The 142,229-nt window shown below is 37.5% G+C and overlaps 10 protein-coding genes and 18 non-coding genes across 29 annotated transcripts; 3 read left to right on the top strand and 25 right to left on the bottom strand.

The window, feature by feature from the left end:
* Positions 1-10,318: 10,318 nt before the first annotated feature.
* On the bottom strand, positions 10,319-10,811 carry LOC111806089 (uncharacterized). Its single transcript, XM_023691443.2, has 2 exons — positions 10,752-10,811; positions 10,319-10,645 (listed from the first exon to the last, which is right to left on the bottom strand). The coding sequence occupies exons 1-2, from the start codon at positions 10,809-10,811 to the stop codon at positions 10,502-10,504; spliced, it is 204 nt and encodes a 67-aa protein (XP_023547211.2). The 3' UTR covers positions 10,319-10,501.
* An 8,985-nt stretch (positions 10,812-19,796) lies between these two features.
* On the bottom strand, positions 19,797-20,275 carry LOC111806060 (uncharacterized). The gene is made up of 2 exons (XM_023691407.2): positions 20,216-20,275; positions 19,797-20,109 (listed from the first exon to the last, which is right to left on the bottom strand). The coding sequence occupies exons 1-2, from the start codon at positions 20,273-20,275 to the stop codon at positions 19,966-19,968; spliced, it is 204 nt and encodes a 67-aa protein (XP_023547175.2). The 3' UTR covers positions 19,797-19,965.
* A 3,199-nt stretch (positions 20,276-23,474) lies between these two features.
* LOC111805931 (pectinesterase 2) lies at positions 23,475-24,641 on the top strand. Its single transcript, XM_023691231.2, has 2 exons — positions 23,475-23,795; positions 23,863-24,641. Exons 1-2 carry the CDS (start codon positions 23,495-23,497, stop codon positions 24,543-24,545), a joined length of 984 nt encoding a protein of 327 aa, XP_023546999.2. The 5' UTR covers positions 23,475-23,494; the 3' UTR covers positions 24,546-24,641.
* A 5,200-nt stretch (positions 24,642-29,841) lies between these two features.
* On the top strand, positions 29,842-30,154 carry LOC147790390 (uncharacterized). The gene is made up of 2 exons (XM_087128611.1): positions 29,842-29,919; positions 30,011-30,154. The coding sequence occupies exons 1-2, from the start codon at positions 29,860-29,862 to the stop codon at positions 30,152-30,154; spliced, it is 204 nt and encodes a 67-aa protein (XP_086984737.1). The 5' UTR covers positions 29,842-29,859.
* Positions 30,155-31,619: 1,465 nt separating this feature from the next.
* On the bottom strand, positions 31,620-32,066 carry LOC111806110 (uncharacterized). Its single transcript, XM_023691468.2, has 2 exons — positions 31,998-32,066; positions 31,620-31,904 (listed from the first exon to the last, which is right to left on the bottom strand). Exons 1-2 carry the CDS (start codon positions 32,055-32,057, stop codon positions 31,761-31,763), a joined length of 204 nt encoding a protein of 67 aa, XP_023547236.2. The 5' UTR covers positions 32,058-32,066; the 3' UTR covers positions 31,620-31,760.
* Positions 32,067-49,176: 17,110 nt separating this feature from the next.
* On the bottom strand, positions 49,177-50,517 carry LOC147790389 (uncharacterized). Its single transcript, XM_087128663.1, has 4 exons — positions 50,420-50,517; positions 50,062-50,346; positions 49,954-49,989; positions 49,177-49,651 (listed from the first exon to the last, which is right to left on the bottom strand). Exons 1-4 carry the CDS (start codon positions 50,500-50,502, stop codon positions 49,480-49,482), a joined length of 576 nt encoding a protein of 191 aa, XP_086984789.1. The 5' UTR covers positions 50,503-50,517; the 3' UTR covers positions 49,177-49,479.
* Positions 50,518-75,436: 24,919 nt separating this feature from the next.
* Positions 75,437-90,925, bottom strand: LOC111805342 (uncharacterized). Of its 2 annotated transcripts, none has more exons than XM_023690376.2 (15): positions 90,795-90,925; positions 90,112-90,519; positions 85,672-85,749; positions 85,382-85,437; positions 85,142-85,261; positions 84,967-85,037; positions 84,252-84,345; positions 83,947-84,150; positions 80,561-80,812; positions 79,815-79,923; positions 77,265-77,332; positions 76,276-76,345; positions 76,118-76,192; positions 75,949-76,040; positions 75,437-75,760 (listed from the first exon to the last, which is right to left on the bottom strand). In XM_023690376.2, the coding sequence occupies exons 2-15, from the start codon at positions 90,427-90,429 to the stop codon at positions 75,685-75,687; spliced, it is 1,683 nt and encodes a 560-aa protein (XP_023546144.1). In that variant the 5' UTR covers positions 90,430-90,519; positions 90,795-90,925; the 3' UTR covers positions 75,437-75,684. The 2 variants fall into 2 exon arrangements, with proteins under 2 accessions (XP_023546144.1, XP_086984396.1); XM_087128270.1 differs by having other exon boundaries at positions 90,112-90,507; positions 90,795-90,904.
* A 7,105-nt stretch (positions 90,926-98,030) lies between these two features.
* Positions 98,031-99,420, bottom strand: LOC111805010 (uncharacterized). The gene is made up of 4 exons (XM_023689866.2): positions 99,069-99,420; positions 98,767-98,856; positions 98,587-98,683; positions 98,031-98,471 (listed from the first exon to the last, which is right to left on the bottom strand). Exons 1-4 carry the CDS (start codon positions 99,304-99,306, stop codon positions 98,333-98,335), a joined length of 564 nt encoding a protein of 187 aa, XP_023545634.2. The 5' UTR covers positions 99,307-99,420; the 3' UTR covers positions 98,031-98,332.
* A 3,201-nt stretch (positions 99,421-102,621) lies between these two features.
* LOC111806010 (uncharacterized) lies at positions 102,622-104,562 on the bottom strand. The gene is made up of 2 exons (XM_023691330.2): positions 104,363-104,562; positions 102,622-103,476 (listed from the first exon to the last, which is right to left on the bottom strand). Exon 2 carries the CDS (start codon positions 103,433-103,435, stop codon positions 102,686-102,688), a length of 750 nt encoding a protein of 249 aa, XP_023547098.2. The 5' UTR covers positions 103,436-103,476; positions 104,363-104,562; the 3' UTR covers positions 102,622-102,685.
* A 3,136-nt stretch (positions 104,563-107,698) lies between these two features.
* TRNAV-AAC (transfer RNA valine (anticodon AAC)) lies at positions 107,699-107,772 on the bottom strand. Its single transcript has one exon. It is a non-coding gene; the product is annotated as a tRNA-Val (tRNA).
* Positions 107,773-108,581: 809 nt separating this feature from the next.
* TRNAV-AAC (transfer RNA valine (anticodon AAC)) lies at positions 108,582-108,655 on the bottom strand. The gene has a single exon. It is a non-coding gene; the product is annotated as a tRNA-Val (tRNA).
* An 809-nt stretch (positions 108,656-109,464) lies between these two features.
* Positions 109,465-109,538, bottom strand: TRNAV-AAC (transfer RNA valine (anticodon AAC)). Its single transcript has one exon. It is a non-coding gene; the product is annotated as a tRNA-Val (tRNA).
* Positions 109,539-110,347: 809 nt separating this feature from the next.
* TRNAV-AAC (transfer RNA valine (anticodon AAC)) lies at positions 110,348-110,421 on the bottom strand. Its single transcript has one exon. It is a non-coding gene; the product is annotated as a tRNA-Val (tRNA).
* Positions 110,422-111,230: 809 nt separating this feature from the next.
* TRNAV-AAC (transfer RNA valine (anticodon AAC)) lies at positions 111,231-111,304 on the bottom strand. Its single transcript has one exon. It is a non-coding gene; the product is annotated as a tRNA-Val (tRNA).
* An 809-nt stretch (positions 111,305-112,113) lies between these two features.
* On the bottom strand, positions 112,114-112,187 carry TRNAV-AAC (transfer RNA valine (anticodon AAC)). Its single transcript has one exon. It is a non-coding gene; the product is annotated as a tRNA-Val (tRNA).
* An 809-nt stretch (positions 112,188-112,996) lies between these two features.
* TRNAV-AAC (transfer RNA valine (anticodon AAC)) lies at positions 112,997-113,070 on the bottom strand. Its single transcript has one exon. It is a non-coding gene; the product is annotated as a tRNA-Val (tRNA).
* Positions 113,071-113,879: 809 nt separating this feature from the next.
* Positions 113,880-113,953, bottom strand: TRNAV-AAC (transfer RNA valine (anticodon AAC)). Its single transcript has one exon. It is a non-coding gene; the product is annotated as a tRNA-Val (tRNA).
* An 809-nt stretch (positions 113,954-114,762) lies between these two features.
* TRNAV-AAC (transfer RNA valine (anticodon AAC)) lies at positions 114,763-114,836 on the bottom strand. The gene has a single exon. It is a non-coding gene; the product is annotated as a tRNA-Val (tRNA).
* An 809-nt stretch (positions 114,837-115,645) lies between these two features.
* TRNAV-AAC (transfer RNA valine (anticodon AAC)) lies at positions 115,646-115,719 on the bottom strand. Its single transcript has one exon. It is a non-coding gene; the product is annotated as a tRNA-Val (tRNA).
* An 809-nt stretch (positions 115,720-116,528) lies between these two features.
* Positions 116,529-116,602, bottom strand: TRNAV-AAC (transfer RNA valine (anticodon AAC)). Its single transcript has one exon. It is a non-coding gene; the product is annotated as a tRNA-Val (tRNA).
* Positions 116,603-117,411: 809 nt separating this feature from the next.
* TRNAV-AAC (transfer RNA valine (anticodon AAC)) lies at positions 117,412-117,485 on the bottom strand. Its single transcript has one exon. It is a non-coding gene; the product is annotated as a tRNA-Val (tRNA).
* Positions 117,486-118,294: 809 nt separating this feature from the next.
* TRNAV-AAC (transfer RNA valine (anticodon AAC)) lies at positions 118,295-118,368 on the bottom strand. The gene has a single exon. It is a non-coding gene; the product is annotated as a tRNA-Val (tRNA).
* Positions 118,369-119,177: 809 nt separating this feature from the next.
* TRNAV-AAC (transfer RNA valine (anticodon AAC)) lies at positions 119,178-119,251 on the bottom strand. The gene has a single exon. It is a non-coding gene; the product is annotated as a tRNA-Val (tRNA).
* An 809-nt stretch (positions 119,252-120,060) lies between these two features.
* TRNAV-AAC (transfer RNA valine (anticodon AAC)) lies at positions 120,061-120,134 on the bottom strand. The gene has a single exon. It is a non-coding gene; the product is annotated as a tRNA-Val (tRNA).
* Positions 120,135-120,943: 809 nt separating this feature from the next.
* On the bottom strand, positions 120,944-121,017 carry TRNAV-AAC (transfer RNA valine (anticodon AAC)). Its single transcript has one exon. It is a non-coding gene; the product is annotated as a tRNA-Val (tRNA).
* An 809-nt stretch (positions 121,018-121,826) lies between these two features.
* Positions 121,827-121,900, bottom strand: TRNAV-AAC (transfer RNA valine (anticodon AAC)). Its single transcript has one exon. It is a non-coding gene; the product is annotated as a tRNA-Val (tRNA).
* Positions 121,901-124,475: 2,575 nt separating this feature from the next.
* On the bottom strand, positions 124,476-124,549 carry TRNAV-AAC (transfer RNA valine (anticodon AAC)). The gene has a single exon. It is a non-coding gene; the product is annotated as a tRNA-Val (tRNA).
* Positions 124,550-133,508: 8,959 nt separating this feature from the next.
* LOC111804865 (Ankyrin repeat family protein) lies at positions 133,509-141,853 on the top strand. Its single transcript, XM_023689668.2, has 5 exons — positions 133,509-133,809; positions 134,068-134,200; positions 140,476-140,600; positions 140,766-140,912; positions 141,535-141,853. Exons 1-5 carry the CDS (start codon positions 133,618-133,620, stop codon positions 141,667-141,669), a joined length of 732 nt encoding a protein of 243 aa, XP_023545436.2. The 5' UTR covers positions 133,509-133,617; the 3' UTR covers positions 141,670-141,853.
* Positions 141,854-142,229: the final 376 nt, after the last annotated feature.

Below are 142,229 nucleotides of genomic sequence, written 5' to 3'. Positions count from 1 at the left end.
TGGGTTGTGTTAATTGGGAACAACGTTGAGGATATGAGCTGCAACGTTGCACATGAGAGACCTTAGCCCCGAGTAGGGACAAGGTTGAGACAGATGAATTGGCTTAGTGTAGAGGCAAGTTTGATAGAGTCGAAAACGATTGAACATGCACGCACGGACAATGCATGTGGCATAACAAGCTTAGACTCAGCATGGGTTGTGTTTGGTTGACGAAGAAAAACCTCCCCTAAGGTCCGACGAAGCCACAAAGATGGGTAAAAAGTGAATATGGACTTGGGTTTTCCTTAAAGCTTGACATGAACATGTTAAGATCATGACACGGCACGGCACGATCGAAAATTTACGACCGTGATAGTTGGTATTAGAGTCACACTTTGTGGTCTAGTTAGACAAGATAGACCGAGCCCAAAAAAAAAAAAAAAAAAAAAAAAAAAAAAAAATTCCAAAGGTCAAATGAATGCATCACAAGTGCGTCAAGAGAGCAAGTTTTGATAGAACAGTTGTGTTGTTAAGATCAAAGATATTGTGGGTTTTAGCTAAGACTCTCTCATCCGAAAGAGTGTCATGTGTGACACACTAATGAGGGGTGTTCTAACCATCCGTGAAGCACAAACAAAGCTCATTTGCAAAAATTACATGTACTCTAGTAGAAAGATTGGAAATGCATGTGACCCTTCACAAAAATCATATGTACTCTAGAAATATTAGGAACGCTTTAAAATGTACCTTAAAGGGAGGCATAATGTCAACTCTCCACCACTTAGGGCCCTATGACCTAAGTGAGCTACCTTGTGACACATATGTGCCACAAGTAGAGCAAGTGTTACGAAACGAGTGTCTCAGGCGACTTCCTTTGAAATGGGTCTTTCAAAGACAGTGTTAGACGACATGGGTGTACCGACATTGTGCCTTCGCCCATGTGTTGAAGGTTAGTATATGCACCCGCTTTCCGATATGGAATCCATAAATGATATGACATGGACACAAAATAGTCCAATGCCTCGATAGAACCCGAATGATGGATGTTTGGGAGGCCCCGAAAATATAAATGAAACATGGGCCCATTGTTGATGGATATAATTGAGGAGCTATGATGGTTGATGACATCCTAGGACTTGGGATCGAATAAAGAAATGTGGGCGATTTTAATTAGGAACCAAGATGATAGTATAAGATACGAAGTTGTGCATGAGAGACCTTGGCCTCGAGTAGAGACAAGGTTGAGCCAGACAAATTGACTTAGTATAGAGGCAAGTTAGATAAAGTTGCAGATGATAGAACATGCATGCATGGGTGGTGTGCGTGGCCAAACAAGCTTAGATTCAACATGAATTGTGTTGAGTTGGTAAAAGCAAACCTTGTCTAAGGTTTGACGAAGCCACAAAGATGGGCGAAAGTGATTATGAGGGTTGAATTCTCTTTAAAAATTGTCATGAACGTGTCAAGATCATGATGCCACATAATTAAAAATGTACGATCATGACACACAGTTTAGGTGCACATACAAACACAGTCTAGGCATTCATTGACTGGAGCTTCTATGTTAAATCGGGCGAAGCACCGGTAGTTTGAGTCAGAGCAGTCGGTTCAATTCGAAGTGGGTAGCGGATCAGGTCCTGATTTGGTTCTCGGATCGAGTCACTTCATGGATCACATGTGCCAACAAGTCATCAACAAGCTTCCTCATGCCAAACATGAGATGATCCTGTTCATCTAACACGTGACCTTCTTCTAGCCTGACGCACTCACCCCCTCTCTGCGTGACACATGACCTCTTGTAGTTATCTCCTTCCTCATTTTTTTTCTTCAGATTTTTGTATCTTTTTCTACATAATTTGAGTGTGCTTGGATCCTTCACCAAAATTGGCTTTCCAAAAAAGAATTATTTTCATTTAATTTATTTAAGGGTTGAGAGAAATAAATGTGTCTAAAGTAGTCTCAGAAAAGTGGTTAAAACTTCATGTGGTCTGATTCATATTTAACTTCTTTTATAGAAGCGATAGAAGCGGTGTGATTCATCTTTAGCTTCTTCATAGAAGTTGTGAAATCCTCCTAAGAACAACATATTAAAATTTTAGAACCTAATAGCAAGTAAATCTCTTGGATATATAGAAAAATTGAGAACAAAAAACTCGAAAGAACCTCTTGATCTTCTTTGTTGTTTGATGGATTTGAAAAATTCAAGAGTCTAGACCTTATTCTCTACAACATTATGAGTAAGTTATGAGTAAGTTATATGAAGGGACTTTAGCCAAAAAAAAGGCCTCCTTGTGACCTAATTGAAGCACTAACAGGGTTTGACTTTCTCTCGTCTTTCTTGCATTTCTAGGTCACTACATCACCTTGATGGCTTCTCCCTAGAACCTTTACGAAGGGAATCGCTTTATTGTGCAATTGCTTCATGTCGCAAGCAATTATCATGATAGGCTTCTCTAAATAAGACAGATCCTCTGTAATAAGAAGCGCCTCAAGCTTAGCGACATGCATATGATCTAGGGTGTACTTCTACAACATAGGGACATGGAACACGTTATGCATGACTACAAGGATGGATGACAACGCTAATTTGTACACCATAGGCCATACCCTCTTTACGATCTCATAGGGTATGAAATTTTGGCTCATCTTTCCCTCAATACTCCCCTCATAGATGCTACCTTTAGGAAGACATGGTGTAACGACCTAAGCCCATCGCCAACAGTTATTGTCCTTTTTGGGCTGCTTCCCCTAAATCATACATCAGCTCATACAAGACTTATAACATTTCATAAATTTATAGGTTAGACTATATACCTAGTCGAGGCGAGGCGCGTCATTGAGTTGAGTCATAAAGGTATACAATTCTCATCTAAAAAAGAGCCTACAAAACCTAAAACCTGACTGTTTTGACCCCAATCTGTCACAACGTGATATTTTGAACTATGTCTAAAGGACAAAGGTATAAGAAAATAAAATAAAATATAAAGAATACAATAAAATTAAATCAAATTAAAGAAACAGCACCACGAATAAATAAATAAATAAATAACAAAATGCAATCTAATTACAAGCATGTGCTATTCTATTTGATTATAAATGAAAAAATGGGATTTAGATACAAGAACTATCATCCCGGGATGACTAATTTTGTGATCGCACAACTTTTGAATGCTTCCCCATCTTGATCAACAACCCGTGAACACCTAGAAAAATGAAAGAAAAAGAGGTGAGTATAAAAAAATACTCCGTAAGCAACCTATTTATGTGTGATTTTTCACCCATTTCTGGTGTCATGTGTCTATTGAGGAACAAATCTCATCTTCAGGTGAACTGCTTTTCTGTTCTCAGACCTTTATAACCACAAAAATGAATGGTGGATTGAGGTGAGAGACAAGCGTGTTAGACGAACACGACTCTCCACAATGGTATGATCAATGGTATGATATTGTCCACTTTGAGCATAAGCTCTCATGGCTTTGCTTTGGGTTTCCCCAAGAGGCCTCACACCAATGGAGAAAGTATTCTTTGTTTATAAACCCACGATCATTCTCTAAATTAGCCGATGTGGGACTTTCATCTGTTAAATAAAACCTATGTTCCTTATTTTAGTTAGGTTATTTTGACTCTTAAAACTTCTAATTCTCGGCAATGGAAGAGCGTCTAGCTGCCATTTTTTGGCCAACTTGGGAGAAGTCTTCCCCCACTTTTCTATTTTTTTGTAATTAGTTTAATTAAAGTTGTTATTTAAACAATTCAACCAAAGAAAAATAAAACATCGACTCTTTAGCAAATCTCAGCGAATCTCTCTCCCTCTCTCCTTTTACTTCCGCTATTTTTTCTTTCGAAGAAACCTTCGGCCAGTTTTTCGTCTGCATTTTCCTTCGGATTGCCAAAGTCAACAAGTGGTATCAGAGCCTCGTTGAAGCGATCGGTAGTATACCATTACAGAAGAGCCAATCTTACCAACAGTCAAGTTGAATAGCTCAAGTGGTTAAAGCGTTGACCTAACAACACACAGGTCTCAGGTTTGAGTTGAAGAAAATGCGAAGTGTGAAGAACACCACACATCGTGGGGTCCATCCGTGTTCGAGTTGAAGAAAATGCGAAGTGTGAAGAACACCACACATCGTGGGGTCCATCCGTCATCATTCAGTACCTGATGTTGACAAGGTCAGCGACCTCAGGCAGTAAGATCTCTTCATCCTGTTTGTGTTAATTGACAAAAGCCGCTTCATGTGGCTGACCTTGTTGCAAGCGAAAAGTGAGGCCGAGGCGGTTTAAGCGCATTAAAAGCGCGAGCGGAGGCTGAATGTGAGAAGAAGATGCCGATCACCAAAATCAGACCATCATCGGGACAACGAGGTCATTGTTGGTGACGGCCGGTGCCTAGGAGATTCTAGGGAGAGGCGAGGCGGTAATGACTACGGACTCTATGATCCTGTAGGGGGGCGAGCTCACGTGTCTCGCGACACACCGAGCCATAGAGGCTCAAATGGGTCTTCAAACTGAATCGCAACGAAAAAGGAGAAGTTGTGAAGCACAAGACCCGTCTGGTGGCGAAGCGTCTGGTGGCGAAGAGGTATTTGCGCCAGTGGCAAGGTTAGAATCCATTTGTTACCCTACTGTCACTGAAATTCAAACGTTGTGCCTCAGGGCATGGCATGTACACACACGGCCATGGCAAGCAGCGACTGATCGTGGGAGTGTACGTCGATGACCTCATAATCACTGGAGGCGACGTGGAAGTCCTCGGAAGGTTCAAGAAGGAGATGTCAAAGAACTTCGAGATGAGCGATCTCGGCGTGCTCAGCTACTACCTCGGCATCAAAGTGCAATAGAATTCTACCGGCATCTTCATCTGCCAAAGTGCATACGCGAAGAAGCTACTGGACACAACTAGGCTTGTGGACAGTAATCCTACAAGGACGCCAATGGAGGCCCGACTCCAACTAAGGAAGGCCGGCACTACGACGACAGTCGACTTCACCAATTACCGCAGCATTGTCGGGAGTCTGCGCTATCTGGTAAACTCTCGTCCTGATCTTGCTTATTTTGTTGGATATGTGAGCAGGTTTATGGAAGTACCTAGGGAGGAGTATCTAGTGGGTGTCAAGCGCATCCTGCGCTATGTAGCCAGAACCAGAGGCTGGGGTGTAAGATACTGCGCAGGGAGCGGAAAGGAGAAACTAAAGCTGGTCGGCTACAGTGATAGTGACATGGCCGGTGACGTTGATGATCGTAAGAGCACTAGCGGAATGATCTACTTCTTCTCAGGCGGCGCGATCTGCTGGCAATCAACAAAACAAAAGATAGTTGCTTTGTCTTCCTGTGAAGAAGAATACATTGCTGCTTTGATGGCAGCAACACAAGGGGTCTGGCTTGCGCGACTAATGGAAGAACTCATCGGGAGAGAAAGCGATCCACCAATGCTATACGTAGACAACAAAGCTACGATCTCCCTAATCAAAAATTCAGTTTTGCACGACCGGAGCAAGCACATAGAAATCAGATCCCACTACATTCGAGAATGTGCAGATCGAGGGCTCATCAAGATTGATTTCATCCGAACAGAGGAACAACTTGGAGACATTTTCACCAAGTCCCTGGCGCGGGTAAAATTTGAAGAACTACGCTCAAAGATCGGAGTTCAAATAATAAGGTACAGCTTTGAGATTATTAAATAAAAGCCATGTTTCTTATTTAGTTAGGTTGTTTTGACTCTTAAAACTTCTGAATTCATGCCAATGGAAGAGTGTAATTCTAGCTGCCATTTTTTGGTCAACTAAGGAGAAGTCTTCGCCCACTTTTCTATTTTTGTGTAATTAGTTTTTCTATTTTTGTAATTAAATTTATTATTTAAACAATTCAACTGAAGAAAAATAAAACATCGAGTCTTCAGCAAATCTCAGCGAATCTCTCTCCCTCTCTCCTTTTACTTCCGCTATTTTTTCTTTCGAAGAAACCTTCGGCCAGTTTTTCGTAGACATTTTCCTCCGGATTGCGAGAGTCAACATCATCATCTAACACCTCCCCTCGAACAAAGTGTGCCTCCCCTTAATCGAGGCTCAACTCCTTTGGAGTCTTAGTCATTTTTGACAATATCATGGTGTGAGACCATGAGAGCTTATGCTTAAAGTGGACAATATCATATCATTGTGGAGAGTCGTGTTCGTCTATCATGGTATCAGAGTCATGCCCTAAACTTAGTCGTGCCAATAGATTGGTAAATCCTCAAATATCGAATAAAGAACTCCAAAAGAAAAGGAGCCAAGCCTCCTCGAAGGCAGTAAAAAATGACTAAGACTCCAAAGGAGTCGAGCCTCGATTAAGGGAAGGCGCACTTTGTTCGAGAGTAGGTGTTGGATGATGGAAGTCCCACATCGGCGAATTTAGGGAATGATCATGGGTTTATAAGTGAGGAATACTAACTCCATTGGTATGAGGCCTTTTGGGGAAGCCCAAAGCAAAGCCATGAGAGTTTATACTCAAAGTGGACAATATCATACCATTGTGGAGAGTCGTGTTCGTTTAACACGCTTGACTTACTTTGTAAGTCCACAACGAATTTTACAGCTAACATTCTTGTTTCCTCCAGTTTGGTTTTATCATGAGTGTGTCGTAAATTCACTATCTCCTGTTGAATTTGATTCAGGTTCACGTCGAGGTAAATTCACTATCTCCTGTTGAATTTGATTCAGGTTCACGTCGAGTGAGTTTCTTTGTTGAGTCAGTATCTCTATCTCTTTCTTCACACCTTCTTCCTAGACCCTTGATCTCCATTAACAGGTCATTCTCTTTCTTCACACCTTCTTCCTAGACCCTTGATCTCCATTAACAGGTCATTCTCTTTCTTCACACCTTCTTCAACTTTCTTTGCAAGTTTAGAGATTACCTGCCCATTCTCTTCCTTCTCCTATTTGAGATAGGCGGAACTCTCATTCAGCTCAGCAATTTCCTTCTCTAACCTTTCAACTTTTGTTTCCAGCTCTTTCTTTTCTTCTTCAATTTTCATCCTCTTTCTTCTTTCTTCCTCGAATTGCTTTTCTGGCCATTAGAGCTCTCTCTCTTTGAGCTCAGGCTCTCTGTTCTTCGGTTGTTCATCTTTATTCAATTTTCTCGTCTCCGATACCACGATTTCACCAAATCCGCTGCGTATCACCTCATTTCTAACAGTTTCTACCACCTCAAGACTACCGCCATCATCTGTCGCGCCGCCGTCTCCTTTTGTGTTCAACTCTTCGTTTTGAGCCATCAAGAGGATGCCTCCACTTGTTGCGTCATCCAAGGCTAGGTTGATGGTTTCTTCCACCTTCTCTTCAGCTTGACAATCTTTCGCAAAGTGACCCATTCTGCCACAATTGTAACATCTGTCGGAGTTACAACTATTCGCATAGTGGCCATATTTCTGACATTTAAAGCACTGGATGTTGGAATTGTATCCTTGACCGCGTCCTTGATTGCGTCCTCTTCCACACCAATTTGCTTGGCTCGACAGTCTCTTCTCCTGGTAGTTTTCTTCGTAACTATTGCCTTGACTACCTCAACCATTCCCACGGCTTCCACGATCTCTACCTCGAAAATTTTGTGAGTAGAGAACTTTTCCATCCTTTATTGTTGCCTTCGTCTGAAGTGCTTGATTGAGTGGCTCCTCCTTCTTTTTATTGCGTTGCTCGTGTGCCTCGAGAGAATCGGCAAGCTCATTGACTGTGAACTTCGTCAGGTCCTTTGACTCTTCTATGGCACATACGACATTCTTGAAGTTGTCTGTTAACGACCTCAAGATTTTCTCCACAACCCGCGTCTCGGGTAACATTTCTCCGTTTGGATTTAGCTGATTCGCCACGGTCTGTACACGTGTAATATAGTCAGATACATTTTTTGACTCCTTCATCTTCATGCTCTCCAACTCGCCACGCAGAGTCTGGAAACGCACCTGCTTGACTCGGTCGGTGCCTTTGAACACCTTTTCTAGAGTGTCCCACGCTTCTTTTGAAGTAGTTGCCCTTGCAATCTTCTCAAAGCCCGACTCGTCAACAGCCCGGAACAGCATGTATAATGCTGCCTTATCCTTTGAACGTGCTTCCTTTAGCGCCTTATTTTGCGCTGCCGTATAACCCGTGGTATCCTTCGGTTCTTCGAAACCGTCTTCGACCACCTCCTATGCGTCTTGCAAACTGAGAAGAGATTTCATTTGGATGCTCCAATTCTCGTAGTTCGTCTTCTTCAATCGTGGTAGCGGCATTTGTCCCACCATGTTCGCCATCGGCTCTGATACCAATTTGTAGAAAATAAATTTGCTCTGATACCAATTTGTAGAAAATAAAGCCGCTCCGATACCAACTTGTAGAAAATAGGCGCTCGCTCTGAAACTAACTCGTTTAGATAACTCTCACGAAACTTTAAGGGGGTGTCGAGAGGGGAGAGACAAGGAGACAGAAATTCTCAAAACCTTTTAAAATTACACTTTCTATTCTGCTTTTTTTTTTTTTTTTTTGTAACTTTGTTTTCTCTTGTTCTCTGCTATTACATCCAAAATAAAAAATTAATAGTTACTTTCTTTTTTTTTTCTCTCTCTCCCTCATCTAAGTTTATTTCCAACAAAAATCAGTTAAAGACAGTAGGACATCTACCTGATTTGAACATCATCCTCATCCATTAAAAGTTAGCTGACAACCTTCCACAAGGTGATGGAGTCACTTTGAATCTTGAGGGAGCGACCCTCATCTCTCAACCAACTACTAAGTTATCTACTTGGTCCTACATCCTCTCTCAAGATGGGTTTACTGTGCAAAAGTCTTGTTTAAGAGACCCCTACACGATAGTGGGACCTTGTTTCCTTAACCCACTACGTAATTTGATCTAGACTTCAACTTAATGGTACCTGAAGTACTATTTCTTGGTAAGGAACACGAAAGGGTGTACCAAAGAAGATAAGAGGTGAAGACTCTATGATACCATCACACATCTACTAGGCCTGTCGAGCTTTCTTAAGCGTCTTTGTCATTGAGGTCTACTAGGTTTATATAAGCCATCTAAATCTCTTCTCGCATTTTCTTGACGCTCAAGATGATCTCCTCATGCTAATCAAATCTCTTGGTGCACTCAAGTCTAAACCTCTGATGACCGTTCACAATCCTGGGGTGCATGGTCTACTAAAAACATATTAACATAGGACCGTTCACAATCCTGGGGTGCATGGTCTACTAAAAACATATTAACATAGGTCAAACTGCTCTGGCTCTAGCACCCTAATCTTAACTTGGTTTTCTCAAGCATGTTTTATTAGGGAGAGATTCCTATCGATTACCAAAAGAACCTAAAACATATTCTAAACACCACCTAAGTCATCCTTAGGTGCTGAAGAGATCTACTAGGTCCTTAAGGCAGATAAGTGGCTTGACATAGACTTTCGAATTTAACGTACTTTGTTCCGACTTCTCTAGTATTTCTTAGTCTGGGAGCACTAGGGTCTAGACCCCTTGATTACTATTCACGATCTAAGGTGCTAAGTCTACTAGAGGCGTCTTGACTTAGGTCATCATCTAGTTAGACTGACTTTAGCACCTAGTCTTTGTTTTGTGCCGCAAACACGTTTACAAGCTTGGAGCTATATCATACTATATCATGCATAGATACAAACTCAATAGGGAGATATTATCTATCAATCACTCGAAGTACATACCACAATTTTTCATCCTCCATTTTCACACAACAATAATCATTAAAATCGATAATTATCCATAACATGTATGTCAATCTCATCCTAATTATCCATTCTGAGTTTTAACCATGAATATTCTAACATCTAAGGCAAGATTATGAATTGAAAGGCTACTTATAGATAGCACGTGCTTTCCCGAGCTATCTTTTCTATGTGTTATGAGCTCTAAATTTTTTTTAAAATTTCTGTAGTAGGTCATAATTCAAGTCATATTAATGTCCGTATTGAAATCGAAACGAAAAATAGTCAAACAAAGATTGCTCATGCACCTCACGCGTGGTTGGAGGTCGCCCACACGTGCCCGTCCATGTGTACATATCAAGGGAGAAGTAGTTACACTCTCATTGACTATCTCCTCATGCTAGCTATCATGGGAGACTATCCTCGTCAAACAATTTGGAACTCTCAAATTCTCTTTAAAATGAAGTCATTTGGTAATGAACCCAATTGAATTGTTAAAAATATGAATAAAAATATAAATTAAATAAAATAAAATAATTCTAACTAGTGTATTTTTATCTAAATAAAAATCAAAATGAAAACGAACAACAATTTATTTTTAAAGCCTTTATATTATAATAACCTTATACAATACTCTAATCATTGCAACTACCAATAGGACGAATTGCACCATCATAATCGATGATTATATATTACTACAATAATACTTCAAAACAATAATACTTGAGCATTTTTATCGAAAACAAAAAGAAGAAATAAGAAACCAACCAAATACAAAAGTGAAACATTATAATCCAAATGAGAATTTAATTTAAATCCTTATTCGGAAATAGAAAAGTTTCATTTCTTCGTGTCAGTGGCATCTTTGACAGCATCAACTGCACCTTGCGCTTTGGCTTGCATCTGTTGTCCTGCCTCTTGTATTGATTCCTTGGTTGATTGGGCTGCATCACTTGCCTTGTCCATCAAATTACTCGCCTTCTCCTACATAATCACATCCATAAATACATTACCCATTACTCCTTAATCTTATATTTAATCGTATGATTATGAGTCATGAATCAATTTAAAAAATAGAGGCAAAGTGAACCTGTGCTTGGCCTTTAGCTTCTCCAATTTGGTAGCTCAGACTTTGAGAGCTGTCTGCCATTTACTTTTGCAGATGAATTCAAAAAGCACACAAAGAGTTGGAAACCTGAAAGGGTTTTGGTGAATAAAATTGTATTTGTTGATTACGAACACTCCCCGTTGTGATTTTATAGAGTAGCTTGATCCAAACATTGCTCGACACGTATAAAGGTTGCATGCCACATGAATGTTTAGGGTTTGAGAGGAGGTGACACTTGTCATGGTGTGGTTGGAGCTGTTCTACTTATGGGCCAATTGACTAGGTTTTGGAGCTGAGAATGTTTCTTGTTTAATATGTTGTATTGATATTTGAATATAAACACTTCTATATATAATGTATTGAAACTCTTTTCGCATTGATATTTTTTCCTTAAATGTGACTCTAAATTTGACCAGCATAAACCTTCATCCTTTAGTGTTATTATAATAATTGATAATTGTTTACATTTCTAACACCCATATTCAAAACATTGTATAGTACGTAGGCCGATAGCAGCTGGTACAGTATCTTTGGAGCTTCCACTTTCCTTTCCACTCTAGTATGGTATAATCGAGCTAGGCGTGAGATTTGTTAGAGATGTGTGACATGATATTTTGCTATATTACCTTGCATGGTGGATCTGTCTTGTGGGTGTGCATTGATCGTGCAGGTAGTCAGCAAAGGTAGCACGTACAAAGGGGTAGCTCCCCCAACCTTGGGTGATTACAAGGCTTTTGGGACAGGTTTGCCAGCTAACCTTCCAGGGATGACGAGCAGGCTAGCACTCACTATGTGGCCCTCACCTAATAGAGAGCTTTTTGAAGTAACGCCTCAACATCATATACTATTACTAGGCTAAAATAGCTACCCAAGTCTATGAACAACAAGAGCCCTCTACCTAGAGCCTAAAGTAAAGTCCAAGTTTGGTGCTCGATTAGTTCCTTGTTCATGGCGAGAAGGGAAATTTGCCGCTTCCACTTCATCCATGAGTGTGTTAACAAAAATTTGTCTTAACAAAAATTTGATCTTTTGGCAATCTCAGAAGCAGCGAACTATGACACTATCTTCCTGTGATGCCGAGTTCATGGTAGCAACTGCGGGATCGTGCCAAGCATTATGGTTGAAAATTTTGTTGAGCGAAGGGATTAGAAGTAAACTAAAGCCAGTAACTTTCTATGTCGACAACAAATCTGCGATTGCACTAATGAAGAATCCGGTATTTCATGGACGCAGCAAACGCAGACACTTGCTTCTACTTCATATGTGAGTGTATTGAGAAGAGAAAAATCTTTGTGGAGTTCGTATGCACTAGATAGCAACGTGCGAATATTCTAACCAAGCCCTAGCAAGGGTTACGTTTGTAGATGTCGATTCCTACGATGCTTTTTAAATGTTCATGACGATTACATCCCATCAAAAAATTGCAAAGATCATTCCACCCTTAAAATTTTTGCAGATGTCTTGAATGAAATCATTTGCCGCTTTCGTATTTGGATCTAAAATATTGGGTGATGGAGAGGAAACAAGAAGAGCGATGGTTAGGTTTTGACAGAAGAATGACTAAGCCAGAAACATAAACCATTAGAGTTTAGAGGATGATTTTATTGAGTATTGAACTTGCTTTTATAGGTTTACAAATAACAATGAAACTAATCACAGATATGACAAATTAGTTCAACTAAATAGCTAAAAATATTGTAACTTCTTCTTCTAACAACGGTGGTGACATGATCAAAATTCTGGTAACAATCCCTCTCTTGAACTTATTCTTGTTTCTCAAGAATTAGTTCAAGTTAGAAAAACTCTGCACACCAAGTTCTTCACCCAACTTCTGAAATGTTTGTAATTTGAGAGGCTTTGTCAACAAATTAGCAAGTTGATTTCGGGTACCACAAAATAATAAATTAACGGTTCCTTCTTTTGTAAGATCTTTAAGAAAGTGAAATCTTACTCTTATGTGTTCGAAACACCCATGTAGAATTGGATTTTTGGATAGCTTAATAGGGTATTATCATACATTAGCTTTGTTTCTTCTATTTGCGAGTGACCAATCTCTTTGAGTATCCTCCCCATCCAAACAGCTTGACATGCATAGGCATTAGCAGCAACAAACTCAGCTTCTGTGGTTGATAAGGTGACTATAGGCTGTTTACGAGAAGACCAAGCTACTGCTCCTCCACTCATCATAAACACATAGCCTGAAGTACTCTTACTATCTTCCATATCTCCGGCATAGTCACTATTAGTAAATCCCATTAAATCACTAACTCCTCCTTGTTTTTATAAAATACACCATAATCTTTAATACCTTTCAAATACCTTAAAACCCTTTTAGCTGCTGCAAAATGTTGTTATGTTGGGCATGCCATAAAAGGACTAATCAAACTTACAACAAACATGAGATCAGAACGAGTAGCTGTAAGATGCATAAGACTCCCACTATTTCTTTATACAAAGTTACATCCACTTTTACACCATTTTCATCTTTGCCAATTTTTTTTGCCCTGGAACAATGGGATAACAAACAGAATTGTAATTCTCTATGCCAAATCGATTTAAAACTTCAGCCGCACACTTTCTTTGACATTTAAAAATACCATCTAATCTTTGTATTACAGCTATTCCATGGAAAAATCTCATCTGACTTACGTCAGTCATATCAAACTCTTTATTCATGGAACGTTTAAACTCCTCCAATAATTTTTCATCATCTCCCGTAAATAAAAGATCATCAACATAAATGCTTACAATAAGAATTTTACATCCATTCCTCTTGATGAAGAGTGTTTGCTAACTGGAACTGCTTTCGAATCTTTACTTGATGAAGTAGGATTCTATTTGACTAAACCAGGTATTTTAGGTGCTTGTTTTAATCCGTATGAGAGCATTTTGAAGTTTGTACATCATCTCCTCACATCCCTTTTCTCATAGCATTTGGTTGTCTAACAAAAATATCTTCTTTTAACTCGCCACATAGAAAAGTTGATTTGACATCTAACTGATAGAGTTTTCAACATTTTTGGACTGCAAAAGCAATGATCATTCTCAAAGTATCCATTCTAGCCACAGGTGCGTACACTTCCGTATAATCAATTCCATGCTCTTGTGTATAGCCTTTTACCACCAATCTTGCTTTGTATCTATCAACTTCTCCCGACTCATTTAGCTTGGTTTTATAAATCCATTTTACTCCTACTTTCTTTGCTCCAGCGGGTAGAACCACCAAGTTCCATGTTTAATTTTTTTTTTTCAATGGATTTCATTTCTTCATCCATAGCCAATCTCCATTTTGGGCTTTTGACCACCTCCTCAAAATTCACACGATCTAAAATCATCAAGAATGCCATATTTTCTTCATCATCTTCAGATAAGCCTTCACCAAAATTATAATCTGGTAACCATACAGGTGGATGTCAATTTCTCCCCACACTTGTTGTCAAATCTGGTGCAACAGCTATTAAAAATTGCTTTCAGCAACTGGTTTAATTATTCCAGTAACCAGTCCAATCGTTTCCTCCGTGATTTCTCCTTCTTCGTTTTTAGCAACTGGTTCAATTGTTTCAACAGCCGGTTCAATCGTTTCCTACGTGATTTCTTTTTCTTTGATTGTTTTCTCATCAATTTCAATATTTTCCCCCAGTCAAATTTCGTTTCACCTTCAAATTTTTTCCTATCCCTTCACAATGTTCCTCGAAAGCTACATTACGACTTGCTATAATTTAATTTGTAGCTGGATCAAACATTCTACAACCTTTGGATTCACCGCTGACTCTAAATAAAATACATGTTACACTTTTATCTTCAAGTTTGCTTCTCTTGGCATCTAGAATATGAACATGTCCCATACATTCAAAAACTCTTGAATAATCTACTAATGGTTTCTCTCCGCTCCAAGCCTCTTCTGGTGTCATGTCTTTTACTGTAAGAGTGGGTGATCGATTCAAAATGCCACCTGACTGCTTCAGGCAAGAAATTTTTAGGCACTTTCTTCTCTGTCAGCATAGCTCTTACCAAGTTCATCAAGGTGAGATTTTTGCGTTCGGCCACTCCATTTTGCTATGAGGTATAGGTTGTGGTCAATTGTCTCTTCACTGCATGCTGTTTGCAAAAATCGATGAATTCTGCTAAGTTGAATTCTCCAATTCTATCTGTCCTTAAACATTTTATAGGCATTGCAATTTCCTTTTCCACCATTATTTTGAAACATTTGAAATGATAAAATGTTTCCGATTTTTTCTACAAGAAAATAACTACTTGCCTTCCTTGAGAAATCATCTATAAATCACAACAAATACTTTTTTTTGGCTACTTCAAGCTGGTTAAATTTGACCCCATATATCTCAATTTTTTTGTTGCTCTCCATTTACCCATTTTTTGAAATGAAGTCCGATATTGTTTGTCTTTCATACATAGCTCATAGGTGGTGTTTGGAGCTACAATTTAAGGCAGGTCTTTCACCATGTTTTTGTGTTTCAAGGTGCACAAGCCTTTGTAGCCGAGATGACCATAACAATGGTGCCAAAGTGTTGACTAATCCGTGTTTGAAACTTGGAGGCATCTTCCTTCATTTGTTGTGGCAAATGGTTCAGCAAGCAAAATGAACAACCGATTTGCACTCATAATTGACTCTGCCATTTTTTCTTTCTATGGATGATAAATGCTACATACACCATCTTTGAACAGCACTTCTACTCCTTTTTCTTGTAGTTATCCAACGCTCAAGAGATTATTTTTGAGTTCAGGTACCCAATACACGTTACTAATAGTGTAACAAACCCCACGCAAAGTTAATTTCAATGCACCCCAAGTAACTTTCATACTTATATTATTTCCAAGCTTGAAAGTGTGGAAAAGTGTCTTGTCTAAACTTGAAAACATACCTTCATTTGCACACATTTGGTTTGAGCAGCCAGAATCTAAGAACCAAGCATCACTACTTTTTGTTTCGTGTCTTTCCATATGAGCCATTAACAGCATTTCATACTCTTCTTCTAGCTCTGCATAATTCTATTCCTTATTTATCTTTGGACATTCATATTGAAAATGACCTATCTCATGACACCTATAACATTAAACAGATGCTTTGTTGAAAGTTGATCTTCCTCTTCCTCTTCCTCGTCCTCTGCCCCTGTAAGTTCCTCTCCCTCTGTTACTTATTTCCGTTCGACCTTCAACTTTTAGAACTTGCTCCTCTCCATTAGTTGGACTGAGCCTACTGGTGAAAGGAAATCCTTAAACGGAGAAAAACCAGCCAAAGAAGATTGTTGGAAGAAGAAGGGAAAAAAAAAAAAAAAAACAGAAAGCGCAAGAAAATAACAGGAGGAAGAGAACGAAAGATTTGAGATTTGTTGTTGTTGAAACACGGTGCCGATGTGATTGGACTATTTAAATCAAATTACACTCTAAAAGTGGCCGAAGTGGACAACAAATCTTGCTTACACTCTAAAAGTGGCCGAAGTGGCCAACAAATCTTGCTTACACACTAAAACTGGCGAAAGTGGCCAACAAATCTTGCTTACACTCTTAAAAGTGGCCGAAGTGGCCAACAAATCTTGCTTACACTCTTAAAGTGGCCGAAGTGGCCAACAAAGCTTGCTTACACTCTAAAAGTGGCCGAAGTGGCCAACAAATCTTGCTTACACTCTAAAAGTGGCCGAAGTGGCCAACAAATCTTGCTCCTAAACATGACCCAAATGACCGGCTAAAAATATTCTTCATTCCTACCGTATAAGTCAATTTAGATTGCCTAAAAACAAGATTCAACTAACTAGTTTGAAGGAAAACGTGAATAACCTAAATAAACTAAACCACAGGAAAACATGAATAACCTAAATAAACTAAACCACAGGCTTTTATCTAACACTGGATCTCAAAATTTTTGTTCATGCACCACTACTGAGTTTTGTAATTCATCAATGGACATGTTATTAGTATTTTTGGATTTCTCAATAGATACTACAACATAAATAATTTTTTTCAGTAGGGTACTCATAATTTTTTCTACAATTTTTTCTACAATTTTTTGTCTGACATATCTTCTCCATTACTTCTCATGTTGTTGGATACTTCTCATCTTGTTGGAGATTATCATCACTCTTGTAAAGTAATCTGTGATACTTTCATAATCTTCATCTCTAGGATCTCAAATTTTCTCCTTAATGCATTAAGAAGAGATTTCTTCACTTTTTGGTTTCCACCAAACTTTCGCTTCATTGAGTCCTAGACAATCTTAGTTGTGCGACGATTCAAGATTTGTTCAAAAACAATACGATCAATTGCCTGAAAGAGGTAACGCTTTACTTGGTGATCTTACTTGGTGATCTTTGAGCCTCAGTCAACATTTTTTCTTCCTCGGTTCTAAGAAACTAATCTCTACCACACTCCATAGGCCCTTTGCTTTGAGCAAATTTTCTATCCCCTTTGCTATGAGCAAATTTAGCAAATTTTCTATCCCCTTTGCTCTGAGCAAATTTTCTATCAGCCCACTCCAGTGATCACAGTGGCCATCAAAGTGAGGGATCTTCATTAAAGTTGTTTTCATTAAAGTTTTGTCTTCACTCATATTCTCTTGTTAGGTTTTGACGGAAGAATAACTAAGTCGGGAGCTTCAAGTGATATATTATTGAGTACTAAACTTGGCTTTTATAGCCTTACAAATAACAATGAAAATAGAAACTAACACAAATATGACCAACAAATATGACAAATTAGTTAAACTAAATATCTAAAAAATACTCTAACTTATTCTTCTAACAACTTTTGACATGATCGAACTTATTCGTGATAAAGATAACAAGAACTCACTTATTCATATTGATCTCTCAAAAAATTCAATCTTTTAGTGGTTACTAGTCATTTAAACTTATTTAAATTTCTCGGTAAACAATGAACATTGACTTGTTTAATTTGTAATAAATGGAATATACTATGAAGATGTATTGTTGTAACTCTCATTGAATTCATAACGGTTCATATTCTCATTTATTTTAATTATTAACTCTCATTTACTTCATAACCATTTTGTTTCGTATTCTCATTTATTTGTTTCATGCATGAGAATTAGTATTGTTTTGAGATGTAGAGTTATTTGTTAGATGTGGAGTTATTGTCATTTTGTATTTGTCTAGTGACATTGGGAGGAATTTTGTTGAGACACTTTGTAGTGTAAGAGTGGGAGAGATACACTTGTAAACACTTTGGTTATAGTAATTGGCTACCACCCGTGGATGTAAAGGAATTTCTTCTTTTCGAACCACGTAAATTTTTGTCTCTTTAATTTCTATTTGTGAGTGTGTGAGTGCGATCGATTTTGCTTCCACTTCCGCTACAACAATTGGATATCATAGCATTTTTTGTTGTGGCATTACGTTACAAAAATTAGGTACCATAGCATTTTGGTTGTAGCATTTGGGTACAATAAGTGGTATCAGACCATTGAAAATTGTGATATTACACCATAGCATAACAAGTGGTATCAAATCTTTTGTAGTTGTGGCAAAATGCACAACATTGTCTATCTTTATCACCTTACCATGTAGATGAACCATATAGAGAAGGCCTTCTTTCTATGGCTGGAAAATAATGATTGTCAAGTTTAGTTTTTTTTTTTTTTTTTTTTTTGTCTCTACTATAATAGAGTAAATAAAAATCATTTTATAATTATATTAAAATTACGTCTAAAAATGTCATTTAAGTTGATTTCTATTTGTTTTGATGCGTCCAACAAGAAATGACGAAAAACGCTTGTTAGTATTTGCATGTATTAGGATTACCTTGCCATATATATACTCTTTAAGAAACGCCTGCCTAATCATATATAGATATATGCAATAGTTCTCTTTTGACTAAGAGTTGAGAGACTAAGTGATATGGTCAAAGTGAATAAGAAAAGTAATCTTTGATTGACTTTTCCGTTCGGTTTAGCTTTAGTTCACTCATTTGACTATTTCGGATTCTATGAATAGACTTTAAGCTCGGTTTTCTTAATTAATGGAATATCATATGTAAGTCTGAAGTTCAATTGAGTAAAAATTAAGAATGACCAACTAAGATGAGATTAGGAGCACCAAGTTAAGCCTAAAATTGTAAGTGAGTTTATTGTTGAAATGCCTATGGGCTATATTAAATGAAATTGATTGATGGATGATGCCTATAGACTATATTAAATGAAATTGATTGATGAATGAGTAGCACGTATCATGTGGCACTATAGTTAAGTTAGGTTGATTCTATGAATAGACTTTAAGCTCGATTTTTCTTAATTAATGGAATATCATATGCATCATCTCACTGGATAATTATTTTTAATGCAAGACCATATGTATATTGTATGTCATATGATCTTGGATTATTCAAGACCCATTACCACATTATTATTCATGTTCTTTTCCTGTTTGTTTTCTACCGGGAGCGTTCTAGCCCCATAGTCAAGCCTAAAGTTTACATTAATGAGTTTTAGTGGTCATGCGTTTACATGAATTACATGAATCGTGTGTGATGCATCCAACCCTATTAAAAAAGAAAGTATATCCAAAGGAACAATAACAAAAATGAGGTTCGAATAGTCATGATGTACGTTGTATGTGGTTTCCTTTTCTGACCTCAATAGTGGGGTCACTTACTTTATTTTTAAACACTCATCACATGTTTATCCTCTTGGCTAGTAAAGCTACTATACCTTTTGGAAGTAATCACTCATGTGCATCAAGGTATTTCTTGTCTCGTTAGTCTCTCTTCCATGGAGGTGTCACGGTTTCGCGACCGTTCATCTCCTTCTCTCTTTCCTTCCCTCCGTTTTCGATGTTTCTATGTTATGTGTTTTAACGAGGTAGTTGGACAAAATGAGAGTGGGACAAGCGTGTCCTTGGGAGAGGTTGCCCAAGAATTCTAGCGAATCGCTGAAATTCTCGAGATTGTCGGCAACTGGTTAATTTTTTTTACTTTTATAAATATATATATATTTGTAATGTATTATAATCAACATATACAATACTCACGTTATAGCAACTACCAATGGGACAAATTGCATTATTATAATTGATGACTATGTATTATCATAATAATACCTCAAAACAAAACGAATAACATCATTTTTATCAAAAACAAAAGTACGAAATAAGAAACCAATAAAATAGATAATCAAGAACTTAATTTAAATCCTTTCATAGAAACAATATGAAATGTAAATAGAAAAGCTTCATTTCTTCGTGTCAGTGGCATCTTTGACAGCATCAACTGCACCTTGCGCTTTGGCTTGCATCTGTTGTCCTGCCTCTTGTATTGATTCCTTGGTTGATTGGGCTGCATCACTTGCCTTGTCCATCAAATTACTCGCCTTCTCCTACATAATCACATCCATAAATACATTACCCATTACTCCTTAATCTTATATTTAATCGTATGATTATGAGTCATGAATCAATTTAAAAAATAGAGGCAAAGTGAACCTGTGCTTGGCCTTTAGCTTCTCCAATTTGGTAGCTCAGACTTTGAGAGCTGTCTGCCATTTACTTTTGCAGATGAATTCAAAAAGCACACAAAGAGTTGGAAACCTGAAAGGGTTTTGGTGAATAAAATTGTATTTGTTGATTACGAACACTCCCCGTTGTGATTTTATAGGGTAGCTTGATCCAAACATTGCTCGACACGTATAAAGGTTGCATGCCACATGAAAGTTTAGGGTTTGAGAGGAGGTGACACTTGTCATGGTGTGGTTGGAGCTGTTCTACTTATGGGCCAATTGACCAGGTTTTGGAGCTGAGAATGTTTCTTGTTTAATATGTTGTATTGATATTTGAATATAAACACTTCTATATATAATGTATTGAAACTCTTTTAGCATTGATTTTCCCCCTTAAATTTGACTCTACATTTACTAACATCAGCGGCAGCGATTCTAGATTTCTACTAACCTAACATTGTTATGGCTGTCATCATAACCTATACTCTTATGGGAATTAAATCTTTAAAATTTCATCCTAAGACATTGGCATGGACTTACAGGTTCAAAAGCTCTTTAAAACAACATAAGAAACTACTAAATAAAACAAGTGAAACATTAAAAGTAAAAACACCATATACTAACCTAAGACAAAGAAAATAAAGTACCACTTTCCTATGCACGTGTCATGGTCTTTACTTGAAATAGAAGCAGCGTGTACTTTAAGAAATACTTAGTCAGTGACTCCATTATTGAGGTTAGGAAATGTAAACACATGCAACTCATGATCTAGGGACTTATGGATAAAACCATCATAGGGGTGACCAACAGTTCAGATAAAGTTAGATGTTCAGTACTTCCTTACACTCGACCTAGATATGCAAGCGTGAATCTCCAGGAGGTTCGCACCCCCTAGACCCATCATGGTCGAGCTGGTTGTCCGTAGTGACCTCCGAAGGTCAACAAACCCCTGAATGTCATGCGAGGCATGATGCTTATCATCATCGTAGTGTACGCATTCGTACTCGTCATCATAAATGGAGAAGTAACCTGATTTATATGTACACAAGAACTGCATGAGGTCCCTATAGTTTTCATCTTTCAATCATCTTTATGACACAACCCTATATCTCGTTCACATATCACTCTAAGTAACACGCATGCCTTGGCCTTCATACGTTCATTATCATTAACATTAACTAGGGTTGTATCTAAGAAAAATCATCGTCATAATGCTTCATGACATTTAATACATGCACATAGTCTTAGTATGAAATAACGTCATATTAAGTCATCTCATCATTATACATCTTAAATCATCATGTTATCATGCATCATCATCATCATATCATCATCATACAACATCATCATGTAACATCATCGTATAACATCATATAACATCATCGTATAACATCATGTAACATCATCAATAACATAGTCACATCATCGAAATAATTAGAGGAGGAATGCATCGTGCAACTTGATGGACACATGTCACACTCTCGATAGTGTTGCACAAATGGGCTAGCACGACATGTGCGTCGACAGGCTGTACGCGCGCAGATCCATGGAGCAACTCGATCCAATCCATTCACCCACATTCGACTGATTCAGTGCCCGAGACCAAAATAGCCCGCCTGGACAACGAATCCATGCATGCCACGTGGCACACCGAGAGAGCACCTATCCCTCCTAAGCGCATGAACTAACCCCACCCCACCCCCCCCCCCCCCATGGTGAACCTCTTTGCACGCCCGTGGGTGTGTGAGTGTGAGTTTCTCAACACATTCGACTCCCATTCAACTTTTTTTTTTATCCTAATTTCAATACTAACCCTATTTGGAGTTGAATTAGGACCTACCAGAGAAATTTTAGAAATTTTTGAGCTCCTAAGACACGAAAAAGCTAGCTCGAGAAGACACGCATCATCAAAGTAAGTAACCACACAGACTTAGGCAAGTAATACTTGTAGGGATCACTAGGACGTACTAGCATGTGAGCATTCCTTACCTTAAGTTGTTAGAAATTGCATGTTAAGGACTTTGGAATGACGTTTTTGGATGTGTATGTTATGAAAAATTACCATTTTGCCGCTAGGTTGAGATTTTAAAGAAGCATGTTGTTATATGTTTTATGCAAAGCTAAAAAGCTAGTATGCATGACTAGGAATTCGAGTGGACAATATGGAAGAGTATGTTATGCATGATGTAAGAAATTACCCAAAAGCCCCTATGATGAGATTTGTTCTCTTGGTGATTGATAGATGTTATCTCCTCGTTGAGCTTGATTGTTTGTTTGTTTGCATGAATATTTAAACTTATGTTTGAGTTCTTTAGGTTATTAATGGGATATCTCCCTAATAAACTTGCATGCATGATTAGATTATTTATATGGTGTTTTAGGTGATAGATAGGATAATCTCCCTAGGAAAACATGCACAAGAGAATCAAGTTAAGTTTAAGGTGCTACAGCTAGTACAGTTTACATGTTGACCTAGGTCAGTACGTTACAGTAGACTTTGCACCCCATGATCATGAGTGATCAGATGTTAGACCTAAGTGCACCCAGAGATTGGTTTAGCCTGGGGAGCTAATCCTAAACGTCCTGGAATGAGAGATGAGATTGAAATTTCCTAGACGCCCTTAAGAACGTAGTAGACCTCCACAACATCCAAGAATGACAAAGGTAGCTTTTCAAGTTGATAGCAGCCGGTATGATTTCTGAGCATCTTCCACTTTCCTTTCCATTTTAGTACGATATCTTTGAGTTAGTAGTGAGGCTAATTAGGGACGTGTGACTCGATTGTTTGTTGGATTATCCTACAAGGTGGATCTGTCGTGTAGGTAGGCATTTATCATGCAGGTAGTCAGTGGTTATCATGCATAGAGGATCCGTCCTGTGGATTTGACACGTATCGAGGGCCTAATAAAACAATGATTGTCTAATGGGGCCTAACATATTTCTTCTCATATGTTGCAATATGTCTGTTTGCACGTGACATATCAATGATATAATTGGTATATCAATTAAATTTCATTTAAGTATTGATATACCTATTCATGCACCAATGAAGTGAAGTTAAAGTATTTAAAAATTGAAGTATTTAAAAATGAAAATTATATTTTAACTTTTCTACTATATATGAATATCTCAAAACCTAGGGCTAGATTTGCAAATTACTCTTTTATATATATATATATATATATATATATATATATATATATATATATATCTCATGAGCTTGTCTCTCACTTTCATCTCGAAAATGCCATCATTCAAGCTTGCTATGCTCTTTATAGTCTATTTGCTAGTTACTAGCTTTTCTTATTGCTATAGTTTTGATGTCACAGTGTCTTTAGATGGCACGGGAAATTATGTCAAAATTAGTGATGCTATAGCAGCCGCACCAAATTTCAGCACGAAAAGATTTTCCATTCATGTGAAACCTGGAACATACAAGGAGTTGATTGAAGTTCCACCTTCTAAGACATTCATAGCTTTGATTGGGGATGATGCTTCTACCACCATTATCGTTGACGATCGAAGTAATGGCACTGGATCGACCACAGCAACTTCTGCAACTCTCAGTAAGCTTCAAATTCTCCGCTAACCGATTAAATTTGTGTTAATACTAAAACATATTTCATTTTATAGCTGTAAGAGGTGCAAATTTCATGGCTCAGTCGTTGACATTTCAAAACTCCGCTGGGCCGAAGGAGCACCAAGCTGTTGCAGTTCTTGACCAAGCCAAACACACAGCATACTATAAGTGTGTGTTTTTGGGTTATCAAGATACACTCTATGCTGGGGGACTACCCCAATTCTTCAGAGAGTGCGATATATACGGAAGCATTGACTTCATATTCGGAAACGGAGTCACCGTATTCCAAGATTGTAATATATATGTTCGAGAATTTGGTATTAAGACTACGGTAACAGCACAATCGAAAGCAAATATAGATGATCAAAGCGGCTTCGTCTTCCAAAATTGTAAGGTGACCGGGTCCCCCGAGATAGCATCAAGTAAGGACAAGGTATTGTTGTATCTTGGACGGCCATGGAAAGAATATTCAACGGTTGTGTTCATCGAGTCATTTCTTGACAGTGTGGTTCAGCCTAAAGGATGGTTAGGGTGGCCAGATGTACCGGTTGACCAATTGTTTTTTGCAGAGTACAATAATACGGGTCCAGGAGCTGACACTTCTAGAAGAGTGGATTGGCCTGGTTACCATATATTACATACGGCTACACAAGTTACAAGGTTTACCGTTGAAAACTTTATTGGTGGGAGTCAGTGGTTGCCTGAAACTGGCATACCATTTAGAACTGGTTTTTAGGGTTTTCTTGTGATATAATTTCTAAATAAAAATTGTAGCCTCAAAAGGGTTAGCTCAATATGAATCCATAGCAACAAAAGGTGACTTTTTTGGTTAGATATTGCATGCAATGTCTAGTAGAGTGGTCGCAATAGCTCGATTCGAATGATTTTAAATACTCGAAAAGTCATTCTATATAGACTCTAAATTTGGAGACGGTTAGAAATAGTAATAACCATGACGGTGATGTCTTATGCCCAAAAAGCCCAGAATTATGAATTTGAACTAGTCACTGAATGGCTAGACATTCCTTTACATCTCCTGCAACATGATCACGTTACTTCACGCTACTGACTAGCATGTATTTTTTTTAGCATGTTTTATTTTCACTCACATGTTTTTTTGTAGAAAAATTTTCAAAAGGTCACCTAACATAGGATTGCTCTAAATAGAACACGTTTTATTTTAGGGTTTGAAAAGGAAGATGTACTTTGTTGGTAGAGGGAGTAACTTTCAATTCTTTAAAACATTTCTTTAACTATTCTAATCTCATAATCGCTCTAATCCGAATGTAGTCTCAATTTATTCATATAAATCTCGTTTACTTGAGTCTCACGGTGACCACAAACTATTTATTTTATTTATCCATGACAATAAAGAAGAAAGACAAAAAGGGTAGACAAAATTAAGTTAAAAACCAAACAATGAAGTAGTAGACGTACCTACTTGTAACAACTCAAGCCCACCTCTTGAAGATATTGTCCTCTTTGAGTTTTTCCTTCCGAACTTCTCAAGGTTTTTTAAATGCATCGGTTAGAGAGAGGTTTCCACATCCTTATAAAACATGTTTAGCTCTCCTCCCCAATAGACGTGGGATCTCAAACTACTTATATATGTTTACATTTAATAAGTTTTCACGTTGAGTAATAAGAGGGTGCTCACATAATCATATCGGGACTTCCAAAAATCTCATATTAAAACCTGGATTTTGGTTCTTTAATAGTCGCTCACCAATAAGAACTCGTAAAGAATCTTTGCTCATTTGATATTAGGTCATGCAGTTCACGGGTACAAATCATCATCGACAAGCACACGAAGTGTTCAATAAACAAGAAAAGTGACAAAGACAACAAAACTGACAGATTCATATCGAACTCTCACAAATTTCAATCTTTTAATGGTTACGAGTCATTTAAACTTATGAGCATTGACTTCTTTAATTTGTAGTAAAGGAAATGAGGTATTGTCCGTATTTATCACCTTACCATATAGATGAACCTTATAGGGAAGACCTTGGGTGAAAAGTAATGATTGTCAAGTTTAGTTTTTTGTCCGTACTATAAAAATTAAAGAAAAATCAATTTAAAAATAAAATATTTTAGATAAATTTTGAATTATAAAGATTTTGAACTATCTTGGCTTACTTTTTTGTTTGATAAAGTTTGAGTTGAATTCTATTTGTTTAATGATGCATTCACCAAGAAATGAAGCAAAACGTTTGTTTGTATTTGCATGCATTACGATTTCCTTGCCATATTTATACTCTTTTGTAAACTTCTTATCATATATAGACTCATGCAATAATTCCCTTTTGACTAACAATGGAGAGACTGAAATTGAAAAGAAAAAAAAAAAATCTTTGATTGACTTCTTTAACTCGGTTTAGTTTTAGTTGGCTAGCTTGACCGTTTTGGACTATTCCGGATGGTTTCTTATGTAATTAAAGCTAAAGATTCATGTAGTTATTGTTTCAAATCAATGGTAATACGTAACCGTGTTTAAGACTGATTTTAGTATAGTTAAGTTATGTTAATTTCATAATGTAATCACTAGTAGATATTGTCTTTTTTAGATATTGTCTTTTTTGGACTTTTCTTTCGGGCTCCTCCTCAAGGTTTTTAAAACACATTTGTTAGGTTTCCACACCCTTATAAAGGGTGTTTCGTTATTCTCCCCAACCGATGTGAGATTTCACAATCCACCCCCCTCCCCTTTGGGGTCCAGTGTCCTCGCTGGCACTCGTTTCTTTCTCCAATCGATATGGGACCACCACCAAATCCACCCCCTTTGGGGCCCAGAGTCTTATCTGACACTTTGCCTCGTGTCTACCCCCTTCGGGGAACAACCTCCTTGCAGGCACATTGTCCGATGTCTGGCTCTAATACCATTTGTAATGGCCCAGACCCACCGCTAGTAGATATTGTCCTCTTTGAGCTTTCCCTTTCAGACTTCCTCTCGAGGTTTTTAAAACGTGTCTACAACAGAAAGCCACACCCTTATAAAGAGTTTTTCGTTCTCCTCCCCAATCGATGTGGAATTTCACACATAAATAGACTCTAAACTCGGGTTTCTAAATGAATAGAATGACGTATGTGAGCTTGAATTTTGGTTGAGCAGAATTTATGAATGACCAACTAAGTTGAGTTTAGGAGAACCAAGTTGAGCCTAAAACTGTAAATAAGATAAAATTGATTGATGCATGAATAACATATATCATGTTGAACAGTATTCATGTTATGATATTTTAATGAACTTTGTGATGTATTTACTTAATCTCTATATTTATGATTGCTACGTTAATATGATCTTGTTTATGCTTAGTGAGACACCACGATGTCATGTATGATGAGCACAAATAAGCACCACAATTATGCACATATGTCTCATAAAGAGTATTTGTCAGGATAAGCATTAAAGTATTATGTCTCTTATCTCATTGAACCATTATTTTTTATGGAGGATCTCATCAAGTTGAATGTCATATAATTATGGACTACTTATGCTATGTACGGACTCATATGCCACATTATTATTTGCTTCCTTTCTTTTCTGTTTGCTTTCGATAGCTGAGCATGCTAGCCCACAATTAGGCCTAGAGTGTACGTTAATGAGTCCGCTTAGTGAGTTCAAATGCTCATCCCCATTGTCACGACCATAATTTTCAAGGGTTCGAATATCGGACTATGACTAAAGAGATGAAAGCCAGATCTAATAAAAATAAAAGATAAAATCCGATAAAATTTAAATTTAAATAAAGACAGGACCACCAAAATTAAATATAAAATAAAATCCAATTTTAAGATGATGTTGTTCGAATTTATTACAAAAGAGAAAAATGAGTCTACGATACAATTGCAAAACAAAATACAAAAGACTCAAATACAAAGACAGACTGATGCTTCGGAACAACTTCCTCTGTAACTGCAAGCCTCTCCAATATCTTATGTTGAGGCGCGACCTCATAAGCTATGAGACAGGATGCATGGATCTAAAAATGAACAACAATCTGAACATCACCCATGTGATTTAGTTGACAGACCCTCACATAGGACCATAAAGTCGCCAAAGTTTAGGGGAAGCGATCCCTGGTGTGTCGGTCAGCTACTAGGTCATGCTAAATGGTCCCACACTCCCCTGCTCAGGGACAAGTTTACAGGATAAAGGTCTTGTTCTGGAGATCTTTGGCTATTTCCACTGAGTTGAGCACGTGTCGTGATACTATAGCTCACATGCCTAGCTTCATGGTAGGGGAACCAGAGCGGAGTCTTGGTGGTATGGTATCGAAGTAAAAAGGGTAGTGGACAAACTTGTGACACCATTCACATTGTTATAGCCTGATGAGCTATCTTGGTCATTTTTTGTTGTCGTGGAGACCTACGAGGTTCTCAGGAGCTTCTAGGCGATTTAAATCTCATCTCTCATTTTTCAAGACACTCGAGGCGATTTAAATCTCATCTCTCATTTTTCAAGACACTCGAGGTTAGCTCCTCGGTGCTAATCAAATCTCTGGGTGTACTTAGATTTAGACCTCTGATTTCCCTCACGATTCTAAGGTGCATGGTCTACTAGAAACATTTTGACATAGGTCAACATGTAAACAACACAAGCTTTAGCTCTCGAATCTTAACTAAGTTCTGTCATACATCCTTTGCTAGGGAGATATTCCTATCGATCCCTTAAGCGTGTAATCCATAATTTAAACTTTGGCTTGGTCATATCTAGGAGCTAAGGAGGTCTACTGGATTCCTAGGGAGGTTAGATGGCTTAATGCTTACTTCTAGCTGCAAGTTACTCTTATCTAACTTCTCGATTCTTTCTTAGTCTGGGCGCACAAGGGTCTACATCCTCTGACCGTTTCTCACAATCATACAATGCTCAATCTATTAGAGATATTCCAACCTAGGTCATTATCTAACCAACCTCACTTTAACGCCCTAGCTTTGTACAAATAAACACGCTCTACAGGGAGAACATACAGTCATGCACTTGGAGCTAAAACATAGAAAATATGGAGTGAGAATAAAGATGGCCTTCTATTAAAATCTCATAAATTTATATATAGCATATCAAATTAGGCCTTCTCTTAAAATTTCATAAGCTGCAAGTCCATTTAGCGTGTTATTTTAATGTTACTTGATTTCTGAGTGAAACGTCTGATTTAGGTCCTTGAGTTCTAGTTTTGGGTCTAATTCTTCTATATTCCTTTTAATATTACTTAAACTTAAAGGTCATATTGATTTTCAGGTGATTGTTACACGTAAAACTTGAGAAAAGTCATATTCGTTACTTACATCTAAGTTAATGTTTGGGGCATTGTTTCTCAAGCTTTTAATACCTGAATCACTTAAAATTTGCTTTTGTAGGTTCCTCGGAGAGTCTAGCCTCGGAGAGTCTAGGTTCAAGAACCAAAAAGAATTTCATGATAATCGGTTGAAAGGGGTTCAATTTTAAAAATGACGTGACCAGTTAAACTGAATTAACTATGCTATTATCTTCTTCTTTAGACAGATGACAAAGACGTGCGCGATACTGTCTCTACCGCTTGAAAATGGCATTCCATAGCATTCAAATATGGTCTTTTGGTCTTGGTTTCTTCATGAAATTTATAGACGATGAATAAAGAAAGAGAATGAGATTGATTTCATATCTTGAAACGTACTATAGCTCGAGTTTTAGCTCGTCAATTTTGGTTGGAAATCACGACTCTGGCCCGAGCAAACCCACACCCACTTTTTATTTGTCAGCCCCGTTCTAGACCTTTATAGCTCAAATATAAATATAAATACAACAATTTGAACAAGAAACATTCTCAACTCCAAAACCTGGTCAATTGGCCCATAAGTAGAACAACTCCAACCACACCATGACAAGTCTCGCCTCCCCTCAAACCCTAAACTTTCATGTGGCATGCAACCTTTATACGTGTCAAGAAATGTTTGGATCAAACTACTTTATATAAGCATAACGAAGAGTGTTCTTAATCATCAACCACCATTGGTTTCTAACTTTTCGTGTAGTCCGACCTTTTTGGATAATTGAAAAAGCGCAAAAGTAAATGGCAGACAGCTCTCAAAGTTTGAGCTACCAAGTTGGAGAAGCCAAGGGCCAAGCACAGGTTCACTATGTCACTATTTTTTTTAAATGGTTCATGCTAAATATGAGTACATGGAGTGATGGGTAATATAGTTATTAATGTGATTATGTAGGAGAAGGCGAGTAATCTGATGGATAGGGCAAGTGATGCAGCCCAATCAACTAAGGAGTCATTACAAGAGGCAGGACAACAGATGCAGGCTAAAGCACAAGGTGCAGTTGATGCGGTCAAAGATGCCACTGGCATGAAGAAATGAAGTTTTTCTATTATATCATTTTCTATTGTTTCTATGAATAAGGATTTAAATTAAGTTGTCATTTTGATTATTATGTTTTCACTCTTGTATTTTGTTCGTGTCTTAATAAAAATGATCTAGTTCTTATTTGTAAACTTAATTTAAATTATTATTCATTTTGTTTTAGTTTCGTAGTACCTAAAAAATAAGATCTGTGGAGCTAAAAAATAAGATTTGTGGAGAGGCCAACGGGCCTTTTTAGGGTTTTGGGGATAGAGGGACTTGAACCCTCACGATTTTTAAAGTCGACGGATTTGCCCTTCGAACCTCTAAACGTCTAAATTTGCCCTTCCTTCCAAACGGCATGGTCTTAATTTGCCCTTCCTTCCAAACCTCTAAACGTCTTTCATGGAGACACCTTAAAAAAAATGTCTTCTTGCCTACTTTGAACTCTACCTTCCTATGCCTTACCATAGTCTAACTCTTTTTTCTACCATGAGTCATGCACATTCTTATCTTTAATCTTTTGCATGGATGTGTTGCTGGCTTGGGCTAATCTGGTTCCAACCGTTCTCGTTTGCCCACTTCATCCTCTTAGAACACATAATTTTTCGTGCACAATAGGCATATCATGATGCATGTAGTGACGTCTCTATTTTATTAGAAAAAAAAAATCTTTACAATTGGTATCAGAGTGATATTTCTACTAGTGGTTTGGGAATGAACCAACGTGAAAGTTGGTGGACATATGACACCTGAGTAAAAGAGGTATACATAACATATGACACCTGAGTAAAAGAGGTATACATAAATGAACCAAAACCATCTAAATGAAAGCAACCCTAAGGATAAGATGACTAAGAAAAAATTAAAAGAATTGAAAGACCTATAATAACAAGAGGGAAAAATTAAAAGAATTGAAAGACCTATAACAACAAGAGGGGGTTGATTCAAGTGAGATCCAATGTAATCCAATGTAGATCCAATTTTCTATTCACTCGGGATTCGGGCGGTCTGGGGGGACCACCTCGGCTCCTCTCTTCTCGAGAATCCATACATCCCTTATCAGTATATGGACAGCTATCTCTCGAGCACAGGTTTAGGTTCGGCCTCAATGGAAAAATAAAACGGAGCATCGTATCTTCACAAACCAAGAACTACGAGATCGCCCCTTTCATTCTGGGGTGATGAAGGAATCTACCATTCAAACCTTTTTTTTCATGCTTTTCCCGAAGGTCTGGAGAAAGCTCCAATCAATAGGATTTTTTTTTCTTAATCCTCCTTCCGGAAAGGGAAAGAAAGTGAAATTCTTTTTTCTTTCTTTCGCCCGGGACCCGGAGATTTGAAAAATCAGAAGGTACAAGGTCTATAAAGTTTACAACATGCAAGTTTTTGTTTACGATGTTAGCATGTAGGTTGTTCAAAAACAAACAAAATACGAGAGAGAAAGCACGATAATCAAAATGAGAATGAAAACATATTAATAATAATAATAATTTAAATTAAGTTCACAAATAAAAACGATAAGACACCAACAAAATACAAAAGTGAAAACATAATAATTGAAATGACAATTTAATTTAAATCCTTATTCATAGAAACAATGGAAAATTGTAATAGAAAAACTTCATATCTTCATGCCACTAGCATCTTTGACCGCATCAACAGCACCTTGTGCTTTAGCCTGCATCTGTTGTCCTGCCTCTTGTAATGACTCCTTAGTTGATTGGGCTGCATCACTTACCCTATCCATCAGATTACTCGCCTTCTCCTACATAATCACATTAATAACTATGTTACCCATCACTCCATGTACTCATATCTATCATGAACCATTTAAACAAATAATAATGACATGGTGAACCTGTGCTTGGCCCTTGGCTTCTCCAACTTGGTAGCTCAAACTTTGAGAGCTGTCTGCCATTTATTTTTACGCTTCTTCAAATATCTAAAAAAAACAAAGGATTTTGGTGAATAGAATTGTTGTTGTTGAGTACGAACACTCTTGGTTGTGATTTTATAGAGTAGTTTGATCCAAGCATTGCTTGACACGTGTAAAGGTTGCATGCCACATGGAAGTGTAGGGTTTGAGGGGAGGTGACACTTGTCATGGTGTGGTTGGAGGTGTTCTACTTATGGGCCAATTGACTAGGTTTTGGAGGTGAGAATGTTTCTTGTTCAATGTGTTGTATCTATTTTTGAACATAAACCCTTCTATGACTTTGATACTCTTTTGGCTTTGATATTTTCTTTTGGAGGTGAGTAGTTTGGATTATTTTCATTTGTATGCAAATGATACTCTTTTACTTATCCTTTTATATTAAACTTTCAAATAACCATTTAGGTTTTTTTTTTTAACTTATAAAAATTAAATGTAATATCTGAGTCTTTGTTCGATATTTTAAATTTCTCAAGGAGGGACACGTGTTGCTAAATGGGTGGAGAAGTCATGCTTTGTTGGTTTTAGAGGCGACTTGAAGCTCATCCGACCCACAAGTTAACCCAAACTTGTCGACTTGATTCGCTCGCCCAATCCGTGAATTGTGCGGCATCCGAAAACTCAAACCAAACTGCTTGCGACATGTGTCAGCATAGGTTTATTTGAGGGATCCGCATGCTGCTAGACTTGAACGCACGTAGTTTGACCTAAGGCCACCAATCAGCCGACAACACTTGGCGGTACAAAGACGTGACTTCCCCTAGGGGCACGTGGAAGGTGTTAATTTAGCTTAATTTAGGACACATTTCATCTTGGTAAGTAGTCACACGGTTTCTAGGCAAGCAATACTTGTAAGAATTGCTAGAACGTGCTAGTATTCGAGCTTATCTGACCTTAAGTTGTTAGAATATACATGTTCAGAACTTTAATGAGCTTTCCTCCATAAGTGTGCAAGCATGTTAAGGAAAATTACGAAAATTCCCCTAGTGCGAGAATAAAGAATGCATGTCCATTAAAATGTCTTATGCAGGACTAGGATGGAGAATGAAAATTTTATTTTTGTGCACTTCCCATGTTAGATAGACATTATCTTCCCGTTGAGTATGTTTGAGCAATTGAATGCTAGATTTAGGTGAATGGATGTATGAATTACTTACGCTTAGTTGATTGATACGAATATCATTCTATTAGGTCTTTATGAATATTTAGATCATGATTTCAATATATTAGGTAATCGATAAAAACATCTCCCTGTAAAACATCCATGAATCGAACAAGTTAAGTTTAGAGTGGTGGAGCTAGAGTCGCCTATGCTTTATCCTCCGAGGAATAATCGTTGTTTGAAGAGATTATCCTAGTAGCTACAAAGTTCACCCAAAATCTGCACACTACTCAAAGTTCTGAACCAAAGTCCGAACCACAGATCGCGTCCAAACCAACTAGGTTAGGAAAAAATCCAACCTAGCATTCAAAAAGAAACAACTCACGACCCAGCACAGAACCCATTTATCTTCTCAACCCAGCCCGCATGCAACACCAACCAAAACCCATTTATCTTCACAGTCCAACCCAGCCGAAGCCCAGACCATCCCTTAGCCCACTTCAAACAGACGGCCCACAAAGCTCACAACCCGCGACTCATAGACACATGACAACGCGTGCTTTGTGGCCCTTCCACAAAGCTGCACTACTAGTTCGGTTAGATAAATTATTTGAAGTATGAACAAGGCTTGTTTTGTGGCTATTACACGTGTCATATCTTGTGATTGATATGTTTGCTTATTATGTTATGATGCATTGTTACTATAAGATATGCTATGTTATGGTTTATCATGTTGACACATTATGTCATTGATGAATGTGATATGTTATGAAAACATGGTACTATTGTACATCATAGACACATGACATGGTTTTAAACGATGAGGACATCATGCATAATGTATGTTCACGTAGATTGGGATATTTCCGCATATGATTGGAGTCCACATGAGCGTACATGGAATCCACGTAATGGGGTCACATGCATATTGTATGTACATTAGTCGAAGGCTAGGTCCAAGAGGTACGTATACGAGCTACTCGGACTGGAATCTGAGACCAAGGTCATGAAAAGATGTTAATGATAGGTCCCAGACACGATTGCATATGATTGCATTTCATGACCCAAGTAGTGGGGCCACTTACGGAGTATTTTAAAAATACTAAAGTTACATGCTACTCTAACCTTTCAGGTAAAAACGAGGTACATCGACATGAATGACGATGTCATAGTCATTGTCATGGAACTGGAGCTAGAGTACTAGAATTCATGTTATTTGTAGCTCTTGGGATAGATCAGGGAATTGTTTTATTTTATCTAAGATTCATGTGGTTTGTTTTCTGCTGTAATTATTTTAATAATTTTGTTGTAATGACTATACTTTTCTACTATGATAAAGTCATTACCATATGCATGACATGAACGTACGTGCAGAAATATTCATTTAAAACAATTCATAAACAAAGTCATCAACTTAAACGTTTAAGGTAAAACCTTTAAGACAACACAAAAATATTTTAAATGAAAATGAGAAACAACATAAGCAAAACAAAATAATGTCCTATTCTAGCCTTAAAACTATGAAAAGATGAAATGTATCTACCCTAAGACAAGTTCCATGGTCTTCAAAGCATCGTCACCGTTATCCATATATGGGTGTCTTGCGTTTATCTAAAATTTAAGAGTAGCACATGACTGGAGTATTTTAAGAAATACTCTGTAAACAATCCCACTATTGGGGTCTAGAATTGCAAACACTTGCAACATGAACAGATCTATCATTTTAAATATCATTTCATGGCCTTAGGTGGTTTTTTAATGTATAGTATTTTTCTACACGACCTATACATGCAAACATGGGCCCAACAAAGGGTATTAAAGTCATTTTCCATATTAAAACTGCTCTTAATTATCATATCAATTTTTTGTAAATTTTCATGCCATTGCATCAAAGTCAATAAAATTGATAGAAGGGTTCTTGTTGATATAATCGTTATTTTTACTAAATTCACCCGCTATACAATAGAAAATTTCTAAAAAACCCAAAGCATTTCCTTAAAATAAGATTTGAATTTCACAAACAAAAACGCTCCTCTACAATTCATGAGAAACAATACTAGAATCGTTATTGGCGAATCTTGCTTCCAACGTCGATCCGTCCTTTACGGAATGAATCTATTTAACATAGAGAAAATTATTAGAGATTATAGTTATGGTCTCATGAAATGCCATAGGTATACTTAGATCTTGATAAACGAGATCCATTGAACATCAATCCATTGAATCGGTAACTTCGGTTTCAACCAACAAGTAAATTTATAGTTGGAACGCCTTCAAACTAGATTGGATAAATTAAATCTTAGCATGAATAACACGTTGCTATTTCTTATATTAAGTTAAGTTTATATATCAAATCTTTAACAGTAACCTATCACGAGCGCCAATACTAGTTAACCGGGTATGAATTTATAGACCAATTCAAGTCATATTCACGATTCTTAAATATTATGATATTGTCGACAAATACTCAAATCCAACACTTGGTTCAAGAATGGAACTTGGATTTGTGCTAGTGAAAAGGAGTGAAAAGGAAATAAGAGAGAAAAAGCAAGCCCAAAAACATAAGGTTCATCCACATAAGATTCTCTCCACATACAAATTGGATATATCCATGTATGCGTCTTGGTTCAAACCCTAATGGCTCTTCACAGGCATCTACGTTTTTTGTGTCCTTCCAAGCCATAGATTCATGTGCTCACCACTTAAGTTATAAATAGAGGGTTTTAAAGGAAAGGGTTTGAATATAGAGTTACAAAATGTGTTCGATCAGGCGTCTCCTAGAGTTCCCTTCCAAGCACTTCAGATGAACATGTCAAGAAATCCAAATCTTTTACTGAAGTGTTTGGGGGAACTCTGGGTGTGACTTGATCTCAATGAGTTTCTGTTCAATTATTTTGGTTTTAGTCGTCTTCTTTCTTGTGGGTTTCATTTTCAAGGGTATTTCTTTAATTTTAGTCTAAATTTTTTCTATTAGTTTTGGGTTTTCTCTCTTTTCCAATATTTTTCTTCTTTGTTTAGAAATTTCGAGCGTTTTTGTTAGCTTATTTAAGATATACACTTTTCCGAGCCTGTAACAGCCCAAACCCATTGCCGGTATATATAAGTATAGTCATCAGCCTCACGATTTTAAAACGTGTTTCCTATGGGGAGGTTTCCACACCCTTGTATGAGAAATGATTTGTTCCCCTCTTCAACCGATGAGAGACTTAATAATCCACTCCTAAAGGGTTCAACGTCCTCGCAAGCACCGCCCATAACTCCACCCAAGCCCATTCTAGGAAAGCTCGAAAAGAACAATATCTATTAGTAGTGGGTTTTGACTGTTACAAATGGTATCAGACCCAGCCCTCGCTGGCACACCGCCTAGAACTTCACCCAAGCCCATTCTAGAAAGCTTGAAAACAAAACTATCTCCTACTACTAGGTTTGAGCAGTTACAAATAGTATCAGACCTAGCTCTCGCTAGCACACCCCGCAGAACTTCACCCAAGCCCATTATAAGAAAGTCCAGAGGGAACAATATTGCTAATAGTGGGTTTGGGTTGTTACAAATGGTATCAAATCCAGTCCTCGTCTTCGTTGGCACACGCTCAAAACTCCACCCAAGTCCATTCTAAGAAAGTCCGAAAAAAACATTATCTACTCGTAGTGAGTTTGGACGGTTACATATGATATCAGACCTAGACATTGGACGGTGTGCCAATGAAAAAGCTGTGGTGAATTGTGAAATTTCTTGTTGGTTTGGGAAGCCTTAAAAAAAAATGGACCTTTTCAAATTAAAGCTTATTGGTAATTTGGAGTATATTTTGTTATTGATCCTATTGAGCCTATAACAAAGTTGTTGCCGACAAGGGGTCTATTACGTCAAGCCGCCAGGAAGGAGACCTCTCGTTGTGGGTTGGCTGTTCGAACGTCGTGGCCGCACAAATTGATCATCATAAACCACTCTGATTGGGTGCTCTAGCTACGGCAAGCCATTTAGTGTGGTTGCCATCGCGTGCAAGACCACCCACAGCAATTGGACGTCGGGGGTCGTGGTCATCGAAGAATTTAGGCGCGATGGAGATGGGGGAGTTTGCCGCCCGTAGAAGAAGACAGCCCACGAGGGGAGGGAGCTGGTTGTCACGGTCATGCTCGTCTAAGGCGTGTTGCCTATGGCCGCATGCCCATGACAAGCCAACCCTTTATGTCTTTTCATATTCTAGTGTTTTACTTTTGTATTTTTAGGAAGTATGACTTTTGTATTTCTAGGAAGTATAACGTTTCAGAAATATCATGTCTAGGTCTGTCAGACATGAAATGCCTCCGAATGTACTATAGGGGGATACGACTAGTTGTCAACTTCTCCCTACCCAAGGTTATATACTGTAAACCGTTGTTATTTCTCTCTTCCTTGCTTATATAACGTCTCTTTCAAAAGTCTCTCTCTGCCCTCGTTTTCTAAAACCTTCTCTTAAAACCGAGGCCAGAGGTTCGAGCATACGTCGCTTAGCCGTAAGCAACGCAAAAACGAATTGGCTTAGCTCACTTGTCGTTGGAAAGTGAGTGCTGTACAATCACAAGTCCGCTGCCATTAAAAGTGCGATTGTGACACTGGTCACACGAAAAGATGAAAGTCTAGGGTTTGTTCTTTCTTTTAATTATGAGAGAAACTTGTCTCAGGGTTTCTTCAATTTCAAAATTTTCCTCTCCATTTCAAGCCAAAACCCAATTTTCGAAAATTTGAAAATGGATTTGGGTTTCATTTAGAACGTCTAGGATTAAATTTCTAAGCTTATTAAAAAAAAAAAAAGTTCATTTTCTCAAAATTATAGAAATTTAACCGTTCTTGGCTATTATTCCTTCAATTCGAATTTCGAGTAAACTTCGATCAACTATAGAACAAGATCCATTTAGTATCATATCTAAAGGATTCTTAGGTTCAGACCAAAGAAACAATGTCACTCGATCATTATCATATCGACTGCAATCTTTTTCTATCTGTGAGGATCCCAATCTCGACAGAGCGCCTTCTACATCTAATAAGTCATGAACGAGATCAGAATCAATCTCAACGAGTCCATAAGCAGTGATCCCATTTTTTTTCATCGGGTCCGAATAGAGATCAAAGGTCTTGAACGACCGATCCAACAGAACTACTCAAAAGATATCGTTAATTTCTTTATGCTCATTCCAAGTTCAAAGTAACATTTGTACAAATCAGACCTAAGCTGAAGAGTTGTGGTTGATCGAATTCCATATTTGTTTGTATGTATAAATAATTAAAAAGATTCATTATAACCCTCAAACGTGATATTTATAGTCTTCATTACAATAAAATAAAACGAATAATTGATCCACAATACTAATTAAGCTCTAATCAATCTAAAGTAACAACTAAACCCATATTAGCTATATATATATATATATATATATATATATATATTTATATACGTACGTTCTCCTAAAACATTAATACAGAGAAGAAGGTATGTACCTATTTCTGAACATTGAATAATAATTAATTCCAACACTTTATTTTAGAATGGAACTTGCTTTTTGTGATTGTGAAAAGGACAGACGAGAGAAAAGTAGGCCCAAAAAATAAGGTTCATCTACGAAAGATACTCCACATAGAAATTGCACATATCCATCTATACGTCTTGGTTCAAAACATTTTTTTTTTTTTTGTTACCCTGTATGGGTAAACGTGTCACTCAAGTAAACGAAAAGTAAATGAATGAACCGAGGTTACATGCAAATGAGAGTGGTTCTGTAACGTCCGTCATTTTTTCACCTTGACTAGAGATGTTACTACATGCATGACTTTATTAATAAATGCAGAAAAAACTTAATAAAACCTTTTAAACGAAGCCATATATTTATATGTTCAATTTAAAATAATAAAAAAACGTCAACAATGTCATAACAAAACAATGACATAAATTTTAGTACGAAAAAGAAAAACCTGAACTACATATTAATTACTAAAGGAAAACAATGCATACTACCATCCTAACTTATCTTTCATGGTCATTCCAGCATTGCAGTCATCAGTGCCGTCTTACCTTTACTTGAAATATAAGAGTAGCACGTGGTTTGACTATTTTAAGAAATACTTAAGTAAGTACCCTCATTGTTGGATGGGGTCAGGTAATGCATATACACATAGTCATGATGGGACCTTTCCTTTTAAAAACATCATAACTTGGCCTTGAGCTCTTGTCCTCGTCGGGTTGAATGTTTGTCCACACACGGCTTACGCATGCGCACATGGACCCATTAGGTAGGCTTGTATAAGTACCTTTGGGCTTGGGGTGTTGGGCTAAACGCGTTGATGCATCGCCAGACACCACAGAGGGAAAGATCCGCATGATATCATATCAAACATAAATATCCAAAATACGCTTCTATACTAACATAACATAACGAGAAAGTATTCTGGTGCACATGACATACATAAATGCATGAGGTCCACATGACTTAAAATCATAGCATATAATAAGAAACAAATCATCATTCCTTTAATCATGTCAGAATGCACACATGAGTCATGTATGCATAATACTCGTCATGGGTTTCATTATACATCATCATTAGTATAATATAAATCTATAACATGGCTTCAGATGGCATGACGTATCATGACATAGCATAACATACTTAGCATGGCATAATAGGGCATCACGTAACATACACAACTTAGCATTATAAGTCTTCACATCACATACATAGCATAGCATAACATTCATAAATTATGACACATATAGGGGCCACGAGACATGCGTCATCATACATCACAAAATTCACTTACTTGTTTGGCCTCGGGTGGAGTCCCTAAAAATTCTTAAGTTTGGCCCAACTCTATCCCTCAACGTCCAATTTAACGTATATGGACTCATGACCTTGGAATAGTATATATTAACGAACTTAGTTTAGCTAAAACTAATGAATACTCCCAACTTTTAGCTAAAAAAATACTTTAATTTGAGTAAATAGAGGTTATACCGACATCAAATGCGTCAAATAAGGTCCAAAAGCAGCTCCGATAGGCATACGAAACAAATTCTAACCCTAAGAATCATTTACTCGATTCTTCAGATTCTTTTCTCTCTTCTCGTAACCCTTGGAAGTAAATCGAGTACATATAGAATATCAGAACCAAGCTTCTTCAATAATCATATCTAAGGTCATCAAAATCAATCCCATGGCCTAAAAAATTATCATCTTCCCTTTAACTATCAACAGGGCTTGGACCTACACCAAGCTTTTGTTTCTAATTATTGATAAGATGATATAATTAATTTATATAATAGATAATAAATTAACTGATAATTATGTTTAGACTATTATTGCAAACGGGTTATATCTAATCTTTTTTTTTTTTTTTCTTGGTACACAAGTAACTTTATTCCTCCATAAAGAATTTGATGTCCTTCCATGAAAAGAGCTATGAAAAGAGATGAAAACTATTCAAGATTCTATATTTACTTTGGTTTTTAAATTATGTTAGAGCCTCTAATATTTTTCTAACCCAAAAATAATAAGTAACAATGAAGTCTATTGATAGGATTATGATCTTATATCGGTGTAATGCACGTACAAGTACCTATTCGTGTAATTGAACCTGAACGTCTTTGCTCTCTCTTAGAACGAGATTTACATCTTCAGAACTATTCCCTGTGTCCGGGTCTTGAATGACTATTGTCATGTATACATGCATTTACCAATCCTTCTCTTGTTTTATTGTTTTTATTCTTTGGATAGGATCAACTTTAGGGTTGGAGTTTGCTTTAGTTACTATGAAAAAGAAAAGTTAGAAAAAAAAGAAGAGAGATAGAAACAAGAGGTAGAAGAAAAGGCATCAGAAAAAGGGTTTATTATCATGCGGCAATAGGTGGTCCATGAAGCATTCACTTTGGCACTATGCATTATATTGTATCTATCCCATAGTTGTGTCTTCATTCACATACTCGTTTTCTCTTAGGTTGTCATTTCGATTGTCATTCGTGATGTACGTGGTTTTGAGTAAAGGAAAGGTATATAAATGAACCGAGACTAGAAACTGTCATTTTTTAAGGACTCCACGAAGGGTAAAAGTCTAAAGGGTAAAACTATCATTTTCTAATTTTCAAGGAACTTATCATATTTTTAATTCCTTACCGAGAAGGAATTTCAAGATGATCCAAAGAGGGGAAAATGACTAGTAGAGGCTAAAGAATTTTTAATATACAAATTACCAAAATATCCTTAAACTTCAAAAGGGTCAGGAAAGTGCCACGGGTTAGAATATCAAATCCACACAGTCAGCATCTTGTGAAAAATTAGCCAATTTTTCAATTTTTACCGTTTGATCTTCGCCAAATTCTAGTATGTTCTAGAGAAGGCATAACTCATCAAATCAAAAGCCTAGAATTTAAATAGAGGTTGGTTGTCCACGGATTGAATAAGATATTCATGACAAAATTTTCAAAAAACTCGATCTCAAATTTATTCTAGAGGTTTTAATCTCAGTTTAATCTCCCTCTATAAAGTATGAAAGAGGGGCTTTCAATTGGAGCAAGAATCGAGCTAAGTCAAGCCTTCAACTGCAATTTATAGCCTCTAAGATTATGAGTTTCTTACTCTCGAATTTCTTCCAAATTCGAGAGCTATAGTCCACCTTTTCTTTCAAACTTGCTTCAACACCATCGAAATAAGATTACCCACAAGTTTGGTAAAAGAATTGAGTGCGGAAGGTGCCAAACATAATTTCCCAATTAGGTCTATCATCAAAAGAAAAAAGATTAAAGCTCGAAAAATCCAATCTGTGCCCACATGCAAACTCGTGAAGAGAAACGTGATTCCTGCACCTTCAAGGAACAATTTCATAGAAGACCACCAAGGCTAATGCTTTATTGACGAAAATCATTTTTTTGGCAAGAATTTGTGGAAAGTTGTAAATTCCTTTATACAACCCCTTTCATCCAAAATTGATGATTCATTAAGCTTTAAGAAACTAAAGTTGATGATTTTCATAAAGGATTCGTGGCCTAAGGACATTAGGTAGGATCGAGCTGCCCAAAAACGCCCATTTCTACGTTTTTGGGTAAGTTGCATATCGAGAAAAAAAAATTAAAATTAGGACCACATGCTTAAAGACATCGCTCCAAAACAAATTCTTCGGCTTGAGGGAAGTATAAGAAAGAGCTTTCGTGAAAAATTCGGGTCCTAAAAAGCTTTAGAATTGGCTGCTCAATAAAGAGTTTTTGGATTTGAATTTCGGCGAAAATAAGTTTCCTAGCGAACTTTAGAAGTGTATAACTTAGGCTACAATTAACGAGAAAATATGAAATCAATCCCTAACTTTCCCCCTACAACACCATATTTAAGCAGTAGAGCAGTGGTTCGTGCTCGTCTTTTTCTTTCTAGAGGAAAAAGACAATGTATGGGCCTGCTCAACTGAACCGGCCAAGTCAACTTAAAATCTGACGCTCCTTTAATTTTTCTCAAATCCTCTTTCTAGATTGACTCTCATGAAAAACTTTATAACAAAGAGTCTTTCAAAGAAATTTGAAGTGATTCAGGCATCTGAAGTTCGAGAGAGCGAAGGTCCTGAACATCAATGACGAGGTAAGTAGTCATCTTGAACTTTTCTTAAGAAATACTTTGTAACAATCCTAGATTTCTACTGACCTAAAGCCGCTATTGTCATCATAACTTATGCTCTTATGCAAAATTACACCTTTAAAACTTCATCATACAACATTGTGATGTACTTACATGTTCCAAAGTATCTTTAAAATAAATATGGAAATACTAAATAAAACAAAGAAAGAAAAAAAAAAAAAAGTAAATACACCCTATACTAACCTAACACTAAAACAATAAAATACCACTATCCTATGCACATGTCATGGTCTCTACTTGCAATGTCGTTGTCAGATGTACAGGAATGCCTTGGCTTTACCTGAAATAGAAGTAGCACACGAGAGCATTTTAAGAAATATGACCTACTATTAGGGTCAGGAAATGCAAAGACATGCAACTCATGTTCTAGGGAACTATCGTTAAAACCACCATAGAGGTGGCTTTCTGTCCAGACAAAATTGGATGTGTAGTCATGTGCGAGCATGGGTCTCCAAGTGGTTCGCACCCCTCTTGACCCATCATAGTCGAGCTAGCTTTTCGTAGCGACATCCGAAGGTCAGTAGACCTCTAAGTGTCATACGAGGCATGACCATCATCATTATAGTGTACGCGTTCATACTCATCATTATAAATGAAGAAGTATCCCGATATATATGAACACAAAAAATGCATGAGGTCCCTATAATATTCATCTTTAAATCATCTTTATAACACAACCCTATACACCGTTCACACATTACTCTAAGTAACATGCATGCATTGGCCTTCATACTTTCATTATCATTAACATTAACTAGGGGTGTGTCTTTGAAAACTCGTCGCCATAATACATCATGACATTTAACACATACACATCATATTTATATAGAACATCATTATATTAAGTCATTTCATCATCATACGTCTTGAATCATCTTATTATTATGCATCATCATCATGTCAAAATCATGTACATCATCACATCATTATATAATTACATCATCATATAACATCATCATATCATTATCTAACATCATCAAGTCATCATATAACATCATCACATTATATACAATAGAAAATAAAAAAATATTTTATTAATAAATAAGAAAATGTTCGATTACAAAAACTACGAGCTTTAGGATACAAATTCCAACAATCTCCCACTTTCATTAAAGCTAGTGAGATTTACAATATGTGACCTACGACATACCACGTCGACCTAGATTATCTAGATGACCCTCAAACATTTTAATTTGGAGAGCCTTCGCAAACGAACCAATATAGTTATCTGTAGAAATACTAAAGTGTGATGAGTTTATCGATATTTGAATCTACTTCCAACTCAGTTAAGGACTTTATGCTTCACAAGCAGCCGTACTTAGCTTCCATGGTATAGTCATAAATATATTATCTTAAAATAATTAATTCGATGAACTGTACACGACAAAAATAATTTGTAATGGTGGAATAATAAAATATCAATAAAGATGAACCGATATATATAAATAAATAAATAAGTGTTCATAGTAAATATGAGAAATATATGAAGTTATATATAAATTTTAAAATAAAATAAAATATATTAAAATTAATTAAAAATTAAGTACATCTGAATTGTCAAAATTTAAAATTTTACTTCTTATATAAATTTTAAAATAATTTATTCAATTAATTTGATAGTTATTTATATTCAATTTTTAATTTTTTTTAGCTTAACCATCTATGGTAATAGAATATTTATATCCTAATTAGTTAAAATAAAGAAAAGATAAAAGAAAAGAGTATCATTACACATATGGTAAGACGTTTGTATATATGGTAAGAAAATCATGATGCATGCAAATGCTAATAAACGTTTTTTCTTCATTTCTTTGACCACCGCCTCGTAAAATAGCTAGAATTGAACCTTTACTAAGCAATGATCTGTCAGATCCTACATTCGTTGGGTGGAAAACGAAACACTACACTTTTTATAAGAGTGTGAAAACTTTTTCCTAGCAGACGCATTTTAAAATTTTTGAAGAAAAGGCCGAGAGAAACCGTCCAAAGAGAATAATATCGCCTAGTTGTGGACTTAGATTGTGTAACACAATCTGTCCTAAGGAGGATTACTTACTTGAAGATGAAGAAAAGTATATATTCATATATGGTAACAATGATAACACTTTGGACATATTTGGGTGTAATTTGAAAGCTGTTAATATCAATATGAACCAGCCAATTGTTCTTGTCCTTGTGATCTTATATGTATAAATATACATGTTTTTCTCTATAGTATTACTCGTAGTAGAAGATTGAATTTTGTGAGAGGGAGCAATATGAATCAGTCCATTGTCGTCGTCGTCTTGGTCTCTGTTCTTGTTTCCTCTGTAACGGCCGATATTTTAGATCCAGAGATGGAAGTGGCAAATGATTTCGTTCACGACACCTGCAACAAAACCGAAGAGTTAAAAGATATTTGCAATTCTGTGATAGGATCTGATCCTCGTGATGATTTAAAGACAAATTTGACGTCCCTTCTCACCATCTTCATCAATCAAACACTTCATGTTGTTGTCGATGATCATTCGTACCTTTACAATCAAACGTTAAATGGAGAATTGGATAATCGGACGCTAGAAGTCTTTAAGAGCTGCATGAATCTATATCAAATGAGCAAAGATTCTTTACAAGCTTTGTTGGATGTGGAGCTATTAAAGAACAAAAATGCAGATTTGAATATGGATTTGGCACAAGTTGATAACTTTTTAGACCTTTGTGAGGTTGATTTTGAAGGATTTACACGAGAGCCCTTAACTTGGAAGTCTCGATATGATTACGTGAGCTCCCTACTAATTCTTTCCTTGCGAATGACGAATCTTATTAAATGTAATCAAATACATTATTGCTAGGTACATGTTTGCTTTTGTAACTCAATTTTGTTGTACCCTTTTGTCTACCTTTTTTATTTTAATATTTAGGGCCTTTTGTTGCTATGAATCCATGTTGAACTAATCATCTTATGTGTACACAAATTGGAGAAATTAATGAATGTCCTTCCCTCTTTTGTGATTGCACAATGTCACAATCAACGATACCGTTCAGAGAAAGTCATTGAGAACGATGACTAGTTAGGAGAAGAGTGTCACGATTGTACTAAGAAGAGAGTAGGTTATGACTCCCCTGAGTAGTAAGTCATAAATGTCATGATGTGACTGAGGAGGACAATGCATCATCGAACAGACCAAAAAGAGTGTGCATCAAAGCCAAGCTCTGAGGCATAAGCAAGATTGGAGGTAATGGGTAAACAAGAGTTTCAAAGACAAGTTCAAGGAGAGTTGGGTAAGGCCCCAGGTCATAACCTCAAAAGTTGACGTTCCGACATGAGTTTCAACATACACCTTTGGAGTTGAATCTCTCTATATAAATTATGAAAGCTCACAAAATTTGGTGTCAATTGAACATCAGATGGACGTTTTGTTCCATGAGTTCATATGACCATTCGCCAAAATCACGTCTAATCCAACCATACCAAATATGCCTCAAAATGTACAATAGGAGGAGACATGGTGTCCGCTCTCCACCACCCTTGGGTTCTATGACCTAAGTGAGCTATTTCATGACACATGCATGTGTCGTGGTATGGGCAAGCGTTGCAAGTTGGGTGTCTTGAGCGTCTTCATTTAAAAATAGATTTTACGATAATAGTGTCGTACGACAGGGTGTGCTAGGATTGTGCCCCAACCCATGAGATGTAGGTTAGTATATGGGCTCGCTCTCCAGTACAATATTCGTAAATGACTTAACATGAACATATGATGGTTCATGTCTCAGTAGTACCTAAATGGATGGATGTTCGAGGTACTCTAATAATAAAATCAACTCATAGATCAATTCTCGATAAGAGTGTCAGAGCAAGCAACAAAGGTCGATGACATCTCAAGACTTGGAATGACATCACAAAGCATGGGTTGTATTGTTGAAAGTCACGATGACGAGATGGGAAGCGACGCTGTGTTCAAAGAATCTTAGCCTAGAGTAGAGGTAAGGTCGAGCCTAGAATAGGGGCAAGTTGGCTAGAGTTGGAATGAGTGAGCATGCACAAACGGGCGGTGTGTATGCCGAACAAGCTTAGTTTTTGCATGAGTTGTGTTCGGTTGAACGAAGGAGAACCTCATCTAAGGTTCGACCAAGTCACAAATTAGGCACAAAAAAAAAAAAAAAAAAAAAAAAAAAAAAAAAAAAAAACAAGAGAAATGAGGCTTGAATTCTCTTTAAGGATTATCATGAGGGGTCAAGATCATGATGGTTAAGAATTTACGACCCTTTTCATAGCGTTTTTCGTACGTCGTGACAACCCATGTTATTAAAAGTCTGAGACTTTTTATAGTGTTTTTTTTATAGCTATAATGAATGCTATAATATAGTATGAATCTATAGCTTGGTGTCATGAAAACATTTTATAGCAATTTTTAGTAAGCTATAATATGTTTAATATAGCTAAAATAGTATGCTATCTTTAACCTATAGTAGCATTTTTTTAATGCTATAATATATTATTTATAGCTTCAAATTTATGCTATATCTAGGTAATGAATCATTTATAATTATTTAATTATATACATATTGATAGCATTTATTTTTTCTATAAATTTCTTTATACCTCTTGGTTATACATTTTTCCTCTCCTAATAAAGATATTTTATAACACATTAAATACAAAAAAATATTCATTCTTCATTAAAGTTTCATGATTTACTTACACGTTAATGAGGAAGTTTCAACCCTCCAAGATAAAGTTTTTGCCCAATTACAAAAAAAAAAAAAAATAATAATAAATAAATAAATAAATAAAGTAGTTTACTAAATACAAAATTTACCAAGTTTGGCTTTGTAGAGAAGTGTCATCTTCAAATTCATCATTGACATGAATAAGGCATGCATCACTCTATTCACCTATATAAATATACAAAATATATATGAATATATGATTATGTGAACACTTTAATTAACTAATAAAAAATTATTTCATTAATTTAAATAAATAAACTTTAAAAATTATAACGATAATTACTTTGTTGGATGGCCAAGCAACTGTACTACCCACACCTTCTTCAATACATGTGATTTCTGATGTAGGCCGCCACAAATAGGCATTGCATTTCCTTGGTATATCAACCCATACTCTAATAGCATGTGGTCCAATAGGGATATGATGAACAAGAGCAGCTGGATCATTAGAAGACCATCGTCCTTTGCAACAATCTCTCCTGAGTCATGCCAATCTAGTAACTTACACTTAATTTGAGTCAGACCATCGTCCATGAAATTTGCACTAGTTTTTTCTTTGACAAAGTCCATCCAATCATCTACCATTGCAAATTATCTGGCATAAGTTGCAGTAGTGCTTCTTTTGTTGGGGCATTGCAATTTGTTTTTACCATACGAGATTTTCCAGCCCTCTATAATCTACCCATTTGTTGAAAAAGAAACTTTTTCTGCCCATCGTTGTTCACAATGTACCTTGACGGAAGAACCAAATAGTTAGAAGTAATATTATACAAATGATTAAAACTAGATAAATGAATTAAAATAACTTCATACCTCGATAGACTTCCATAACACTAATTTTAGCCTTGTAGGTAATTTCTTCCAATTCTATAACGTCACACGTACATCCTCCCTTACAAGTGGACCAAGAAAAGAAGCCAATCCTACCTATTCATCCCCTATGGGTTGTCCATATTCATTAAAAACAAGTTTCACTCTAGATGGTCAATCAACAACTATTGTCTTCATCTTTGTAGGGCCTCTTTTTCTTTTTGATAGTGTTATTGTTTCAAGGGGGTTTCCACTAATTACATGATCTTCTTTTTCAGTTCTATTTTCATTACAAACTTCAAATTGCCTACGGGTTGCTAATCTTGTGTGAGCAGCTGGGGAGTCTAATGTAGGAATTGAAATATGATTAGCTTTCAATGTCTTCCCATTACCGTTGGGTGAAAAAGGTTCAGGGAGGGCAATAATAGGAGATTTGTGGTTAGTTATAGGTGATTTTTCTCCTTCAACCCTTTCAACTTGTAATTTGTGGTCATGCAACATTTCATCACTACAAATCTTTCTACGTCTACATTTTCTAAGTAGAGTAATATCAATATCCCCATACTTTTTTCAAAATGTTTAGTATGATGAGACCTTTTTCTTCGAGTGACTTTTAGACAACCGATATCTTCTTTGTGTCCTAAAGTTTGAGGTGGTACCTTATCTCCCTCCATTCGAACCTGAAACCAAAATTAATAGATAATCATTATGCATGAAATGAAAATAAAATCAAGAATGCAATTACACACCAATCACAAAAGGATCATCACAAAATAAATATTATATATGAAGTATAATATGTTCACAAAAAATATTTATACAATGTCCCAAATTGTTCATCCAATAAAAACGCCCTCGCAATCTTCTCTTACATAAGTGATCTCATCATTTTCATCAATGTCTTCCAATGTACTTAGAATTTGTTCATTGATAACCATCGTACCACTGTATTTATGATCGTACATATCAAAGTCATGAAATCCTCTGTGTGGTCCTTTTAATAAGACATACCAATTTGAGGTATCATTTTCTCTAACATAAAACACTGTTTGGCTTGTGAGGCCAAGATGAAAGGCTCACGTACAAATATGCTTTGACTTTGATGTAAGTTAACAAGAGTGAACCCTTCCTCAATTCTTACTCGATTACTAACATTTGCCCAAAACATTTAAAAATTGGAAGTTGGTAGGCATAATAATCTAACAAGATGATTTCTTGTAAGACCCCATAGTATGCAACTACGTCCATAACTTGCGATTTATCCTTTACACTAGATCTACACAATGTAGGTGCATCTACAGAAACACCACTATTTTGGGTTGATTTTTCCACACTCTTTATCTAAAATCGTTGTCCATTAATGATGTACCCGTGTAAGACATTGCACATTTTCTTGTTCCTTTAGCAAGCCATTTTAACAAGTCAGAGTAAACTACATCGGATGAATCTATTTGAATCTGCTAAGAATAAAAATAACTACTTGTTAGATAGACTGTGTTGTAGTTTTGTATCTTCAATGGTTCATGGAATAATATGCTACAATACCTTAGATTTTAACCATGATGGAAATTGTTTTGCATGAATCTTCGAAAGTAAACTAGAATCTTTTGCTAGTCTGTGATCATCATGAGTTCATCCATATGCATCCTGACTAGATGAATTACAATTTAGTATTGACTTATGTTAAACAAATAATAAATGGTACACAACTTAACTCACTGGATAAACGGTTCCACCACTGCTGTGTTGAACAAGACATATCGATGTGCATTTTCTAGTACATCATCGGTTAATGTAATTGAAGTCCCAGCTGATATAGGACGACCTTCTAGAATGACATCATTTTCATATTCTTGATTACGATGTTCATTATGTGCAACTTCAATCAAGTGTTTAAAATACCTTTTTGAAAAGTCTACACATTCATCTGCTACATAGCACGCTGCAATGCACCCTTCTGGTTGTGCTTTGTTCTGTACATAACTTTTCAATACCTTCATATATCTAAATGAGACATAAAGATTATGAAAATGACCACAATTACTACCAACTTGATATTAAGAAGCAAATAATTCACCTTTCAAATGGGTATATCCAGCGATATTGAACAGGACCACATATACGAGCTTCACGTCCCAAATGGATAACCAAGAGCATCATTATATCAAAGAATGAAGGTGGCATAGTCTATTAAAGTATGAACATAGCCTATATATTGCATGTCTTGGACCTTTCGGGAGCAAGCCTCTAAGCACCACAGATAAAAGTTGTTGCATCAATACATGACAATCATGAGACTTCAATCTCATCACTTTGCAATCTTGTAATGATACACACTTTGAAATGTTGGAACTGTATCCATCAGGCAACTTTAGCTTATACAACCTTGAACAAAATAATTTCTTCTCAAACTTCGACAATGTATGTGGAGCAGGAGGTAGGTAAGTTCGACCACCTCGCTCTTGAGGATATAGGTCTGGCCGAATTTTCAAAAGTTGTAAATCTTTTCTTGCATTAATTCCATCTTTTGACTTTCCATTTATATCTAATAATGTACCTACAATACTCTCACATACATTCTTTTCTACATGCATGACATCCAAGTTGTGGTGTATTGGTAATTCCTACGCAATAAATTACATTTCAAATGGTTAGTGGCCAAAGTTTGAAACTTAATAACTTGAAACTCAATAAAATACACCATAAATTTAGAACTTGTCAACCTTCCAATATGGTAGATCGAAGAAAATCGATCCGCTTCTTCCACCTTTGACTTGTGCATTATTTTTTGCTCTTTCTTTTTAAGCTTTCACATTTTCCCCAACAATTTTCAAAGTCTTGAAGTTTGGTATGAATTGCACTACTTGTTGCAATTTTTGGAGGTAATTCTTCTTCTATTTTCCCATCAAACCATGTTTTTTTCCTTCGATATGGATGCAACTTTGACAAGAATCGTCTATGACCCATATATGAATACTTTTTTCCATTCTTCAACCAAAGAGACCGAGTATTATCTCTACAAATTGGACAAGCGTATTTACCTTTTGTGGTGCATCCAACAAGATTTCCATATGCAGGAAAATCATTTATAGTCCACATGAGAATTGCTCTTAAATTGAAATATGTTTTACTTACAATATCATAGGCTTGTACTCTTTTCCATAGATGTTGTAAATCTTCCACAAGAGGTTGTAAGTAGACATCAATATCGTTTCCTGGTTGTCTAGGGCCAGAAATCAACAACGTTAACATTATATTTTCCTTTTTCATACATAACCAAGGAGGCAAGTTATACGTAACAAGCATGACTTGCCAACAACTATATCGACAGCTCATGTTGGAGAATGGATTAAAACCATCTGTAGCAAGGCCTAACCTAAGATTACGAGAGTCCATAGCAAACTCAGGCCACTTTTTATCAATCAACTCCCATGCAACAGAATCAACTGGATGTCGAATCTTTCCATCAGTACTTTTATGTTGAGAATTTCATCATAAACTTTCACCCACTTCATATATTTTAAACATTCGTTTAAGTCGCGGAATGATAGGAAAGTATCTTAATACTTTAGCAGGTATACCTTGCTTGATTGCATTCGTTTGTCTATCAACCTTCCACCTTGAAGTATTACATTCAGGGCAACTTTCTAACTTTTCTTTCTCATTTCTAAATAGACAACAATCATTTACACATGCATGAATTTTTTGGTTGCCTAAGTCAAATTCCATGAACAATTTTCGAACTTCATAAATAGATCTTGGAATGACATTATCAATTGGAAGCATGTCATACAAAAGTTCCAGAAGGCTGGTGAAACTAGCATCTGACCAACCATTATATGTCTTAAGTTTATACATTGCCACAGCTGCTGATATCTTTGTATATTTTGTGTACAATGGAGTGTTTGCCTCTTGGGAAATATTTTTGTCTTTCCTTGATGTAAAAGAATCATTCTTGTCCTCCTCTCCAATACATGTGCTCTTATATAAGATGGTTGCTTCCAACATAAGAGCATCATCAACTTCTTTTTCAACATCATCCTCCCCACATACTTCTCCGTTATGATACCAAACATTATATGTAGGGTCCATTCCCTTCATGATTAGGTGTTCATATATGGTTTGGATATCATGATGTCTCATATTCCTACACTCTTTACATGGACATAGAAACTTTTTGGCATCCGGCTTCCTTTCTTCATTTCTTGTAGAAATTTCCATGCTCCTTCCATGTACTCATCGGTAGCACTATTAGACAAAGTCAATTTTGATAAGTATATGTGTCTTAAAAATAAAGTGTATTGAAACTTATATTCTCATACCGATTCAAATACAACCAATCTTTGTTGAACATTTTGAAGGCTCTGGTATGTTTAATAGGATGATCAATTGGACCGTCGATAACTTGATTCACAATCACTATTTAAGAAAATAAGATATCGATAAATCTAGTATATTTGTATTATCTTTAAAGTTGGAGCATATTATATATATATGATAATAAAGTGTAACAAGTACATTCAAATCTTTCTAAAAATAAGACGACAATGAGAATAAGGTAACTTACAGTTAGTTATCTGTTCAACACCTTTAATTTCAATTTAAACCTTAAACCACCCTTTGTTGGCACTTTGTGTAATGCCTCAGAATGGACTAATCAAGCAAATAAAAAAAATCCATAAACAAGGCAAAATTAAAAGAATGAAAACAAATTAAGACGCTCAAATTGAATTATTTTTCTAATTTCCATAGTTATCTTGCAAGATTCAATATAAGCTTACAATATTGCTTATTCTACTAGAAATTTCACTCATGTATCACTAGAAAGCTACAAATATTTTCCACACGAGGATATATCTATTTTTGTAGCAGAATAATCATTGATGGAGTAGTGTGTGTTTATCGGCTCCAAATATATATTAGTATAAGTATGTGTTTTTTCCCTCAAAATGTTGCTACTCTAGTGATGTCGAGTGAAAAGTCACCGTAACAACAAATTTCAGCAGCAAAAAAAATTAAATATAGAGTATGTGTTTATATACATTAGTATGGTCATTACAACAACAAAAAAAAACTCACTCATACACGCATACATCACTAGATTGAGAGGAAAAATTACTATAACACATTGCAGCAGCAAAAAAAAATTCATTCATACACTCATACATCACTAAATTGAGAGGAAAAATTACTATAACACCTCAATTCCCAATCCAAACCTCATAATACTAAACAAAATCTAAAAAAGAAGGAAGGTAGAGAGAGAGGGGGGATGAAAACTGGCATAAGATTTTAAACCAACGGGGGATGAAAACTACATGGGCATAAGATTTTAAACTAACCCATACCTAAGAACCAGTTCACAGTTCACTCCTTGCCGAAATAGTGGGAGAGTGATTTTTGCTGAGATAGTCTTGCCGAAATAGGTGGGAGAGAGTTGCAAGGTCTTGCCGAAATAAGGGAGAGAGTTGTTTGCTCCTGCCGAAATAGGTGGAAGAGGGAGAGACTTCTTTGCTAAAATAGTGTTGCCCGCCAGTGAGAGAGAAGGGAGATGATTTCTTTGTCAAGACAGTGTTGCGGGCAGTGAGAGAGGGTTGAGGGATGAGGGAGATGGTTTCTTAGACAGTGTTGCTGAGAGAGGAGAGGGTTGAGGGAGATGGTTTCTGTGTTGCTGAGAGAGGAGAGGGTTGAGGGAGATGGTTTCTGTGTTGCTGAGAGAGGAGAGGGTTTATTGGAGATGTTAGGGTTTTATAGGATGGGCTGTGCTTTTTCCATTTATTTTCTTTCCCTCCCCTTTTTCTCTTTTCACTTTCCGTATTTTCTCATCTTTCCGTTTTTTTTTTTCTTTTTTTCATTACATTAAATACAAAATGCTATCTTCAAATGCTATGGAAAGCCTTTATTCTTGTAGTGGACTCTCATGCATATCCCAAATCCAATTGACATTCTAAGGTATTTTACGTAATGTAATGTTGGACAACCTCGTAAACTATCTATTTGAGTTTTGGGGTGAACTAATTTCTTTATTCATCTTACTCAGCTTGCTCACATTATCTAGAAAGTAAACTAACTTCTCTGTTCAACTCGTAAACTATCTATTTGAGTTTTGGAGTGAATTAACTTGTTTACATTGTCAAGAAAGAAAATCATTTGTATCCATAAATTTGAGAGGCACAATGATAAGATAAGGAATCACTACAAGGGGAGTAAGATTCGAATTACCTTGTTGATCGAATATCTCAAGACAAAAACATTGTTTCACTCCACAAGCAAGATCGATCATGTCTAGCTTGAATGATTCTTGTTGATCAAATATCTCAAGACAAGAACACTTGATTGAGATTCGAATCACTCCACAAGCAAGATTGATCATGTCGAGCTTGAATGATTCTACGTGCAACCTAAACTACATAGAATTGCAAAGAAACTTAACCTAAACTACATAGAATTGCAAAGAAACTTAGCCATTGGCTAATGAAGAGCACAAATGCTCCTTCTACTACATTTTCCAAGTCTTCTTACATATCCAACATACATGGCTTTATATAGCCTCAAAAATTAAACTATTAAAGACATTACAAGAGTTGTAACATTCATATTAATGGCCATAATTAGTCATTATGTAAATGTAACCCAAAGTAAATAAAAAGTCTTAAAATACAATAACTCTAAATTACTCTAAAGTACTTTGAATTGTAACCCACCCAAAATTTATAACAATCAAATTTCATTCTTCTTCAATGTGGCATGAATTGAAACATCTTTTGATAATTTTGACAACATTTTCTTCACATTTTCATTGAAGTATATTGTATGATTGATGTTTTTTGGTTCATATCACACAAGTTCATAAAAATTCTAATACATGAAAGTGCGATATAAAATCATGAATGGATCTTGAACATCATCTACGAAAGGTTAGCCTATCAACCTCTACACATGACTAAAACATCACGCAGAATCTAGGGGAGCGACTCCATGTGTTAGCCAACTAACTTAATCTACTTGTGTGGTCCCTTGCCCCTCCCAACCGTACTCTATCATAAGCCTACTGATCAAGATAAGGGTATAACTAGGTCTGAATCGATATCCATAATAGTTCTAATAACTTACCAAATGGAATAAAAAGTGGTCTCAATTCTAGTGATACCACAACTAATATTAGACATGGTTAGTCATCTCATATTCTTCTGAATGTTGTGGTGGTAAACTAGGTTCTAAGTGTATCTTTGTAACGCCCATAATTTTCTCTAAACTAATTAGCGGCGTTACATTGCACTCGAATGACAAAAGTACGAAAATTTATGTAAGACAACCTCAATCGACGACATGTTCATTATTATAAGTAGTTCATATCTGGGAAAAACAATAGCGACAATCTAACTAAGAATTAAATCAATAGGTAACTAGAGGAATAATTGCAATTTAACTATCATTCGAAATAGTCCAAACAAGACACCTACGACACTACAAGCCCTCCCTAAGACTTCCATGGCCTTCGCAGCGTTCACCGTCAGCCGTACATGCGGGCCTTGCCCTTACCTGAAAATATGGGTAGCACGTGGCTTCAGTATTATATAAAATACCCAGTAAGTCGCCCCACTGTTGGGGTTAAGCATACAACATACATTCAGAACACATGTTGGTCGCATACAACACACATACATAAGCACAAGTACCAAAAGAAAGAAAACGTGAGGGGGACCTGTCTTCCATTCCTTTCCATGGCCTTAGGCCCTTGCTTTGTCCGGGCAGGGTGGATGCATGGTAGCTCCTCACGCATGGCCCACGTATGTAACCGTGGGCCCACCAAGCAAGTTCGCATGCGAACTCCCTAGGCCTAGCTTGGTCGGGTACGTATAACATACAATATCGGACGCCACAAAAAAGGAGGACCTGCATGATATCATAACGAGCATGATATCGAACGTACTCGTCCGTACCATCATTAACATATCGGAAAAGTAACCCCGTGTACATAACACATAGCGTGCATGAGGTCGTTAAGGTTTACCTCCATGACATTATACATACAACGTTCCATCCCCTCACCGCATTGTTGAAATTAAAAGCCGCTCCGATACCAATTTGTAGAAAATAAATTTGCTCTGATACTGACGTGTAGAAAATCGACGCTCGCTCTGAAACTAACTCGTTTAGATAACTCTCACGAAACTGTGGAGGGATGTCGAGAGGGGAGAGACAAGGAGACAAAGAATTCTCAAAAGTCTTTTTCTATTACACTTTGTTTTGCAATCTTTTTTGCTCTGCTTTCTCTTGCTCACTTGCTTCAATATTAGAATGAGAGGTAAAGCTTATTCCTAACGCTAAAAATGGCCATAACTATCCCACTTTTTCTCACGCATCAGCCCTCCTTTCCTAAAATACATATGCCTTTTGACTAAATTTAAAAACCAAAATTAATTACTGCTTCTTTCTCTTCTTTTTTCTCTCATCTAAGTTTATTTCCAACAAAACTACCCCGTAAACTTGAATGCTCATACCATATGTCATGCCAATCATCTTCTTGTATTTGTTTAGAAGTACTTTCGGTAGCGGTTTTGTAAAGATGTCCGCAACTTGATCCTGACTTGCCACATGCAGCAATTCCACGTTTTCTTCCTTCACATGATCTCGGATAAAATGAAATCGAACGTCAATGTGTTTGCTTCTTTCATGGTTCACTAGGTTCTTGGCCAACTCAATTGCTGATTTGTTGTCAACTTGTATTACGGTTGCACCTCGTTGCTTTAGCTTCATCTCACTCAACAAATTTCTAAGCTATATTGCGTGGCACACACACCAAGATGCTGCTACATACTCAGTTTCACACGTCGAGAGTGTCACGATCGGTTGTTTCTTTGAAAGCTAAGTAAAAGTTGTGTTGCCCATGAAGAATACATAACCCGATGTACTTTTTCGATCATCTATGTCTCCGCACCAATCACTGTCAGAGTAACCAACTAACTTGTAATCTTCTGTTCTTGAGTAGAATAACCCAAGTGATAATGTTCCTTGGACGTATCGTAGGACTCGCTTCAACGCCTTCCAATGTGAATAAATTGGCTCCTCCATGAACCGGTTTATTATGCTAACACTTAATAAAAGATCTAGCCTTGTGCATGTAAAATAGCGAAGGCTTCCCACCAGGCTTCAGTACCTATTTGCATCTACTCGTTCTCCTTCATCGTACTTTGAGAGCTTTGCACCTGGTTCCATTGGTGTTGATACTGGGTTGCAATTTTTCATCTTATACTTCTTCAAAATTTCCTTTGCATATTTCTCCTTGTTTAACCTCCAAACCGAGGAAAAATTTCAACAAGCCCAAGTTCGTCATCTCAAATTCTCGCGTCATTGTGCTTTTGAATTCTTCTATCATTTCATCATTGTTGCCTGAGAAGATGAGGTCATCGACATACAGAGCGACAAGTATCACATTACCTCCACTCTTCTTTGTATAAAGTGAATGTTCGTGGGGACATTTCTTGTACCCGTTCTCCTTGAAGTATGTGTCGATACGAGTATTCCATGCTCGCAGTGCCTGTTTCAACCCGTAAAGTGCCTTCTTCAGTTTTAGTTCCTTCTTCTCTTCTCCAATTTTCACGTACCCAGGAGGTTGTTCAAGATATACTTCTTCTTCAAGCACACCATTCAAGAATGCTGATTTGAAATCCATTTGAAAAATCGGCTATTTGAATTGGGCTACTTGAGAAATAATCAATTGAATTGTCTCCATTCTAGCAACGGGAGCAAACACTTAGTCATAGTCGATTCCCGCCTTTTGCTTGTATCCCTTCACAACAAGTCGCGCTTTGTACTGCTCAATCTCGCCTTGAGCATTCATCTTTTTCTTGAATACCCACTTCACACCTATGGGCTGACTTCCTTCCGGTAATTCTGTCACTTCCCATGTGTTGTTGCGATGGATCGCTTTAATCTTCTCATCCATGGCAGTTTGCCACTTCATGTCTCGCACCGCCTCTTCAAAGCTGATATTTTCAGCATCTGCCAGAAGACATACAAGGTGTACCTCATCTGTTGAGTCATACAAATCTCGCAAACTTCGCATTTTGGGTTGTCGTGGTTCATCTTCATCATCGAAAATTTCTGAGTCTGTTGGTGCACTTGTTGGTGCAGCGACTAATGATTCTCCAACTTCAATGTTGACTTCTATCGAATTGTTCCAGTCCCATTCGCTTGCTTCATTTACTCGCACATCGCGACTCACTATCACCATCTTGCTAATCGGGTCAAGTAGTTTGTATTCTTTTGTCTTCTCATCATATCCAATAAAGATATACCTTTTGTCAGAAACACTCATACAAGAAAGAGACAACACTCAGAAAAAATAAGCAAAACCAACTTCATTATGTTCTTCAACTTGTTGCACTGTACATATGTAGACAGAAAAAAAAAAAAAAAAACTAAATAACTGCTAATAAGTACAATAACTTCCCAGCAACAACTGCTAATAACTTCCCTTGCTATTAGCCACAAATACTAAAACTGTAATACAAGATTAAACAAACTAACAAATCATCCCCTTAATCTTTTATTTCGATCTTCACATTCTTACATTCTTCAAACCAATTCTTTCTCGAAGCTCCACAAATTTTTGTCATCCTAATGGCTTCGTAAGTATATCAGCCAATTGATCCTCAGTTTTTACATGATCCACTTCAATCTCTCCTTTTTGCACACATTCACGAATGAAATGGAACCTCATGTCTATATGTTTGCTGCGATCATGATGAACTGGATTTTTCGCTAATGCTATAGCAGACTTGTTATCGATATTTAAACGAACTGGATTTACTTCCTTCCCATGCAATTCCTTCGGTAAACGTCCTAACCATATTCCTTGACAAGCAGTTGACGTCGCCGCAATATACTCCGCTTCACAGGACGAAAGTGCCACCATTTTTTGTTTTTTTGAAGTCCATGTAATTGGATTGCCATATAAGAAAAACAATGTCCCCGTAGTGCTCTTTTGATCATCTATATCTCCAGCAAGATCACTATCATTATATCCGATTAAGCGATTTTCTACTTGCTTTGCCTTCACATAATGACATCCAATATCAATAGTTCCTTTCACGTACCTGAGTATCTGCTTCACAGCTGCCATATGAACCATAGTCGGAGCTTCCATATAACGACTCATAACTCCAACGAAATATGATAAGTCAGGTCGTGTGTTCACTAAATAACGAAGACTTCCAATAATACTCTTATAAAGAGTGGAATCAACAGATGTACAATTACTCACTTTGCTTAGTTTTATTTTCGGGTCCATAGGAACATGACACGGATTACAATCCATCATTCCAAGTTTTGCCAAAAGCTTTGCCGCATAACTCGACTGAGATAACCTGATTCCATCAACATCTTATTTAACTTCTATTCCCAAATAATAAGACAGCAATCCTAAGTCACTCATTTCAAACATCTTCATTTGTTGCTTGAAGCTTAAAATATCATCCTTGCTTGACCCGACAATAATTAAATCATCAACATTCCAACTATCTGAATTTTATTTTCTTTCCAACGTGTATACACAGCATGCTCTAAAGGACACTTTTGAAATCCAAGAGACTTTAAGCAATTAACCAGTTTTGCATTCCAGGCATGAGGTGCTTGACGTAAGCCATACAATGCTTTCCTGAGTCGTAAAACATTCCCTTCTCGACCTTCCACAGCAAATCCTTCTGGTAGTTCTACATAAACCTCTTCCTTCAACTCACCATTAAGAAATGCTGACTTGACATCCATATGATGAATCTCCCAACTCTCCTGCGCTGCTATAGTAATCCAGACTCGCACTGTTTCAAGCCTTGCAATAGGTGCAAATACCTCATCAAAGTCCACTCCATATTTCTGGACAATACCCTTTGCGACTAACCGGGCTTTATATCTCACGATCTCCCCATCCGAATTTCTCTTCAACTTATATACCCATTTCAACCCGATTGCTCGATGTCCATTTGGTAGTTTTGCGAACTCCCACGTGCCATTTTTTTCAATAACAGACAACTCTTCTAGCATTGCTTGTTGCCATTTCTCATTATCTCTTGCTTCCATATATGAATTTGGCTCCTCAAGTGAAAGAAAACACATCCCAGCTTCTTCATCCAACTCAATAAAATTAGAGTAAATTTCTCTTAACGATCGAAATTTTCTTGGACTTGATGAGATGTATGAATCGTCTCTTGGTGATGAATTGTCTCTTGGTGATAAATCATTTGTTGGTGATGAATCGTCTCCCAATAGAGTCCCTGACGATTCTCCCCGCTCTTCTAAAATGTCCTCGTCATTCACATAGACCTGTGGATCATAATGAACAACGAATTTACCACCTTCCTCCTTATTTTCTTCCAATTGTTGCACATCCCATTTATATTCTTCTTCTTCTAGAAACTTGACGTCTCGGCTGATATGAAGTCTTTTCGCTTTAGGATCATACAAAAGATAGGCTTTTGAACCTGCTTCATATCCCACGAAAATCATTGGCACACTTCGGTTTTGTAATTTGGTTAAATTTGGTGTTGTATTTCTTGCATACGCCAGGCTTCCGAACACTCTAAAATGCTCTACATTAGGCTTTCTTCCTCTCCATTTCTCATAAGGAGTTGCTTCAATTACACTCTTCGTTGGGGATCTATTAAGAATGTAAACAGCTGTCTTCATCGCTCTGCCTAGAAATACATCGACAAATTTTTGCACTTCAACATGCTTGGCACCATTGCAATAACAGTTTGGTTTCGTCGTTCAACCACACCATTTTGTTGCGGAGAATAGGGTGCTGTTAAATATCTTTTAATCTCACTGCTCTCACAATATTCTTTGAACTCAATACTTGTAAATTCTCCACCTCTATCAGTTCTAAGCGCATGCAATTTCTTTCCGGATTCAGTTTCAATTTTATTTTTTACACGTTTGAATCCCAAGAATGCATCAGATTTATTTTTTAGCAATTCAATCCACATATATCTACTAAAATCATCTACCAACAACAAAAATAATTTATTACCTCCATAAGTTGTTGGAGTAATTGGACCACACAAATCGCGATGCACCAATTGTAGAACACTAACGGCTCGAAAATTCGCTTGTTGTGGGAATGGTGTTCTTCGTTGTTTAGTGATTACACAACTATCACAAACTTGTTTGATCCTTTCAACATGTGGAATTCCTTTCACCATCAGTTTCGTAGACAGCTTTCTTAAAGCCTCAAAATTCAAATGCCCATATCTAGCATGTCACAACCAAGAATCTTCAGACAACTTACGAAGTAGACATGTTGGTTTCGTTGTTTTTAGGCTAATTGTATATAGTCTATTTCTTGACCGCTTCACTTTTGCCAAGAACTCCTTTTCCTTTGTGAAAATGACAAGTAAACCATGTTCGATCTCAACTTTACAGCCCTGTCATCCAATTGTCCTAAACTTATAATGTTACTTTTAAGTTTAGGAATGAAATATACATCAGAAAGAATACAGTGATCTCCATTTTCACATTGCAGCATCACATCTCCACGTCCTTTTATCTCTACAAGTGATCTATCTCCGAACTTCACCGTGCCGGTCCTTGACTCGTTCAATTCCGAGAACCAACTTCGACAACCAGTCATGTGATTGCTGGCTCCCGTATCTAGGAACCAAATGTTGTTTTTCTTCTCAATTTCTTCCAGGACAACCTTCTCTTCATAAAGAGCCATCTCCGTCAACTCTGGTGAACCGAGAGTTCAGACTTCACAAACTTGTGCTGTAAGTAAGGCTGGCTCATCCTCATCACTTTGTGTCTCAGTTAACTGCGCCTGATTCTCCCTTTTCTTCGATCTACAGTGGGATGCATAATGATCCTCCCTTTTCTTCGATCTACAGCCGGATGCATAATGGCCAATCTTTTGACAATTCTAACACTTCACCTTCCGATATTCTGAGGCATAGTGGCCTAGGCCTTGACAATTATAGCATCTTACCTTGCTCTTGTCAACCTTCTTCTCTTGATGAAGCGAGTCGTTTCCACGTCCATGACCTCTCCCTCTCCAGCGACCACTGCGACCTCACCCTCGGCTATGGCCTCCATTGTCGCTACGTTTTTTCTCTTTCCATTTTCCTTGAGTCAATAAGACATGCTCAGCATTCTCTTTGTTGCCACCGATTCGTTCCTTGTATGCTTTAAGACGACCGATGACTTCCTCCATGGTCATCACCTTTAAATCGGCAAATTGCTCTATTGCCGATGCGGTATGAAGAAACTTAGGAGGTACTGAGCGGAGAAATTTTTTCACCAAGTATGCCTCTTCAAACTTGTCTCCAAAAGTACGTATTTTATTAACGACTTCTGTCAACCTTGCTGCATAATCATCAATAGTCTCGGATTCCTTCATATTCATAATTTCAAACTCAATCTTCAGAGTTTGGCTCTTTGCCTCCTTTACACGTTCAACACCGACATGAATAGTTTTTAACGTCTGCCATGCTTCTTTTGTTGTCTCTTTCTCTGCTAACAAAAATAACATCTCCTCAGGGATTGCTTGATAGATAGCTGCTAAGGCCATTTGATCCTTCCTTTCATCAAGACTATCCAGAGACTCAGTTGATTCGATTGCGTCCCACACCCCTTGAGCACGCAAATAGACCTTCATCTTCATAGCCCATGCTGAGTAGTTGGTTCGATAACGTCGAGTATTGGAGTGATACCAGACCTTCCTTTGTTGTAGACTTCGACGAATCTCCTCTCTCTCCAGTGTTGTTATTATTTCTCGGCATGATCTTTGGCATGTAACCACGCTCTGATACCAATTGTCAGAAACACTCATACAAGAAAGAGACAACACTCAGAAAAAATAAGCAAAACCAACTTCATTATCTTCTTCAACTTGTTGCACTGTACATATGTAGACAGAAAAAAAACTAAATAACTGCTAATAACGTACAATAACTTCCCAGCAACAACTGCTAATAACTTCCCTTGCTATTAGCCACAAATACTAAAAATGTAATACAAGATTAAACAAATTAACACCTTTTGCTTTTGTCTTCGAGCATCGTTCTTTGTTGGTTTGGTATGTGAGCATAAGCCACACTACCAAACACCTTGAGTTGAGAAATTGTAGGCTTTTGTCCGCTCCAAGCCTCTTGTGGTGTTTGATCATCTAACTTCACATGTGGACATCGATTCTGTACGTAGATGGCGCATTGCATGGCTTCTGCCCAAAATTCCTCCGGCATCCTTTTACTCTTAAGCATTGAGCGAACCATGTCGAGAATGGTCCAGTTCTTTCTCTCGGTCACACCATTTTGTTGAGGGGTGTACGGTGCGGTTAGAAATCGTCTTATGCCTTGCTCCTCGCAGTACTCCATGAAAGCCATCGAAGTATACTCGCCATCTCTATCAGATCGTAGAGCTTTGATGTGTGTACCAGTTTCCTTCTCCACCATTACTTTGAACTTTTTAAACACCTCGAATGCCTCAGATTTTCCTTTCAAAAAATAAGCCCAAGTTTTCCGTGAGTAATCATCGATAAAGGAAATAAAATACCTCTTTCTGCTGAAGGACTCGGGGTTAATTGGTCCACATATATCTGTATGGATCAACTCGAGAGGTTGTTTAGCCCAAAATTCAGTCTTCTTTTGAATTGAGGTTCTCACATGCTTGCTAGCACGCATTCTTCACAAAAATTTTCCTTCAAAGTCCATGTTTGGTAGCCCATGTACCATATTCTTCTTTGCTAACTCCTTTAGGCTGCCATGATGTAGGTGACCAAAATGGAGATGCTAGAATGATGCCTTGTCCTCTACGTCGACTCTCAAACACTTTTCTCGTATGCTTCTTAACTTCAATTTGTACATTCGATTTCTTCCTATCTCGACTCGAGCACTAGAATGATGCCTTGTCCTCTACGTCGACTCTCAAACACTTTTCTCGTATGCTTCTTAAGTTCAATTTGTACATTCGATTTCTTCCTATCTCGACTCGAGCAACCAAACGCTCTTTCTTATTCTTCAGGTGTAGCAGACGGTCCTTTAGGAATATCGAGTAACCTTTCTCTGTGAGTTGCCCCATACTCAATATGTTGGTCTTGAGATCTGGTACGTAATAGATGTTAGAAATCACGAATCTCCACAATGGTATGATATTGTCCACTTTGAGCATAAGCTCTCATGGCTTTCCCATGGGCTTCCCCAAAAGATCTCATACCAATGGAGATGGTATTTCTCACTTATAAACAAACCCATGATCTTCCACTAAATTAACCAATGTGGGACTCACTCCCAATAATCCTCAACAATAGACATCTTGGATTGACCCCATCACACCATCCTTTTGCAAGAAGTGTATCGTACCTCGATCTTTTACCTCCACCTTTGACGCATCTCCAAATGACACATGATCATCTTCAATCTTTTGCATTTCTTTGAATAGGTGCTTGTGACCGCACATATGGTTGCTTGCCCCTGAGTCAAAATACCACAGAGTGTCGTTATTGATGTTCTCTTCATCTTGAGCCATCAAGAGAAGACCTTCATCTGTTACGTCTTCTACGGTTAGGTTGGTTGTTCCTTCCACCCTTTTTCTGGCTCGACATGCTTTTGCAACGTGCCCCATTCTGCCACAATTTTAACATTTTTCAGAGTTACAATCATTCGCGTAATGACCATATTTTTTACATTTATAGCACTAAATGTTTGATCGGCCACCTCTTCCTTGACTGCGTCCTCTTTCATGCCAATTTGCTTGGCTCGACAGTCTCTTCTCCTGGTATTTTTCTTCGTAAGTTTTGCCTTGACCACCTCGATCATTCCCAGACTTCCACGACCTCTACCTCAAAAATTTTGAGAGTAGAGTGCCTTTTCATCCTTTATCGATGCCTTCGTCTGAAGCGCTTGATCGAGTGGCTCCTCCTTCTTTTTCTTGCGTTGCTCGTGTGCCTCGAGAGAACCAGCAAGCTCATCGACTGTGAACTTCGTTGGGTCCTTCGACTCTTCTATTGCACATACGACATTCTCGAAGTTGTCTGTTAACTACCTCAAGATTTTCCCCACAACCCACGTCTCGGGTAACATTTCTCCATTTCGATTTAGTTGATTTGCCACGGTCTGTACGCGTGTAATATAGTCAGATACATTTTCTGACTCCTTCATCTTCATGCTCTCCAACTCGCCACGCAGAGTCTGGAGACGCATCTACTTGACTTAGTCGGTTCCTTTCAACACCTTTTCTAGAGTGTCCCACGCTTCTTTTGAAGTAGTTGCCCTTGCAATCTTCTCAAAGCCCGACTCATCAACAGCTCGGAACAGCATGTATAATGCTGCTTTATCCTTTGATCGTAATTCCTTTAGCGCCTTGTTTTGCGCTGCCGTATAACCCATGGTATTCTTCGGTTCATCGAAACCTTCTTCGACCACCTCCCATGCGTCTTGTGAACCGAGAAGAGCTTTCATTTGGATGCTCCAATTCTCGTAGTTTGTCTTCGTCAATCGTGGTAGCGGCATTTGTCCCATCATGTTCGCCATCGGCTCTGATACCAATTTGTTGAAATTAAAAGCCGCTCTGATACCAATTTGTAGAAAATAAATTTGTTCTGATACTGACTTGTAGAAAATTGACGCTAGCTCTGAAACTAACTCGTTTAGATAACTCTCACGAAACTGTGAAGGGGTGTCGAGAGGGGAGACACAAGGAGACAAAGAATTCTCAAAAGCCTTTTCTATTACACTTTCTGTTCTGCAACCTTTTTTTGCTCTGCTTGCTCTTGCTCTACCAGATCTAATATTACAATGAGAAGTAAAGCTTATTTTTAAGTTTTCCTAATGCTAAAAATGGCCATAACTATCGCACGTTTTCTCACGTTTACTACCTCCTATAATACCACAATATACACTTAGCGTCCTTTCATGATGTAACCCAACCAACCTTATGTCTAACTATAAGCTAAGTTCCTCTCATGATCTGTGTTTAATAATTAAGAGTTACACTGACCTCAGATGCCTAAAATAATGGCGGGAACGGCCCCAAAAGGATTGAAAACCTAGGAATCAGTATATTATTTGTATACCAAGCCATTAAGCCGAGCCGTCGAGCCACACCGACGAGCCGAGCCAAGCCGCGTAGCTGAAACACTGAGCCGACAAGCCGAGAGGGTCCCTGGTGGTGCACTACTCCTGGATGTAGGCTGGTATCGCTGGTCTTAGGCTGGAATGGATACGCGGGCCAAAGTCAATGTCTGACGCGGACTATAAGGCGCGGGCTGCAACAATGGGCCACACGTTGGCTGAGAAAGCTCGCGGGTACCTGAAGAACCCGATCCGCGACCTTTGTCTTCCTCACCCGAGAATCTCGATGAACCCTAATCGCAGAGTTTGACTACCGTTGCCGATGAGACCACCGCCTTCCGTTCATCCTTGGCGGTGCGTTTGTCCCACTTGTTACGAAGTATCCTAGTGTCGGTTTGCTCCTACCTAAGGACTCACAGAAATCTGAAGTCTCGCGACGTTTTCGATTCCTCACCTAAACCTTTCGGCTCCTCCCTCACAGGTACGACAATGACTCGAAAGGAAAAGACGGCTACTAAGGTACCTAGGGTTTAATAGGGGGACTCAAGGAATTAATACGCCATTGTTGGCAAGGCATGCCTCACTGGAAATCTCACGACTTCCGGCGAGATTTAAGGCGTTTTTATTTTTTTTTATTTTTTTTTATTAGCCTTTTTGAAACCCTTATCGTTTGTTTCTAATGTTTTTGATAGTAGCCCTTAGGGCGTGTGCTGGAAGCACTATAATTTAGTTATGTAATCATATCTCATACTTTATGAGTGTTTTGTTCACTAGAATAGAATAACATTACATGACAATCGTGAGAGTATTCAAGTTCATATTCAGGTTCATATTCACCTTCAGTTACTCTATTCTTGTCATAGTTCTCATAAACATGCTTTCAAAGGAATTCAAAAATCTATTAATCAACTATTTTTTAGGGTATTTTAGTCTTTTGGCACGTAAATCTCTAACATGCAAATCACTCTCTAATTTTAATGTAATGCCCCGGTCATACATACTCTCAACTTTATAGATAACCATGCTCAATATTTAGCATATTTAGCTATTCTTACAAATATTACTGGAAAAAAATTTGACAAGACTACTAGTCATATCGCACGTGTTTATTTTAATATAGTTTTTTCCTCTCGACTGTTCCAAATCACTCAAAACTATTCAAATGTATCCTAAATCAAGTTAAAATAGAAATATCATTCAAATTGGATAGAAAAATTGATATAACAAAAGTCAAATGAGGAAAAAGTTACTCCCCAAGCACGGTTGAAGGGTGTATGACATGCATAACCACGTGTAGATATACACATGTTAATCCTAGAAATTCGTCCCAGGAGCAGGCATTCGAGGTCCAATAGAAATGTTTCATTCGAACTACACAAACATTGGAATCGACTTTAGTTTTATTTAGAATTAAACAAAACTGAAAGTTAAGGAAACTTATATTGAAGAAATAAAACTGAAGGTTTGAAGAGAATTTGGCTAAAAATAAGAGCCATATTACTGAGACTTTGGAGAGAATTTATTATCAAATAGTATATTTTAATATCTAATAGGTTAAGATATAATATCTTATTTAAATTATATTTAAATATCTCAACATTTTATATATTTAACTAATTTTTATCTGTTTCAAATTTCAAATATATATTATTTATTGTATCCAATATATATTAATTATTTAATATTTAATACGATAAATATATTTTCTCATTTTATATTTAATCCATTTAATATATTAAATATTAATGGAACCCATTTAATTAAATATACATTTTTTTTTTAATTTAATATATTTTATATATTAAATATTAATTTACACCCTCCAAATTAACTCTAATTTCTCTAAACCCTTAAATTAAATATACTTTTACATTTATATTTAATATTTAAATATATCAAATTAATAAGCTTCAATAATACAAAATTAATTAATAAGCTTGATACTATCAAATTAATAAGCTTCAATAATACAAAATTAATTAATTAAACTCTTTAATTAATAAATGTTCATCTCAACTGAGTTCTTTATTTGATCATGGCACAACCTAAATTTTCAGGCTTTAAAACTAGGATTGAGACCAAAAAAACAAAAGGAAAAATAACTAAAATAAAAATAAAAACCCGATAAAATTTAAATGGAAACAAACACAATTATTGTATTATAAAACAAAATACAAAAAACTAAAACACAAAGACAAATTGTCACTCCATAACGACCCTCTCAATGACAGCATATCTCTCGAGTGCTCCTCCACCTCAATTCCCATCTTGTGAATCCTTGTAAAAGAAATATGAAAGAGGTGAGTATATATATATATATATATACTTAATAAACAACCTACTTATAATCTATTATCGCATTCTTAAACTAGTATGTATCTACAGACTTTACTTTAGGCTTTAGGAACCCGTAAAATGAAAACAATATACTTTAAAGTTACTCAAATATATGCATAATCTATGAACGTTGAATGCAATATGTTTTTTTTTTTTTTTTTTTTTGTTCAAAATAACTTAATTGTATGAATAAATCATAATCAATGAAACTATCATAAGTCATATTCTTAAAATAACAAAACTTATGACGGTCGTACAAAAAAGTGTATTGGTTTAAATTTATCTCTAATTTAATGACTAAAGAAACCATGCAATTGAATTCCGACTTCAAAATTTCAGTCAACTCAACACCTCAAACACAAATTTATTAAACTCGGACTTCATAATCCAATTTAGACACTGACTTTCTAAACTTTGACGTTCGACTTAACGTAACTCAACACCCTAAACACTAACTTCTTAATCTTCAACGCCTCAAACACCAATCTACTAACTCCTCACTTTATAACCCAACTGAACGCTTGAAAGCTCCTTAAAAACGTTACGAAGGGAGACCGGGGGTTCCCCCAAACACTTCAGTAAGAATTTCGAATCGGTAGACAATTGATTCTGAAGTGCTTGGAAGGGAACCCTAGAATACGCCCATTCATCCTCTTCAATCTCTACATACATATATGATTTCCACAAACCCTTCCTATTTATAGGGCACCCTACCACTACACTACACTCCCCCCCTCCCCACTTGAACCAAGACACAATGTTGGGATATATGCAATTCATTCGTATAAGAGAATCCTTTTGGCATCCCTTTTTCTTATCTTTTCTTTTTCCCATCTAATTTTAGATTCAATAATTTTAATAAATCTTAACTTTAGTTTATGTTGTCATTTTTTTTTTAATATAAAACGGTAGTTAATATTATCATTCCCTTATTGTTAGATGAACACGACTCTCCACAATGGTATAATATTGTTCACTTTGAGCATAAGCTATCATGACTTTACTTTTGGGCTTCCTAAAAGGCAGATCCATGATGATTTCTTAAATTAACCTAATCTTTTATTATAAACTTACGATTAGGGAAGTAGAATTTTCATCCAACAAATATAAAATAACTATTTATAAAATAAGATTCTTAAGCTATTATATACTTTTCATTCAAATTTATTATATTTTATAACTTTATTAAATACCTCACCACTACGCCACATTCAAACTCAAAAAATCAAACCCAACAAAATTGAACTTTTTATTTCTCCAATTTTCCATTTGGTTCCATTCTTAATTAAAATTTAAATAATACGAGGCTTGATTATTGTTAATACAAGATTTCAAAACAAATTTAATTATGAAGTAAAATTAAAAAATTTATAATAATTTTTTAAATAATAAATTTAATTTGGAGCAACCTTTGTAGAACTAGGGAAGGTAGTTCAACGTCATTTGGTTAGGTTGAAACTGTCTAATCCAAATAATTTATCTATCGAGACTGTGTTGCATGTTGACATGAGACTAAGAATGCAGAGTATTGGAACGGAAAAACCATCGTATGCTCGTTCTATTTAGGTCGATAAAAACATTCATAAATTTATAGTGTTCGATGAATCACATCTGACATATAAACTTAAGTCGTATGTGATTGTTAATAAAAGGTATTCCGGGAGAATAAGATGAAATAATATTACCTAACTTTTATTTAGAGAATAAAATCAAAAGATAATGCATACAATATTATTACACAAGTCAAGAAGAACGAAGGTAAGAATAAATTCTACAAAGGACAATTACTCTCTTGCAATACTAAGGAAGCCCTAATCATTTACAAGTTAGAACAACTCTTAGTCATAACATCAAGAACAAATGTATAAGTAAAGAAAAAAAAGTAAATCAATGATGGTTACAATACATTTTCTATGCAGTCGTTGGAAAATACGACTGCGTGTAAATTTCTTTTTCTTTTTTTAAACTGGCCATTACAAGATTACTCCACCATAGATTTAGAGTTGCACTCTTATGTACCGTAGGACAAGTTACGTTCATTGATACAACATTACAAGCAAGTCAATCTTTCACAAGTTGTTCATAATTACTGTTGGATCAAAAGTTCGTTTTACCCCTGTAATTACATCTTTCACCTTTAAGTACTATTGATCCTCTAATGAACAATTTGTTTATGATCCAGTCATAAACCAAGTCTCTCTTGGGCTAATGAGAGGGAGAGGCCCATTGTTCAAGTCATGAAATCAATACTTTCCCACTCATCTACTTTCTTTATATTGAAATGGGTGAATTTTATCTCATGATATTATGTACTCAACGCCCTATTTCGTCAAGTCTCCAAAATGGTAGGCATATTGAATCGGCTAAAAGAGTCTTTCTCATGCATGCAAATTTAAGTACAAACCGTCACAAGCAGTAATTCATAACTTACTCAGAATTAAGATCGAGTTACATATGATCATCATATGAAATATTAATACAATGGATAATATTAAATTGTATAATAATAAAAATTATTATTAAAAGTTAAATAATTGGTTACGAGGTTTTAGGGTATAAATCCCAACATAATATGTGCGAAAAATATTTTAAAATATTTTATATTAAAAAAATTGTCATGGACTTCAAACGTTTGCAAACATGGTAAAAATATAATTAGAATAAAAGAAAAACATCCCCTACCAAAGTTAAAAAATGAAAATGCTACTAAACTACTCTAACAATGGAGGTGTTATGTAAGTGTGGAAATATTTAAGGGTACGAAAACTATCTAGCTTGACTTTATTTTATGGTCTCTTCCGTTAGCACCATCATCCATACATGGGCCCTTGTCGTTCACCTAGAAAAATGATAGACATAAGATGGATAGTTAAAAATACTCAATAAATAAACCAATTGTTGGGTCGAAAAAAATGTAACCATATGCAGCATGCTTCATAACTTGTAGTGCCTACTTTTCATAATTGTTTCTTGGCCTCTATTTATTTATTTATTTTTTTAGTTAGTGATAAGTTAAGGAATCAATACAAGAGAAATAAGATTCAGATTAGCTTGTTGATCGAATATCTCAAGGCAAGAATATTGTCTGAGATTCGAATCACTCCACAAGCAAGATCGATCATGTCTAGCTTGAATGATTCTTGTTGATCAAATATCTCAAACACTTGTTTGAGATTCGAATCACTCCACAAGCAAGATTGATCATGTCGAGCTTGAATGATTCTACATGCAACCTAGGCTACATAGAATTGCAAAGAAACTTAGTCATTGGCTAAAGAAGAGCACAAATGCTTCTTTTAATATATATTCCAAGTCTTCTTACAAATACAACATACATGGTTTTATATAGCCTCAAAATGAAACTATTAAAGGTATTCTAAGAGTTTAACATTCATACTCAATGGCCATAATTAATCATTATGTAATTGTAACCTAAAGTAAATTAAAAGTCTTAAAATACATTAATGAAATACAATAACTCTAACTTACTCTAAATTGTAATTCACCCAAAATTTAAAACATGAAACTTCATTCTTTTTCAATGTGGCATGAATTGAAATATCTTTTGATAATTTCAACAATATTTTCTTCACATCTTCATTGAAGCATATTGAATGATTGATGTCTCTTGGTTCATATCAATGAGGTTTGATGTATGGTATCACTATCGTACTCTTTTGGCAGCAGGACAACGATTGTGGGGCACTTGTTCTCAACTAATTGTGTTTCAATTTTCACTGTCACATACGCAGCTTCTATATTCACTCCAACTTTTACTTGGAAGACATATAGTGCCGCCTTTTATGGCCATTCATATTCTCGATGAGCCTCTTGCATATGAAGCACGACGAGGAGCCTAAACTATAACTATTCTGGTTGTGAGGTCTTCGTCATTGAGTTCTACCTCTTTATTTTGAGGACTCGCTTTCTCATCCTCTACTTTCAAGTCTGTCACCTCCCCTGCCTTCGGGGGAGTTGGGCCAGTAATATTTATTACCCCACATACGGAAGCCTAGTTCCACCTTTCTTCTTGGGATTGATCGTTGCTAAGGTCAAATAGTCATTCGACTGTAGTATAGGTCGTAGAAAGGTCTTGGACCTTTTGTTTGTAAAGCATGGACTTCGCCCATGACTTCGCCCTCTCAACAAAATGGAAGACTTTGTCTTTCTTGGACATGTCACGAATATCTCACATAAGTCTAGAAAACTTTAATGTAGTTTCGAATATTCCTAGTATGTCTAAACTCTCTTAACTTCCTTCTTACTATATTATCTCGACATTCTTTGAGAAGAACTAGGGGTGAAATTCTTGTTTTAAACTCTCTCAATTGTCCATGGTATATGTCATCTTGAATGTCCATGTACTTGAATCTCCACTACAACTTTACATCATGAGCTAGATGCATTGTGCCAACGTGACCTTTGCCTCTTCCTGCCATAGTATTTGTGGCTTGAAAATACTATTTGAGGTCAAAAATAAAATTCTCCAAAGTCTTAGTGTCTCAAGCCCTACAAAAGGGCTTAGGCTTTGGGACCTTTACCTTCTTAAATTGTATTACACCCCTACTTGGAGTTTGGTACCCCACGCTCTCGTGGTGAGATTTAGCTTAAGGCTTAGATCGGCCTCTTCAGCCCTAACCACTCAAAGGGTTGCTCTAAAATCCTCAAATATTTTTTAAACCATCTAAACGATCGCTTGTTGTCTAGGCCCTCGATACGTTCATCCATCCCAGAAATATAGCTCATCGAGCTATCCGTACACTCAAAGCCACCAACAATTGTGGCTTTATCTTCTAGGGTCGACCCTAACCATTAATTAATGGACGGGCATTGCCTTGAAGTCGTCGATTCTATCAGCTTTAAAGGCAATATCGTTCATGTGAGACTCCAAAAACCTCATTCCATAAGGAACTTCACCAGGTAGAGTAACAAATCTTCGATCTCTACCAATCAGCCAACCTAAGACTTGCCCTGTTGTTTTGCAGCGGACATGTTTGATTATGATTCAAGGAGCCGACTCGACCTTGATACCAATAGTCACAATTGCACTCTTGTGGTAGCGGGAGAGCGATTGTGCAACACTTGTTCTAACTCAAACAAGTCAACCATATGGAAATCATAAGTCGCAAACAATTCAGATGTATGATCGAGCCTTGGTCACATTTGAGAGAGTGCTTTAGAAAACGTGAGCGAGGAAATACGTTAAAAATAATTTATAAGAAAGCAATATTATAGGCTAACAGCAAATAAGCAACCATTATAACTTTGTTAGCATATAACACACGTAGAAAGAATTGACTACTAGTCACATCTTACTATAGTACATTTTGGGTTATTTTTGTCCTAGTGAGGGTAAACATAATTTTGGTGAACCGTCATACATCTCATATTAACAGACCAAAAATAGTAAAGACTTAACTACACTTGAAAACAAGTAAAAAGGGTTTGGAATAGACATACAGTCTAGGACAACACGTCCTAAACAAGTATGATTGGGACATCTAACACGTCTTGGACAAGCATGGTCATGACACACAGTACTTCCTTACACATGGTTCATACACGTGCGCATCAACCCACTAGGTGGGCTCATATGCATATCACCTAGGTCTGACTATGGGCTAGCATACACTCATGCGGCAGAAAGCCGATGGAAAAGAAAGTAACATGTATAATATCGTGGTATACGCATTTATACGTAGCATACTAGAAGTAATTCATGTTTATGTGACATTAACATATATGAGATTCAGCATCATAATTTTTAACATGGCAAACATGAATCAATAAGTAGGAAGTACATGAATTACAACAATTTATTGGAATATCATATAATAAATTATAACACGTGTATAGGCCACAAGTTACGTGTTATCAATGCGTCAATCAATTCATTCAAGCTAGTCCATAAACATTCCAATAGAAAGCTCGGTTACAATTTTAAGATCAACTTGGTTGTTTCTAGATTCAATTTCGCGTGATCTAATTTCACCCCATCTTTCAGCCATTAAAAAAAAGGTTAAATTTGAATACTAAACCAAAATTACTCACAAAAAATACTTCAAAACATAAATGTTAATCTAGGAGCCTTAATTACGGAATAATTCACTTGAATATAAAATTCAATAACAACAATCCCAAATCTCATAAATTCCTCTAATTAATAGATTTATCTAACAGCTGAAACTTATATATCGATCATCTTGAAATTATAGTAATGCTTATTATCACACCTTCCATCATACAAAAATATAATATCGATCATCTTGAAATCAAGTAATACTTATTATCACACCTTCCATCGTACAAAAATATGATATCAATCATCTTAAAGTCGTAGTAATGCTTATTATCAGACCTTCCATCATACAAAAGTATGATATCAATTATCTTGAAGTCGTAGTAATGCTTGTTATCACACCTTCCATCATACAAAAGTATGATATCAATCATCTTGAAGTCGTAGTAATGCTTATTATCACACCTTCCATCGTACAAAAATATGTTCTCAAGAGACCTCTACTAAGAATAATTTGAAAATATTAATATTGGTAAATGTAAACAAAAGGATTAATTTGAAAATTGAAATAAAAACATCCACATGATACATTCTTGAAAATCCCAATATTTAAATATCGACAAGTTTGGTTACATTTATCTGGCAGAACAGTGGAAATGAATATTAACAGAGCACCTTGAGCAAATTTCAACAAACCATTTTTTCATTTTATTATTAAAATCTCATCCGACATAACATACAAAAGGAATAACGTTATTCACCTTCACAAGACAAAAGAACCAATACTTGAGAGGAAAAAAAATTAAAGAAAATGGGAGACCATTTCTACAAACATAATCAACACCTACCCACCTAAGAACACTAAAGGAAGATAAGCAGTATATAAACCATAGCCCATGCTATGATTTACACATTTCTTTGATGTTAAGGTCGATGGTATACGTATTTTGTTCGAGGATCCACAATCAGGCCCTTCCCTCCGTTTACTTCTAAGTCGTGCCTGCATTTACAACACGTTGAGACGTCTAATTTCTCTTAATTGTAATAAACTCAAGGCATAATAAAGGGACCCATAAGCTATGCTCTAAACTTGAAGATGTGCACAAGTTTCCCAAGCTATCAAACCTTTGATTAATAGAAAGAAATAAATCATTGTTGAAAAAGAGTTCAAAGTAAATATTCACTCACTGAAATACAAAGTCAGGGATGGTCAACTGCTCACGAGGAACGTATTTGAACAGCTGCAGTAGTCGATCGATGTACACAACTTTGTTCCATACCTGGATATCAGTTACTCAAAACTTATATCTCATTAATTGCTAGAAACATCAGAGATTATAACAAACTTGAAACCTACCACATTATCAACGAGCATTTGCATGGCAAATACTGCAGCTTTCAATCCAAAGGTTGGGTGAAGAACATATATTGCCTATAAAATCATACAGGTTGGTGAGAAAGTGGAAAGCGGATTTCTGGTCTGCACGATATACTAGAATAAGTTGGAGTTCATACATGGAGGTTGCGCTGGTGTTTTCGGCCAAGAATCTGCTGTAATCGCTTCATCCATCCCATGTCTGGCCGACTAACAGCATATAATCCATAAACATAATCAGAGAAGTATGTTTTTAGACATGCTCTGAATAAACACATTCATACATCTAGTTCTTCTCAAGAACCTTCTAGGAACTTTTTTAATGATAAATCGAGCTCCATTAAAAAAACGCTTTGTAACGGCCTAGGCTCACCGCTAGCAGATATTTAGAATGCGTCTACTAGGAAAAGGTTTCCACACCCTTATAAAGGGTGTTTCGCTCTCCTCCCCAATCGATGTGGGATCTCACAATCCACCCCCCTCAAGGCCCAACGTCCTCGCTGGCACTCGTTCCTTTCTCCAATTAATGTGGGACACCTACCAAATTCACCCCTCTTCGGGGCTCAGCGTCCTTACAAGCACACCGCCTCGTGTCTACCCCCCTTCGGGGAACAGCCTCCTCGTTGGCACATCGCCCGGTGTCTGGCTCTGATACCTTGTAACAGTCCAAGCCCACCGCTAGCAGATATTGTCCTCTTTGGGCTTTCCCTTTCGGGCTTCCCCTCAAGGTTTTTAAAACGCGTCTGCTAGGGAAAGGTTTCCACACCCTTAAAGGGTGTTTTGTACTCCTCCCCAACCGATGTGGGATCTCACAAGCTTACAGAGACAATAGCCCAATAAAAGGAGCCTTTTTTTTAAGGGAACATTTCTCACATCATGGCACATCCTTGATTATGGACCCCGACTCGATGAAATAGGTTATTGAAACAAAGAAATGTGTTTGATAAGCATTTCCTAAATATTTATGTAACTAATGCCCGACAGGAGATAACTTCGAGTAGATATAACTGATCCAAAAACTTTTCAATGTCTAGGCTTATCATTGGGACAAAAATGTTTTTAATCCCTCAAATCCTTGTTCGCTTAAGAAAAATAGAAGATAACTTGAAGTAGATATAATTGCACTTACGGCTGCAAAGATGCTGCTGAGTGGAAGTACACTATTGTATAGGGCTTCTGTATTAATGGCTCAAATTCCTGGAATTTAATAACAAGTCAGTCCATAAACTGAATAATGTCATAGCACATTATAACAAAGAACGGATGTTCAAGAAAATAGCAGCAAGATTAGTGGTTAACCAGAAACTACAAGTACTACTTTGAGTAGAGTTTTATGTAGCATCATTAAATTGAATGAAATCAACTGAAATGGAAATGAATTCTATATAAGATCTTTCTTAATCAATCCAAAATAAATTCTATATAAGAGCTTTATACTCCATCTGACCGTAGGCGAGGTTTGCTCCTACTCGACCAAGCTTATTTTTTTTACCATGTTATAATCTTGAACATCCACACAAACTAGCCGTACAACTGAGCAACCTTCTACTCATCATCAAATTTTTCAATCACCAAGTGTTTCCAACTTACGCACGCATCTACACTTGGCCTCAACAATACTCGTCACCCTTTCATGCATTTCTTATCTTCCATGACTTTAACCGACTTCCCTCTACTATAGGCCAAGGTCATTTAAACGTTCCGTAACATTATTTCTCATCATCTTGATTCTCGACCACTCGACAATCCAACTTCTACATCAAGTGAGGACCTCACTGAGATGAGTTCAAACTTTTAACGAGGTCAAAACTAGCTTACAAGACTTACCAGGTAATACTTGGCAATTCCTACTACTTAACTAAGTCATACCTAGCTTAATGCGCCCACCAAACTCTTCCAGGATGATTTTTGTTGCATAACTAGGTGAGAACCAGCTCAACGAATTTCCAAGATGATTCTTGTCGTTCCTAGGCCAATAATAGGATAAGTTGCTAATCAAGCCAAGTCTTGTCGTGTAGCATACCAAAACTAACTTTCAAATGTTTATCGGGTGGCCACTAATACCTTATGATACCCTAGTATGTCATCAAGCTTTGACGCTCGTTTGGACATGCTTACCAAGAACCAACCCATCATATCTTACTTGTTAGAGCCTTCGAGACACCCATCCATCTGAACATTATTGATGGCATGAGCACACTTGCTCTCATGCCATGTTCATTGAGCATATTGTGTTGGAGTCTAGGCCCAAGTTTCAACCTCCAATCTATGGGTAGATGAGCAATGCCAGTATACTCATGTCATCTTTCCCTCAAATGCATCAAACTCCAAACCCACTTGTCAAAACTCATGACACAGATTTTGGCACTATCGCCCAAGGCCCTATCTAGGCTTATCACTAACCGCACTGACTTACCATTTCTAATCTTGCATGTGTTTGAGTTTAGTTTTCTCGAGTACTACTTCTAGGTGGGTTAGGTGATATCCCCTTGGTCGTATCATGGCACTTCTCTCCCAACTCATACTTAGTCGGTCAGACGACACATACATGTCGTCTCATGCTTGCTCACTTGGTAGGAATCTCAACCCATAGTCTTTTAGTAGGGTTGAGACACTCTCCCCACTTAAACTAGTCATTGACAATTTTTCCTAACTTAGGATTGTAATACCAAGCATACAATTTAGAGTGTCCACACGTGTGCATGAATATATGAAGTGTATATGAAAATTTTGGTCACGGAAAACATTTATGAAACACATGGGGACTTCCACATCACGAATGGAGGCGCACAAAGGAGTCGTATGCAGCACATAGCGAGCACAACTACCCGAGGAAATAAAGAAAATACTATTGCAAAAAATATATATAATAAAAACTGATCTTTTTAATCTAGCATACAGATTTCAATCAAAGAACTATAACTTGGGGAAGAGGGTGGCTACATCCGAAGAAAATAAAATGATTGATTGATTAATTACACAGAATGTGAATAAACAGAAAGATAAGTTTCTAAAGGAAAGGAAAGACATAAGCCTAGTCATAGAGGATGCTGGAAATGACATTTGAAACAGAAGTTTGTATCTGGTAGACTTGTTATTTATTTGGCAAGACATTTAACTTCGTTGTAGCATCTTTATAGGAGAATTTCATATCCTTGGAGAAGTAAAATAAATGTTTAAAATAACCAGACTTAGCGGCCGACTACTGTCATTAGCCACTACTTAAAATCTGTTATGCAATTGAAACTGGAGGCATAACACCATTCAAGCCTCAAACCATAACAGAGGCTTACACCCTTCAAGCCTCAAAGGCTTAAGCAGAGAGGCTGTGGCATGGGCGTATCTCTCATGCTTCAAACGATTTTAAAAACACCAGTACAACACTACCGATAATTTAACAAAGCATGATTGAGAACAATTCATACATACATCCTCATAATGTATGAAGCTTTGGAACAGTCTAAAATATAGAAACTGAACAGGATTTGTTCTATAGGTTGTATAACTGTGTCCTTGAGTTCCAAGAAGTTCATTATTATCATCTTATCAGGTCCATATCAATGTCTGAAAAATGGTTGATTCATTTTGTTCTGTGTCCATATCTATACTCATGCTTCTTAGAATTCAAAAATCTAATATGAGAAACAAATGCATAGTATTCAAGGTTAAATTAAATTACCTTTACAACATAGAGCACAAATCGCTCAAGATCAAGACAACGCAGTAGAAAATGTGCTCCCACAACAACCATAACAGGGTGACCATCGCTATCGACTCCACCACGGTAACTGCAATAGGTTATAAATAAAGGCATCTCAAGCTAGTGATATTTTCAGAAATGCAAAGTATCTCACTCCTTATTCTCACAAGCCTCTGATCAATTAACATGCCATAAAGAAACATAAACTAGAACTCAGTATGGTAATAGGAAACAACACATTTCTCAATAGACACTTCTATTAACCATTGGCACATATAAATTCTAATGGCTCACGAAAACCAACTTCCTTAAAATGTCTTCTCTCTACAAAGCAACTCTAACAAAAGCTCTAAATGGCTCACATATAAACTCTATTAACAACTGGCACATATAAATTCTAATGGCTCACAAAAACCAACTTCCTTTAAATGTCCTCTCTGTACAAGGCAACTCTGACAAAACCTCTCAAAAAAAAAAAAAAAAAAAAAAAAAGCAAAGAGAAGTAAATAAGTAAATATTAACAAGCCTGAAGATCCAGAACTCCAAGAGCAACTATCCTTGGATAAATGATTCAAACCAATGAAGCATAAAACTATTATCTAGTGTCCAAAATTCAATGACTTTGTCCATATTTACGTCCACCTCACCTTTTGATTGTGTGGGTGGAGAATAGCAAACCCCTATATATAAGGCATGAAAAAAAAAACAAGAAATTTGATACTCACACTATTTTCATCTCCGCAATTTCAGAGAGATTAAGAGAATTTGCTTTAGCAAGGTATCTCGAATGAAGCGAGTATTCTTCAGCAGCAGATAAAGGAGGTCCACCAAGGTCACCAAATCCAAGCATTCTACCATAACTCCATCCAGTCTGCGCCTGGGCAGTTTTTTCCCATTGTTCCTTGCGTCTTTGGTCTGGATCTTTGATTAAAGCCATGAAAGCAGGATCCAGGTATGCATCTAAATATGATGAGTTCCTAAAATTATCAAGGACGATTAGTCAAGTTAAAATACCTTAGGAATGGAAATAGATGAAGAATAAGGCTCCGTGCAGATGAGCAATAAGCAGTCCTCTTTCTTCTTTCCTTTCTTGTTAAGAATCTAAACTATTTACTAAAAAGAGACAGCATATGAAAGCAAATGTGGAAATGAAGAAAAACTGCATTAAAATAGAGCAAATTCCAGATTATAAGTTTTACTTTTTCTGGGAAATAACACAGTAATGCCAGTGGTTTCTATCCCCGCCCATCAATTTTTCTCCAATAATACTACCGTTTTAGTATGAAAAGAAAACACAAGGGTAAAATAGCATTTCTCTTGCTTTTTCTTCGGTGCAATCTCTCTTTTCATTTCAAATGGCCTTCAAGGCAGCACGTACTACAAAGAGAAGTATCTAGGGGTATAACGCAAAGAGGTTTTCCAGTAGGATTAGATAGGAAAACGGGATATTGAATAATGAAATTTGAGGAAAGAAGGAACTATAAATTTAAATTTTCTCTTTAATATTCTTAAGATACAAGCAGACGAAATGATTGGAATTAACAATTGAACGAATGTCAGGGTGCCTTAAAACTTGAAGATTTTCAGTGAAACTAGAATGGCAAACAAATAATATTGGTTGCTGGAAGTTTTGTTAATCAAAGAGGGTGGCTATTTGAAGGTACTAACACTATAATGGAGGAGACATAAAAAGATAAAAAATAAAAAAAGGTCCAGAAATTCCTGCATGATTAAATCCGGAAGGGTGGATGTCACTAATCCAGTACTTTTTAGACTCCAAGAATGAAGAATCTAGAAAAGGAGGGTTGGAAACATGAAAATGAGGGGAAGAATAGACAGACTTCAAAATCCTCAGGCACACAAAACAGAATTGTGCTGTGAAGGGGCTTTGATAAAGGTGTATGAGAAAGGGTTACTGCAATCACAGGACTATCTCATGATGATTAAGCTTGCAACTCGGGAAGCTACATGGAACTTTTTTAGGGAAGATTGCATTTTTAGATGTTCCACACTGAGGAAGAGGTGACTGGTGAGAAACTTTTCTTTTTTAGATAAGAAACAAAATAGGATTAAACAAAAGAAGTAAAGAACAGCCTAAGGGCCTGGATAGAGAGAACCCCCTCCCAAAAAAACCAAAGGAAAGCTTTCCAGTTGTTCACAATCATGGACCGGTTGTAGTTAAAAAAGAATTTCCTGCAAGTATAACTCCACCAAGAGGTGACTGGTGAGAATCTTACATCTTAGACTTGTAACGAAGAACAGGGTCTCATCAATGCTAGGGGTTTCCTTAGAGTAATTTGAAGGAATAAATGCTTACATGGAGAGCCTGGTGTATTTTTCTGCCATAGAAAGGGGGTGGGGAAGGCAGAGTGGGGATGAAGATCCCAAACCTCACTTTTTTATGCGGAATGAAGAAACCATAATATGGATAGGGGATAAATCCTGCAGTTATGCGTAGAGAACAAGGAAAAACAATTAATATGTCAAACTGTCTGCAGGCATGTATGGAATAATACTGTAAGTTTATTCCTTTATGAAGGTGGAGATCAATGAAGAACAGTGGCTGCATTTCAGCCAAACTAATCAGCCAGTAAAGTTAGTTCCATGGGAGCTTTTTTGTATACACTGTGATAAAGTTTCCATAACGAAGATATTGGTCCTTGCTCAATGGATGGGAGTAGTTTTATTATTAGTAGTATTAGTATTTAAAAGCAAGCTTGAATAGAAGAAATGGGAGAATACAAGAAAATATAAGAAACCAGCCCAAGTTTTGGACGCAAACTAAAACAAAAAGGGGCTCCAATCCAACAAAATACGACCTAAAGTATAATTACAAAAATCTTTATACATTACAAGGGATCAGATTGAAGTGAAGGGTAGGGCATTGATAACTTCACACAAGGCTTAAAAACTAAACGAGTTTTAATTTTGAATGGATGTGAGTTGAACTCATATGGACTTGAACCTTACAAAAAACCAAGAAAGTATTAGGAAGAATAAGCAAGAAGGGCCTCTGAAAGGAAATAAGATCAATGAATTTAGCCATCTCCCACAGTGGGAGATGACTTCCACAACTACAGGAACAAGGAGACATAACCTCTATGCTTCCTCTTTCAACTCAGAGAACTACGATTCGAGTCTCTTCTTCCTTTCTCGTCAAACTCACATCATCCATTCTCTATTGTCATTTGTACGCATGAGAGGGATTTGACAATCAAAGACTTCATTAGAAGAAATATTGCTGTCCTTGAAAATGGTATGTCTCACAACTTCTAGCGGAAACTTGGTGCTTTTTGACATAGGACCATTTTTTGTAACTGTGAACTGCATCACATGGGACTCTTAACTTGGCTATCAAATCAGATAACAATTACATAATAAACTTCTCAAAAGCTTTTTATACTCTTATTGTTTTTCGTTGTTTTTATTATTATTTATTATTACTCTTATTTAAACTTCATGTGGAGTTTGTATCTTTGAGCCTTAGTCACTTTTCATTTATTTTATGAAAAGTTTCGTTTCTTGTTAAAAAAAAAAATCAACATGCCCAAAGATAAGAAATATGATACCCAAAAAGCTAGCATCCTTTTTGACTTTTAACAGCTCATTTGTGAAATAGAATATAATAAATGGTTTAACGCAAACAAGACAATCCCTTCTGAGTTGTAGAAGGAGAAAAACGTTCCAACTTTTTGAAGGCTAGTGGGTTGATGAGGTGAGGGGTTTAGCTAGGTGGTTGGCTCCTAAATGAAGTACTCTTTCTCTTTACCCAGAAATTTGTTACTGTTTTCTTACGTAATTTTGCTGGTTGTGGTCCATTTTTGTAATCCCCATAGCTTATAGGGAGGATTGCTCATACCTTCGTGTATTTCCAGGTTATCAATATAGTTGTGCTTCTTTCAACTATATATAACTGGCTGTAAGTCTTGATAACAGGAAGCAATGTCGATGAAACAGATCAATGTCAACAATTCATGGCAACTCTGATCAATGTCATCTACTTTGTGGCAACTCTTACTCAGACAACCATGCAATTCTCATGAACCTACTATTTGGAGATGAAATATTTTTTGAAAAAAATAATTTGTTATAGCTAAATCATTCCACTAACCTCCGTGTCAACCTTACATCACTGACAGGAGGATCATCGATAACTGGGGGAGGTTTCAGAACATTCTTTTTGGGCAAAGGTTTTATCCTGATTTTCCGTTCGTCTATAATGGTCTCACCATTCTCATCTCCAACATCTGCAGGAAGCTTTGACAATGCAACTTCTTCTTCATGTTTATCACGTGGAAAGTACAGTGGAAGCAACCTGCCTCGGAAACATATAAAATAACATACAATAAGTCCAACACGGATATAACAAACATAACCTCCAGGAATGGCAGGCTCAGTTGCTTGAGAGTGAAGTACCTTTTGTATATTTCTGTATCAACTGATGATGTTGTACAAAATACAACCGCTTTAATTTTATCCTTCTGCTTCTCAAGAAAACGACGGACAGTTCCTGAACAAAAGAAGAAAAAAAAAATTAAATCGGGATAAGATGTAAATTTTTTCTTTTCTTTTTTCTTTTTTTTTTTTTCTTTTTTTTTTTCTTTTTTTTTTTTTTTTTTTTTTTTTTTCTTTCATAAGATGTGAAAAATAGACTTCCAACATACTCCATCAGATAACTGGAAAAACTACTTTGGTAAGCATATCAATAAGTTGATAAAGTAAACAGCTGTATGCCTAACGAATACTTAGATTTTTATTTTAGAAACATTTGAATCAGCACAGACAAACTACTTTGGTAGCATAACAAACCAGAGATGAATTATAGAATGCAAGTTGGCAACAATCACAAATGGTGAAGACTAGATGCAAATGACCCTACCATCAAAGAAAAATAATAAAAGAAACTATTGAAATTTTAGAATCAGCTTTTCACAATTTTTTCTTATACTAGAACTAGCGGGCATTCTATGCAAGCCCTCAAGCCCAATTCCCTAGTAGGTCCAAATATACTAGGTAAACTGGCAGTAATAGAGGTCCATAATTTGTGAACATAGTACTGCATGAAATTTGAAATCAGTAGAATAGAGAAAAATATAGACAACTTAAAGGAACATGTAGTTAAATATCTCACTTATTGCTACGTGTGCAGCAGGTTCACGGGGGTAGTTTTTTGCCTCTGCATATATACAACCCATAGCAATGCTGCATTAAATGCCATTTACATGTAAGCTAAAAATACCAAGAGATTCATTAGATGATCAAATAATATGGAGAAAAAACAATGTAGCATCAGCTACTTTCACAACCTCTGAAGCCCATTTTCAATGAGAAGTTCAAGGCAAGAACGGTAGCAATGGCTCAGAGCATTCTCAGCAGCAGTATGGTATTTGACTGCATATTTTGGACCAACAGTATGTATGACCTTCCTGAAAAAAATGGTAGAGATCAAATTAAAGTGGGAGAAAAATTACGCTAGTGAGGATCAGTATTTATGGAAAAATGTACAGGTCTTTACTCTGAGATCCAAACATCAACAACATACTCACCTTGCTGGAAGGTCGTAAGCATTAGTGACTTTTGCCATTCCTGTGCGACAACCACCCTTCAGGAAGTGAAAGTGTATCCAGTGAGTCAGGTTTTGACATTCTTATTGTCCAACGAAGTGCTATAAGAAAATTTTTCTAAGAATAGTAAAATCCATATTCCATTTTATCTCCAAACTATTCACAATTATTCCTTTTTTCCATTAGATATATGCATATGTTATTGTGTCAGTTTTCAAGGGTAAAAGCAATAAATAAAAGCCCAACTGGAGATTAAATAATCACAGGCGTACAAGTGTTCCACATTCTTCTGACAGGCCAGGTCCTGCAGCAGCATGCAAACCAGGGCTACTGTGCGCTTCATCCAAGTTCTGTATAATGATGTAATGTACAATCAGAAGAGATTACAGACATAGAAATTATTTATAATTTTATGTAAATAAACTTAACCGAAAAGGAATTTTCTGATTCAGATACAAATCAGATATTACAAATCCTTAATTATCTGTAACATAACTTTCTCCAAATAGGCTTTTATTCTAACAGGTTTTATGTTGAAAATGCAGTCGACCACCATCACATCTACGATTGCATAGCACTTATAACCTCTTCATTTTCTTTTAATAGAAATGGTGGAGATACTGTCAAGTCCTAAACAATGAACACAGCATCTCTACATTCTTTAGAGCCAAGGCACGAAAACTGTACATAAACTTTAAGGCTCTATTTGATAATTACTTTTTTTTTTTTTCTATTTTTAAAACTTAAGCTTCCGATCACTACTTCTACCTATAGTTTTATTGCTTTATTACCTACATTTTAAACATGTTTTCAAAAATCATGCCAAATATGAAAACTAAAAAAATAGTTTTTCAAAACTAGATTTTGTTTGTGCAATTTTGTTAAGAATTCAAATGTGTTTTTAAGAAGGGTGGAAAACTTGCAAAAAAAAAAAAAAAAAAAAAAAAAAGAAAGAAAGAAAGTGTGGAAACAAAATGGTTATCTAACGGGACCTAAGTTTTTCCAGTACATATCAATCAAGTACTTAATGATTAATTTCCTCAATACAATAACGATAGCAACCAAATAGCATAATACAGCTCGTCGGTCAGATTTCTATCCACTCCATCACTTGTTTGTGACTGATCTCCTGATTCTCATTTTGTTTGTGTTCTTGCTTGATCAATATGTGGAACCATTTCAAAAGAAGGTTATGGTTTTTGGTTTGTATTTCTATCCACATTTATTTTGTTGGGTGGCTTGCCATTATACTCTAATTTTGTGCATCCAGATTATATTCATCACTATCTAAATGGTCACACGTGACATGACCTATCCATCAATTAGTTACACAACTTGGTTCTAAGATGATGCTACTTTGACCTTGCAGACAAAGGATTCAATAGAGAGTCAGGTTATTGTTTTGAATAATCATGATGAGTTTGTGGGGTAGTTACTTGAATATTTGAAGTTTCTATACTCTTTGTATAAAAGTTAAGCCTCCTTCAGAAGCTAAAATGTGGAATGTTGAGATTTCGTATTATGCTTTGTTCCTATTGCAAAAGTTTTGGACAATAGGCTTAAGGAAGTTTCCTTCAATATCTGACTCTCAAGGCACTTTAAGGAAGACAAATTCTAGATCACGTCCTTACTTCCAATGAAGCTATCCAGGATTATAAGTTGCGAAAAAATGTATGATCTTAAAGATCAACTTTGAAAAGGTAAGATCATGTTGATTGAAATTTTCTCAAAATTCTTGACAAGAAAGGGTTTGGGTATAAATGGAGAATGTGGATTTGGAGTTGTGTGAGGCCGGTTAGTTACTCCTTTCTTATTAATGGGAGTCCTAGGGGGAAAGTTCGAGCCTCCCAAGGTTTTAGATAAGGCGACCTTTGTCCCCTTTTCTCTTCATGCTTGTGGTCGAATTTTCAAGTGGAATTGTCTCCACATGCACAGGGAGAAATATGGTTGAGGGTTTTGAGGTAGGAAGGGAGAAATTTCCCCTGTCCCATCTTCATTTGCATTTTCTTCTTTTTAGGGAAGGAGTCATTCTTACTTTTTAACCATATCCTTGCTTTCTTTAAAGATATTTCGATGCTCAAAATTATGGACAAGTGTTTGATGCTAGGGCTGGATTGAAACTTTGAAAAATTGGATAGGTGGGCTAATTTTGTGGGGTTCAGCATTGGTTCTTTTCCCTCTTCTTTTCCTCTTTTTTGAACCGTATCATGGATAAAACTAGAAAGAGGTCGGCTTCTTGGAAAATAAGTTAATTCTCTAAAGGTGGTAGGCCCACCCTTCTTAGATCAAATTTGAGTGAAATTTCTATCTGTTTTTTTCCCTCTTCAAAGCCCCCTATTCGGTTTGTAAGAATATTGAAAAATTTATAAGGAGCTTACTGGTGGGAAGGAGTTGATGAGGATAAAGGGCCCACCTTGTAAGCTGAGAGGTCATTGGGAAGCTGGTCAACCTAGGAGATAGAGTGCTTGGGAATTTAAGGATTCGAAACAAAGCCCTTTTGATATCGGTGTTTCCCCCTTGAGCCAAATTCCCAGAGGTGGAGGATTATAGCGAGGAAGTATGGGTTCCACCCCTTTGAGTGGTTGTTGGGTGAGTTTAAAGACACTTTCAGAAACTTGCGGAAGGATATTTCCCTTGGGCTCCCTTCTCCAATCTGGTCTGTTAAGTTGTTGGGGAAGGTAACGAAACGTACTTCTAGGAGGATAAATGGGCGGGGGAACCCTCTGCATTTTGTTTCCTCATCTTTATCATTTGACTCTTTGAAAAATTCTTTCGTGGTTGATGTCTTAGTTTGGAACCCGAGCTCTTTTTCTTTTTCGTTCAATTTTTGTCATTCTTTGTCAAATAAGGAGATGTTAGATATCACAAACCCTTGATAGGAGAATTTGATTTTAGGACTAGGAGAGAGGATGTTCGTATTTGGAGTCGTAACCCTTCTAGTGCCTTCTCTTCTAGCTCCTTTTTTTGTTGTTTATTGGAACCTTCTTCAATTAGGGACTCCATATTTTTGACTCTTTGGAAGATTAAGATCTCAAGGAAAGATTTAAGTTCTTTGTCCAGCATGTTTTCAACAGTTGGGTTAACACTCTAGATCAACTCTCAAGAAAGAGGGCTTCATTGGTAGGCCCATTTTGTTGTATCCTTTGTCGAACTTCGGAGTTGTGAGTACGCGTGTTTTGTGTGGAGTCCCTTTCAGTCATAGAGATTTGTAGGGATGATCGAGGAGCTCCTCCTCCATCTGCCTTTCAAGGACAAGGGTTGTTTCTTGTGGTTTGCTGGGGTGTGTGCACTATTGTGGGATTTGTGAGAAGACAGGAACACCAGAGTTTTTAGAGGGATCGAAAGCAATCCTAGAGAGGTTTGGTCCCTTATTCATTGCCATGTTTCCCTTCAGGCTTCAGTAACGAATGTTTTTTTTTGTAATTATATGTTAGGTCTTACTTTACAGAATTGAAGGCCTTTTCTTTGATGGTTTCCTCTTCTTTTTGGATCTTGATTTTTTATGCCCATATATTCTTTAATTGCAGATGCTCAAGGAAAGGTTGTTTATTTATTAAAAAAATACAAAATAAAACCTCTAAGACCTCTTCATCTTCCTCAATATCAATTCCTATTCGTCCACCAATAATTCAATTACACTTAAAGACAACAATTCCCAATTATATGTCTTGTACCAAAAGATCCTTCATCATTAGATCCAGGAATAAGTAATGATCTTCCCTTGCTCATAAAAAAGATAAACAACTATGTACTTATCCTACTTAACCACCATGGTTTGGCCTAGTCCTCAGTAAGAGTTAGATAAATATTGAAGGACCTAAACGGAATGTGTTCAAGTAATGGTGATCACCTACGAAGATTTACAAGTTATTTTGGCAACAAAATGTAGTAGGGCCAAGGTGTGCACAAAGTAACTCAAACACTCAAATATATTCTACTTCTCTTTTATCTCATACCTCCATTTCTTCTCATTTACTACATGTTTTTTTATTCTATCTTTCCTGCAACTATTCATTAAGTCAATTTTCTTGGTTGGTGCAAGCAACGTTAGAGAAGATGATTTTCTTAGATGATTGTATAGTATTATAGATTTTGGAAGTTAGCATCCCTTGCAACAATCAAAAGTCAACATTAATAGAGGATATCAAGCTCTCATCTTCTATCTCCTTTACAAAAAAAAACCCATGTCTTTTCAACTTCCTTAGACCGAACTTCCAATCTACCGCTAACTTAAAAACGTTGCTTAAACTCAGGCATTTAGCTTTTGGCTCCATGGTAATCACATCATGAATATTCAGTCAAGAACTTCTTTTAAGGTATGGGAACCACCAACTAGTTACATCTTGCCAATGGACGTAATTGCTCAAAGGCAATGTGATCTCTAGAAGGGAGTTAGCAACACTTCGTAGCTTAGACACTGGTTTCCGAGTCGACTAGACATGCCAAAAACTAATAATCCACGAAATTTCAATTTCAGCTAATTTTCAAATGAAATCAAGCTGAACGACATAAAATGACATTGCTATGTGGGATAATTACTACGCACTGATGTAGCCTAAAACCAAAGAATTGAAATTCTTACTTTCAATTGATTTTTCTCCTCATTTCTTTGTTTTTTTCTTCTTCTATGTAATGTCCAAACTCTGGGCAGAGATTATCCTTTGGAACTATTATTAAGTTCTCGGGAGGAGAGGAAGAAGATTAACACTCACCTCGTTCGTGGAATTGACGACGGCATCTACCTCGAGATTCCATGGATTTCCCCTCCAGAGATATATTTTGGAATTAATTTCATGATCAACGGGAAATCTGGAAACCACTCCATTAGTCCCGCCCTCAGCGTCATCAGATGGAGACGTGAGAGGATCAGGAAAGTAGGAATTAGAGAAGGAAGGATCTTCGTTGACAAACTCCAATGAAGACCTATGTTCTGCATCACTCCATCGTGGAATTTGATCCAAATTTACAACATAATCCACGATATCTGTTGTTGTAGTTGTGGCCGCAGATGTAGCCACTGTTCTGTACATTTTAACAACGCCACCAACCCCTTACAAAGCTCAAAAATCGATGGCCAATGCAAATACCCACATTCATCAGAGAAATCCCTAAAACATCCCCTGTAAAATTTTCACACAGAACAAAAAAAAAAAAAAGCAAACAAAGTTCCATAAATAACGAAGAGTGAAATCAATTCAGAGAAGATCTCATAAAGTCTTAACAAAACCAGTTTCAATTTGAAATCATTCCATAGCAACCCAAAAACGTTCTCAATTTGATTTTGCAACCCTAACCAGACATTTTACATAGAAACAGGAAGCTATTAACGAAATGAAAATTGAAAACAATGGAAAGAATCACAAAAATTGATGATGGGAGAAGATGGATGAAGAACCTGCAAATTGCTTTCGGGATTCCAGAAAGTGTACCCTTTTTCCCCCCCAAACTTTGGTTCTTCGGATTAAAGAAAACAGAAAAAGTCCAGCTAATTTTGATGAGTTGATGAAGAGAGAAAAATGTTTTTTTTTTTTTTTTTTTTTTTTGTTATTTGTTTCTTTTTGTCTTTTTCGATGGGATGTCGTTCTTTGCATTTCAGTCCAATTGTTTTCTCCAAATTCGAAACGGCACACTCAACTTTTCATATTACAAATAATGGCCCTCAGAAGTTCTATTTTTAGAAAATCGGGACTAGGGGTGGGAGGTAAGGTATATATCTTAGAACCCTATAACCACAAAATTAAAACCGAAAAAAAAAATAAAAAATACATCAATATCATATTATTTTTAACACATTATTAATAATATAAATAAACTAACAAATAACCCTTTATATATTTTATACCATTTTTAAATACGTTAATTATTATAAACGACTATCCGGATATTTTGTACTATTTTTAAAGACATTATTTATAATATGAGTAAGTTAATAAATATAATATTAAAAAATAAATAATTTTAAATATCGAGTTCTATCAAAAGTTGCCCATAATATTTTTACCATTTAATAAGTGGTGGGAGGAATTTTTATTATTTTATGAGTTATTTGAAATCTAAACCAGTTGGCACAAAATTGGATCGGTAGAAAATTAGTTTCATTAGATTTTTCTAACGGTTCGAAGATTTTGTTCTAAACTCGAGACATGAATTCCAAGTTCTAATTTTTTTTTTTATCTCTTTGTTACAACTTACGGTACGGTGTTATATCCCGATTTATATTTTTTTTTTTTATTTTTTAGATTATTTAGAGCCCTCCACCTTTATCAATGTGATGGTGTTAATATAACATAGAAGCAATTTGGATCTTAAGCACTTTTAGAACATCAATTATAAATAACTAGCATGTTCATAAGTATTAAAACTTAATGAGTTTGAATACTAACCTTTTATAGTTCAAACTCCTTTTTCCTCACGAACCGGTGTCGAACCACCACTAGTGTCTTCTCCATTATCCTCCAGCCTTAGAATGGGATTGTGGAATCCGGTGAGTGACTAAACTTGAGAGGGATTTTGTATATATATGAAGAGAGTGTTTGTGGGAGGTTTTTCTCAAGATTTTTCACCAAGAAGAAGATCTTCCATGTACCATGATCACTCTATTTAAAGAGTCATGTTTGCATGTTCATGCAAATTTGAGATCACCAAATTTATACACTCAGAATTTCACTCAAATGTTTGGGATTATGTGGCAAGCATGCATGTTTGAATTAACCAAATTTTGACACTCAAAATTCCACTCAAACTTGTGGGGTTTATTTTGCAAACATGCAAGTTTTGTTAAACCAAATTTTGACACCTCAAAATTCCATTAACATGGATTTTTCCATCAAATGAAGTCAACATATTGACTTTCTTCATCTTAATTCAACAATTAATTTGAATGATTAATTTCAAATTAAAGTAACATTAAATGATTAATTAATCTATTTAATTAATATTTAATATTAATTCAAATGCCAATTCCAATCAATTCCTGACACATAATTGATTAAGATATTTAAATCTTATTTAAATATCTCATATTCTCTCTTTTTGTTTAATTCGTAAATAAAACAAAAATGCGATTAAATATATCGTATATATGTAGCGCATATACCCTAATTTGAATTCGAACACTTCGAACTCACTCGTCACACTGTTCTATGGTTTAGTCCGATATGAGCTAGTAGAGGGACCTAATGGACCTATAGATCATGGGCTCCAACGATCCAAGATTAACCGGTTAAACTCATTAACCTGGTTAACCAACATTCGTTAACTGCTAGGACACTCCACTATAGCCTAGTAGTTGCACTCCCCTCACTATAGATATATTTATGTCCATTTGATATAACCATGATTAGTAAGTCGATCCTTCACAGGTTGTTCGTAACTAGAGCTGGGTCAATTTACCGTTTTACCCCTGAAGTTACTTCTTGTTCCTTATGTCTCACTGATCCTCTAATGAACAATTGGTTTGTGGTCCAACCAGTAAACCAAATCCCTCTCAGGCCAATGAGAGGGTGGGGCCCCTTGTTCAAGACCTAGAGTCAGTGCTTAAGGGAACTACCTCTCTTCTATCCCTAAAAGTGGATAGGAGTGAATTCCATCTTGCACCCCACGTCCCCAGCCATTCACCCAGTCTTACCCCTGAAATGGGAGGCCTATTGAGTCGGCGAACTAGAGCCACTCTCACCCATGCAAATCTAAGGATAATTCCGAATAAATAGGAGTTCATGGTTAGCTCAGAATTAAAATCGAGTTACCTAGGTTATCGAATGAAAAGAAAATCAGTCTCAACAGTAAATGACATTATAAAGTGAGAGTGGTTTTTTTCATGGTCCGATCTTATGCAATACTCATTGCATAGGACGCCCCCACTCACATGTCTCCACATGTACAATTTAGTGATCACATTGTTTATATCATATACAAAAGTGGGCCGCATCCATAGTGTCCCCAGAATAAGGTACTCAGCCTTATCCTTACACAACAATAATAACAATCTTTACTGAATAAACAACAATAATAACTTTATTGAAAATAGAATATGTTTTTGTTTTCAAACTATGAGTTTTAGGACATAAAACCCAACAAACTCCCACTTGAACTAAAACTCTAGTGGGGTTTTATAACGTTGAGTAGAGAGAAATACAATAAACTAGGCCATCACATACTCATGCCTTTTCTCCCACTTGCCCTAGATTACTTAACTCGTAGTCTTAGACTCACTAGGTGCCCTTCAAACACTTTAGCCGTGAGGGACTTTGTAAATGGATCAGCAATGTTGTGCTTTGAAGCTATCTGTGTGACGATCACATCTCCTCGTTGCACAATCTCCCTTATGAGATGATATTTACGCTCAATATGTTTTCCTCGCTTATGGCTTCTTGGTTCTTTTGAATTTGCAACTGCTCCACTGTTATCACAATAAAGAGCGATGGGAAGATGCATATTTGGAACGACTTCCAAATCAGTTAAGAACTTCCTAAGCCATACAGATTCTTTCGCTGCTTCACAAGCAACAACATACTCAACCTCTATTGTGGAATCAACAATGCAACCTTGCTTTATGCTTCTCCATATTATTGCTCCTCCGTTCAGAGTGAAGACAGATCCTGATGTCGATTTTCTGGAATCTACATCGGTCTGAAAATCTGAGTCAGTGTACCCTGTAAGGATCAGATCCTTAACACCATACATTAACATATAGTCCCTCGTTCTCCTAAGATACTTGAGGATATTCTTAACGACAGTCCAATGAGCACGTCTCGGATTGGACTGATATCTGTTGACAATTCCCACAGCATAGCATATGTCGGGTGGGGTGCATAGCATGGCATACATCAGACTACCGATCGTTGATGCATGGGGAATGTGTTTCATCAATACAAGGTGGGAAAATCAGCCTACAATTATTAAATTGGAGAATTTGCTTTCTAGCGAGGAAGCTTTGATTAAGCAAATGACTAGCAGCAAAAAACTTTCTCTAAAGTCAGAAGATGTGTTGTATGTCAAAGATCAAAGGAGACAAAATTTTCATTCAAAACCTTCATCAAGCAATGAGAATCAATTCAGAAGTGAGGAGTCGTCAAAGAACCCAGTTAAAGCTTGTTACAAGTATGGAAAATCTAGCCATCTTAAACGAGATTGTGAGGTGAAAGTGGTGTGTGATCATTGCAGAAAGCCATGCCATATTAAGCCAAATTACCGAGTCAAAATGCAGGAATCAGAAGCAAATGCTGTACATGAAAGTAAAAATTCTTCAAATCCATTTTGGGAACACTGTTTAACTATTGAGATTCTTGACTTGCCAACAAATGTGACTTCAGCTGTACATCAAGATGATGTCTCTGCAGATACTCATGCTTTTATAGACTACAATGAAGAATGGATTGTCGATTCTGGTTGTTCTCATTATGCAACTGGAAACGAAATTCTTCTATCAAATGTTCGTCCACATTGTCAAAAAAAGGTCATTGTAACAGCCGATAATTCAATGCATCCTGTGACAAAAGAAGGAGATTTGAATGATGGGAGTGTTCTACTCAAGAACGTTTATCATGTTCTTGATTTGAAGAAAAATCTTGCTTTTGTATCACAAATAACAGATTTAGGAAGAAAATAATATTTGTATGTTTTATTAGCTAGTGATGAATATATCAAGAAAGCTAGTCATAATGCAAGCTCAACGCTTTGGCATGCTCGTCTGGGTCATGTGGGTTTTCAGTTGTTGCATAAAATATCCACAAAACAACTTCATGATGATGTCGCTGTTTTTAAAGATATTCAGCATGATGAGATTTGTTAAGGTTGTCAATATGGCAAGTCTCATCGTCTTCCTTTCCCAAGTTCAAAAAGTAGAGAGAGCTTCAATGGTATTGAAATTGATTCATTCTGATCTTTTGGGACCAACGCGAACAACAAGCTATACCGGCCTTTATTACGTGATGGTGTTTGTGGATGATTTCTCTCGTTTCAGTTGGGTATACTTCTTAGAACAGAAAAGTGAAGCTTTTTTCAAAGTTTATTCAATTTAAGCATGCTGTAGTAAAAGAATTTGAATTGAAAATCAAGTGCTTGCGCACGGATAACAGAGGGAAATTTCTTTCAAATGATTTTATAGAATACTGGAAGGAGCATGGGATTCTTCGTCAACTGGCTTCAAAAACCCCGCAACAAAATGAGGTGGTTGAGCACAAGTTAGCTCATATTACATTAGTTTGCTTGTCTTGGCTGCATGCGAGGAGTCTTCCAACAGAGTTATGGGCATCAGCTTTTCAAACAGCTTGCCATGTTGTATATCGACGGCCTCCAGGGACAGAATCATCACCATTCGAGCTGATTTATCAGTAAACCCAATGTGAATTATTTTTGTAATTTTGGGTCTATTTGTTATGTTCATGTACTGAAACATAATCAAACTAAACTTGACCCAAAGGCCAAGAAATGCATTTTTGTTGGTTATGATACTCGTAAAAATGGTTGGAGGTGTATGGATTTGGAAACAAAGAAGGTTATTGTATCTCGTGATGTGGTGTTTGATGAAATTTCAAGTTACAAAGACGATGCAGATGGCAGCAAAAGTACAACTACTGTTGCACTCTTACGTGATGCTTCTCCATTAGGGAGAAAAAAAATTTCAATTGCGACAGACATTTAAGGTGATGATAATACATAAGCCACTACAAATATTGAAGTTGCGACAAAGAAAAAATCCTCAAATACAGAAAAAGTTACCAGATCATTTGTCTATTTTGTAGTTAACATTAATCAATTTTTCTGTTTTGTCTTGTTTTTTATTGGAGATACAAGTTTTTTTTATTGACCAAAGCCTCATGATGTCGATTTAATTACTTGTGAGTGGGTTTACAATTTGAAGAAAAAAGCCGATGGTAGAACTGATAGACACAAAGCTCGTCTTGTTGCTCGTGGGTTCTCTCAGCAATATGGTCGAGACTATGATGAAACTTCTAGTCCAGTTGCAAGGATGGTAACATTACAGACAATATCTCTTTAGCTGCTAGTAAAGGCTAGAAATGGCAGCTTGATGTGAAAAATGCTTTCCTCTCCGGAGAGTTGGATCGTGATATTTTTATGGAGCAGGCACAAGAATTTACCTCTGAAGAATATCTTGATTATGTGTGCAGACTTAATAAGGCATTGTACGGACTCAAGCAAGCTCCTCGTGATTGGTTTGGTAAGATTGCTCAATATCTTAATTCTTGTGATTTTAAGTTTTAATGTGCTGATCCGAGCTTATTTGTTAAGAAAACAGCAACTGTATACACCCTACTCTTACTTTATATTAATGACATGATTATTATTGGTGGTGAAATTGTTGAAATTAGTAGTCTACAAGATGCTTTTGTCAATTCGTTTTGAAATGAAAAGATGGTGAAGCTGATTGTTATCCGGATTTGGAAATTGAGTAGTGTGATGGTTATTTTCTTTCTAAAAAAATATGCACCAAAAGTTTATTGCATCGTTTAGTTAGAAATAAAATTACTCCTATCAAATCAAATTTTAAATTAGTTAGAAATTAAGAAAGTCAATGTATTCTTTTGTCATGTAATTTATTATGTTTAACTATCATCAAGGCCAGACATTGCTAGGCCAGACATTCTTTTTCGGTTAGAGTTGTATCTCGGATCAACGCATGAAACTCATTTAATTGCAGCAAAAAATATTCTTTCTTACATCAAGTGTACTCTAAATTATGAATTAATGTGTGAGAAATCAAATTCAATTATGAATTAATGTGTGAGAAATCAAATTCATTTTAGGTGAAGTTAATGAAAGACGATCCACAACAGATTTTTGTTTTACAACATGTTCTGCTGCAATTTCAGGGTCAGTTAGTTAAGAGCAAATCTACTGCAATTTCAGGGTCAGTTAGTTAAGAGCAAATCACTGTTGCTTTCTCCAACTGTGAAGTAGAATATGTAGCTGCTATAATGGCTAAAAAATGTGTGTGGCTCACGTATGAAATGATGACTAATCTCAATGCCAATTCAAATTAAATGTAATAATGAAACTAATCTTATTCAAGAAATGATAACTACTCTCAACCACCTCATTCAAATTAAATAATCAGCCAATTCAAATTAAATGTAATAATGAAACCAATCTTATTCAAGAAATGATAACTACTCTCAATCACCCAATTCAAATTAAATGTAATAATGAAAGTGCAATAAAAATTACTAGAAATTCGGTGTTTCATGCTCAAACATATTGAAACTCATTATTATTTTGTTAAAAAGGAAGTGTTATCGTTGAATGACAGAAAATATCTTGTGAAGCAGATGTAGCTGCTACAATGGCTACTAAAAAATGTTTGTGGCTCACGATAAATGATGACTACTCTCAATCAGCCAATTCAAATTCAATGTGATAATGAAGGTGCAATAAAACTTACTGTAAATACAGTGTTTCAGGCTGGTTCGAAACATATTAAAACTCATTATTTGTTAAAAAGAAAGTGTATCGCAGTAAGTTGAATGGCAGAAAATATATACTAATCAACAAGTTCCAAACATATTTACTAAGACGGTTGACAAAGTGAAGTTTGAAGTTTTTCGTAACCTCTCGAAGTTATTGAGAAATAAGCTTACACTTCCAGAATTTAGTGTAACTTATTCAAACTAGATAGTTGGAGATCCCTTGATGGGTAACGTTTTATAATGAACTCATGATACATCATAAATGGTTTGATAATGAATAGTAATTTATAACCTAAGTGATGTAATACAAAAGTGTATAAGAAAAGCATTAGATTGGAGCTTACTCAAATACAGAAGTGACAGAATTTATACTTACCCATTTTGCTTCAATTGCTTCACTCGGTTAATCCTTCCTTTTGATGAATATGAAACAGCAAGATTAAATGGCTTTCTCTGAATCCCAAAAGCTTCAATACATCACCATGGCAGGCAGAGACGTTGTTTTCTGCTAATCCACTCCTGCCTTTTGCTTCAACATTGCGATGAAATTGTCTCTCTCCTCCGGCGACATGCCTTCTGCCGAACAATCTCCAACTCCCCATTCCGCACCACGGATGCAATATTTGTCAGCAATTTTCTGACGGTTCCTGATGTTTTGCACAACAATGGAGCAACAGTAATTTCCATCAGTTCAATGCATTAGTTCCTTAACCAAATTTGTGATGAAACCTGAGAAAAAAAACAAGCGAAATCTTGTTTTACTTTTCCTTGTTCATCTTCGATCGCTCCAGAAGTTCCTTCAGCACGGGAGATGATTTGAATCTGGCATCAGCTTCCGCGTATTTCTTCTGGTTCTCTTCTGCACACCAGTTTCAAAAGTTAGGTTTATTGAACGATTGAAGCGTTTTTGTCCTCTTCAGATGAATTTGAATGTAATCGAACCATTAAAGCGATTGAGAAAGTCGATTTGAGGCAATTGCGGACCAGGAACCGATTCAATTCCCGAGAATCCTGATAGAAATCCAGCATTCGCTGCATATAATCGGCTAATTAATCAGCTTCGGATACTAAATAGCACGAATCGATTCTTCAATCGAAAAAATTACCGAATATCAAGAATTACCAAAACGCAGAAATTCATTTCCGTACGGATTTGTGGATAAGACGAGGTAACCAACTATTTTTCCAAAAATGAAAACCTCTCGATAAATCAACTCGTGAAGAACACAGTAATGAAATTAAACCTGGAGTCGGCCACATGAGAAGGGAAATCGAGGCGGCGAACGCGATGGATTTCTGAAGAACTGGCGAGCACGTTGAAGAAGACGACGAAGACGGAGAAGTGAGAGGAATTACAGGTTTCTCCATGGAAGTGAATCTGACATTGTTGTGAAGATTAGAAGAAATTTCAGAGGGCGGGAAGGTTGCGGATGGAATTCGAGCAAATGGTCGGGGAAGAAAGGGAAGGGATGAGGAACCCATTGTCGCTCTGTTCTTCCCTCCACCGACCAAACGGCCAAGTTGAAAATCAATAAAATAAATTATTTTGATAATTGTAAACCATGGTAGAGTTTCTAGGGGTCCAACCAACTCCACTTGGGTTGACCCTACTAGAAAGTAAGGCTGCAATTTATGAGAACGTTTTGAAGGTAAAGGAAGAGACCTCATGCACGAATGTGTGTCATTGTGCATCATGATACTTTCTTGTTATGTAATGTTAGTACAAACGCGCGCCTTCGATATTCATGTTCGTCATGATATCATGGAGGTCTTTTCTTTTCGGTGGTGTCCGCCAATGTGTAATGCTTGAAGTCCAACCATGCCATGTCTAGGGACGTGTACATGCTACCCTTATATTTTTCAAGTAAAGGTAAAGGTCTCATGTACAGATGACGGTGACCACTAGAAAGGTCATGAAAGTCAATGTAGATCATGATAGACAATAGTACTGAATTTAATTAGCAGTTGAGAGGTGTTTTATTCCAATTTATTTTAGGTTAAAAAACTATGTTATCTTTATTTATGTTTTGGTCTTATTTTAAAAGTATTTATTATGAGATTTCGTGTTTAAAACATGCATGCAGTGACGTCACTATTTAGGGTATGAAAATTAGGGGCGTTATAAAAAAACACAACTGATGGAAACAAATTCCTGTGAAAAAAAAAATATGAAACACAGACGAGCAGAATTATAAACGAAAATACAGAGGTGAGAAACACAGACGAGTAAGACGGAAGGAGAAATAAAATCGAAGATCTGAAAAAAAAAATATATTAAATTGTTGGTACCCGTGTGTATAATAGTATAACAAATAATATTTGGATTATATGATCTAAGCAACATGATTTTTTTGTTTATTTATGTTTTACCGCCCAACGCAATTTAGAAACAATAAAAATATGAAATTTGATTTTTAACGAGGCAATTAAGTTCATAATCAAAATAGGTGAAGCATCGACATAATGAGAGCAAATTCGAAGGACGAGAGGAAGGAAATTTGGAGCTCGATAAAACTTTGGTTAAGACCAACCAAGTAAGTGACTTTACTATCGGTTCTGTTGGAATACTTGTCTTATATATGACGACACGTGCCCAGTGGCCTTTACACGTGTCATTTATGCTTTATGTTATATGATGATGTAATGATGTTGTATGATGACGTGATGATGTATATGATGATATGACATGATGACATGATGATGCATGATAACATGACGATGTAAGATGTACAATGATGAGATGACTTAATATGACGTTATTCTATAATAAGATGATGTGCATTTATTAAATGTCATGATAGACCCTAGTTAATGCTAATGATGATGATCGTATGAACTTAGTGCATGCATGTTGCTTAGAGTAATATGTGGACGGACATAGAGTTGTGTCATAAAGATGATTTAAAGATGAAAACTATTGGAAACTCATATACATCTGGTTACTTCCCCATTTATGATGATGAGTAGGGACGCGTACTTTATGATAATGATGATGATCATGCCTCGCTTGATACTCAGAGGTTTGCTGACCTCCAGACATCGCTATGGACAGATAACTCGACTATGATGGGTCTAGGGGGTGCAATCCACCCAGGAATCCACATTCATACGTGTAGGTCGTGTGTAGGGAAGTACTGCACTTCTAATTTTGTCTGAACTGAAGGCTACCACTATGATGATTTTAACTATAGGTCTTTAATCATGATTTGCATGTGTTTGCATTACCTGACCCCAATAATGGGGTCACTTACTACCCTAGAATGGTTTTAACAATAGTCCCTAATCGTGAGTTGCATGGATTTGCATTATCTAATCCCAATAGTGAGTCAATACTCAAGCCTTGTGCTACTTCTATTTCAAGTAAAGGCAAGACATCCTTGTACGGCTGACGACGACATCGCATTCAAGACCATGACACATGCATAAGATAGCGATATTTTATTTCTTAGACTTTAGGTTAGGATAGAGTGTTTTTACTTTTATTGTTTATTTATTTCATTTAATGTTTCGTAATGTTGTTTTAAAAATGTTTTTAAATCCATGACAATATTTTATGATGAAGTTTTAAATGTATAATTCCGCATAAGAGCATATGTTATGATAACGGTAGCAGCTTTAGGTTAGTAAAATTTAGGGTCATTACAATAACTACTCCATAACCAAATACTTCAACTAAGAGACACTCGGAAATTAAATGACCTTAAGAGTCGATCCCATTATTACAAAGAACACAAGTATTAAGGATGTCAGAATACTACCGACTAATACGATCATGCACATGCAACCTATCCTACATGATAAGAAAGACTATGAAAGAATGTCCGAGAATATTACCTCCAAACCAAAGGAGAATAGACCAAGATACTATAATGTTGGGAATGAACCCTTCGCCCATTGGAAGCGTTGGAATTGGTTTTAATTTTATTTAGAATTAAATCAAGTAAAAAAGGTCTCCGTGTTCAAAAGAAAATTTGGAAGGGTTCCGATTAAAATTTAATACATTAAATATATTAAATATAAATAAAAATATATATTTAATTTGAAGGGTTAAATTAAAATTTAAATATATTAAACATTAGAGTGAAAAATTATATTTATTAAATTTCATACATTAAATATTAAAATAAAATATTAATTGAAAATATATATTTAAAATTTGGAGAATTGAGAAAATTTATATTTATTTGGCAAAGATTCTCTTCCATATTTTTTTTTTCAAGAGGACACTTTAAACCCGAGAATCAATCATTGGAAATAGCGAGACACTTTAAACCCGAGAATCAATCATTGGAAATAGCGAGAAACACTTTAAACCCGAGAATCAATCATTGGAAATAGCGAGAAACACTTTAAACCCGAGAATCAATCATTGGAAATAGCGAGAAACACTTTAAACCCGAGAATCAATCATTGGAAATAGCGAGAAACACTTTAAACCCGAGAATCAATCATTGGAAATAGCGAGAAACACTTTAAACCCGAGAATCAATCATTAAAAATGGTAAAACACTTTAAACATGAGAATCAATCATTGAAAATAGCAAAAACACTTACATACATCGTAGAAAAATTCTCAAGATGTCACCCAATATAAGATTACTCCAAACAAAGCATGATTAACTATGAAATTTCTATGATTATGAAATTTCTATGATTAAACCACCAAAAAGATAATATTAAGGTGGAAATAAATAGAGTTGGATGAAATTTGAGAGAATAAAAGAAAGAGAGAAATAGATAAGTATGAGCTTCTATTTCGAATGACGAACTCCTGATTGCTTCCTTGAAAGTCAGAAATGTTGTAAAAATAACAATAGTGGGATTGTTTGAAAATTCACCAAATCATATAGTTTAAGACATTTCATGAAGTTATATCATTCATAAGCTTTTCCAAAGCATGGAGTGAAATGTAAAATATCAGCAAAGATGGCAATGCAAAAAGGAAAGTTATTAGCAAGTAAAGCAGCAAGATGAGTGCACTTCCAGGGATTACAAAAACTACTATCAGAACAAATATGACAACCAGTAGAAACTTGAAGACTAAATGGATGACGCAATCTAAATGTTCATAGCAAAACAACCGTCGTCGCCTCTCTATTCCGTGGCGACTAGCACGACCGTCCGAAAACGAATGCCTCTGAGAAGCATTGGCGTCCGATGGAGGCAGAGAAAAAACTGGTTGATTATCCCCATTGAAGGGATGATCAAGTTTTCCCTCATTGCCATTAAGGCTCTCAACCATCCAAAGAAGAAAAAAGTTCTTGCTGGGAAACTTCAGGTTCCCCTTGTATACGACCCGTAGCGAAAGCTGATGACACCACGGGCACGATATGAAGATCGGGATTCGGATTTGGCGAGTTGCTAGTTTCAGCACATACCCTTGAAGGCCTAATACACAATTTCTGCATAGTGTATGGCCACACCATAAGACATAAGGCACATTCTCCACAATGTTGAAAGATTCCCAGCATATTGGGCATTCCAATTCTTCATCTCTACTGTCTTCCGAGCAAACCTCGTCGTCCGAGCACTCCCAGAAAGCTTGCTTAGATACAGCTGAGTTATTCTTAGATCGAATGCCAGCAAAGGCGTTCGATGCCAGCTTCCACATCTTGGCAGAAGAATTGTTTCAATAGGCTACAGACAGGACATCTGCAAAATGGATGTTCTTCATCTATGAAAGAAAATCTACAATTTTCACTAAGTTTCCTTCTCCCTATATTCAATCCAAGAAATTGCACTTCTCAAATCCAAACAAACAAGTTTCAAATGAGAGATCCAACAAAGGAGTTACTTGAATGATGCAGAGCTTTCTACAAAAATATCTTTAGAAATCTGTGGAATCTCTTCAGTAAAATTGAAAAAATAAATGGTATCAAATTATCACTTTCATGGAAAATTTTATATAAATAAGGACATGTTTCATTCAAAGATTTCAACAACAACCAACAAACACTTCTATGCATGCATACACGAGATAGTCATCGATCATACGGCGGCTGCCAATTCAACGATTTTCGACATTCAAACCTTCAGCAAATAAGTAGACTATCCACAAAAAAAAAAAAAAAAAAAAACAACAAAAGAAAAACAAGAACTCGCAAAAATAGAAAAAAATACAGCGAAGGTCCAGTATGCGTACGAAGTCTCACAAAATAATCAAAACCGAAGAATATTTGCATACATTGTAACAGAGATGTAACCATCCAATAAACGCCATATCGCAGAAGATAGCAAAAGAAGAAAACAAATTGCTTCCGAGAAAGTGCACTTGCTTCAAGATCAAAGAGTCAATTAAAAAAAAAAAACAAGTCGCAAAATTATTGACGACAACAACAACAACAACATCCATCGGCCTCAACAATCCAGCGGAGAAATGTAATCATTCTCACAAATCGACGAGAGAATAGAAATTCAAGAGAATCCTAATCAAAATCAAAATCAAAATCAAAATCAAACGAAACATGAAACAAAAAAAATAAAAATGAAAATGAAAATCAAAGACGAACGTAAAATAGAGAACGTAAAGTGTTGTTACCTTTAGAGAAACTGGATGAACATGAATTTGCAAGAACACGGAAGGATTGAGAAAAAGAAAAGAGAACCAGAAAAGCATCGAGGAGGAAGGTCGCTATCTTCTTCCCCCTTCATATTCTGTCCGCCAAGCCAAAGTGCAGGATGGCGATTGCGTTTTGGAGGAGAGTCGATGAAGGTTTCGAATTCATATTCTTGGGTAGTTTAGAATATGATTTTGTTCCACACAAATGAGAATAATAAATGTTTTATTTATTTATTTTTTTTCAAATTAATTAATTAATTAATTATACATTTAATTATTATCAATTTCTAACTATTCTTAAATCACTTAAATCACTCAAATCATAGCTCAAACCGAAAAAGTTATAGCCGAAATAAAAAATAACAAAATGTGAGAGGTAACGACCGAGTTGACATCATGTATAAATAAAATAATAAAAATTGAAAATAACATAAAGTAATCTCGTATACTAACTTATATGCTACTATATGAAAATGCAAACTTGCCTGTACTAACCTACTGTCTACTAAATTCAAATTGCAAACTACCTTATGTATGTACCACGGTTTTCTAGGTTGCGATACTACCGTTAGCCGTATAGGGGAGTCTTCCGTTTACGTGTAAAAATAAGAGTTCACATGACTTAAGTATTCTAAGAGAAGCGGCTGAAGAGTTGCGATGACTTGGGTGTAACGTGAGTGTCGAGGAAGCGTGGAACGCTTACTCTGTGTGTTGCCTGAGAATTTCGACGAGGCGCAAGAATTTTGGAGTTTTCGGATGACTCAATTTTTTTTTTCTCCAAGAGTGTCAAGGAAGCATGGAACACTTAATCCGTGCGTTGCCTGAAAATTTCGGAGGCGTTGGAATTTTGGAGTTTTCTGATGACTCAATTTTTTTTCTCGAATCTTTCAATTTTATTTTTCTTAGTATTGTGAGGAGATCTTATCTTATTCTTGAAAGATATTTTTATTGTATTATGACAAGATATTTATCTTTTTTTATTTTATTTTATTATTCAAAGATATTTTTATTATATTTTGAGGAAATAGTTGTGAGTGCTCGACTAATTCTTGAGAGATATTTTTATTGTACTGTGAAGAAATAGTTGCCAGTGGTCAACTAATTCTTGAGAGATATTTTTATTGTATTGTGAGGAAATAGTTGCTAGTGTTCAATTTGAGCATCTCATTCTTGATAGATATTTTTATTGTATTGTGAGAAGATAGTTTTATTGTATTGTGAGGAAATAGTTGTGAGTGCTCAACTTAAGCATCTACTCTTTTGTAGAGTTGTAGTATGTTTTTTTAACAAAATTTATTATTATAGTAATGGTTTGATCTTGAGCCGTAAAAAGGATTGAGTTTACTCTTGACTTTGACCTCGTATGAAGAGCTATGTAGTTGTTCGACTCTAATATGAGGAAAGAGTCAATACAGTTCTTTATGTAAATTTACAAGAGGTGGTTCAGAAGGTGGAGTAGATTGCATTTGACAAACCACTCTAAAACTGAGGGGTTATATTTTCTAGCTCTTTCAAAATTATTATTGTAATGTACTGCATATTCTAAATTTTTTTAATAATGATTTATTGTTTTGAATTGAATTATCTTTTTGTATACTTGTTATATTAATGATTATCTTCCAATTATTTCTAAAAGTTTTAATAATACGAAAAGTTAAGCATACTTATATAATTTTATTACTAAAATCCTATTCAACCCTCTAAAGTTGTCCGGACACAACAATTAGTATTGAGAGCAAGTTGCTCTTATAGATTATATATATATATATATAAACTTTATTGTTAGAGCTTAAGACAAAACTGCATGTTAAACGACTTTAGCTGATATGAATTCAACTACTGACCCTTTGCATGTACTCGAAGGACCGATTACAAGAAGAAAGGCAAAGAAGATACAAGAGGACTATAAATTGCATCTTCAAAGGTTAGCTAGTGTACAAGTTGAAACAAAGACTTTTGAGCCCAAAAATCTTTATAACATTAGCATATCAAATCAAGAAAAGAATGGAGTGGCTCACATTGGAAAGTGATTAAAAGACTTTACCTTTCGTAGTTGAACTACCAATTAAGACAATTTATGTTTGCCTTATTTTCTTCAATCGGTATTTACAAGCTTTTATTGGTAGTTGTAATTTGTAGTTGGTAGATGAACTTCATTGTATTTGGGTTATCTTTTTCGCCTATTTAAAGGCATGTAATATTCATGCTTAAGATCGTTGTTGAATACGAACAAAACCTTTGTGTTTTATTGATACCTTTTCTGTGTTATTCATTTGCAAACCTTGCTTCAGGTTTGATGTTTAAAACGATTCAATAAATTAGTTTTGATGAAGCTAATTCTGGAGTGAGTCGTCTTGGAATCTCAGAGTGACCATCATAGATTCCAAGTTCGATCTAAGAGTCATTCATCTTTTAACAAGCTCTTGGTTGGAATCAATTCGTTCAGTTAGCTTTTTTTTGTGAACTTTTGCAAGGATTCTAGAAAGATCTCTAGCTTTTCAAAATCCAGCATTGTTCGCGCTTATCAACCCATAATGTCCTTATTTTGATGCAACAAATTATACTTCGAAAACTAGAATAAAAATTTACATACAATCTATTGATTATCAATTATGGTTGAATGTTAGTAACCCAATAAAAATTGTTAATAATATTGAGGTACAGTCTATTGATTATCAATTATGGTTTAAAGTTAGTAAACAATATTACATTTCAATCAAAATTGTTAATAATATTAAAGTGCATTGTCACTTGAGGGTCATTTATGAGTATTGACCCTATGTACTTTGGGTTTTTATATTTCGTATCTCCATTTTCAACTTCTGTAACAAGCCTTTAGTAACGCATGTTTGTATTGCTTTTCAATTTGTTTTAGTGGTGGCGTTGTTTGATTTTAAATTGCATTATTTTAATGTCTAATTTAATTTTGCTTTTATTTTTATTTTCCTTTCTTTTTGTCATTTCCGTCACGGTTTGAGATTTGAAGCCTCGAAAAATCACGTAACGAAAGACTCAATGACTCTTGGTCCAGCGAAAACAGTCCGTCGGACCAATCAACCTAGACCTCTGATACCAAGTTTAGTTCATAAATTTCTTGGCTGAATCAAGCATGCAACGTGCTCACAATCATTCCACCCTAGTCCTTGTTGATTCCGACAAGTATTTCTTCAATAAAAGTCCAAAACGATTAATTACACGCTCAATGTGTGTTCGAGGGCACGGCTCTCGGGCTTACCAAGCTCTAGAGCTCTTAAACTCTCTCGTAGAGGTCTAAAATGAATCGAGATTATAAAACAAAAATAAAAATTTCAAATATGGCGTCGCCCAGACTTGAACTGGAGACCTTCAGTGTGTTAGACTGACGTGATAACCAACTACACCACGACACCGTTGGGAGCCTCCCCAGAAGGTCGGACAACCATAGAGTTAAGCCCAAGCTTCCTAGAGCCTATTGAAAAGCCCGTGGAAACCTCAGCTAGGAACTGGATGCGATGAGAGCCTACAAGTAGGCTGCTTACCGAGTACTTTGTTTTACTCGCCGCATTTTAGATTTCTTTTTCAGGTCTTCGCTAGCTGTCGCTCGAGGTGGGGGAGCGTTTGCGAGCTGCATTGTCACTTGAGGGTCGTTTGTGAGTGTCGACCCGGTCTGTGTACTTTGGGTCTTTTATATTTCGTTCGAAATAGTATCCCGAACCCTTTCCCCGTCTGTAACAAGCCTTTAGCAACGCATGTTTGTATTGCTTTTCAATTTGTTTTAGTGGTGGCGTTGTTTGATTTTAAATTGCATTATTTTAATGTCTAATTTAATTTTGCTTTTATTTTTATTTTCCTTTCTTTTTGTCATTTCCGTCACGGTTTGAGATTTGAAGCCTCGAAAAATCACGTAACGAAAGACTCAATGACTCTTGGTCCAGCGAAAACAGTCCGTCGGACCAATCAACCTAGACCTCTGATACCAAGTTTAGTTCATAAATTTCTTGGCTGAATCAAGCATGCAACGTGCTCACAATCATTCCACCCTAGTCCTTGTTGATTCCGACAAGTATTTCTTCAATAAAAGTCCAAAACGATTAATTACACGCTCAATGTGTGTTCGAGGGCACGGCTCTCGGGCTTACCAAGCTCTAGAGCTCTTAAACTCTCTCGTAGAGGTCTAAAATGAATCGAGATTATAAAACAAAAATAAAAATTTCAAATATGGCGTCGCCCAGACTTGAACTGGAGACCTTCAGTGTGTTAGACTGACGTGATAACCAACTACACCACGACACCGTTGGGAGCCTCCCCAGAAGGTCGGACAACCATAGAGTTAAGCCCAAGCTTCCTAGAGCCTATTGAAAAGCCCGTGGAAACCTCAGCTAGGAACTGGATGCGATGAGAGCCTACAAGTAGGCTGCTTACCGAGTACTTTGTTTTACTCGCCGCATTTTAGATTTCTTTTTCAGGTCTTCGCTAGCTGTCGCTCGAGGTGGGGGAGCGTTTGCGAGCTGCATTGTCACTTGAGGGTCGTTTGTGAGTGTCGACCCGGTCTGTGTACTTTGGGTCTTTTATATTTCGTTCGAAATAGTATCCCGAACCCTTTCCCCGTCTGTAACAAGCCTTTAGCAACGCATGTTTGTATTGCTTTTCAATTTGTTTTAGTGGTGGCGTTGTTTGATTTTAAATTGCATTATTTTAATGTCTAATTTAATTTTGCTTTTATTTTTATTTTCCTTTCTTTTTGTCATTTCCGTCACGGTTTGAGATTTGAAGCCTCGAAAAATCACGTAACGAAAGACTCAATGACTCTTGGTCCAGCGAAAACAGTCCGTCGGACCAATCAACCTAGACCTCTGATACCAAGTTTAGTTCATAAATTTCTTGGCTGAATCAAGCATGCAACGTGCTCACAATCATTCCACCCTAGTCCTTGTTGATTCCGACAAGTATTTCTTCAATAAAAGTCCAAAACGATTAATTACACGCTCAATGTGTGTTCGAGGGCACGGCTCTCGGGCTTACCAAGCTCTAGAGCTCTTAAACTCTCTCGTAGAGGTCTAAAATGAATCGAGATTATAAAACAAAAATAAAAATTTCAAATATGGCGTCGCCCAGACTTGAACTGGAGACCTTCAGTGTGTTAGACTGACGTGATAACCAACTACACCACGACACCGTTGGGAGCCTCCCCAGAAGGTCGGACAACCATAGAGTTAAGCCCAAGCTTCCTAGAGCCTATTGAAAAGCCCGTGGAAACCTCAGCTAGGAACTGGATGCGATGAGAGCCTACAAGTAGGCTGCTTACCGAGTACTTTGTTTTACTCGCCGCATTTTAGATTTCTTTTTCAGGTCTTCGCTAGCTGTCGCTCGAGGTGGGGGAGCGTTTGCGAGCTGCATTGTCACTTGAGGGTCGTTTGTGAGTGTCGACCCGGTCTGTGTACTTTGGGTCTTTTATATTTCGTTCGAAATAGTATCCCGAACCCTTTCCCCGTCTGTAACAAGCCTTTAGCAACGCATGTTTGTATTGCTTTTCAATTTGTTTTAGTGGTGGCGTTGTTTGATTTTAAATTGCATTATTTTAATGTCTAATTTAATTTTGCTTTTATTTTTATTTTCCTTTCTTTTTGTCATTTCCGTCACGGTTTGAGATTTGAAGCCTCGAAAAATCACGTAACGAAAGACTCAATGACTCTTGGTCCAGCGAAAACAGTCCGTCGGACCAATCAACCTAGACCTCTGATACCAAGTTTAGTTCATAAATTTCTTGGCTGAATCAAGCATGCAACGTGCTCACAATCATTCCACCCTAGTCCTTGTTGATTCCGACAAGTATTTCTTCAATAAAAGTCCAAAACGATTAATTACACGCTCAATGTGTGTTCGAGGGCACGGCTCTCGGGCTTACCAAGCTCTAGAGCTCTTAAACTCTCTCGTAGAGGTCTAAAATGAATCGAGATTATAAAACAAAAATAAAAATTTCAAATATGGCGTCGCCCAGACTTGAACTGGAGACCTTCAGTGTGTTAGACTGACGTGATAACCAACTACACCACGACACCGTTGGGAGCCTCCCCAGAAGGTCGGACAACCATAGAGTTAAGCCCAAGCTTCCTAGAGCCTATTGAAAAGCCCGTGGAAACCTCAGCTAGGAACTGGATGCGATGAGAGCCTACAAGTAGGCTGCTTACCGAGTACTTTGTTTTACTCGCCGCATTTTAGATTTCTTTTTCAGGTCTTCGCTAGCTGTCGCTCGAGGTGGGGGAGCGTTTGCGAGCTGCATTGTCACTTGAGGGTCGTTTGTGAGTGTCGACCCGGTCTGTGTACTTTGGGTCTTTTATATTTCGTTCGAAATAGTATCCCGAACCCTTTCCCCGTCTGTAACAAGCCTTTAGCAACGCATGTTTGTATTGCTTTTCAATTTGTTTTAGTGGTGGCGTTGTTTGATTTTAAATTGCATTATTTTAATGTCTAATTTAATTTTGCTTTTATTTTTATTTTCCTTTCTTTTTGTCATTTCCGTCACGGTTTGAGATTTGAAGCCTCGAAAAATCACGTAACGAAAGACTCAATGACTCTTGGTCCAGCGAAAACAGTCCGTCGGACCAATCAACCTAGACCTCTGATACCAAGTTTAGTTCATAAATTTCTTGGCTGAATCAAGCATGCAACGTGCTCACAATCATTCCACCCTAGTCCTTGTTGATTCCGACAAGTATTTCTTCAATAAAAGTCCAAAACGATTAATTACACGCTCAATGTGTGTTCGAGGGCACGGCTCTCGGGCTTACCAAGCTCTAGAGCTCTTAAACTCTCTCGTAGAGGTCTAAAATGAATCGAGATTATAAAACAAAAATAAAAATTTCAAATATGGCGTCGCCCAGACTTGAACTGGAGACCTTCAGTGTGTTAGACTGACGTGATAACCAACTACACCACGACACCGTTGGGAGCCTCCCCAGAAGGTCGGACAACCATAGAGTTAAGCCCAAGCTTCCTAGAGCCTATTGAAAAGCCCGTGGAAACCTCAGCTAGGAACTGGATGCGATGAGAGCCTACAAGTAGGCTGCTTACCGAGTACTTTGTTTTACTCGCCGCATTTTAGATTTCTTTTTCAGGTCTTCGCTAGCTGTCGCTCGAGGTGGGGGAGCGTTTGCGAGCTGCATTGTCACTTGAGGGTCGTTTGTGAGTGTCGACCCGGTCTGTGTACTTTGGGTCTTTTATATTTCGTTCGAAATAGTATCCCGAACCCTTTCCCCGTCTGTAACAAGCCTTTAGCAACGCATGTTTGTATTGCTTTTCAATTTGTTTTAGTGGTGGCGTTGTTTGATTTTAAATTGCATTATTTTAATGTCTAATTTAATTTTGCTTTTATTTTTATTTTCCTTTCTTTTTGTCATTTCCGTCACGGTTTGAGATTTGAAGCCTCGAAAAATCACGTAACGAAAGACTCAATGACTCTTGGTCCAGCGAAAACAGTCCGTCGGACCAATCAACCTAGACCTCTGATACCAAGTTTAGTTCATAAATTTCTTGGCTGAATCAAGCATGCAACGTGCTCACAATCATTCCACCCTAGTCCTTGTTGATTCCGACAAGTATTTCTTCAATAAAAGTCCAAAACGATTAATTACACGCTCAATGTGTGTTCGAGGGCACGGCTCTCGGGCTTACCAAGCTCTAGAGCTCTTAAACTCTCTCGTAGAGGTCTAAAATGAATCGAGATTATAAAACAAAAATAAAAATTTCAAATATGGCGTCGCCCAGACTTGAACTGGAGACCTTCAGTGTGTTAGACTGACGTGATAACCAACTACACCACGACACCGTTGGGAGCCTCCCCAGAAGGTCGGACAACCATAGAGTTAAGCCCAAGCTTCCTAGAGCCTATTGAAAAGCCCGTGGAAACCTCAGCTAGGAACTGGATGCGATGAGAGCCTACAAGTAGGCTGCTTACCGAGTACTTTGTTTTACTCGCCGCATTTTAGATTTCTTTTTCAGGTCTTCGCTAGCTGTCGCTCGAGGTGGGGGAGCGTTTGCGAGCTGCATTGTCACTTGAGGGTCGTTTGTGAGTGTCGACCCGGTCTGTGTACTTTGGGTCTTTTATATTTCGTTCGAAATAGTATCCCGAACCCTTTCCCCGTCTGTAACAAGCCTTTAGCAACGCATGTTTGTATTGCTTTTCAATTTGTTTTAGTGGTGGCGTTGTTTGATTTTAAATTGCATTATTTTAATGTCTAATTTAATTTTGCTTTTATTTTTATTTTCCTTTCTTTTTGTCATTTCCGTCACGGTTTGAGATTTGAAGCCTCGAAAAATCACGTAACGAAAGACTCAATGACTCTTGGTCCAGCGAAAACAGTCCGTCGGACCAATCAACCTAGACCTCTGATACCAAGTTTAGTTCATAAATTTCTTGGCTGAATCAAGCATGCAACGTGCTCACAATCATTCCACCCTAGTCCTTGTTGATTCCGACAAGTATTTCTTCAATAAAAGTCCAAAACGATTAATTACACGCTCAATGTGTGTTCGAGGGCACGGCTCTCGGGCTTACCAAGCTCTAGAGCTCTTAAACTCTCTCGTAGAGGTCTAAAATGAATCGAGATTATAAAACAAAAATAAAAATTTCAAATATGGCGTCGCCCAGACTTGAACTGGAGACCTTCAGTGTGTTAGACTGACGTGATAACCAACTACACCACGACACCGTTGGGAGCCTCCCCAGAAGGTCGGACAACCATAGAGTTAAGCCCAAGCTTCCTAGAGCCTATTGAAAAGCCCGTGGAAACCTCAGCTAGGAACTGGATGCGATGAGAGCCTACAAGTAGGCTGCTTACCGAGTACTTTGTTTTACTCGCCGCATTTTAGATTTCTTTTTCAGGTCTTCGCTAGCTGTCGCTCGAGGTGGGGGAGCGTTTGCGAGCTGCATTGTCACTTGAGGGTCGTTTGTGAGTGTCGACCCGGTCTGTGTACTTTGGGTCTTTTATATTTCGTTCGAAATAGTATCCCGAACCCTTTCCCCGTCTGTAACAAGCCTTTAGCAACGCATGTTTGTATTGCTTTTCAATTTGTTTTAGTGGTGGCGTTGTTTGATTTTAAATTGCATTATTTTAATGTCTAATTTAATTTTGCTTTTATTTTTATTTTCCTTTCTTTTTGTCATTTCCGTCACGGTTTGAGATTTGAAGCCTCGAAAAATCACGTAACGAAAGACTCAATGACTCTTGGTCCAGCGAAAACAGTCCGTCGGACCAATCAACCTAGACCTCTGATACCAAGTTTAGTTCATAAATTTCTTGGCTGAATCAAGCATGCAACGTGCTCACAATCATTCCACCCTAGTCCTTGTTGATTCCGACAAGTATTTCTTCAATAAAAGTCCAAAACGATTAATTACACGCTCAATGTGTGTTCGAGGGCACGGCTCTCGGGCTTACCAAGCTCTAGAGCTCTTAAACTCTCTCGTAGAGGTCTAAAATGAATCGAGATTATAAAACAAAAATAAAAATTTCAAATATGGCGTCGCCCAGACTTGAACTGGAGACCTTCAGTGTGTTAGACTGACGTGATAACCAACTACACCACGACACCGTTGGGAGCCTCCCCAGAAGGTCGGACAACCATAGAGTTAAGCCCAAGCTTCCTAGAGCCTATTGAAAAGCCCGTGGAAACCTCAGCTAGGAACTGGATGCGATGAGAGCCTACAAGTAGGCTGCTTACCGAGTACTTTGTTTTACTCGCCGCATTTTAGATTTCTTTTTCAGGTCTTCGCTAGCTGTCGCTCGAGGTGGGGGAGCGTTTGCGAGCTGCATTGTCACTTGAGGGTCGTTTGTGAGTGTCGACCCGGTCTGTGTACTTTGGGTCTTTTATATTTCGTTCGAAATAGTATCCCGAACCCTTTCCCCGTCTGTAACAAGCCTTTAGCAACGCATGTTTGTATTGCTTTTCAATTTGTTTTAGTGGTGGCGTTGTTTGATTTTAAATTGCATTATTTTAATGTCTAATTTAATTTTGCTTTTATTTTTATTTTCCTTTCTTTTTGTCATTTCCGTCACGGTTTGAGATTTGAAGCCTCGAAAAATCACGTAACGAAAGACTCAATGACTCTTGGTCCAGCGAAAACAGTCCGTCGGACCAATCAACCTAGACCTCTGATACCAAGTTTAGTTCATAAATTTCTTGGCTGAATCAAGCATGCAACGTGCTCACAATCATTCCACCCTAGTCCTTGTTGATTCCGACAAGTATTTCTTCAATAAAAGTCCAAAACGATTAATTACACGCTCAATGTGTGTTCGAGGGCACGGCTCTCGGGCTTACCAAGCTCTAGAGCTCTTAAACTCTCTCGTAGAGGTCTAAAATGAATCGAGATTATAAAACAAAAATAAAAATTTCAAATATGGCGTCGCCCAGACTTGAACTGGAGACCTTCAGTGTGTTAGACTGACGTGATAACCAACTACACCACGACACCGTTGGGAGCCTCTCCAGAAGGTCGGACAACCATAGAGTTAAGCCCAAGCTTCCTAGAGCCTATTGAAAAGCCCGTGGAAACCTCAGCTAGGAACTGGATGCGATGAGAGCCTACAAGTAGGCTGCTTACCGAGTACTTTGTTTTACTCGCCGCATTTTAGATTTCTTTTTCAGGTCTTCGCTAGCTGTCGCTCGAGGTGGGGGAGCGTTTGCGAGCTGCATTGTCACTTGAGGGTCGTTTGTGAGTGTCGACCCGGTCTGTGTACTTTGGGTCTTTTATATTTCGTTCGAAATAGTATCCCGAACCCTTTCCCCGTCTGTAACAAGCCTTTAGCAACGCATGTTTGTATTGCTTTTCAATTTGTTTTAGTGGTGGCGTTGTTTGATTTTAAATTGCATTATTTTAATGTCTAATTTAATTTTGCTTTTATTTTTATTTTCCTTTCTTTTTGTCATTTCCGTCACGGTTTGAGATTTGAAGCCTCGAAAAATCACGTAACGAAAGACTCAATGACTCTTGGTCCAGCGAAAACAGTCCGTCGGACCAATCAACCTAGACCTCTGATACCAAGTTTAGTTCATAAATTTCTTGGCTGAATCAAGCATGCAACGTGCTCACAATCATTCCACCCTAGTCCTTGTTGATTCCGACAAGTATTTCTTCAATAAAAGTCCAAAACGATTAATTACACGCTCAATGTGTGTTCGAGGGCACGGCTCTCGGGCTTACCAAGCTCTAGAGCTCTTAAACTCTCTCGTAGAGGTCTAAAATGAATCGAGATTATAAAACAAAAATAAAAATTTCAAATATGGCGTCGCCCAGACTTGAACTGGAGACCTTCAGTGTGTTAGACTGACGTGATAACCAACTACACCACGACACCGTTGGGAGCCTCCCCAGAAGGTCGGACAACCATAGAGTTAAGCCCAAGCTTCCTAGAGCCTATTGAAAAGCCCGTGGAAACCTCAGCTAGGAACTGGATGCGATGAGAGCCTACAAGTAGGCTGCTTACCGAGTACTTTGTTTTACTCGCCGCATTTTAGATTTCTTTTTCAGGTCTTCGCTAGCTGTCGCTCGAGGTGGGGGAGCGTTTGCGAGCTGCATTGTCACTTGAGGGTCGTTTGTGAGTGTCGACCCGGTCTGTGTACTTTGGGTCTTTTATATTTCGTTCGAAATAGTATCCCGAACCCTTTCCCCGTCTGTAACAAGCCTTTAGCAACGCATGTTTGTATTGCTTTTCAATTTGTTTTAGTGGTGGCGTTGTTTGATTTTAAATTGCATTATTTTAATGTCTAATTTAATTTTGCTTTTATTTTTATTTTCCTTTCTTTTTGTCATTTCCGTCACGGTTTGAGATTTGAAGCCTCGAAAAATCACGTAACGAAAGACTCAATGACTCTTGGTCCAGCGAAAACAGTCCGTCGGACCAATCAACCTAGACCTCTGATACCAAGTTTAGTTCATAAATTTCTTGGCTGAATCAAGCATGCAACGTGCTCACAATCATTCCACCCTAGTCCTTGTTGATTCCGACAAGTATTTCTTCAATAAAAGTCCAAAACGATTAATTACACGCTCAATGTGTGTTCGAGGGCACGGCTCTCGGGCTTACCAAGCTCTAGAGCTCTTAAACTCTCTCGTAGAGGTCTAAAATGAATCGAGATTATAAAACAAAAATAAAAATTTCAAATATGGCGTCGCCCAGACTTGAACTGGAGACCTTCAGTGTGTTAGACTGACGTGATAACCAACTACACCACGACACCGTTGGGAGCCTCCCCAGAAGGTCGGACAACCATAGAGTTAAGCCCAAGCTTCCTAGAGCCTATTGAAAAGCCCGTGGAAACCTCAGCTAGGAACTGGATGCGATGAGAGCCTACAAGTAGGCTGCTTACCGAGTACTTTGTTTTACTCGCCGCATTTTAGATTTCTTTTTCAGGTCTTCGCTAGCTGTCGCTCGAGGTGGGGGAGCGTTTGCGAGCTGCATTGTCACTTGAGGGTCGTTTGTGAGTGTCGACCCGGTCTGTGTACTTTGGGTCTTTTATATTTCGTTCGAAATAGTATCCCGAACCCTTTCCCCGTCTGTAACAAGCCTTTAGCAACGCATGTTTGTATTGCTTTTCAATTTGTTTTAGTGGTGGCGTTGTTTGATTTTAAATTGCATTATTTTAATGTCTAATTTAATTTTGTTTTTATTTTTATTTTCCTTTCTTTTTGTCATTTCCGTCACGGTTTGAGATTTGAAGCCTCGAAAAATCACGTAACGAAAGACTCAATGACTCTTGGTCCAGCGAAAACAGTCCGTCGGACCAATCAACCTAGACCTCTGATACCAAGTTTAGTTCATAAATTTCTTGGCTGAATCAAGCATGCAACGTGCTCACAATCATTCCACCCTAGTCCTTGTTGATTCCGACAAGTATTTCTTCAATAAAAGTCCAAAACGATTAATTACACGCTCAATGTGTGTTCGAGGGCACGGCTCTCGGGCTTACCAAGCTCTAGAGCTCTTAAACTCTCTCGTAGAGGTCTAAAATGAATCGAGATTATAAAACAAAAATAAAAATTTCAAATATGGCGTCGCCCAGACTTGAACTGGAGACCTTCAGTGTGTTAGACTGACGTGATAACCAACTACACCACGACACCGTTGGGAGCCTCCCCAGAAGGTCGGACAACCATAGAGTTAAGCCCAAGCTTCCTAGAGCCTATTGAAAAGCCCGTGGAAACCTCAGCTAGGAACTGGATGCGATGAGAGCCTACAAGTAGGCTGCTTACCGAGTACTTTGTTTTACTCGCCGCATTTTAGATTTCTTTTTCAGGTCTTCGCTAGCTGTCGCTCGAGGTGGGGGAGCGTTTGCGAGCTGCATTGTCACTTGAGGGTCGTTTGTGAGTGTCGACCCGGTCTGTGTACTTTGGGTCTTTTATATTTCGTTCGAAATAGTATCCCGAACCCTTTCCCCGTCTGTAACAAGCCTTTAGCAACGCATGTTTGTATTGCTTTTCAATTTGTTTTAGTGGTGGCGTTGTTTGATTTTAAATTGCATTATTTTAATGTCTAATTTAATTTTGCTTTTATTTTTATTTTCCTTTCTTTTTGTCATTTCCGTCACGGTTTGAGATTTGAAGCCTCGAAAAATCACGTAACGAAAGACTCAATGACTCTTGGTCCAGCGAAAACAGTCCGTCGGACCAATCAACCTAGACCTCTGATACCAAGTTTAGTTCATAAATTTCTTGGCTGAATCAAGCATGCAACGTGCTCACAATCATTCCACCCTAGTCCTTGTTGATTCCGACAAGTATTTCTTCAATAAAAGTCCAAAACGATTAATTACACGCTCAATGTGTGTTCGAGGGCACGGCTCTCGGGCTTACCAAGCTCTAGAGCTCTTAAACTCTCTCGTAGAGGTCTAAAATGAATCGAGATTATAAAACAAAAATAAAAATTTCAAATATGGCGTCGCCCAGACTTGAACTGGAGACCTTCAGTGTGTTAGACTGACGTGATAACCAACTACACCACGACACCGTTGGGAGCCTCCCCAGAAGGTCGGACAACCATAGAGTTAAGCCCAAGCTTCCTAGAGCCTATTGAAAAGCCCGTGGAAACCTCAGCTAGGAACTGGATGCGATGAGAGCCTACAAGTAGGCTGCTTACCGAGTACTTTGTTTTACTCGCCGCATTTTAGATTTCTTTTTCAGGTCTTCGCTAGCTGTCGCTCGAGGTGGGGGAGCGTTTGCGAGCTGCATTGTCACTTGAGGGTCGTTTGTGAGTGTCGACCCGGTCTGTGTACTTTGGGTCTTTTATATTTCGTTCGAAATAGTATCCCGAACCCTTTCCCCGTCTGTAACAAGCCTTTAGCAACGCATGTTTGTATTGCTTTTCAATTTGTTTTAGTGGTGGCGTTGTTTGATTTTAAATTGCATTATTTTAATGTCTAATTTAATTTTGCTTTTATTTTTATTTTCCTTTCTTTTTGTCATTTCCGTCACGGTTTGAGATTTGAAGCCTCGAAAAATCACGTAACGAAAGACTCAATGACTCTTGGTCCAGCGAAAACAGTCCGTCGGACCAATCAACCTAGACCTCTGATACCAAGTTTAGTTCATAAATTTCTTGGCTGAATCAAGCATGCAACGTGCTCACAATCATTCCACCCTAGTCCTTGTTGATTCCGACAAGTATTTCTTCAATAAAAGTCCAAAACGATTAATTACACGCTCAATGTGTGTTCGAGGGCACGGCTCTCGGGCTTACCAAGCTCTAGAGCTCTTAAACTCTCTCGTAGAGGTCTAAAATGAATCGAGATTATAAAACAAAAATAAAAATTTCAAATATGGCGTCGCCCAGACTTGAACTGGAGACCTTCAGTGTGTTAGACTGACGTGATAACCAACTACACCACGACACCGTTGGGAGCCTCCCCAGAAGGTCGGACAACCATAGAGTTAAGCCCAAGCTTCCTAGAGCCTATTGAAAAGCCCGTGGAAACCTCAGCTAGGAACTGGATGCGATGAGAGCCTACAAGTAGGCTGCTTACCGAGTACTTTGTTTTACTCGCCGCATTTTAGATTTCTTTTTCAGGTCTTCGCTAGCTGTCGCTCGAGGTGGGGGAGCGTTTGCGAGCTGCATTGTCACTTGAGGGTCGTTTGTGAGTGTCGACCCGGTCTGTGTACTTTGGGTCTTTTATATTTCGTTCGAAATAGTATCCCGAACCCTTTCCCCGTCTGTAACAAGCCTTTAGCAACGCATGTTTGTATTGCTTTTCAATTTGTTTTAGTGGTGGCGTTGTTTGATTTTAAATTGCATTATTTTAATGTCTAATTTAATTTTGCTTTTATTTTTATTTTCCTTTCTTTTTGTCATTTCCGTCACGGTTTGAGATTTGAAGCCTCGAAAAATCACGTAACGAAAGACTCAATGACTCTTGGTCCAGCGAAAACAGTCCGTCGGACCAATCAACCTAGACCTCTGATACCAAGTTTAGTTCATAAATTTCTTGGCTGAATCAAGCATGCAACGTGCTCACAATCATTCCACCCTAGTCCTTGTTGATTCCGACAAGTATTTCTTCAATAAAAGTCCAAAACGATTAATTACACGCTCAATGTGTGTTCGAGGGCACGGCTCTCGGGCTTACCAAGCTCTAGAGCTCTTAAACTCTCTCGTAGAGGTCTAAAATGAATCGAGATTATAAAACAAAAATAAAAATTTCAAATATGGCGTCGCCCAGACTTGAACTGGAGACCTTCAGTGTGTTAGACTGACGTGATAACCAACTACACCACGACACCGTTGGGAGCCTCCCCAGAAGGTCGGACAACCATAGAGTTAAGCCCAAGCTTCCTAGAGCCTATTGAAAAGCCCGTGGAAACCTCAGCTAGGAACTGGATGCGATGAGAGCCTACAAGTAGGCTGCTTACCGAGTACTTTGTTTTACTCGCCGCATTTTAGATTTCTTTTTCAGGTCTTCGCTAGCTGTCGCTCGAGGTGGGGGAGCGTTTGCGAGCTGCATTGTCACTTGAGGGTCGTTTGTGAGTGTCGACCCGGTCTGTGTACTTTGGGTCTTTTATATTTCGTTCGAAATAGTATCCCGAACCCTTTCCCCGTCTGTAACAAGCCTTTAGCAACGCATGTTTGTATTGCTTTTCAATTTGTTTTAGTGGTGGCGTTGTTTGATTTTAAATTGCATTATTTTAATGTCTAATTTAATTTTGCTTTTATTTTTATTTTCCTTTCTTTTTGTCATTTCCGTCACGGTTTGAGATTTGAAGCCTCGAAAAATCACGTAACGAAAGACTCAATGACTCTTGGTCCAGCGAAAACAGTCCGTCGGACCAATCAACCTAGACCTCTGATACCAAGTTTAGTTCATAAATTTCTTGGCTGAATCAAGCATGCAACGTGCTCACAATCATTCCACCCTAGTCCTTGTTGATTCCGACAAGTATTTCTTCAATAAAAGTCCAAAACGATTAATTACACGCTCAATGTGTGTTCGAGGGCACGGCTCTCGGGCTTACCAAGCTCTAGAGCTCTTAAACTCTCTCGTAGAGGTCTAAAATGAATCGAGATTATAAAACAAAAATAAAAATTTCAAATATGGCGTCGCCCAGACTTGAACTGGAGACCTTCAGTGTGTTAGACTGACGTGATAACCAACTACACCACGACACCGTTGGGAGCCTCCCCAGAAGGTCGGACAACCATAGAGTTAAGCCCAAGCTTCCTAGAGCCTATTGAAAAGCCCGTGGAAACCTCAGCTAGGAACTGGATGCGATGAGAGCCTACAAGTAGGCTGCTTACCGAGTACTTTGTTTTACTCGCCGCATTTTAGATTTCTTTTTCAGGTCTTCGCTAGCTGTCGCTCGAGGTGGGGGAGCGTTTGCGAGCTGCATTGTCACTTGAGGGTCGTTTGTGAGTGTCGACCCGGTCTGTGTACTTTGGGTCTTTTATATTTCGTTCGAAATAGTATCCCGAACCCTTTCCCCGTCTGTAACAAGCCTTTAGCAACGCATGTTTGTATTGCTTTTCAATTTGTTTTAGTGGTGGCGTTGTTTGATTTTAAATTGCATTATTTTAATGTCTAATTTAATTTTGCTTTTATTTTTATTTTCCTTTCTTTTTGTCATTTCCGTCACGGTTTGAGATTTGAAGCCTCGAAAAATCACGTAACGAAAGACTCAATGACTCTTGGTCCAGCGAAAACAGTCCGTCGGACCAATCAACCTAGACCTCTGATACCAAGTTTAGTTCATAAATTTCTTGGCTGAATCAAGCATGCAACGTGCTCACAATCATTCCACCCTAGTCCTTGTTGATTCCGACAAGTATTTCTTCAATAAAAGTCCAAAACGATTAATTACACGCTCAATGTGTGTTCGAGGGCACGGCTCTCGGGCTTACCAAGCTCTAGAGCTCTTAAACTCTCTCGTAGAGGTCTAAAATGAATCGAGATTATAAAACAAAAATAAAAATTTCAAATATGGCGTCGCCCAGACTTGAACTGGAGACCTTCAGTGTGTTAGACTGACGTGATAACCAACTACACCACGACACCGTTGGGAGCCTCCCCAGAAGGTCGGACAACCATAGAGTTAAGCCCAAGCTTCCTAGAGCCTATTGAAAAGCCCGTGGAAACCTCAGCTAGGAACTGGATGCGATGAGAGCCTACAAGTAGGCTGCTTACCGAGTACTTTGTTTTACTCGCCGCATTTTAGATTTCTTTTTCAGGTCTTCGCTAGCTGTCGCTCGAGGTGGGGGAGCGTTTGCGAGCTGCATTGTCACTTGAGGGTCGTTTGTGAGTGTCGACCCGGTCTGTGTACTTTGGGTCTTTTATATTTCGTTCGAAATAGTATCCCGAACCCTTTCCCCGTCTGTAACAAGCCTTTAGCAACGCATGTTTGTATTGCTTTTCAATTTGTTTTAGTGGTGGCGTTGTTTGATTTTAAATTGCATTATTTTAATGTCTAATTTAATTTTGCTTTTATTTTTATTTTCCTTTCTTTTTGTCATTTCCGTCACGGTTTGAGATTTGAAGCCTCGAAAAATCACGTAACGAAAGACTCAATGACTCTTGGTCCAGCGAAAACAGTCCGTCGGACCAATCAACCTAGACCTCTGATACCAAGTTTAGTTCATAAATTTCTTGGCTGAATCAAGCATGCAACGTGCTCACAATCATTCCACCCTAGTCCTTGTTGATTCCGACAAGTATTTCTTCAATAAAAGTCCAAAACGATTAATTACACGCTCAATGTGTGTTCGAGGGCACGGCTCTCGGGCTTACCAAGCTCTAGAGCTCTTAAACTCTCTCGTAGAGGTCTAAAATGAATCGAGATTATAAAACAAAAATAAAAATTTCAAATATGGCCTCGCCCAAACTTGAACTGGAGACCTTCAGTGTGTTAGACTGACGTGATAACCAACTACACCACGACACCGTTGGGAGCCTCCCCAGAAGGTCGGACAACCATAGAGTTAAGCCCAAGCTTCCTAGAGCCTATTGAAAAGCCCGTGGAAACCTCAGCTAGGAACTGGATGCGATGAGAGCCTACAAGTAGGCTGCTTACCGAGTACTTTGTTTTACTCGCCGCATTTTAGATTTCTTTTTCAGGTCTTCGCTAGCCGTCGCTCGAGGTGGGGGAGCGTTTGCGAGCTGCATTGTCACTTGAGGGTCGTTTGTGAGTGTCGACCCGGTCTGTGTACTTTGGGTCTTTTATATTTCGTTCGAAATAGTATCCCGAACCCTTTCCCCGTCTGTAACAAGCCTTTAGCAACGCATGTTTGTATTGCTTTTCAATTTGTTTTAGTGGTGGCGTTGTTTGATTTTAAATTGCATTATTTTAATGTCTAATTTAATTTTGCTTTTATTTTTATTTTCCTTTCTTTTTGTCATTTCCGTCACGGTTTGAGATTTGAAGCCTCGAAAAATCACGTAACGAAAGACTCAATGACTCTTGGTCCAGCGAAAACAGTCCGTCGGACCAATCAACCTAGACCTCTGATACCAAGTTTAGTTCATAAATTTCTTGGCTGAATCAAGCATGCAACGTGCTCACAATCATTCCACCCTAGTCCTTGTTGATTCCGACAAGTATTTCTTCAATAAAAGTCCAAAACGATTAATTACACGCTCAATGTGTGTTCGAGGGCACGGCTCTCGGGCTTACCAAGCTCTAGAGCTCTTAAACTCTCTCGTAGAGGTCTAAAATGAATCGAGATTATAAAACAAAAATAAAAATTTCAAATATGGCCTCGCCCAAACTTGAACTGGAGACCTTCAGTGTGTTAGACTGACGGGATAACCAACTACACCACGACACCATTGGGAGCCTCCCCAGAAGGTCGGACAACCATAGAGTTAAGCCCAAGCTTCCTAGAGCCTATTGAAAAGCCCGTGGAAACCTCAGCTAGGAACTAGATGCGATGAGAGCCTACAAGTAGGCTGCTTACCGAGTACTTTGTTTTACTCGCCGCATTTTAGATTTCTTTTTCAGGTCTTCGCTAGCCGTCGCTCGAGGTGGGGGAGCGTTTGCGAGCTGCATTGTCACTTGAGGGTCGTTTGTGAGTGTCGACCCGGTCTGTGTACTTTGGGTCTTTTATATTTCGTTCGAAATAGTATCCCGAACCCTTTCCCCGTCTGTAACAAGCCTTTAGCAACGCATGTTTGTATTGCTTTTCAATTTGTTTTAGTGGTGGCGTTGTTTGATTTTAAATTGCATTATTTTAATGTCTAATTTAATTTTGCTTTTATTTTTATTTTCCTTTCTTTTTGTCATTTCCGTCACGGTTTGAGATTTGAAGCCTCGAAAAATCACGTAACGAAAGACTCAATGACTCTTGGTCCAGCGAAAACAGTCCGTCGGACCAATCAACCTAGACCTCTGATACCAAGTTTAGTTCATAAATTTCTTGGCTGAATCAAGCATGCAACGTGCTCACAATCATTCCACCCTAGTCCTTGTTGATTCCGACAAGTATTTCTTCAATAAAAGTCCAAAACGATTAATTACACGCTCAATGTGTGTTCGAGGGCACGGCTCTCGGGCTTACCAAGCTCTAGAGCTCTTAAACTCTCTCGTAGAGGTCTAAAATGAATCGAGATTATAAAACAAAAATAAAAATTTCAAATATGGCGTCGCCCAGACTTGAACTGGAGACCTTCAGTGTGTTAGACTGACGTGATAACCAACTACACCACGACACCGTTGGGAGCCTCCCCAGAAGGTCGGACAACCATAGAGTTAAGCCCAAGCTTCCTAGAGCCTATTGAAAAGCCCGTGGAAACCTCAGCTAGGAACTAGATGCGATGAGAGCCTACAAGTAGGCTGCTTACCGAGTACTTTGTTTTACTCGCCGCATTTTAGATTTCTTTTTCAGGTCTTCGCTAGCCGTCGCTCGAGGTGGGGGAGCGTTTGCGAGCTGCATTGTCACTTGAGGGTCGTTTGTGAGTGTCGACCCGGTCTGTGTACTTTGGGTCTTTTATATTTCGTTCGAAATAGTATCCCGAACCCTTTCCCCGTCTGTAACAAGCCTTTAGCAACGCATGTTTGTATTGCTTTTCAATTTGTTTTAGTGGTGGCGTTGTTTGATTTTAAATTGCATTATTTTAATGTCTAATTTAATTTTGCTTTTATTTTTATTTTCCTTTCTTTTTGTCATTTCCGTCACGGTTTGAGATTTGAAGCCTCGAAAAATCACGTAACGAAAGACTCAATGACTCTTGGTCCAGCGAAAACAGTCCGTCGGACCAATCAACCTCTGATACCAAGTTTAGTTCATAAATTTCTTGGCTGAATCAAGCATGCAACGTGCTCACAATCATTCCACCCTAGTCCTTGTTGATTCCGACAAGTATTTCTTCAATAAAAGTCCAAAACGATTAATTACACGCTCAATGTGTGTTCGAGGGCACGGCTCTCGGGCTTACCAAGCTCTAGAGCTCTTAAACTCTCTCGTAGAGGTCTAAAATGAATCGAGATTATAAAACAAAAATAAAAATTTCAAATATGGCATCGCCCAAACTTGAACTGGAGACCTTCAGTGTGTTAGACTGACGGGATAACCAACTACACCACGACACCATTGGGAGCCTCCCCAGAAGGTCGGACAACCATAGAGTTAAGCCCAAGCTTCCTAGAGCCTATTGAAAAGCCCGTGGAAACCTCAGCTAGGAACTAGATGCGATGAGAGCCTACAAGTAGGCTGCTTACCGAGTACTTTGTTTTACTCGCCGCATTTTAGATTTCTTTTTCAGGTCTTCGCTAGCTGTCGCTCGAGGTGGGGGAGCGTTTGCGAGCTGCATTGTCACTTGAGGGTCGTTTGTGAGTGTCGACCCGGTCTGTGTACTTTGGGTCTTTTATATTTCGTTCGAAATAGTATCCCGAACCCTTTCCCCGTCTGTAACAAGCCTTTAGCAACGCATGTTTGTATTGCTTTTCAATTTGTTTTAGTGGTGGCGTTGTTTGATTTTAAATTGCATTATTTTAATGTCTAATTTAATTTTGCTTTTATTTTTATTTTCCTTTCTTTTTGTCATTTCCGTCACGGTTTGAGATTTGAAGCCTCGAAAAATCACGTAACGAAAGACTCAATGACTCTTGGTCCAGCGAAAACAGTCCGTCGGACCAATCAACCTAGACCTCTGATACCAAGTTTAGTTCATAAATTTCTTGGCTGAATCAAGCATGCAACGTGCTCACAATCATTCCACCCTAGTCCTTGTTGATTCCGACAAGTATTTCTTCAATAAAAGTCCAAAACGATTAATTACACGCTCAATGTGTGTTCGAGGGCACGGCTCTCGGGCTTACCAAGCTCTAGAGCTCTTAAACTCTCTCGTAGAGGTCTAAAATGAATCGAGATTATAAAACAAAAATAAAAATTTCAAATATGGCCTCGCCCAAACTTGAACTGGAGACCTTCAATGTGTTAGACTGACGGGATAACCAACTACACCACGACACCATTGGGAGCCTCCCCAGAAGGTCGGACAACCATAGAGTTAAGCCCAAGCTTCCTAGAGCCTATTGAAAAGCCCGTGGAAACCTCAGCTAGGAACTAGATGCGATGAGAGCCTACAAGTAGGCTGCTTACCGAGTACTTTGTTTTACTCGCCGCATTTTAGATTTCTTTTTCAGGTCTTCGCTAGCTGTCGCTCGAGGTGGGGGAGCGTTTGCGAGCTGCATTGTCACTTGAGGGTCGTTTGTGAGTGTCGACCCGGTCTGTGTACTTTGGGTCTTTTATATTTCGTTCGAAATAGTATCCCGAACCCTTTCCCCGTCTGTAACAAGCCTTTAGCAACGCATGTTTGTATTGCTTTTCAATTTGTTTTAGTGGTGGCGTTGTTTGATTTTAAATTGCATTATTTTAATGTCTAATTTAATTTTGCTTTTATTTTTATTTTCCTTTCTTTTTGTCATTTCCGTCACGGTTTGAGATTTGAAGCCTCGAAAAATCACGTAACGAAAGACTCAATGACTCTTGGTCCAGCGAAAACAGTCCGTCGGACCAATCAACCTCTGATACCAAGTTTAGTTCATAAATTTCTTGGCTGAATCAAGCATGCAACGTGCTCACAATCATTCCACCCTAGTCCTTGTTGATTCCGACAAGTATTTCTTCAATAAAAGTCCAAAACGATTAATTACACGCTCAATGTGTGTTCGAGGGCACGGCTCTCGGGCTTACCAAGCTCTAGAGCTCTTAAACTCTCTCGTAGAGGTCTAAAATGAATCGAGATTATAAAACAAAAATAAAAATTTCAAATATGGCATCGCCCAAACTTGAACTGGAGACCTTCAGTGTGTTAGACTGACGGGATAACCAACTACACCACGACACCATTGGGAGCCTCCCCAGAAGGTCGGACAACCATAGAGTTAAGCCCAAGCTTCCTAGAGCCTATTGAAAAGCCCGTGGAAACCTCAGCTAGGAACTAGATGCGATGAGAGCCTACAAGTAGGCTGCTTACCGAGTACTTTGTTTTACTCGCCGCATTTTAGATTTCTTTTTCAGGTCTTCGCTAGCTGTCGCTCGAGGTGGGGGAGCGTTTGCGAGCTGCATTGTCACTTGAGGGTCGTTTGTGAGTGTCGACCCGGTCTGTGTACTTTGGGTCTTTTATATTTCGTTCGAAATAGTATCCCGAACCCTTTCCCCGTCTGTAACAAGCCTTTAGCAACGCATGTTTGTATTGCTTTTCAATTTGTTTTAGTGGTGGCGTTGTTTGATTTTAAATTGCATTATTTTAATGTCTAATTTAATTTTGCTTTTATTTTTATTTTCCTTTCTTTTTGTCATTTCCGTCACGGTTTGAGATTTGAAGCCTCGAAAAATCACGTAACGAAAGACTCAATGACTCTTGGTCCAGCGAAAACAGTCCGTCGGACCAATCAACCTAGACCTCTGATACCAAGTTTAGTTCATAAATTTCTTGGCTGAATCAAGCATGCAACGTGCTCACAATCATTCCACCCTAGTCCTTGTTGATTCCGACAAGTATTTCTTCAATAAAAGTCCAAAACGATTAATTACACGCTCAATGTGTGTTCGAGGGCACGGCTCTCGGGCTTACCAAGCTCTAGAGCTCTTAAACTCTCTCGTAGAGGTCTAAAATGAATCGAGATTATAAAACAAAAATAAAAATTTCAAATATGGCCTCGCCCAAACTTGAACTGGAGACCTTCAGTGTGTTAGACTGACGGGATAACCAACTACACCACGACACCATTGGGAGCCTCCCCAGAAGGTCGGACAACCATAGAGTTAAGCCCAAGCTTCCTAGAGCCTATTGAAAAGCCCGTGGAAACCTCTGCTAGGAACTAGATGCGATGAGAGCCTACAAGTAGGCTGCTTACCGAGTACTTTGTTTTACTCGCCGCATTTTGGATTTGAAGCCTCGAAAAATCACGTTACGAAAGACTCAATGACTCTTGACCGGCGCCGCGAAGACTAATTTGTCTGTGATACCACTTGATGTCTTTTGAATCGCCGTGATTGGAAATAATTTGATGGAGGAGAAATATCCGAAGAAAATTTGTTGGAAGAAAAATAAGAAAGGGTAGAAAATGAGAGAATAAGAGTTTGATTTTGCTGAAAAAGATTTGTTTCTATTTAAATAACTACTCATTTGAGTAAAAAGGTCAAAAAAAAAAAAAAAAAAAAAACTGAATAATGAAAATAGCAGGCTTTGATCTAACATTCCTCCTGTTTCCTATGTGGAGGGAACCACCGGGTATATGAGTGCCTAAAGAAGGCATCACTACCTGCATTCCAAGCGGCATTAGACGTAGACTCAGACGCAAAATGAGAGGGAGAAGAAGTTGAAAAAGTGCTGAACACAGAAACTCCTCGGATGGGAGCCCTAAAGTTCCTATTTGCACTCCAAAAGAAGATTGGAGAGCAAAGAGAGCCGACTGAAAAAGGTCTCATGTACGTGGAAGCATGGGTGAATCACAAATTGGCTAAGAATACGATGGTTGATTCAAGAGCCACCCATAACTTCATGACCGAGACTGAAGCGAATCGGTTGAACATCGAGACTCGGGGAAGATGAAGGTCGTCAACTCTATGGCCCTACCGATCCTCGGAATAGCGAGAAAGACTACCCTAAAGTTAGGAACATGGAGTAGTCTAGTGGACTTTGTGATCATCAAAATGGACGACTTTGATGTGGTACTCGGGATGGAATTCCTATTCGAACATAAAGTGATCCCCATGCTTTGTCAAAATGCCTAGTAAATACAGGATCAACCCCTACTGTTGTCCAGACAAGCATCAAATAACCTGATGGAATCAAGATGATTTCAGCTCTCCAATTTAAACGGGGTCTTTCACTTAACGAACCAACGTTCATGGTCATCCCTGTGGTTGAAACTGAAAGAACAGTTAAATTGGTTCCCATAGAAATACAACACGTACTAAAGGAGTACAACGAAGTAATACCAAAGAGTCTACCAAAGACCTTACCACCTCGTCGGGGCATAGACCACGAGATCGAACTGATGCCTAAGTCGAAACCCCAGCAAAGAATGCCTACAGAATGGCTCCACCTAAGTTAGCGGAGCTACGGAAGCAACTGGATGAACTACTTACTGCTTGGTTTATCAGACCTGCGAAAGCTCCCAACGGAGCCCCGGTGTTGTTTCAGAAGAAGAAGGATGGGAGTCTTCGCCTATGCATAGACTACCGCGCCCTAAATAAAATCACTGTAAAAAATAAATACCCTTTGCCCATCATTACAGACTTGTTTGATCGACTACATGGTGCAAAGTACTTCTCAAAACTCGACTTATGGTTGGGATATTATCAAGTTCGGATTGCCGAGGGAGATGAACCCAAAACGACTTGTGTCACTAGATATGGGCCTTTGAATTCTTAGTCATGTCTTTTGGTCTCACTAATGCCCCTGCCACATTTTGCACACTAACGAACCAAGTCTTCCAAAAGTACATCGATAAATTCGTGGTAGTCTACTTGGACAACATAGTGGTTTACAGCTCCACCATGGAAGAGAATCAAACCCACCTTCGGTTAGTTTTCGAAAATTTGAGAGAACGCCAACTATATGTGAAGAGGGAAAAATGCACATTTGCGCAACAATGAATCGACTTTCTTAGACATGTAATAGAAGCAGGCATGGTAGGTATGGAAGAGGAGAAAGCCAAAGCCATCAAGGATTGGAAGACTCCCTCCTCAGTGACAGAAGTACGCTCCTTCCTTGGGTTAGCAAACTATTATTGGCGGTTTGTTGAAGAATTCTTGAAGCGCGCAGGTCCCTTGATTGAGCTACTAAAGAAGGGAAACAAGTGGAGTTGGACACCACGCAGTCAAGAAGCCTTCGACAACTTAAAGAACACCATGATGGAAGGGCCAGTTCTGGGGATTGTCGACGTGACAAAACCTTTTGAAGTCGAAACGGATGCGTTAGACTTCACCCTAGGGGCGTCCTACTGCAGGAGGGACACCCCATTGCATACGAGAGTTGGAAGTTAAATGAGGCAGAAAGAAGGTATGCAGCATCTGAGGAAGAAATGCTGGCAGTAGTCCACTGTTTACGAGCTTCGAGGCAGTACCTCCTCGAAGCTAAGTTTGTAGTCAAGACAGACAACAGTTCCATATGTCACTTCTTTGACCAACTCAAGTTATCGTCGAGACAAGTGCGTTGGTAAGAATGTGTAGCCAAATTCGACTTTCAGTTCGAACACAGGCCAGGTAAAGCATACCAAGCTGCAGATGTCTTAAGTCGGAAGAGCGAACATGCAGGCCTATGCATGTTAGCTCATCTACAAGCAAGTAAGCTGAGCGGAATGATACGAGAAAGTATTGAAGAACACCTAGCCAAAGACCCGGCCGCCCAGGCCATCATGTAGCTAGTTAGAGAGGGGAAGACTCGCCCGTTTTGGGTCAAGGACAATTTACTCTTCACCAAGGGAAATCGTCTTTATGTTCCCTGTTCGAGGAACATGAGGAGACTCTTACTTAAAGAATGCCATGACACACCATGGGCAGGCCACAACGGGTGGCAAAGAACCTATGCCCTCCTAAAAATGGAGTACTATTGGCCGAACCTCCGCGACGATGCGACACAGTTTACAAAGACTTGTCTTATCTACCAACAAAACAAGGTTGAAGAAAACAAAATTGCGGGACTACTAGAACCATTACCGGTCCCTTCCCGACCATGAAAAAGTATTTCTCTAGATTTTATCACACACCTCCCCAAGGTAGGAGAAATGAAGTCCATCTTGGTCATCATCGTCAGGTTCTCCAAATATGCCACATTCATCCCAACTCCCAAGTCATGCTCTACTGAAGCGACTGTAGAACTATTCTTTCGACACATAGTCAAGTTGTGGGGCATTTCCGCTAGTATTATAAGCGATCACGATCCAAGATTCACATGAACATTTTGGATTGAGTTGTTCAAGCTATTGGGGTCGAGCCTAAACATCTCTTTGAGTTATCACCCCCAAACTGACGGACAAACTGAAAAGTTTAACAGTATGCATGAGGATTTCTTATGTCATTTCATCGATGCACGATAGAAGAACTGGGTACAGATGCTTGATGTAGCTCAGGTTAGCTTCAATTACCAACAAAGCTCGTCGACAAGAAAAATCCCTTTTGAAATAGTATGTGGTAGACAACCACTTATGCCCCATGTTATTGACCACCTGTATGCTGGTAGAAGCCCTCAAGCATACAATTTCACGAAAGAGTGGAAGCAAACCTCAGAAATAGCACGAATGTACTTGGAGATAGCCCCACGAAGAATGAAAAAGTGGGCAGACCAAAAACAAAGATCATTAGAGTTTCAAGCTAGTGACCAAGTTATGATCAAGCTGAGATCAGAATAATTTAGATTCCGTGGGAATCGAGACCAACGACTAGAGCGAAAATTTGAGGGACCAATTGAAGTCATTGAGAAAGTCGGAAGGACTTCATATCGTCTCCAACTACCTACATGGATGAGAATTCACCCCATCATCCATGTAAGTAACCTAAAACCGTATCATCCAGACAACGACGACCATCAACGCAACCAAGTGACACGACCACCAGTGACGATGAAGGACTCGAGTAAAAAGGAAGTAGAAGAGATTTTAGCCGAGCGAACTTGTCTCATTGGCAAACCAAAGTGCAACTTATAAGAATTTTGGAAAGAACTTCCAGAAGAAGAAACCAGTTGGGAAAGTGCCAACGACCTAAAGACAGCCACACCTCAGATTGCAGAGTTCGAAGAAATGAGACTGTTGACAGGAACGTCAACCAATTAAGTGGGGGAGGATGTCACGGTCATGCTTGTCCAAGACGTGTTTCCCATGGTCGCATGCCCGTTACACACCGAAACTCTTTGCCTTGTACTACTTTACCGCTTTCTTTTATTGCTTTCATGTTGTACTATTTCTTTCTTGTTTTCTTTAAGAGTATGACGTTTTGGCGATATCATAGCTACGCCTAGTAGACATGAAATGCCTCAAAATGTACTATGGGGGGATGTGACTAGTTGTCAAATTCTCCCTACCTAAAAAGTTATATAATGTTTAAGCCGTTGTTGTTGCCTTTTTGCTTGCATGCTATATAACACCACTCTCGATCTCTTTCTCATTTTTGCTTTCAAAACTCTCTTTATAAAACCTCTCTCCCTCGCTTTCTAAAATCTTCTCTTGAAATCGAGGCCTAAGGTTTGAATACACGTTGCCCAATCGTAGGCAACGTGATCCAAAGTTGGCTTGACTCACTCAGTGCTGGGAGTGAGTGCCGCACAATCGCCAAATCCACTGCCAAGAAACAGCAATTGTGACACAGGGTATCTCATCTAGATGAGAGAACATGAGGCTACACTTGACATCCTGCTAAGAAAACATGGTGCAGGGCATCCCACCTAGAAGAGGAAAACATGGGCCTTGAAAGCACCGCATGGTGTCGGGGCATGGGTCACATTAGACATGATTAAAGTATTTCATAGCATTCTTGAGTTTCTATGTTTGAGCACCTTGATCTCTTATCCTTGAGTAGTACTTAGCATTCTCTTATCTAGGTAGTAGCAGAGCTTGTGTAGTATTATTTTTTGTTCTCAATCTTGTAAGTTTCTAAGGTCCATAATTTCTCGAGGCATAAGTGGTAACATACTTTCATAAACATATGAACCCAGAAACATGAGTTATTCTAAAGAGTCATAAAGCTATAATGAAATCTTATCTTGATTCCTATGTTTTCTTTAGAAGTTTCTTGGGTCCTAACTTAGTTTAGGTTTCCAACTTGAAATCTTGAACATACCTTCCTCTTCTTAGGACCAAGCCTTAAGACGTAGAAGTCATTTGAAGCATGTTTAAACCTTAAAACATCATAGGAAATCTTAGGGACATTTTGGTCATTTTACATACCTAACGTGTTTCAATTATTTTCAAACTTCACACCATTGCATAACATTGTGAAGTCATCTTAAAAAATAAATTAGATGACTTTAATAAATTATGTGTGACAAACCTTTTTAGGTGATTGAAATGAAAATTTAATGGGAAGTACAAATTTGATACAATTATCCAAATTTAGAACTTAAATGGATCCAATTGGAAGTTTATGATTTAAATGGGTAAGAGATGAAATTAAATGTTCTTTCTTTTTCCCTCAATTTTTATTCAATTCTGATAAGTCTAGAACGTTCCATTTAGGCGGTTCGGTTCGGACTAAAAGAGGTTGTGATCAGTGTGAGAGTCCTCTCCTCTCCTGCGACTCAACACTCCAAGCTTAACCTTCAAGTTCTCAAAATCCATGGATATGGAAATCGATGCCTCGAAAGATCTTCGTCTAATCAAAGATGAAGATCTTTTCAAAGCCGCAGAGACCGGCGATTCTTCCGCTTTCGCTGCCCTTGCACCACACCAGCTTTCTCAATCTCTCTCCCTGAGAAATGAGGATGGCCGCTCTCTTCTCCATGTTGCTGTCTCTTCAGGCCACGCCGATGTTAGTCTTGACCCAACTTTTCTTTGAATTAGTGAAATTCCAAACCAAAAAGCTCTCTCCCATGGCTTCTCTTGTAAATGAATTACAACTTGTGGTTTTATTTTTGGCATTGTTTTTGTTATTAGAAGAAATGACGACTTATCACCTTGTCAATTTGAAATGCGTAATGAAGTACCGACCATGACTTTGTTTAAGGCTTAAATTTGGATGTCTGTTGGCCTTATTTATACATTATTGGAATTCTTCGTAATGCACCAGGTGGTAAAGATACTAGCTACTGCTGATCAGTCTACAAAATTAATAAACTGTGCCGATGAGGAAGGTTGGGCACCGATTCATTCTACTGCTAGCATTGGGAGGTCTGATATTTTAGATATCTTGCTAAGCGGAGGTAAGTGAATTCTAAGATTTTCTGATGTTTTGTATATCTGGTTGCTTTTGTAGTGCTTTGAGTCGGCTAGTTTATGTACAAAGCTAAGTTGTTTAGCATACGGATGAATCTTACTATAGACTCTGCACTGTAGGCGAGTGTTGATTATTGGAGGTCTCTAGAAAAGGGGACCTTAGACTCTCACCTTCCATCTTCAAGATGCCCATGAAATTTGTTAAAACTGTCTAGTAATCAAACCATGACGTTTTTAATCTTCTTTTGTTATCATTAGTTTATTGGGTGTTGATAAAGACTGACTCTCACCTTCTAATTTGAACTTAAACATAAAAATGGATAGTGGAACGAGAGACCACTGGCACTAATGTTTGGAAGATCCTAGTATACTAGAAAGACCTCTTTTGGAGAATCAGCATCATGGACGGTTTTTCAGGCTATTCAGTACTAATTTCTAGATTTTCACATCGGGGACAAGGTGTTTCGGACAGGAGCAATTTTAGGTCTTTAATAGTGAAAGCTTATTATAGGAGGGTTGAAAGGGAAATGTATCCTTTTAAGTTAGCGTGAGGGTGAGAAAGTTTATGTGTTTGCTTAAAGGGAGAATAGAAGGCCTCTTGAATTGGCTTAGTTGATTGTTGTATGGTGCCCAAGTCACCTTTTGTCTACACAGTAGAAAATTACCAGCATTTGTACCTGCCATAGCATGAAGTATGAGATTTTTAGGCCACAATTATAAACTTCTATATTAGAAAGGGTAAAAAGGTAAAGCAAAAGAAAGTTAGTTAGAATGAGAAGACGCTTTGCCTTTCAGAGCTAGTAGGTAGGAGGGGGAAGGGATATGGTTATCTTGGGATTTGTAGTGCATTTTTAGTAGAGATTTCCTCTCTCAAGTTAGTCGAGCTTTGTATGGTGATATCGTTACTTTGTTCTCTACATTGCATACTTTAAATTTCTTGGATCTATGATATTGGTGTCAAAGCATGTTAATCCTGAGAAAGGGGTAGACGATGACGCATAAGCAACTAGAAGAGAGTATGGTAGGAAATCTAACATCGGTTCAAATAGGTGTTTCCTTGAAAGCCTAACAAAAACTTGGGTCCAGGGATATTTTGACGAGTAGTGGCACTTGCCGGTTGTGGAGTATGTGGTAGAATTGACAACCCTAGAACTCGACTCCGTGTGTATAGCGATTGAAGTTGTTATCCAAAAGTTCTAAACAATTATTCCAACTATTGATCAACTTTTCCCTCAATGATTAATTGACAATTAAATCCAACTCCTGGAGTGTGAACCACCCATCAATGTCAAGCCATACAGGTACACTTACGCTTAGAAGTTTGAAATTGATCGAAGAAATGTTAAATGGAGACATTACCATATACCAACCTGATACTCCTAGTGAAAAAAAAAAGGCAATAGTAGGAGGTTTTGTGTTGATTATAAGGCTCTACACTATCTGTTTGAGTATATAAGTCCATTATCCAAGGTGAATTTTCACTAAATGATTTCACTAACCCTTTGGACCTTTTTAGGTTGCGTCAGGTTATGAATGATGGGGTTTTGTTCCAAATGATTAGAGAAAGGACAGTGTTCCTTTAAGTCTGCAATTGATGGTCTATTGTCTATTTATGTGTTTTAAGAATCTTCGAAGGAAGTTGAGGCGATGCCCAAGTTTACAACCCAACAAGAGATGAAGGAACCTAATTTGTTGGCAGAGGAAAATAGAACTGTTACAAATCAACAATGTTTAGAGGTTGAAATGATTTTTCAAATGTGAATGTTGACACTGTAACTTTCATAATAGAGAAAGGAATTAATTTTGAATCAAAATTTGATATGTTTAATGCAAATATTTTGTACCATGAAATGCCTTTACGGGAATCAGAGAGGTTAATGAATCACTTTCATCCCATGGATTCATTAGTTCTAATATGAAGTTTTTTGTTTTGCCTTCGGTTGTTAAAGATGCAAAGAGGGAAGATATCGTTTTGGTGAACAGTTCACAAAATTTTACGTCTAGAAATAAATACCATGCTCCTTTGTATTCTCAAAATCGTGTTAGGGGTTTGGTTCTTCACTGCTCTAATGGTGATGTTTAATTTAGCACTCAAATTCGCCATTACGATCCTGACAACATCAAGGGCAATCTTTACGTCTTTAGAAAGATATGAGAACATCTAAACCATTGCTTTCGGGGAGTTGTCTAAACCTTTGACGCACTCTTCCACGTGGGCAATAGACTTTGTTGAGCTATCCCCATGCTCGAAGCCAAAATTAGCTAATGTGACTTTTTCTTCTAAATTAGCCAATGATCATTACCTAAATTAGCCAATGTAACTTTTTCTTCTAGGGTCTCAATTTTGGCATTGTTGGGAGGGAGTCCTACATTGGCTAATTTAGGTAATGATCATGGGTTTATAAGTAAGGAATACATTTTCATTGATATGAAGCCTTTTGGGGAAGCCCAAAGCAAACCCATGAGAGCTTATGCTCGAAGTGGACAATACTATACCATTGTGGAGAGTCGTGATTTCTAACATGGTTGGAGAGTCATGTCCTTAACTTAGCCATGTCAATGGAATCCTCAAATGTCGAACAAAGAAGTTGTGAGCCTCGAAGATATAGTCAAAAGTGATTCAAGTATTGAACAAAGGGTGTACTTTGTTTGAGGACTCCAGTAAAAGGAGTCGAGTCTCAGTTAAGGGGAGGTTGTTCGAGAACTCCATAAGCCTCAGGGGAGGCTCTATAGTGTACTTTGTTCGAGGGGAGGATTGTTGAGGATTGTTGGGAGGGAGTCCCACGTTGGCTAATTTAGGGAATGATCATGGGTTTATAAGTAAGGAATATATCTCGATTGGTATGAGACCTTTTGGGGAAGCGGACAATATCATATCATTATGGAGAGTCGTGATTCCTAACACTCAATCCTTCCATCATCTCTTGGATGGGCATCCTATCTAGGGACAATTTAATACATGTATGCAAGATTCCAACTACCAAACATTGTTAGGGACTTCTTGCAAGAGTACCTGCTTTCAATCTCGACTAACCGGTCAACAACGCTTGGTTGGTTCATTGATTGCATTGTCTGGCAACAACGCTTGGTTGGTTCATTGATTGCATTGTCTGGCCACCTTTTGTAGGAAGAAAGCTGATTCAAGTCCCTATGAGTTTCTTAAAAATAGGTTGAGTTTCTTAAAAATAGGTTGGTATATTTTCTGAGAGGACAACTCTCATGAAGTATTTGGTTTAGCTAAATTGTCTTTGGGAAAAAAAAAAATTCTTTTCTTTCGGTTGAATTGTAGAGGATGTATTTAAGAACTCGAATGAAAAACAAGGGCTTGGGTTTCCGGTCAATGAGATCTCAAAAGATTCTTTAAGTATTGTTGAAAAGTTGTCTTTTTCTTATTCTCAACGGGTTAAAAATGTTTAGCGGTGAAATTGGATTCCAGTGAGCTAATGGTTGTTTCTAGGTTATTTGCTCACAATAGTTGGAAGGAGATCAAAGATGCTTTGGAAGATCACTTTAAGGACTCTGATTCAATTAATCCTTTCATGCAAGCAAGATTTCACTAAATTTGAAGGATGGAAACTCATTTAAGACTTTTGATTATGAAGGTAAATGAAGACTCTATGGTGATTTAAATTTGCTTATTGAAATATGGTCTCGTGAAGAGCATAGTCGTCCAAATTTTATTGAAGGTTATGGTAGATGAATCTCCGTCAAGAACTTGTCTCTAACCTATTGAGATCATAGCACATTTAAAGCTCTCGACCCTAGGTATTTTCTACCTACTCATTGTGTCAGTTTCGGGTATAAGTACTCTTTTGTTGAAGATCGTTTGAAACTCCCTACTCGGTGGCGTAAAAGGAGTCTAGAACTCCTACCCTTTGGCGCCTCCTCGGAATAAAATGAGCCCCGCTCGAGGGACGACCAAAAAATGGGAGTGTACTGCATTGGGCAGAAGACAGAGTGGTTCTACCAGCCAAAACTCATCTATGTATTATTGTAACACCTACTGATGTACCTCATAATTGGGGTGTACGTTCCTGATAAATGCACACACTTGTAGTCATTTCAGCCTAATTTTAAACTGGTTAATGCAAGAACTACTTAACTTGCGGTTGTTGCAAAAGAAAACAGGCCCCCTTAACTAGTCATATCCATTTATGGAGATTCAGGATCTGAAGCTCAAATTAAAGGCGATTGAACTGAACCTTCCAAGTGCATCCCGTAGGAATCGAACCTACAAATTTTTCCCTTTATTAGTTCGCAATACTTTGTGGTTATTGTTTGAGTTTTCTTTGAAGCTAAGCTTTTGTTTGATAGGTCCTTTTTGTTTCTTGGTCATTCCCTTTTCTTTTATAATTTCTTTATGATCTTGTTTGCTTGTTTTTTTTTTTTTTTTTTTTTTTTTCTATTTTCTTTTCCCCTTCCTTTGGAGAGGAGTTGGTATCATTTGAATATTTTCCTTTTCATTATATCAGTGAGAAGTTGTTTCTTGTTTAAAAAGGGAAAAAAATTAATTTTTATCCAAGGTTAAAACACTACAAATTGGTGACTAAACAAGCTTGAATGTTTTAAGACATGCAACCTAAATACAAGGCTTGCAAAGGGGCAGAATGCTCTCTGGTGCAATTCTAAAGAGAAAACTCAACTTCAAATCATTCAACTCAACTGTGTGGAAACAAAAAGCTTTCCTTGGGTTTATATAGCCAATGGTCTTGACAACTTTTCTAAATTCCGTTTAATTCAAATAATTAAATCCTATGCTAGAAATGAAATAAATACTTTGAAAATAACAAAACTCAAAGATCTTTTAACAACTTGTAAAGTTTTGGTTGGTTGAAAAGTTAAATTAAAAATTTACGAAGGAACCATCAGAGCTCGTCTTTGGACCACAAAGTTCAAAAGATCTTTCAATGACAGAGAGGTCGAGTGGGGAGATTACTGATCTTGTTGGAGAAACGTCAACTATCTGCAGAAGAATTCTGGTAGTTGTTGGAAGGCAACCTTAAAGAGGACTGTCTTCATGGCTTCCTTTTTTCTCTTTTATTCAGTGGTCTAAACACTTAAATATCCAGCAAAGGAACCCCAATATTTCATTTCCTTTCGTGGTATTGCCTCTGCTAATAGAATGAGGAAGGCAGTAATAATGTCTTCCTGACTTACACTTCCACTAGCAGTATTGGGTATTGGTTGTTCCGTGTGTCCCCATCACTTGCCTTGTCTATGCTCTATCAAATATCTCTTGCTCATCACTCTCATGGCTCACCCTTCCAGAAGCAAGGGCAAGGGCATGGGCAAGGCGAAGGGCAGAGTCAAAGGCAACGCCAAAATTCTTTGGATTAATAGTATCTTTTCTATTTTATGTGAACTCTAGGTGGATAGAAATAGAAAAGCATTCCATGATAAGGATAGAAACTTTTGAGCTCTCTTGAGTTTAAACTTCTTTTCATTTGTCTATCTCTTGATAGTAATTTGTAAATATTATAATTTTTATACTTTTTGCCAACTAGTGAGTCGTTTTTATTCTCTTTTATTTGTGTCGGTTTCTTATTACCTTCATTCAAGAAAAATTTCTATGCGACTGTCGCACTCTTAACTATTTAACTATTAGATGCATGAGAAAGAAAGTAAAAGATGAACTAAAAAAAAATTAAAAGATGCTTTTGATGGTGCCTCTATCAGCCATGAGACCAACAACTACACTGTACCTACCTCCCCAATAAATTTTTCTTTTGCAGTCCCTATAATTGCCTCTTTCTTCGTATCTTTCTCCCCTAATTTAATTAAAAGCTTTGTTTGTTACATTTGAAAAGGAAAAAAAAAAAAAAGAAAAGAAAAGAGAGAGAAGGAAGAAAGATTATTCACTAGGTACTATACTCTTGTGAATGCGAGAATTAATATGTTTATGGAATTATCTATAATTCCGAAGCTGTCTTTTTCTCTCTTCATTTTTCTTCCTTTTAAAGCATTCCTCGCGATGTTTTGATATAGCCTATGCTCTCATAAAAGTCTTCAAATGAAATCTTACTCATAAGTCACAATTGAAATTGATTTTGATAGGGTATGTTACAAAAGCCAAAACCTTTCTTTTTTCTGGAATAGAGCCGCTGAGGAATTAAAACAAATGAACGATTAAACCAAAATTATTTAATAAATTCACTGCATCATATTTTCATGATATATCGTGTTTGATGAACACGATTTCTATACTTGAGATTTTTATATGCACGTGTTTATGTTCAAGACCTTTCATTTTTTTATCTTACAGGAGCCGATGTAAATTTGAAAAATAATGGTGGTCGCACTGCTCTTCATTATGCTTCGAGCAAAGGGTGGTTGAAGATTGCTGAAACTCTTATATCACATGGTGCCAAAATTAATCCAAAAGACAAGGCATGTCAGTCACCTCATATATAGTATTTTAAATTGCCTAAGCTTTATTTCAATTCAACATGTAGTTTGCAAGTACAGCTAGAGTTGAAAAGTCTTATTGTGTCATACTTGTGAATCATCTGATCAATATTGCTCATGGGAGCTGATGAATTGAACAAAAATTAGGTGGGCTGCACGCCGTTGCATCGAGCAGCTAGCACTGGGAACTCAGAATTGTGTGAGCTTCTGATCGAGGAAGGAGCAGAAGTTGATGCAACTGATAAAGCTGGTCAAACACCTCTTATGAACGCAGTAATTTGCGAAAACAAAGAGGTTATTTTGATTCTTATATAAATATATATATATATATATATATATATATATATATATATATATATATATTCCGAACTCTATGTTATAAGTTTTGCTTTAGTTAGATAAGTTTGTTTCTATCATCTGTTCTATGACGTTGGTTGTATATGACATCTTCGTTTGGCTGAAAGGGGCGTTGTGATTGATGATTAACGAGGCAAATAATCCTAATTTTCTATAAAATTGGTACCAACTTGAGCATAACTCAATTGGTTGGTTAAAACATATGCTCTCGGCTCAAAGGTAGAGGATCAAATCTCTCATTTCCATTTGTTAAACTCAATATTTTCTATTGAAGAGACATTTTTGGTAGTGCCAAAAGGAGAGAAAGTAGTATGCAATTTCAACCAACTTGTACTCTTGAGCCAAAAACTAGTGTTGTTATTTGTTTACAGTTAAAATAAATTACATATTTCAGCACGTTTTTAAACATCGGGCTATGTTTATTTTTTAGTTTTGTGATTAGCATTGGTGGATTAGATGTAGATATTGCTTGTGTTGTCGTGGTAGACAAATGTTATTACTAGTTGTGTAAGCTCAAGAGAAGATGTTTATTAATACTCTATGTTGATGTGTCTGACAGGTTGCTCTTCTTCTAATAAGACATGGAGCGGACGTGGATGTGGAAGACAGGGAAGGCTACACTGTTCTTGGTAGAGCTTCAAGCGACTTTAGGCCAACCCTGATTGATGCTGCCCAAACAATGCTTGAAGGATGATGAAAACGACGTCGTTGTTAACGCTGTACCAGGGGTTCCCTGTATTCACTCCTCTAGTTAATGAGAAAAGAAGGTTTCCAGTTCGGGTTCGAAATGCCAAAACCTGGCTCTTCATTTTCCCTTTTTTATTTTTTTATTTTTTTTTAAGCATTCTTATTGGAAAAAAATAATAATAATAATAACTATGCAAGATTTAGTGAATGGGGGGGGGGGGGGGGGGGGATCATCGATGCCAGCAATTCCGTTTTTTTTTTTTTTTTGAAGTTCCATCCTATACTAGTAGTTCCATGATGTTGTAGTGCTTGCTCAAATTTAAAGCTGAGTTTTGGTAAATATTTGGATGATTTTATATTTTGAGGTTAAGTTGATTTCCACTTCTTTTATATGTTGAGACGGTATCAGACAGAGCGATTTAACATTTTCTTTATTCGTTTCTTGGATTCACATCACAAAAGAAATTATGTATCTACTTATCGTCTTTTTGCTCTTTTTTCCTGTAGCATGTACACCCAATAGCATGTACACCCAATAGCATGTACACCCAATAGCATGTACACCCA

This window comes from Cucurbita pepo, chromosome 11 (assembly GCF_057944985.1).
Source record: "Cucurbita pepo subsp. pepo isolate OVF chromosome 11, ASM5794498v1, whole genome shotgun sequence".
NCBI lineage: Eukaryota > Viridiplantae > Streptophyta > Magnoliopsida > Cucurbitales > Cucurbitaceae > Cucurbita > Cucurbita pepo.
This window is presented reverse-complemented; position numbering and strand designations above follow the sequence as displayed.

Bases quoted from the DNA above. Each gene is read 5' to 3' on its own strand.
- LOC111806089 (XM_023691443.2), bottom strand. From the start codon at position 10,811: ATGGCAGACAGCTCTCAAAGTCTGAGCTACCAAATTGGAGAAGCTAAA. The intron at 10,646-10,751 runs GTTCACTTTGCC...GTGATTATGTAG, and splicing joins AAGCTAAAGGCCAAGCACAG to GAGAAGGCGAGTAATTTGAT.
- LOC111806060 (XM_023691407.2), bottom strand. From the start codon at position 20,275: ATGGCAGACAGCTCTCAAAGTCTGAGCTACCAAATTGGAGAAGCTAAA. The intron at 20,110-20,215 runs GTTCACTTTGCC...GTGATTATGTAG, and splicing joins AAGCTAAAGGCCAAGCACAG to GAGAAGGCGAGTAATTTGAT.
- LOC111805931 (XM_023691231.2), top strand. From the start codon at position 23,495: ATGCTCTTTATAGTCTATTTGCTAGTTACTAGCTTTTCTTATTGCTAT. The intron at 23,796-23,862 runs GTAAGCTTCAAA...TTCATTTTATAG, and splicing joins AGCAACTTCTGCAACTCTCA to CTGTAAGAGGTGCAAATTTC.
- LOC147790390 (XM_087128611.1), top strand. From the start codon at position 29,860: ATGGCAGACAGCTCTCAAAGTTTGAGCTACCAAGTTGGAGAAGCCAAG. The intron at 29,920-30,010 runs GTTCACTATGTC...GTGATTATGTAG, and splicing joins AAGCCAAGGGCCAAGCACAG to GAGAAGGCGAGTAATCTGAT.
- LOC111806110 (XM_023691468.2), bottom strand. From the start codon at position 32,057: ATGGCAGACAGCTCTCAAAGTTTGAGCTACCAAGTTGGAGAAGCCAAG. The intron at 31,905-31,997 runs GTTCACCATGTC...GTGATTATGTAG, and splicing joins AAGCCAAGGGCCAAGCACAG to GAGAAGGCGAGTAATCTGAT.
- LOC147790389 (XM_087128663.1), bottom strand. From the start codon at position 50,502: ATGATGCTCTTGGTTATCCATTTGGGACGTGAAGCTCGTATATGTGGT. The intron at 50,347-50,419 runs GTGAATTATTTG...TGTCTCATTTAG, and splicing joins TGGATATACCCATTTGAAAG to ATATATGAAGGTATTGAAAA. The intron at 49,990-50,061 runs GTGAGTTAAGTT...TCATCTAGTCAG, and splicing joins GTGGTGGAACCGTTTATCCA to GATGCATATGGATGAACTCA.
- LOC111805342 (XM_023690376.2), bottom strand. From the start codon at position 90,429: ATGTACAGAACAGTGGCTACATCTGCGGCCACAACTACAACAACAGAT. The intron at 79,924-80,560 runs GTGAGTATCAAA...AACCTATTGCAG, and splicing joins ATTGCGGAGATGAAAATAGT to TTACCGTGGTGGAGTCGATA. The intron at 77,333-79,814 runs GTAATTTAATTT...ATTAAATTCCAG, and splicing joins TTGTGCTCTATGTTGTAAAG to GAATTTGAGCCATTAATACA.
- LOC111805010 (XM_023689866.2), bottom strand. From the start codon at position 99,306: ATGGGTTCCTCATCCCTTCCCTTTCTTCCCCGACCATTTGCTCGAATT. The intron at 98,857-99,068 runs GTTTAATTTCAT...GATTATATGCAG, and splicing joins TCTCATGTGGCCGACTCCAG to CGAATGCTGGATTTCTATCA. The intron at 98,472-98,586 runs GTAAAACAAGAT...GCAAAACATCAG, and splicing joins TCGAAGATGAACAAGGAAAA to GAACCGTCAGAAAATTGCTG.
- LOC111806010 (XM_023691330.2), bottom strand. From the start codon at position 103,435: ATGTGGAAGCTGGCATCGAACGCCTTTGCTGGCATTCGATCTAAGAAT.
- LOC111804865 (XM_023689668.2), top strand. From the start codon at position 133,618: ATGGATATGGAAATCGATGCCTCGAAAGATCTTCGTCTAATCAAAGAT. The intron at 133,810-134,067 runs GTTAGTCTTGAC...GTAATGCACCAG, and splicing joins TCTCTTCAGGCCACGCCGAT to GTGGTAAAGATACTAGCTAC. The intron at 134,201-140,475 runs GTAAGTGAATTC...TTTATCTTACAG, and splicing joins AGATATCTTGCTAAGCGGAG to GAGCCGATGTAAATTTGAAA.